The 144,179-nt window shown below is 40.7% G+C and overlaps 1 protein-coding gene across 1 annotated transcript; it reads right to left on the bottom strand.

The window, feature by feature from the left end:
- Positions 1 to 77,454: 77,454 nt before the first annotated feature.
- TRPA1 (transient receptor potential cation channel subfamily A member 1) lies at positions 77,455 to 141,598 on the bottom strand. Its single transcript, XM_077808678.1, has 27 exons — positions 141,482 to 141,598; positions 139,545 to 139,707; positions 138,881 to 139,056; positions 134,020 to 134,127; positions 132,627 to 132,735; positions 130,959 to 131,104; positions 127,891 to 128,027; positions 125,650 to 125,698; positions 115,948 to 116,047; positions 114,725 to 114,825; positions 112,592 to 112,761; positions 112,340 to 112,504; positions 108,236 to 108,350; positions 106,622 to 106,788; positions 101,099 to 101,192; positions 100,661 to 100,720; positions 94,511 to 94,609; positions 93,354 to 93,424; positions 92,608 to 92,755; positions 90,097 to 90,186; positions 89,678 to 89,847; positions 86,314 to 86,443; positions 84,982 to 85,164; positions 83,604 to 83,672; positions 79,803 to 79,913; positions 79,097 to 79,194; positions 77,455 to 77,653 (listed from the first exon to the last, which is right to left on the bottom strand). Exons 1-27 carry the CDS (start codon positions 141,596 to 141,598, stop codon positions 77,455 to 77,457), a joined length of 3,345 nt encoding a protein of 1,114 aa, XP_077664804.1.
- Positions 141,599 to 144,179: the final 2,581 nt, after the last annotated feature.

Here is a 144,179-nt window from a genome sequence, read left to right as displayed (position 1 = left end):
TACTAGAATACACAGGAAAAGTGACTCTCTGTCCTATCATTAGGCACTCAGGCTTACTTTGTCCAAGCAATATATAAAGAATGAGAATGAAATGCTGTGTTAGCCAATGACAGCAGAAAGGGTGAGAGATGACGTAAAATTACTTGATAAACAAGTGCCCCACATAAGAAGAAGAAAGCTTACAGCAGTTTCAAGACCCAGGAAAGCTTCCAAGTGACTGGAGGATTTAACAGTGTCACTCAAAATTATGAAGCATGGAGAATATTTGAACAGGTTTAAAACAGGCCAAGGAACAACTGATTGAAGATAAATCAAGGCAAAATTATGCATTTGGGCTCAAGACAGCACTGGAGTCATGAATCTTTTGATGTTCAGATGGAAGATTTAAGCAAACTGCTCAGTGGAAAAAAGGACAGATAATAGTGAGGAGAGTACATGGAGAGTCAATAATCCAGAACAGGCATTGATAGTAGTGTCCTTGGAATGATTCATGAGAGAAACCAGGTCCTGGTACCAGTCAGAGAGTCAGTATATAATTAGCTGGGCTCTCCTTACGAGATTTGATTTGTGCTACTCCTCTATATTTAATAACTGGCTGGTGGAGTTGCATTCACAGAATCATTCCATGTATGACGATGAGTTGGTGATGGGGAAGCTTGGATATCAAGGGGAGCAAGCTGGACAAGAGCCGAGCAAGGGATACAGAAAGGCAATGGGAAATGATAGACAGCTGGGATGTAGAGTCAGCAAGAGAGGCATCAAAAAAGAAGATTCTTTAAGCAAGGACTAACAGAACTAGGTATTTGAAAGGGGCAACAGGAGACTGAGACATAGGGTATTGCTGACTTACACAATTGTAGACACACAAAGCTTTTACAAAGTAGTATCCCAAGGGCAAATTCCCCTGGAGTACTGATTTTTTTTTTTTTTTAGGGCCATTGTGTTTGCAAAAATGGCTGTTTCAAAGATAATTTTGTGTACAAATGAATCAGCTCTAATGTGAGAGCTCACACACACATGCATGGGGTTTTGCAGGAAAAATAGGTTTACCTAGCTATTACAGAATGTATCAGATGCTAGTCTTAAACCTGGGAATACACTGGAACAAGTCAATGGCCAGGGTACTGATTCATCAAAGAAAATATGAACAAGCTTAAAGTTATGCATGTGCTTAAGTGCTTTGATGAAAATCAAATCACATAAGCAAAGCTTCCTCTGGGAGGTGCTCAAAGCCATCAACTATAACTGAAGTCAAATTGAGTTGATCGTCCTTAGCATCTCGCAGGATTGGCCTCTAAGAAAGCAGCTTCAGGCTTATCCTTGAATTGCTTTGCATCACACAACAAACTTAACACTAGCCATATTTTCTAATAGGTATTTTATAGTTTTCTGCAGTGGAAACTTCTCTGGATTTGCATTACTGATTCAATTAGTAAAATATGTATTCAGAGAAAAGATCCAACTGTGCATGAACCATTGTCACATTAATAATCCATTTCAAATTTTACTAAGAGTTATCGTACACAAGCAGTCAGTAATTTTAAGGTGCATGAATTAAAATACATTTATCTTGAGACTACTTTGTTTATATTAGGCATAAGAAGCACACTTTGAATGTAATACATTGGGATTTATTATTAAAGTCTCTGGACAAAATTCCTTAGCATTACATACAAAGTTTCCCCGTAGGTGTATGTCACATTTTATTTTTAAAAAGCCTTTTTTATGTATAAGTGAGAAAAAAACCCTTAAAATTGTAAACTTCTCTTTTGTATTTTGCAAGCCTGCAACTTGTACAAAACAAAACATATCTGTTCCCTGATTAGCACTTTGTATATTAAATTCCAGCACAAGCAAGTTTTTAAGAGTGAGCTATAAACTATGAAAGTAAAGGCTTGTAACAGAACCTTAGCTAGAGAGACATGAATGAAAGTGGTAAACGTTACAAAAAGGAAAAACTAGGTCCCTGCTCAATGCACTGTGTTGTACAATCACTGCTATGCTATATGTTGCAATACTGTATGCAGGAATGTGACACTTTATTATGTAAGTATACTCAGTACAGGAGGTTGTAAAAGAAAATAATTTTCAACAGGATCTCACAGACACTGGCATTTGCTCCCTATAAGGTACCCTAATTTTCAATATGCTCTTTTATATGACCGAGCTTCTGATGCAGCCAGAAAAACACATCAAAGCTGGAAGGCATGATCTAAGCCACATAAATATATAACAAAAGAAATCCCATCAACTAATTAAACTATTTTAAAGTTTTTCACTTCATATCTACTTATATGAATGACACAGTTCTCAGGATTAATTCTGGGTATCAGATCTCATGAAAGGGACAGACACCATAGAAGGGGTTATGGAGAAGGAAAGGAGGAAGAGAGAATTGGGCGTGGAATGCATTTGGGGTAAGAGAAAAGTCCTACCATGAGTGCAGGGGACTGGACCAGATGACCTCTCGAGGTCCCTTCCAGTCCTATGATTCTATGGTCACAGAAGAAATTGATATTTTGGGAGTGAGATGCAGCCAGGATTAAAAAGGAGAGTCATAAGTGAGAGGGGAACATTTGGAGACCAAAGGTATCAAGCATCTCAATGAAGTAGGTGTGCAACAAACCCATATTTTGGGGATTAGAAAAGTAGCAAATACTATTTGCGGTTTTTCTTGATTAGACAATGATGTCATGATTTCTTACTACTCACCAGTGATTCTTGGAGACTACTTTGATCAAGAGGGATGCTGGAGTATAGGAGGCCATTTCATTGACCTACAAAGACATCCCCTAATTTCATTATGGGCAGTTTGACATTTCCTCAAGTTAAGGAAGGACCCATCCCATCAAAGCAGGGAAAAAAAGCTGGTTTTCTAATTCCCTAGCTCTGTTCAAAGATCTGCATAAGCGTCTCCTGGGCTCTTCTTAATTATGGCAATACATTAATGACTGTTGATTCCCTGTAAGGTCTACAGATATTGTGCCTGGGAAATAAAGGGAGAGAGAGTTCATAAAGCCAGAGATGGCAGGCCAGCACTAAGCAACTATTGAAGGTGAGCAAAGGGGCAACATTTCATTTCAGACACAACTCTGAAATGTTACATTTAAAAAATGCATGTTAAATTATCCAAAATGTCACCTACCTAGTTTCCAGGACCCTGAATTTAAATTATATTGGAACTGATCTTTCATACACCATGCATTAGGTCTTTAATGCACATATTAATACAAGTGAGATGAGGTTTTTTTATATGACTATGCAAATGTTTATTTGAATCTGAAGCTGAAAAATATCATCTAAACCCACATTTACCTCTTGAGAATTCAGCTCAGTTATATCAACTACACTTGGCTACACTAAGCACACCTTTCAAGCAGAGGTCCAGAGACCATGCACATCCAGAGCCATTGTTTTCTACTGAGTTGAGGCCCACACAAAAGGTGGTCCCCCGTAAGTCTCTCTCACCTCAGGTACAGACCATGCACAATCCAGTCCACCTTCACCATGCTAAAGCACCATGCTTTATTATAGTGCTCTAGCAGGCGACTGCCTGTAGTGCTATTTACATATAGACACATGCTTGACAGCTCCCGTCTTACTGCTGGGGGAAAAGGGAATGATACTAGCAGCAGCCAGCTCTGCAACCCCTCTTTCCAGGGCATCCTTCCTCTCTATCTGCTCCCAGCTGCTGGAGTTGCATCTCCCTCTTAGCTCTTCAGCTGTGGCCCTACTTGTTAACTGATCTTCCACTTAGATTCATAGAATCATAGAAGATTAGGGTTGGAAGAGACCTCAGGAGGTCATCTAGTCCAACCCCCTGCTCAAAGCAGGACCGACACCATCTAAATCATCCCAGCCAGGGCTTTGTCAAGCCGGGCCTTAAAAACCTCTAAGGATGGAGATTCCACCACCTCCCTAGGTAACCCATTCCAGTGCTTCACCACTCTCCGAGTGAAATATTTTTTCCTAATATCTAGGTTAATTGGAATTAACCTAGGTTGGTGGGGGTTTCAGTGGTAAATTGCTGAGTCAGAACCCCCCTGAGTCACAGGGACTGCAAGAAAGGATGGCAGAAATCACTGCAAGAGTGAAAAATGTGTGTGTGAGTCAGGGCGGGGTGGGGGGAAGGCAGACAAACATCTTGCACTAGAGCTGGGTTCCCACAAAAAGACCATTATAAAGAAGGGAACATCCACAGCCCGTCATTCATCATTAAAGCTTTTGGGCTGTACCACAGTGTCATGTGAAGTGGAGATGGTGACAACTCAGCATGGAAATATCTCAAGCCGTGCATATTTGATGGCTGGTTTTAAAAATCCAGAGCCCAATCTGCAAGTCTGCCTTACATTCTTACTCACACAGGAAGTCCCATGCCCCCCCTCCCCCGACAGAAGTTAATGGGACTACTCATGTGAGTAGATTACTCACTGTGGGCAAGACTGCCCACACTTGACTGTAGGTAGCTTCACAGGAATGCAAAAGGGTGAAAACTTCCTCACTTCTCCTGGCTTATAGGTAGTCAGTGCTAAGTGAAATATTCACCCTGCCAATGACTACTGCGACAGCCAAATAAGGCATGAATACTTGGATTAATTCAAGAGTAACTTTCCCAGAACAATTAGGCTCATTTTAACAGGTAGAGTCATATTGTAATTAGAGCAGTAGGAACAAGTACTAGAAATACACATGTACAGTAAACTTGTCATTTTCTAAAACTACTTACATGTCTTAAATGGCACTTTTGTTAATATAAAAATGAACACTAAATGTGAGAGCAATAAAACGATATATTAAACAAATACTTGCTTAGTTGGCATAATTCCCAGAATGTACTATGGTGAAATTTTTGATTGGAGATATTAGTAGGTGATAATAATTTTTTGAAAGGTTCATGTATATTTTTTCCACAGTCTCTGAAAAACGGAGGCCAAACTATCACAAAAAGGGAGTATTAAATTTAAATTCCACCCTAAATTAAAGGTGCTTGGCTTATGCTGTCACATAAGATTTTGTTTTTGACAGGGCAATATATCTGGATTTGTTCCGAGAGTGAACTAGAGGTACTGCACATTTCTGAGGGCTGGGTTACCATTAAAAGACTACATACTGTCTCACAACAGTAGATCAGCTCTCAGGAGCTCTTTCTGGGATTCATAGATTCTAAGGCCAGAAGGGACCATTGGGATCATCTAGTCTGACCTCTTGCATAACACAGGAAGGTATTTCAAAACCAAAGCCTCAGTCAAGAACATTTTGCATACAAGGTTTCCATTAGAATAAACATCTGGCAAATACAAATAATCAAAAGTTCCAAGGACTTTCCTCTACACAATTCTTCAAGAGTGTTAGATATAATGTACTCACTGTGGCTCTAGATGAGTGCAAAGTGGGACAGCATATAGAAGAGGGAGGAGTGCCTCAATGGCACGAATGGTGAGTGGCTCCAGAGAATGCCAATGCCCCCCCAGTGCCGGAAGGGCATGGTTAGGGAAGGCATATGAGGAATATGCCTAGAGGAGTAGAAAGAGCTGGAGTGTCCCTGTCCCTCTCGCTGTTCAGTGTGGATTCCCACTGGAAATGTGCATAGTAGTTATTGCTGGTTGCACCAGCAGAAATTCCCAAGCTGCTCCAACTTGCGCTGTGGGCCCAGGTTAGTACAGACTGGCCCAAAGATCTGGGAGCTGTAAAAGTTGCTGGACTAGTAGATCTGACCCAGTAACGTTTTTATAGACCATCTTCATTGTATATAATGTCAAAGGGCTTTGCAAACACAGATGAATTACACTTAGCCATGCCTTATTCTCAGAGGCTGTGCTAGCCCATTGGGGGCCATAAGCAGGAATATTCCCCCCCCGTCCCCCCGCCAACACATAATAAAAAGTGAATTGGGGTCCCTTGAGCTGCTCGGTATCCTAAGCACCAGCTCCACTTATTCTTATCCCCATTTTATTGCTGGGGAAAACTGTGGCACAGAGATTCCTTATAGTGAGTCAGTGGTAAAGCCAGGGACAGATTATGGAACAAGAGTTCTCCATTCCAGGCCCTTGGTCTAGACTCCTAGACATAATACACGGATAGGTTTTTTTTTTATTTTGTAATCTTTAATACCATATAAAAAGGAAAATCCACAAATCTCTTCTTTCAAATTCCTCCTTAAATCATATTTCTTCTAAGATGCTCCAGTCCTCTAGCCTACTTAATTTTTGTGATACCTTTTGTACAAAATTAATTAATGAAGGAAGTAAAAGGAGTTAAAAATACTCCAGGAGTCAGGTTTCCTTTAGGTCTCCCATTGCATTTGCATTACCCATCTATTTACATTGCAAGCACCTTAGGACTGGGTGTGATGTTGCACTCCACATGTTTTATGGAAATGTGCTTATGAGTGTGAATATGATGTAACTGGAATATGCTTAATGCAAAAGGTCTCTTGTAAGGTATCATAATAAAGGTTATAACCTACTAAATATATTCTTCTGATTTGTATGTATGTATCATTCTTGTATCTGAAGCTAGAAATATGAAGTATAACTCTGAGGTCCTATTGTAATTATTCAAAGTGTGGGCCATTAATGGTGGTTTAGAATCTTGATGGCTCCCATTGACTAGGACAATTGGTTGTAAATGGTTTATTTACCTGCAAACTTTTCTGTGTACCTGCGGGCCAACCCAGGAAGAATGAAGACTAGGCATCTTACAGTGACATGTGACCATGTCACATGGTACTGGAATCCATCTTAATCCTTGTACTTTTCCATTGATGAGGCAGGGGTGGGGACGAGCACAGACAAGAGATTCCGGCCTTGTGCCAAAGCTATAAAAGGGCTTGGAGCAGGACAAACGGGGCAGCCAGTCATGAGAAAACCCCTGCTTACCACCTGAGATATCTGCTGGATCTAACAAAGGTTGTACCGGGAAAAGGAGTGGGCCAGGACTAGGAAGGAGTCTAGTCTTTGAGAGAAGCTTATTGGAACATCTTTGAGGGTGTTGTATTACCTATAATCTTAATGTTTCTTAATGTATTAGGCTTAGACTTGTGTGTTTTGTTTTATTTTGCTTGGTGACTTACTTTGTTCTGGCTGTTATTACTTGAAACCACTTACATCCTACTTGGTATACTTAATAAAATCACTTTTGTTTATTAATAAACCCAGAGTAAGTGATTAATACATGGAGGAGCAAACAGCTGTGCATCTCTCTCTATCAGTGATATAGAGGGTGAGCAATTTATGAATTTACCCTGTATAAGCTTTATACAGAGTAAAACGGATTTATTTGGGGGTTGGATCCCACTGGGAGCTGGGTGTCTGGATGCTGGTGACAGGTAACCTGCTGAGCTGTTTTTAGTTAAAGTCTGCAGCTTTGGGGGTGTGGCCCAGACCCTGGGTCTGTGTTTGTAGCAGGCTAGCGTGTCTGGCTCAACAAGGCAGGTTCTGGAGTCCCAAGCTGGCAGGAAAACGGGCTCAGAGGTAATTCCAGCACATCAGGTGGCAGTAACCGAGGGTATCTCGGTGACCGAACTCGTCACACAGGATTCATTCCTTCTTCAGTGACTTGTACAGGATTAATCACATGGCTTGCACTTGATGATTAATAAAAAATAAGTAATAAACATTGTGAATGTATCCTTGTTTCTAAAATCTCAGGCACAGTTTGGTCCCATTGCTGTAACTCATTCCACATGGGCAGAGTCTTGGGTCTGGGGGTGTACAAGGGAGTAAGTGTCCATCCATGAGGTACGAGTTTCAGGATTGGGTCCTATATTCATAAAACGTACATTATTTATGTTTTAAGCACTTTGTGGCTATCCTGATGTTTTTAAGCTAAGACTTTAAAGCGCAAATGCAAGATTTTAGATCACCTTGAAATGTCTTATAGTAATCAGTATTTGTCTACTAAATGTGAATTATTGTTCTGCAGCCCACAACCAACCAGTCCCTGACTCAGGTGCAGTTAAAAGAAGAAAGATTAAATGGTGTAGTTTCTGAGGAGGAATGCCTAACAAGGTGACAAAGGCTTTAAGTAATTTTGCAAAAATGAGTTGATTTGTAGCCAAGACCAGATGATCTATAGCCTTGCCTTAATGTGCTTTGGAAGATTCCATAGTCTGTGTTGCCCATCAGGATAAGAGGTTTCTTTTTATGTTGCATATTTCTAATAAATTGATTTATCTTCCTGTAAAAAATATAACCCTTAAAAAATATGGTTGTTTCCCATATGCTGCCCAACCTTCCCATACAGTGTAACATTCAAGATTTCCTAGAAAAAGAAGTGCAGATATACAGCCAGGCAGTTGGCATGTGGTTGCAAAACTTAGGCCAAGAAACAATGAGTGGTCTTGGGTCTACACTTCTGGAATGATTGGCCTTTAAAAGTCTGACAAGTTTCAGTTTTATTACAGCTCTGATTCTCAATAAGAGCCTGGTCATGGATGATGTTGAGTGGTGCTGAATCTTACTGGCTTTGTTGGGAATTGAGAGTGCTCAGCACCTCACAGGACCAAGCTTTTAAATAATCATCAAGAACAAAACCATGTAGTTCATTTATTCTTCAAATAATATATAGGCTATACTCAACAATCAATAAAGTTATTTATACAATTGTAAAAACAGCTCTTGGCAGTCAATAAAATAGAATATAAATACATATTCCTGTCTACACAAATCCTGCAGGGACAAGGCGGCCACACCCAAACTGATGTTTTTGCTGTGATTACATCCACTTTTGACTGTTCATTCTCAAGAGTCCCAAATTTAGTGAGAATCTTTTTAGTGCATGATGATATCAATAAACTATTGTAATAAGAACCAGCTAAGACCTTTGCCTAGATTCAGAATTCAAGCTAAGTCAAACCCAACCCTGTCTTTTAACATTTTCTTTTTTAATTTTTCAGAAGTAATAAACCCCCCAAAAGTAAAAAGTAATATGATAAGCAGACATTTAAATTAACAACACTGAATAATAGACATCAGCATAGAGGAATGTAAACAAACCATGTTTTTAGATTCTTTTTTCCCCTCTCTCTTTAAAAAAAAGGCACAGCAAAGGAACACTACTTTTTTCATAAGATCAGTTTACACAAATTAGAAATGCATCCTAACAGTGTTTTAGATATAACATCATATATAACAGTTTCATTAATGCCTCCAAGGGTCACCAAATTTCCATGTATTTTTCCTCAAATTGTTACCAATTTAGTTATTTTCACCATCAAAGCTATGTCTGACTGTTCTTTCACTCATTCTGAATAAACGGAATGAATGGAGCTAGTAAAAATGTTCAGATTTCCCTTTTCTATGACACCTTTTGTCCAAAGTTCAATTTCCAAACCCACTCTCCTATCCCAGTGCACTGGTTTAGCAGGCACCTCTGCACAGTAAACTGCGGGAATATGGTCCTTTGTACTAAGAAACATATATTTGCTTCAGAGCTTTTACAGTCTGGGCTAGTAGAAGATTTATTTTGTTATCTTTGGCTTTTCATTGCAGGTTGTGCCTATGTCTGCTGAGCAGCAGATAACTCTACGGAAGCTAAAGACAAGCTGAGTAGAGGCTTCAGTGAATCCTGCCTTCTAGAAAAAAAAGATCTTGTGTTCTCACCTTTGTTAGGACGGTTGTTTTCTGTGAAATCACTTGTTGTGTGACAGAGACTGACTCAAAGGTCTGTTGTGTGACAGAGACTGACTCAAAAAGGGCACACACACATTAGTCAAAGGCACACTTTGGTGGGCTGAAAACCTTGCTCTTATTTCTACAGTTAAATGAATGAAAATATGAAAGTAGTTTAGGAAAATACTATCAAAAGTCTAATTAAAAAACATAAGAAATTATGTTCAGGAACTGTAAATATATCCAAATTTCAATCAGCTACTTATTGTAAAATGTTAAACTTGACCTTTAAATGGATTGGGGGCAGGGGGAGGAGAGGGATCACATTTGTAGCAGTTATCTCCAAATGACTGAAAAATGTCTTCCCTAGTACTCAATTACTAGAAATTTGAGTGCCCCTAGTCGAGACTGCAGCTGTTGTAGTTTCAATTATTTCTTACTTTATCTCCCCCCAGTATGAACCACATGGCTGCAGTGCAATCCAGTCCAGGTAACAGTGGGATGCCCACTAAGAAAACCCAACTCCCTGTGTCGAGTTAACATGAGGAGAATCAGAGCTCCTGTACGTTTTTCTAAAACCTGGGGCAAGGTTTAAAAAGATGCTATGATGCACCGTTCTCTTACCCATCCACTTGTGGCAACTTAAGAACTTGATTAGCAGCTGTTATTAAGAAATATAACGGCACTGGTGTACAGCTTCGTGACAAAGAGCTATGGCTCAAGGGTATGACATTCAGATATCTCCAGGATAGAGAGGCATTCCAATGACACTATGAAGAACACTAATCCTTTTAGTTTCTTGGATAAAGAATTGTAGGCTGTGCTATCAGTTCACTGTCACTAATTTAGTGGATAACGATTATGATTTTTTTGTTCTAAGTAGTGATTTTTTAAAATTCAAATTGATTTTTTACATTTAAATACGATCTTTTATTTACATGTTGCTAGTTCTCTACTTTCTTCCAATTTTATAGTTTTAACTTGCAAGTGGATGTTTTGCACTTGTTTTTAAATTGTTTTTGTAATTGTTAGTAGAATTTTAGATTTTCCATAGCGATCTTTTCTACTAAGAAGTTTCACAGTTAAATGACAGGTTTCAGAGTAGCAGCCGTGTTAGTCTGTATTCACAAAAAGAAAAGGAGTACTTGTGGCACCTTAGAGACTAACACATTTATTTGAGCATAAGCTTATGCTCCAATAAATTTGTTAGTCTCTAAGGTGCCACAAGTACTCCTTTTCTTTTTACAGTTAAAATGCTCGTCTAAACTGAAAAAGACAAGCCTAAGGTGTCATTAACATAACCGCAGTGAAAACAACATGAACTCAGACACAAAGTTGATGAGCAAATGACCCGGGATGCCTTCGCAACCAGCACCCCTTTCCAATATAGTGAACTTCCACACATCAAAAAAGCAAATATGTTTTGACTAGCCTCTACTTTTCCATGAGGGTTTGTAGTTTTACGTCAATGGGACCAGTGCTCTGAAGTCACTTAAATGTTCTGCAAAATCCCACCCTTTAGTGCCTAAAAATGGATTTAGGAGAACTCTAGGCTCCTATTTTTGAAAAATGTTGGTTTGTATGTACAAAAACATTCACAATAATTTTATTAATGTATTAAAAGTTTAAATAACGTGTCATTGCTAATACTGAAGTACTTTTGTTTTGAAGTGACAAAGATTTGATTCCACTAAGAGAAAAGGTTTTAAGAAAAATACAATTTTAGTTATATGCCTGCTTAATGATGCCTAGGATCAGGGCCTTAATTTTCTATATTTTGTTTATTCTTTAGGGCAGTTTTGTAAAATTCAAATTAATTACCTTACTAGTAATGGCATTCAAAACAAAACCAGCATTTATAACAGTTTATTACAAATTTTAATCTAAACTTGCACTAGCATAAATCTTCCAATTAGTTTTACACAGCCTCAGCTGTGTAAATCAATAAATCAATTATTGAAACTGCCTTGCTTTCAATTAATCCACCACAATCACTAGCCATTTTATCTCCCTTCAGTGGATCTTTTCAATATCAGTTATATCCTTCTTGAGGTTAGGTAACCAAATCTGAATATATTCTACCAGCGGAAGGCACATCATTATTTTACATGGGTATACAGCCTCATTTTCAGAGATGCTGAGCACTCTCAGTGCTTCAAATCAGGTAATTAATATATGACATTATAATGAGAGTTCCTATATCATTTTTCCCACCTTTTTAACAATCAGGCATCCTATTTGCTATTTTAGCTGCTGGTGCTTTGTAGTAACTGGAGCTCAACTTTGAACTGAACATGAGAATTTCCTACATCTTATTTCTTGGAGGATCCCAAAAGATCAGTGCCCATCCACTGGGAGAAAAAAAAAAGACAGAAATTCATGTTTCAGTCCAGCTGTGGAGGTTGATTGATCCTACCTTAGGAGGTACTACGAGTGGTGCACTAGCTGAGAATTTGATTCTTGAAGTGCAAATACTTTTCTGGTGTGTGAATTTAAAACTCTGTTTTCACAAATTTCACTTTGAAATTCACATTGCGTCAACTTTTGTGCCAGTAAAATTTTGTCAGCCAAATGTTCACAGCAAATGAATACAAAAAAGGTACACATATTGCTGAGGTGATTCATTGTGCACTAAAAATGGTTATAGGAAAGATAAAGGCATCAGCTGAAATGTGGGTAAAGGTAAAGGTTCAAACAAGAACATCAAAAGTTGGACACAAGCCCCCCTATCAGTATAGAAATGCCTTCTTGGTGAAAAGTGAGACATACTTCAAATGGCCTGATGAATGTACACAGCCAGCAAAATGTGGGTTTTTTAATTGATACTTTTAATTGGAATAAAATTAATGGATGAGGGGGGTACAGGGGAAGAATGTGACATGAGTGCATACAGTTCTTTCCCAGCTCGGTGAGAAAATGAAAGTCCGCAGTAGGAAGAACTTTGTAAAATCAAAGCTTTAAAAAGTGAATTCATATGTGAGATTTCCATTCCCGGGATCAAAAACCAATAGTAGTTGTGAATGCATCCATCTGGTACAGAAAGAGTGTTTATGTGACAGTTCTTCTGCTGAACAGATTATGTTTTGGCTGACTCACATGATGCAATGAGCAATTTCGGAAGGCCCAACATATACTTACATCAATTGGCAAAAGATCTTGGCAACTCAACCAGTCTGCTAGGACTTTGGATTTGCCTACTAATTCAACCTCAATTAAAAATTGAGCTGGATCTTAGTACAGCTGCTTAGCAACTGAATTTTTAGACTAGCACATCTGCTGCTTAGATAAGCCATTGAAGCTCAGAATGGTCAGTTACCTACATGTGAGGAGGCACTAAGTTGTTGAGTGTTAGATAGATAGTCTGTAACTCTGATTATACCCACCAGAACCTCCTAGCATATGAAAATTGATGGTTAGAACCATCAGCAGTTGCAGTTCTATCTAAAAGGACAATTACATAGCCTGTTGTTGATGACATTAATAATTCTTCAAATGTATTTGCAAACATCACAACTGGAATATTTGGCAATTTCTTTTGAAATACAGAGAATTTCCTGAGCAAATAGTCTGTATTTGGCATGTGTATTTGATGCGGCTTGGGGTGCAATCCAGACCAGTGAGGGATTGTGTCACCACTTGCCCTGAAGCCCTAGGTGTTTTACAATGATTTCCTACTGTAGCTCCCAGACTGGGATGCTCACATCCAGCCTACCAGCATGTAGTTTCCTGAGTGTCTGTGTGCTAGACAGCCCTGGTTCAGCAGCTCTGACCCCAGCAGCCTGTCTACAACCTCACAGCCCGTCTCTGGCTTTATCAGCTTTGGTTACCACTAGCCAGGTGACCCCAACATGTTCCCACTCCTGAATTTTCCCCAAACCGTGAGCTCTGTAATCTCCAGCCCTCCCCTGGATAGTTCAGAGAAATAATAAGGTTTGTTTGTTCCTCTAAGGACACAAAACCCACCAGCTTGCCACATTAACTGGAGTTAACATTCATTCTAATTCAAACACAGCACTGGTATTTTAGATTAATAGTAAAACAACTTTATTAACAAAAGAAGATAGGATTTTCAGTGAATTCAGGTTTAAGAGATAAAGGTAGAGATGGTTACAAGCAAATAAAAGTGAAAACACACATCTAAAAGTTTAAAACTTACTCTAGCAAGGTACAGGCTTGTTCAAGATGGTTTCTCACCTATATTCAGTTTCCAGAGACTTGAACGCCACCATGGTTGAAGGACCCATCTTTCTCAGCTTGCAAGCGCTCTATTCCCTTTTGTCTGTCTTGTGACGATGCCAAAGATGACTTCTGTCCTTGCCCATATTTTCCAAAGTTCAATTAACTTGTTTCAAGAGGCAAGATGACCTCATGCTGTTTCTCCCTTCCTGTGGGCTTCCTATCCCCCTTATGTAAATGGGGTTTCCCTCGTTTTGATTCCACCATGCTTCATTTACATAGGAGCTAGATAAATAGCTGCCTTCCCTCCGGTCTGGGAGCAAACCTGTTTCTCCCTGTTTGGCCACAGTCTTTAAACCATAATATTATTAAGTATTCATATTTCCTCATAATATTAATACATACATTTCACAAGGATATTAATCACCAGTGAGTCATTGGCTTTCAGCAAAGACCTCACTCTATACACTTTTCTAATACAGTATACAATCCATTGATCCAATTGTTTATCACTTGAGATCCAGCCCCCTGTCTTTATAGACCAATAAACTTGAAATGGATTCTTCTGAGGGTTACCCCTCAAAGTGAAGTTTATTCAAAATGGGAGGAAGATGACATGGAGTCTGGTGGAGAAGGAAGCTCCATGCTTTTTCTTCTCCCACTTGTTAGCTTCATAGCTTTGTTTTCCTAATTTGTAGAAATGGACCTTCACTGTCTCTGCCATAAGACTGGGCTGGTCAGAGAATCAAATATACATTCCCTTGTCCTAGGCAGACCTGTCTCCCGTTATACTCCCATGCAGGTTGCATTTCTGTTTTCAAATGTTTTAATTGCCCCCTTCTCTTCTCTCATCCAAAACAGTAGCGATAAATTCCAGTAATAACTCTACCACTGCAGTATCTCAGGCTAGCAGATGCTGATTTCTTTCTCTTTCTCACAAATTGGCCACAAGTCTGGAAAATTAGAAGACCACAAGTGTGAATTCTGTCATTCCTAATTTCCTCCATTTCACCTCCACTCACACCTTGTTCAGAATGACAGGACTGGGGTTTGAAGCTGGCTGCTTGCCACCTTTAAAGAAGTTCCTATAAACGCTACACAGAATAACCATCTCTAGGAGCCACATGGTGACTAACCTCCACCTTGTTGGCATGCTGCAGTGCTAACCACATACTGTCATATGTAAACAAGCCTAAACGTTGTTTGGTCAAATGTACTTACAACAGTTCTGGTATTATTTAGAATAAGTCAGTACAATTTTGCTCTAACCAAAGTTAATGTTTATCAAAATATGCCTATTCTCACTCCTAATCCCTCCATTCTATATAAAAGGGATTTTCTTGATAGCTCTCAACTGGATTTGAATAGCCAGCTATCAACAATCAGGAGACTGAGTGTCAGGCAAATATTTCAATGCTTTAGCCAATCACATACTGCTGTGAAGGAGCAGGGTGCAAATGCTCACCATTAGCCTTGCTTAATCTGTTACTTTGGGAAGACACCAGTGGCCAAATCCTGAACTCATCCACACTGGGTTCAGCTAGGGAAGTGAACACCTGCGCCACCCTCAAATGTAAATCTGGGCAGAGGTGCTGGAACTAGGGGAGCAGGGGCTGCTGCCGCACTCTCTGTCTTGAAGTAGTAATAACAACCCAAATACTTGGTTTCCGCCTTCAGCACCCCTGCTATAAAAATTGTTCCAGCATCACTGAATCTGGGGTAACTGCATGGACTTCAATGGAGATACTTCAGATTTACACCACCCTGACAGAGATCAAAATCTGTTTAAACAGATACATATCTTGCCAATTATCGCTTATAGGCAAATGGTACATGACCCAGTAAGAAAGTATACAAGATATACAGATCAGCCAGCCTTCCTTATTTGCTGATGTAGAAATCCACTATTATTTATAATCTATTTTAGTCTAATAACAGTTATTCTACTATTCTTCAACACTTGCACTACTAAAACCATATACAAATTTAACCAGCATTGAAATAACACTGATACTGGCAAAAGGATGGTAATACGTGCTTTAATTTGCTACTCATTCCATAAATACATGTATGATATGCTGATTATTCCATATGGGAAACCGTGGCCCACATCAACTCATTCTTAATATATCTGAAACACTTTTTAATGATATATTAAAAACTAACTTGGCCTAAAGGGACAGACCAGTCCAAATTCTCTAAGAAAGTGATTACATGACAATATACTTTGTATATGCTTAATAAGCCATTTTTAGGTAAAAGTGATTCCCATTACACTGCTCTAACTCATAAACGCTCAGCAAACACGGGATATGATACAGTTTTATCTCACCAGCTGACCTCCCTGTATGTGGTTGGACATTTTTTCCTAACTAATTACGTGTGGTTTTGGTAGTGAGTAACCCACATGTTTTAACAGGGAGAAAACAAAGGCTATGTTTTAATGTAATGAACAATTAGGAATTTAAAACAATTTGGTTCATCAATCAGAACATTCAAATGTTCAAAAAAGACCCCCATCTAGTTTAACAGTCTTTTCACCTGGGGCTCATTAGTGCTGGGATTGTTTCTCTCTCCTGCTTTTAACTAATGCACTGCTGGGAGTCCAAGCAGGTGTTCGTTTCAGTGCTGTCTGCTCCCAGCAACTCTATCTGAGAACTCCATCTCTAGTCAGACCACACTAATGGAACCTTCTGCACTGGTTCTATTAAATTAGAGCACCCTCCAATTCCATATTAGCAAATGGAAATATTAATGCATAGCTTAAGACAACACCACTTGGGTGCCTGAAATATGGTGTTTGATTGGTGTTCTGTCTCTAAGGGAATCAGCCCCATCAACATGTTAAAGATTTCTTAAGGAAACATTTAAAAATGTATAATGGTTTTCTTTTTTCTAATGATGGGGTGTTATCCTAAAAGAAGAAATGGCTTGATTTAGAAATAAAACTGACCTAATTTCTGCTCTCAGTAAAACTGGGGTAAATCTAGAGTAATGCCATTTGAATGAACCTGCAAATGGACTACATGAGTTCAAATTTGTTTAACCTACACAAGCCAGATAATACAAGGCTTTTTCAATTCTACTTCTAACTGTTCACGAGCAATGAATTCAATTGCATTATTCTGGATCTATAATTTGGCCCATTTTGTAGTACATACAGATTATATTAAGTACCATGTAATCATTTTCCAAGCTGTTGGTTTTATTTACAATTGAATCAATTTTTTTTAGTGACCAAGTTTAATTACATTTGTGCATGTCAGCAAATATATGTAATAAATGTATGGCCAACCCTCAGCCCCCAATATGCCCTTTCCCCTTGTGCCAGAGTATGACATAAGAGCTCAGAGTATGACATAATCATATGATTATTGACCTTTACCATTAATATTTAGTTAAAAATTCATTTGCATTTTCTCTGTTCCAGTACAACTCCTTGGAAGAGGGTTCACATTCTTGTACACTGCAATTTAATTAAATTAAAATTATGAATTTGTTAATCTCATATTGATGTGTGTGTGTGTGTGTGTTTCTATAACATTTAAAGCTTTTCTCAGAGCCTGGGCATGTTAGGGCTTTCCTGCTTCCTTCATTACTTGCAGCTGCTTCATCTTTGACCTGCAGATTTGAGCTAAGGGTTAGTAGAATACCCACATAATCCATAGTGTCCACGCAGGATGCCTGAGCTTCTTGGTGCCCAATATGAGAAATCTCAAGCTGGACATCCAAAAAATGGAGTTACTCAAAATTAATGGACATTTAAAAATTTAAACCTAAGTAGTTTAATTAACCATCAGAATGGATCTACCGTCACAAAGAAGTTAGCTTGGCCAATAGTGAAAACTGTTGAAATGAAAACAAAAACACTAAGAAAGTGAGAAGTATAACTTGCCTATGAATTTCTGAACTGAAATACACTATACACAGGAAACATGATCATGTTGTCATTGAAGCCAATGGGAATGTTACCATTAATTTGAGATGGGAGTTTTGCCTGAGTTAGGAATGTAGGATCAGGATCAATGTGCATTTTCAAATCACAATTGTTGGAACAGCAGCTCTTGTACATTCAGAGAACAAATTACCTTCTCTTTCTAGGTGTCATTTTAAACTTTTTCCCTCTGAAATTTCCTAATAAAACCCAAGTTAAACAATAAGGAAACATTTTATGGAGATAATGTGAAGGCTTTCACTAAAACCCATAGAAGAAAGCAAATCAGACCTGATGTTAAAAATTGGGCTTGATTCTATGAGCCAAATGTTCATAACTGACCACCTAAATTGCATGCACAAATTTCCCATTTTTGTGTGAAAGTGGAAAGTTACAGGTCCAATAATTACCACACAAAATTTTGGCGTCCAGTTTTGAAATTGCGCTGTGCCCTTACCATACACTGATGCAGTTTTTTTTTTGTTTTTGTTTTTGTTTTTTGCACCTGCGTGACCAGAACAGCAGAGCACTATCATTCCAACGATTTGGAAACCACCACGTTGCCAAGGGTTCAGAAGTAGAAACAAAATGATTATAGTGGATCCCAAAGAGGAAGAGTATTTGCTTCAGAGTTCTCCTTTACTGGGGATGGCAGTAGATATGGAAGCTGGATGCCAATGGAAGCTGTTTCTTCCATCATAACAAATAGAGTTTTCTGCCACAAAAACCATGCAAAGCCCAAAGAATGAGCCAGAAGATGCAACAGAACGTTATTATGGGTATGATTTACACATGAAAGGTCATCAAAGATTATTAGATGTATATCTAGAGATGAGCCTGAACAAAAAGTCCAACATTTTGACAGTCTGGATTTGGAGGACATTTTGATTCAAATATACATCTGAACTTTGCTGTTAGTCTTATCTCTGTAATGGGTCAAATCAAAACCAGCTGAGAGGCAAAATCTCTCAAATTTGAGGAAGCTCAGATCCAGATTCCAAATTTGCAGCTGAGATTCATTGGTACTCATGTCTTAGCTGCCCTAACTTTTGTGGGGTTAAATTAAATCACACATTTAATAATTCTTTTACCAAAGTGTTTGTAGTAATGAGTTTCCTTACTGGTTAATCTGACTAGGACTAAGCAGAAACACTTTGAAAAGCTTAGTTCTCGATTTAATTGTTCATTTCAACATGCTGTTGGCTTGTCTTTTCCTCAACTTGCCTAGCAGACTTTAGCAGTAACATATACCACTTGTTATTACAAAGTTCCTGCAAGTGATTTATGGAACTCAGCGTGTATTTTATTTAAGGGGGAAATCACAGCAGGGAAAATATTTCATGCCTGTATGTGGCCCTCTTTTGGCTTGCCTACCTGTTGCCTCCCAATAAATGACACATGTGCAACTCCAATCATTTCCTTCTTTTTATACATGCAAGTGAATGAAACTTCTGGGCACCTTTTGGCTTTAAGGTTTGTACATGTGTGAAACTTAGCTCAGGTGACCATAATAAAAAATATCACTCAATATATTGGAAAATGTCATATGAAAATGGTAAGAATGAGCAAAGTTATTGAGGAAACAATGACTTATTCAGTGATTTATAATAAATCTAACTAACACAAAAGCAAATTTTTAACGTTTTTAACCAGACCTTTTCCTGTGCAGAAGGCTAGAAATGGACATTACTACTCAGAAGCATGCCAAAAGTGAGCAGACTTGAATTCCTGCCATACTGAGTTTATTAAAGTTTAATGTGGAAGGAAAGTACCGAGAAAGCATGAAAAGACATTATTGCATAGGGCCAGATCTGCTGTCTTTGGCTGTAGAACTAATGCTAACAGCCCCATTGCAATCAATAGGATTAATTAGTTGCATAAGTGATGAACAGCATGGATACCCATGGCTGCAGATCCCATGAAACAGAAACAGTGTGTGTTTGCAAGCTTTTGGAGTTTGTGAGAAGTGGTTAGCTGGAGGAGAGGCTCTCTGTGGAGCACATCTTCCCAGCAAACCCTTTGAAGGGAGCTAAGGGTAGTATAGCTCCTTAGAGGGGCTTAGTTGTTGCTCCAAGACAACTGGTCCGAACTGGGGGTGAAGAGTGAGCTCTGGGAGGCACAAGAGTTTCTGGGAGTGTAACAGTTGTGCATGCTGTCCCCTTCACAGATGTCCTGCTTTGCTGACCAAGAAGGGAGTGGTGATAAGGTCATGGCTCCATTTCTTCCCTTCCTATGCCTTCCGGTGTGGCTAGAGGGAGTGCTCGCAGGGAGCAGTCTATGAGCTCAGTACATTACAGGGGTAACAGTTGTATCTGGCCCTGCACATGGGGAAGCACTAGACAGTGGGAAAGGAAGAAAGTTTTCTTTTGACCATCCTCAAGCACCCCAATGCAACATCAAGGCATAGTCTGCCCCTAAATTAAAATGGTTTTGCCATATTTCATATGGGCCAAATACACCCCTTGTGTAACTCAGCTGATATTAATGGAATTATACCAGAGCTGAACTTGGCAGGGAATGTATCATACCACGCAAACATAAAGGGCCAAATATTGCTCAATTACACCAGTGTAAATCTGGCATATCACCACTGAATTCAATGGCGATAGCTACAGTAGTGTAAATCCAGTGTGTCCCCACTGAAATCAGTGACCTTTCTTTGGACTTACACTATTGTATATGAGAATGAAATCTGGCCCCAAGTTAACAGAAGCAGACCATAACCTGAACAGCAAAGTATTTCGATAGTAAAAAGAAAAGGAGTACTTGTGGCACCTTAGAGACTAACCAATTTATTTGAGCATAAGCTTTCGTGAGCTTATGCTCAAATAAATTGGTTAGTCTCTAAGGTGCCACAAGTACTCCTTTTCTTTTTGCAAATACAGACTAACACGGCTGTTACTCTGAAACCTATTTCGATAGTGACTCAGTCCCCCATATATAAGTAACTGAAACTGGTAGTTACTAGGAAGCCTCATTGGTCCACAGCAGGAAGTGGGCAGAAGTTTAGTGCAAGAGTTTTCATAACAATTGCATTCTTACGGTAAAATGTCAGGCCAAGGTCTGTCAGTGCTGAACCTATTTTATTCATTCATGAAATGCTTATGATATTGTTTGTGAACTGTAAGAAATAAAATCTCCCCAAGCAGAAATAAAATCTCGGTCTGGCAGCTAAGTAAAGAGAGTGACCTTTCCCCACTGGAAAGATTGGTAAGCTGCTATCCTTGCAAAATTATTCCCTTCTCAGTGTTACTCAGCATATCATGTCTTCTCTGTGTTTGTCTTTAATTATAAGATCTTTGAGGCAGGGACTGTCTCCCCTGGGTCTTATACAGTGCTCAGCATACTGTTGGTTCTTACTGTAGAATAAAAACTTCATTCTGTACCCAAAATACATGTGATATTAGCACAAAACAGACTGATTATCAGGCAGATAATTCTGTTCATCCCATCTACATTTGGCCTGAAGTCGATGAGCCAGGCTGCATCCTCTCATGGAGAAACCAGCAGGGAGGGGGAAAGGAGACTCAAATATTTCCAAGAGGTTCCACCACATGCTTCTGTGAGGGTGGAAGGGTTTTCAGCTCAAGTTCAATCTGCTGACAACTGTTGACTTTTCTAATAGTGATCTGTCTACCATGTAAAATGGAATTTGGTTCAGAGCATTATCTTCAAGTAGCTTCAGTTACATTACATTATTATGTGGAACTCTGACTCTTTGCTGGTGTCAATTGGTTCTTTGATTTCAGTGATGTAGTGCTCGTTTACACCAACAGAGAATGTGGGCTTAGCGGTAGATAGAAAAGGGATTTAGGCACCTAATTGTCACTTAAGCTTCGTGGTGCCACTTCAGGTGCCTATGTCCAACATTTAAGTGTCACTGAGAGCCTCAAAACTCACTGCTTAGCTGCCACTTAACCATGTAGGCACCTAAGTTTCTGCTGGTAAAGGCCCCAAGCAGCCTAAGTCATTGCAGGTGGGCATGTGCAGAACTGCCTAAGTCCTGGTGCTGACAAGTTGGGTGGGAGGGATAGCTCAGTGGTTTGAGCATTGGCCTGCTAAACCCAGGGTTGTGAATTCAATCCTTGAGGGGGCCATTTAGGAATCTGGGGCAAAAATTGGGGATTGTCCTGCTTTGAGCAGGGGGCTGGACTAGATGACCTCCTGAAGTCCCTTCCAACCCTCATATTCTATGATTCTATGATTGGCACTCTAGGTCATGCCTGCCCCATCAGGATTCTCAGACCAAGCATTCTTCCTCCTGGACCACCTGTGGGGCCTGATCTGGTAAACTTGCTCAGAGCAGACCTGCTGGATTGGGCCCCCCACACAGCTAGCCAGAGATGAGCAGACTGGGACTATGGCTGGCTGCCATGCCCAGGTGTATCCACGTGCCAATAGCTCAATGGTGAGGGCATTCACTGGTGTATCCCCTAGCACAAATCAAGCAGAGAAGTGCTTTGTAATCAGGTCTCCCACGTCTCAGCTGGGCCATTGGCTATAATGGGGTGGGGGTGTCATCTCTTGTTATTCACAAGAAAGGGCTGAGGTGACTTAGGTGCCTAACTTCAAGAGAGGATTCACAGCTGTGAAACCCAAATGGCAGGAGGCACGTCCCTCTGGCCTGGATTTAGGCACCTAACTACTTTGTGGCTTAAGACCCAGTCCTCTCCTTGCTATTTCCCATTGGCTAGCTCAGGTAACTCCCCTTTTGGCTTGCTGGCTTCTTTTTATCCCTGTCTTAGGCATCTAACTCTCCCCAGGCACTGTATGGAGAGCGTGGGAGACAAACTTGGAACAGTGAATTCCACAGGGTGGCAGGGTGGCTAGGAGTTAGGCATTACAATGCCTTTTGTGGGTCTATCCCTTAGGTCTTTAAGAAAATGCATGTATTTAGTTCAAATATACCTTTCATATAAGGTATCTCACTATGGTTAGGCTAAACTAGTTTGCAGAAATCTCACTTGCCTTGGTATACAGAGATATTTTTAGGTAACAAGACAGTGAATACATTTTGCTGTTAGCTCCTTATCTTAGCTAGCTGGGTGTTCCGTTTCATTCCCAGAAGTGCATCTGGGAATAACAGTGTAGTACTGGGAGTACTGATTCATTGGTCCTATAAGGTCACATTTCTCACAGGGAACCAGAGTTCAGAAACCCTTCATCATACTGAATAGTATCTTACTCCATGAAAAGTTTTCCTGAGACCAATGAGACAACGCATGGAGTACAGTGCTACTCAACATGAATTAGCATGGCAGAATCTGCGACTGAGTGACTGCAACATCTAAGGCCAGGAAGAAATCCCCACCTTTCTCCAGGCAAGATGGAGGAAAAGTCAGGAGTTTGCACATTTTTTTTCTGTGTAGCACTGAGCAGTAACTCTCATTTAGGATCAGGTGCATATACCACACAAGATCAGTTTCCTAAAACTTCAGGGACAGATGGTTTTGGATCTCATTCCTTCTAATCATCATCTTCTAAGTTTATGTGAAAGTGCCAGAAGCACCATGTCTAGATGTAAATACTTCTAAGAATATTATCCCTGTGCAATATTTCATTACTCCAAGGATTCACAGATATTTTGACTTCAGACTGTCTCCAGATTTCACTGCCGAAAATTGATCTATTTTGGGGCCATTTTCATTTTATTCCTATCAACAATTATTCATATTCCTATTTAACATACAGTGCTAGTAAATGCTGATAAATTAAGTAGGTGGGACATTGGCTCAACTGATTACTTTCAGATGGTAAAGTCAACACTATTGGTCTTAGCAATATCAACCCCAATATCAACCCCAAACTTATAAACCCCAAGTTTACAAAGTTGTTATTAAATTTTACTGCATTGTTATGACCCTGATGAATGAAAACATTTAAGTTGGGATTTTCAAAAGCCCCTAAGTGAGTTAGGAACACAAGTCCTATTGAATTGCACAGGGGCTTGCGCTCCTAAATCACTGAGATTCATTTGAAAATCCTAACCAAATTCTGAGATCCAGTTAAACCTTGGATTGAAGTCTAGCAAGAACAGCTGATTTTGAGAGATTACAGCTGCATTGAAATATGGATCTCATCTGTTAATGGATTTGGATCTCGTGATTCTAATCAAAACCACTGCAGAATGCAAAGAGTTCAGCTGTTGACCTCTCTCTTATCAGAGTCCCTTTAAGACAGAACTGACATCTTAATTATTGTTACTGTAATATTTCACAGAGGCTAAAATACTGGCATAATAAAGACATCAGATAAAACCAAAGAAACCCTGTGGAGATTTTTTAAATAGCTTAAAAATTCTTTGATCTTTTAGACCCATACACTAAAATAAATGACATACCTCCTTGCTTTGCTCTGTTTATGTTTAGCATTTATCTTGCAGTTAATTAAGGTAAATGTTTCTCTATTTTTAGCAGACCAGTGAATTTTCCTTAAAAGAAAAGAAATCATCCTTCCTTTGCCAGTTATTACTAATCTCTTGAAATGAAGCTCTGCTAATTAATCAAAAACTTCTTACAGGCTCAACAATCCAACCCGAACTGACCCTGAGAGTAAATGAAAACACAGAAGTAAAAATAAGAATCTCTCAGCCAAGGAAAACATCTTTATTCTTTAAATAGGCCTGGGGGAAAGGCTATTTAGTACACGAGACTTCACAAAAAACCATCTTTTTCACCGTTGAGATGGAGCAAATGAGAAATATGCCATTAGGAATGGGGTTTTCAAAAGCACTCAGTGCTGGTTTGCATCCACTCTCATTGAAGTCAACGATAAAATTGTCATCGACTCCAATGGGAGCAGAAGTTAGGCCAGTGTTGAGTGTTTTTGAAAATTGCATCCTAATTGTGCTGTTGTCGTCCCAGGATTTCCTCACGCTGCTGCAAAAGAGGGTAGTTTGGAAAATCAGTTGCCTCAGAAATTCACCCCCATTCATAGGACCAACACTAGGCTTCTGAACCATTGATATCCTTCTGGCAACTATAGCACTTATTCTGCCTTTGCCATAGGGCTTAAATTGTACTTTATTGGAATTTGTCCTCAGAGCTCTTGCAAAGGGGTGTAGGTCACTCAGTGTGCACTGTGGGCATTGGTCTGCAGGAAAGAAAGCTTTTACAAGAAGAACTTTAGTTTTAGTTGCTGCTATTTTAGCAAATGAATATGCCCAGTCAAAGAATGCTTCTGGTTGTGGTTTGAAGCAGGCAGTGTAGGAAGTCAAAGGGCTGAAGTAATTCAGGGATTTGGTTAAGAGGTCATAAAAAAGGATCAAAAAGCCACTTAGGAAAGTGTCATAAAAATTTCAAGATGAGGAGAAGACTAGTCTGCAATAAACTTGCACTTTCTTTCCATTGTGCCTTGCCAACACCTCAGATGAAGGACCTTTCAAAGAGCTGTCTGAATGTGACACCTTGTTACTGCTTTAAACATTGCATTAAAGAAGGTGTGGTACTACGCTGCATGTGTTGCTTTAAGGGGATGCTGGGTAGCTGTTCAGCAACACATGTTCCCCATGGTTCACTGGGCTGGATTCAGTTACTCTCACTCCTGCCATATGGACCTTTCCCCATAAAGCCTTCCATTGACTTCAGTTGGGCCATTTGAGGAGTATTGTACTACTCAACAGAAGTAAGAATTTCTTCTTTGGAACACCCCTGGGATGGTGCCACTGATGTACTGCCTCTAGCCCATTGTTATTTCCCACCCCTGTTTTCCTGAATGTGACAAAAGCACATGGAGCTCATTGGGAACTACCAATAACCTAAGGCTTTACTTTAAACATTACGACCATTTAAAGTCATAGGAGTCTAAAGCAATTTCTGAAAAAATGTTATTTGCTTTAAAATGCCACATTTTTCATGCTTAAAAAGAGGTGAACAGATTTCCTTCAGCTTTTAAAAACACTCACTCTCGGACTGAGAACAAGGACGGAAATTTTCATCTCTGAAAGTCCTTTTGTTGCTGTCTTTCTGAAAGAGGCTGACTATTAAGTGCATGGAACAAGCTGTGCGATAGATCCAGAGTCCTCCTATTTTTCCCTACCCCCCACTGCCTCAAAATCTAACAACAACAACAACGCTGCTTAAAGAGTGCACATAGTCATTTAAAATAGATTTCCAAACATTTAGACTTAAAAACTTCTCCTTTTTAAGGAAAAGTTTGCTGGCTATCCTTTGGAAGTACTGTCTTAAAAGTTATTTACTGTTATGCAAACACTGCTGCTGTCTTCTCAGTCTTAAATTAGAATATTTATCCTCAGAGGTTCTAAGACCCTAACGTTAAAGATAAACTAAGACTGTTTGTTTCCCTGAGGAATCCCTTCCTCAGTTACAGCGCCAACCACATGCTGAAGTGCCAGCAGTTTCACAAGTTCATTTTTATCTTGGGCTTGGATTTTAAACTGCAACGTTAGCAGGAAGCTATTGTATGTATTCCCAGTGTATTCTTACATATAGAGTAAGGGAGTATTTAGCTCATGGTTCTGGATGAGGCTAACCAAATACTTTCAATTTAATTATAAAATAAAGCAAACACTCATTAAATAATGACATACTCTGCAGTTTCAATATTCATATTCAGACAGTCTTTCCAAGATATTACACCAGCAGTGGCGTTAAATCTATCGTTGCAGACTCGCTAACAATTAGAGATCTGCTGTCATAATTTTTAGCTTTCTGTCTTTCTCACTTCTGATGTGGATTAAAATCTGCAGTCACAACTCTTGCTGATAGTTTAAAGATATTTGATCCTATAGTATTTATCCATTATTGGCTCTGTTTACCCAAGGGAAAATTAAGTGCTGTGCTTTAGAACAGTGAGATCTGTAATCCACTGATGCCTTAACTGATCTCTGACAGATGTTGGTCTTTGGGAAAAAAATGAAAAGCTACGTCATTAGCTTGGGAAGCCAGTTTTACAAACTTACTGTGCTTCTGCAGGTGCACATGCAGTTATTTGTCACAAAAACTATACAAGGGTGAGAACATTTCTGATGAAAATGGTGATTCCATTTTATTTTATTTTTTATTTTTTAAGGTGCCTTTTAACACTGAAAACATGTTTTTTTCATGCACTTAGTTCTGTTTCATCTTCCATGGATAGAAACCTTGACGTAGATACAATTAGTGATTTTTCGGCTTTACTGAATGTGCCTCTAGCTTTTCCAAAGTAAACCATGGAGACATTTTTCTCTATAAAGTTTAGAGGGTTCAGAGGTTGTTTTTATCCTGGTAATAAGAAGAGTATAGATTGAGACCCTGTTCCAATACAACAGTATATACATTTGTCCAAGGAATAATATGCAGTAGGAACTCCCTCTGATGTTGGGGAGCGTGCTTAAGAACATACACAATAATTACTTAGGATCTGATCTCTCACCCTTACCCACACTGTCAATACTCATAAAGGGAAGTGTGTACTCACAATGCATACAAGAGCATCCTAGGTCAGTTAATTTACCTGAATGTTGTCAGTAGGAAATATTTCCTTCCTTACAGATATTGCTTCTCAGTTAGACTGTGGATGGCTAATTTGAGGACCACAGCTAATCTGCAGACCACTCAGATTCCCTTCTGTCTAAGAAAACAGAAAATAGATTTGTCCTCAACTAACTACAAGTCTGAAATGAACCATTCATACCATAACCTATAAGCAATCCCAACACTGGAACAGATTAAAAGCCCAGTCTTGATAGATGTTGACAGCCCTCACCTCCCATTGGCTTCAGTACTAAGGCATGTAGCACTTTGCAGGATAAGATCCAATAGGATTTAAACCTAGATCATCCTGGGGACTCTGACAGTGTCTCTGGCAATCCCCTCTAGATTGGTTCTGGAACAACATAAAACATGGGCTCCACAAAGAGCTGTTCTCATATACTTTGGGTAGATAGCAACATGGTATATTACTGGTCTGAAACACAAACATGGATGAGCAGAATAAGCACAGAAGGTTAATTAAAAAGAAAAGTCATGACCCACTCTGATTTACCATAGGAGAGTTGCTTTCTGGTATAAATGTGTATAAATTCTGCTTAAAAGACTGAAGTGATTCACAGCAGACTGAGGGAAAAAACATTGAAAATACTATTTCAGAGTATTTGCTTTCAAACCAGCTGAAAGAACAAGGGTCCCAATTCTCCTACCTTTACTCACATCACTACATGACAGGTTTCAGAAGTAGCAGCCGTGTTAGTCTGTATCCGCAAAAAGAAAAGGAGTACTAGTGGCACCTTATAGACTAACACGTTTATTTGAGCATAAGCTTTTGTGAGCTACAGCTCACTTCATCATGAGTAATCCCATTGAAACCAAGACAGAGACATAATAAAGCACTAATCTAGGGGCCAGCTCCAGCTCCTATCAATGTCAGTAGAATTATTCCCCCTACATTTAATGGGAGCTGGATCAGGTACAGTGTAAGAAAGAGTGACAGAATAAAGCCCTTAACCCCAGATCCTCAAAGGTATTTAGGTGCCTAATTTCCATTGATTTCAATGGGACTTAAGGCCCTAAATACCTTTGAGGACCTGGACTGTGGGAACCATGTTGTATGTTTCTTAGAAAGATCTCCAGCATCACAGGCAGTTTCTGGACCTTTTCCTCAGTGTTATTATTTATCATTACAAAGGAGGTCAGTATAATTATTTCCATTTTACATATGGGGAAACTGAAACACAGAGATGGGAAGTGATTTGGTTATGGTCATCCAGCAACAGAATCAGGAACAGATCTCAATTCTCCTGACTCCTAGTCTGCTGTTCCATTCACGAGGCCACACTGCCTCCTCACAGCCTACATGTAATACATGCTTATGTCATATAAAATAGTTTCAAAGGCTAGAGGGATTGATTGTGTCAAAGGGTTGAACCTTTTGTTCACCCATACTACAGATATTACCTTGCACCTGCCTGGTTTGCTTAGCTACTGATTCCAAAACGGTTCTCTAGTGGATTTGAGGGGAACTTCAGGCTTTTTGATCATCAGTTCCATACCTTTTGGAAAAAGAGATCATGCTGAAGTATTTGTTTTGAGGGGGGAGGAATGTTACATTTATGGAGACAAAAACGAAGCCATCCACTATACAGTTGGGAAACTCCAGAGGCAAACGAGATCAGAGTCTGGTCACAAGATCTGTTAAAGCTACAACAAACTTTAAAGTTGTATATAACATGGCTGCCACAGCCTTTCCAAAACAAGAGCAAAACAATGGTTAGCAGAAGGACTTTTGAGGTAGCCTGGAACAAAAATTAAGCAACAAGAAGCATCCTAATTTTTAAGAAGAATGTTTTACTTTCCCTTGCAAATATAGTTTGAAGTAACATTCGAAAAAAATTGGGGCCAGATCAATATATCTCCATTGAAGTCAATGGAACTAACCACTTTCCACCAGCTGATGTTTACAAAAACAGCTGTGTTAAAAAAAAAAGGTTAACAAAACTAGATGCATGTAAAACAAGCACACTTAGAATTCTCTATATTGTCACAGTACTATGGGTCAAATTCAGACACTGTGTGAAAGAATGTAATTTTTGTGGCCTTAAATATACAACTTAGATCTTCTATCCCAAGCTCAATGAAATATATGAACGTACCTATTTGCAATGAAATATTTTTAATTGTTTTCATAACATGACAATGACAATTATGCAGCTATTGATGGGTTGGGTTATAAATGTTGTCCTTAAACAACTGTCTGTTTTTCAATTGACTGGACTGCAGCTACATTTCTGCACAGACTGTTACAGTAGGTGGTGGCAGAGGCAAAAAATGGCCATTCAGGTAAAAGGGAAAGTGTAAGTTCCCAGTCCTGAGAAAGACAAGAACTATAATATATTATCTACTGAAGCCACTGTACCCAGCCCTTTCCAAATATGCAAGAATGATTGATTTAAGACACTATGCAAAACTTCCCTTTTTCAGTAAGTGTACAGTTACTATTGAAACATATGTGCCTTGTTTTAAACAATCTCCATGAAAGAAGGACACAAAAGGCTCATTTGGGCTAAAATTATTTCACAGATTATGGAATTTACTGTGTCTTATTTATATAAGAGGCTACCATCCCAGATGTGAACTGCCCAAACAGACAGAACTGATTGATTACTCCATAGATAAACTCATTTCACACATCATCAAGAAAAATTAACATTTGAAATATGGGAACAAGTAAAGAATCAATTCAGTTCCAAGCAGAATAGTGCAATTAAAATTAGTTTGTTAAATGGAAACTAAAATGATTTAGAAAAACCTTGATATCTAATATTTAATGCTAGTCAGATTTGATTAACAGAATCATTACTTAGTCCAGTTTTTGTTTTCTGTTTGTTTTCCTTCTTAAATGACATTTATAGTCAAGTCTTGCAAGGCTATGTTATCACCACCAAACAAAATATAGGCTATATCGAATGGAGTGTATGACTGACACACAGTAAGCTGAAAGTCTGCTTTTTTGTGTCTTCATGAAAGATACAAATAATAATGTAGTTGTCTATAATACCAATGCCAGCAATAGGATTGCTTACAGTAACATCTGATTTTGACAGTAACCCAAAATATAACTTGTATTAAAAAATATGTTCCCTTTGAACCATCTTTCTAAAAATTCAGGAATGAAATCCTGGCCCCACTGAAGTCAGTGAAAATATTGCCCCTGGCTTCCATGAACTAGAATTTCACCCCAGCAGCCTCTACATATGCAATCCCTGCTTAGTAGTAGTAGTAGTAGTAGTATTTATATTACAATAGTGTCTAGAGGTTTTAACAGAGATCAAGGCCCCATTGTGCTAGGCACTGTACAAACACCTAGTGAGAGACCATCCCTGCCCCAAAAACCTAAATAGAGCAAACAGATAAAGGGTGGGAGAGGAAGCACAGATACCGAGCAGTAGAGTGACAGGCCAAGGGCAAACAGCAGGTTAGTAACAGAGCTACAGATAAAACCCACGTCTCCTGGCTCCCAGTCCAGTGCTTGAACCCCAAGTCAGTGCTCTATCTACTGGGTCACACTGCTTCTCCTCTGTGTTTAACCACAAAGTATTACCCCAAGGGGCTGGGTAGTTCCGAATTACCTATGCAAACTGTTGCTGGAGTAAATCGATAGTGGAGGGGACAAAAAGCTTTAAAAATCTCAGCAAGCCTCGAAGGTCATTCTCTCTCTCATGGGCTCTGCAGTTTGCACAGTAGCCATTTCAGTGTGTCTCCGACATTCAGGGAGACAAGTTTTCCTCTGCAGTGATGTATTGGAAAAGAAATTAAAACCAAATTCCTCACTGAAATTTATATCAAATCACAGGTTGCATTGATAGTAAAGAATCCACATGTCTTGGGCACAAAGTAAAGACAATATCTGTATTTTATATTGTTCCAAAGTTCTGTCTTGGAATATCAGCCACCAATATCATTCTCCTTTCACTATCAGTAGCATCCACAAAGGGATTGTGTGTGGTTCTCCCTGATACTGGGAACTCCTTAAATCCTAGCAATGACATTCAGCTGTATCTATGAGCTCTTTCTGACCTGCAATGTATGAATATTCACACAACACTCACTAAATTTCCAAGATCCTCCTATTCCAGCATCCAGTTGGCACAGTGTAAAATGTGGGATGGATTTTCTTGGGGAAGTCTTTTGTTAGGTTGTTCTGGTCAGGAACGTAGAGTGGCAATCCCAAAACTATTGCACTGTGCATCACACCAGAAAGTAAACACAATTGCTAGTTTAACAAAGTTTTCCTTTGAACACACTGTATTGGATCCTGAGTGGGGAGAGGTGTGAGGCAAAGACTTTCCACCTTCTCTGGTCCAGTCATTTACTTCTTATGATGATGATGATGATTACTTGGATAGTGCCACAAGTGTGCTAGGCTAGAGCATCATACAAAAAATATAATACAAATTAACTCCCCCATCCTGCAAGTCTGTCTGTGCAAGGTGGGCCCTGCAGAGCCCCACTGACTTCAATGCAGGGATCTACCCACATGGAGTTACTCATAGGATCAGGGCCTAACTTTTTAATTTGCAACAAGGTCATGGAACTAATTTTAGTGCGAACAGGTTTTCTGGCTTTCAGGTTGGGTATCAAACTATAATGATCACATGAGCTCAGGCAATACAAGGCCTGATGTAAACAATTAGCTTGGAGGACAGGCAAACATAGGTGCAACTGCAGTGTGGAAAGAAAAGGGGATGCGAGGGACATGCATCACCATTTGTCCGTCAAACTTTTGCTAGGGTCCACTTTTTATTTAAAATGCCACATCTCATGTCCACAAGGAAGGAGGAGCTTTCTGTAGGTTTTTGGCTGCCCAGTAGACTAATGAATGAATCCCGTCTTACTTTAAATGTAAAGCAGGCTGGGCTTGGGAGAAAAGCTTTGAACAATGGAGCATAACCAATTTTTCTCAGGAAGCAGCCCCTTGCACTATTTGTGCACTGTTTAATGAACTATGGGAAGCCTGTAGCTTACAAGGCAAAGGAAGCTCCAACTGTAATTGATGAAGCAGGTAATGATATGAGAAAATTCAGCATTCACTCAGCAAAATTATCCATTTTCCTGTCTTGATAAGTTAAAAACATACTTCTGCAGGTCTGTGACACAAAAGCACCTCAACTACTTTGCTATTTTCAGTGCATGTTTGGAAAGATTGGACCTTACTAATCTTTCAGTAGCAAGGGAGTGTGCCCAAAAATGTGACTCACGATGTGGTACTTCTGGAAATGTCCAGTTAGATTTTAAGAGGTGTGTTAGTGTAATCCCAGTCACTGATTTTTTTGCACTGTTTTTGCATTGCCTTTGTATTGTATGACTAGCTGCACTGAATTAGATATTATCCTTTTATATTTGTTTAACAATCAGCCAACCCTGCATAAACCAAGCTCATGTGTGGTCCAGAGTTAGTCATCACAAAGCGAAACAAACATACGTTCAGACACCTTCAGTGTGAGCTTGTATAGCACAGGATGGGTTGTTTTAATGGGAAAAGAGTCAGGCCTACATACATCCTTGCAGTTGCAGGCCTGTATGGTGCAGGGTAAGTCTCATATACCCTTTGCATGCATAACCTGCTCTTATTTTTCCATAATTTTGTGAAATTGAGTTTCATGTCATTTTTAAATTCCACAGCTAGATCATTTAGTCTAATATGAGGCATACCAAATGACCTGGGCATTTTTTTAGAATACAAGTAGCTATAGATAATAAGATTTAATTGCATCTGAAGAAGTGAGGTTTTTACTCACGAAAGCTTATGCTCAAATAATCTGTTAGTCTTTAAGGTACCTTGAAGATTTAATTTGTTTTTCTGTGCAGGGTTTGATACCCAATTCTGAACAACAAAAACCAGCAGCTGTTTTGACATTATCCAACTTTTAATTAGAGCATGTGTCTAGTTTGTCAACCAATGAAATGATTATCAAATTCTATGGGCAGCAATACCAAAAGGAGATCTATATACTGCTCTTTTCAAGGGAAAAAGGTGCTATTGGGTTGACAGGCTGAAAGTGACATTGAGGGAAAAACCAAATCTTAAAAGAACCCCAGGAAATATTTTCAAGGAGGGCAGTCTTTGGTGAATGTCACTAAGGAGATGCTGCCTTAGTAGAATTTACAGATCTTTTTTAACTACTGCGCAATCTTTCTCTCTCAACTGCAAGGCAAGAAGCCCTGTGATGTTTGCTACTACACACATCTAATTGCAGTTCACCTAAGATTTTTCAGCAAGATAGAAGTTACAAAAGACAAGCCATAAGATAAATATTTCTGCAGATTTGCTACATTTTAGCCAGCCAAAAATATTCTTTCCACTGCCCAGCATGCAAACACCCGTTCTACTGCTAGGTTTTATGACTGCTCAGGATGGAAGTTGTAAATTATGTGATACTTTTGTGCTATAGCATAAACTGCTTTTCCCCCAACTTCTTTTGGGAAATCTAGCTCAAAAAGCAATTTTTGTGCAGGAAACTTAATTTATTAGCAATATCATTTTTAGGGATACAGTAGAGAACATTACCATAAATATGTTTTACAAATTCTAGACACAGATCACCCCTTATTATTGCCAGAGGCTAGAATCCTGGGATTCGATAGCACCATGCTCCTTCTCCACTTCTAACAGCTCTGCATTAATATGGTGCGAAAAACCTATATATAGAATACTTTTGTTAAAATCAGATTATACTAATTCTATATGAGGTGCTTTAATGAAAAATGTTTAATGGATGAAATACTATAAGACTGCAGTTAGAGTGCAGGTGCAAAAATGATATTCTACACTCCCTGGAGAGCAAACTTGTACATACTGTGAAATATCAATTAAAGTTTATAGTTGCCTGTGCCGGTTAAATGTCTTTGTCATGGGAAATTTTTCTCCTCTCTTATGAAGCAATCATTTTGGGTTAAAATGTGCACTGAATTATGTGGGCATTTTGAGTTATTAAGGAATAGGTTTGTTTTACAAGCAAGCTGTAAGCATTCTTTGCTGTTTTTATGAGGTCATCGACATGACTTTTAAATGGGGCTCTTGGCCAACGCCGATTCTCACATCAGTTCATTAATTCACACAGCTGTCTTTAAAAACTACAAGAATAATATATACTGCAGTCTGAAAGAGAGAGGTGGATTTCAAGGCTGTATTTCAATCAAGGGGTCCTGCTGACATCATAAACTATGAGAAGACAGCTTAAGCTGTTTTGTGAACAGCAGCAACCCCTTGATTGAAATACAGCCTGTTTTAATTGATTTTTTTTTTTTACTATATGGAGAAAGGATACAGACAATCATTTTCCTGTGAGCACAAATATTACAGAAAAGGACATAGCCATGAGCAACACATGGCCTAGGGCACGTACAATACTCAAGGCTGGCAAAAGTCATTCCAAAAAACCTGCCCATGCTATATCATCACATGCCAAGGCAGGTAGTGTGGCCTACAGTAGTAGGAAAGGTCCTGTAGATAAGGCACCAGACTGGAATTTAGAAGATCTGGGATTAGTTCCTGGCTATGCCACGGACTTTCTGGTGATATTCTGTGCCGCAGTTCACAGTTGTCCACTTTTATGTTGTTTCCCTTCCCCCCCCGAGCCTTTGTCTGTCTTGTCTAGTTAGCCTATAAGATTTCTGGGTCAGGGATTGTCTCTTTCTCTTACCCTAGCACAATGGACCCCCAAGTCTTGGTTGGGGCCTCAGGGCACAACTATAATAAAAATCATAACAAAAAATCAAATGATAAATAACCTAATAAATACTTTGTGTTTGACATACAGAGCAACTATTTTAAAAATACTTTAGAGAATTCATCCTGGGTCAACAGATATGGATAAAAAGAGGACTACAATGTGCCCTCAGGAACGCTGTCAAAATTTGGTTACCCTGCTATACTCATTTCCACAGGTCTCTAACACATCGTCGTTTTGCTGCGACAAGAAGTGGATGCACCAAAATATCTGAGATGGGGATAGCGGGGGGAGAGGTGTAAATTGTCATAGATCCATTGATAATGCAGCTCTGACAACTTACACCCAATGAGGATCTGCCGCAGGATCATCTTGTGGTATTTCCAGCTTGACTGCAAACAGGAAATTCCCCAAATCTCAATACAAAGCCAATTCTCATGAAATCTTCATCCTGGTATCTACAGTCAGGTGATTTGGATAAATTAAAATAAGCTTCTGATAGGCATATCTGAGCTGAACCTCCTAACCTCTGGAGGATAGTCCTTCACTAATGTTTTTCAACAGTTTCTACACTGTTCTGGTTTCTGAATTGGGGCTTTGGGTGTTGATAATAGGATACAGACCCTCTCCTCTCTAGACCACTAGTTCCAGTCCAGTCCTGGTCAGTAGTGACCAAAAGCTAGAACCATCTAATGGCTGTTGTTTTGCCTATGTGGAATGAAATGGTCTCAGACCAGGTCCTTGTTACAAAACCTAGTACAACCGTCATGTGGTTGTGACGCTTCCCAGTGGTACTCAGGGTTGTGAGGCACCTTGCTACCACATGCTCTTAGCATGGGGAAACCTTGTATGGGCCATCCCAACTCCACTGGCCATGGGCAACACAAGCACTCCCCTCTAGGTCTATGCAGGCCCCACTGTCTGTCTAGAGGCTAGCAATATGCACACTCCAACTCCCGAGTGTCTCCCTGGAGTGTCCAGCACCTATTCCACTGCACACTAACAGTAGTCACAGCTCTGCTGTTTCCAAAGAACCAGTACCCCCAGCTTGCCACTTCCTCCCCAGATCACTGATCAGCTTAACACACAGCACTTGGATATGTCTATAGTGAAATTAAGTGTAAGTTTACTGAACAAAGCACAGAGATTCAAAATAATAGCAAGCAAAAGTACTGGAAACAAATGGTTACATGAAAAATAAAATTACAACATGAATTCTAGAGCCTAGATTTAATTAACAAGATACTTTCATGTCTAACAAAGTATTGCTCACCAGCACTTTACTGCAAGGCTGATTGTGATCTGCTTTTCATGAAACAACCCAGGCTATCAAACAATCCAGAAAAGCTGGACGAGCACAAGTCCATGGGACTAGATGTGCTGCATCCGAGGGAGCTAAAGGAATTGGCAGATGTGAATGCAGAGCCATTGGCCATTATCTTTGAAAACTCATGGTGATCGGGGGAGATCCCGGATGACTGGAAAAAGGCTAATGTAGTGCCCATCTTTAAAAAAGGGAAGAAGGAGAATCCTGGGAACTACAGGCCAGTCAGTCTCACTTCAGTCCCCGGAAAAATCATGGAGCAGGTCCTCAAAGAATCAATCCTGAAGCACTTAGAGGAGAGGAAAGTGATAAGGAACAGTCAGCATGGATTCACCAAGGGAAGGTCATGCCTGACTAATCTAATCGCCTTCTATGACGAGATAACTGGCTCTGTGGATGAGGGGAAAGCAGTGGACGAGTTATTCCTTGACTTTAGCAAAGCTTTTGATATGGTATCTCACAGTATTCTTGCCAGCAAGTTAAAGAAGTATGGGCTGGATGAATGGACTATAAGGTGGATAGAAAGCTGGCTAGATAGTCAGGCTCAACGGGTAGTGATCAATGGCTCCATGTCTAGTTGGCAGTCAGTATCAAGCAGAGTGCCCCAAGGGTCGGTCCTGGGACCAGTTTTGTTCAATATCTTCAGTAATGATCTAGAGGATGGCGTGGATTGCACCCTCAGCAAGTTTGCAGATGACACTAAACTGGGAGGAGTGGTAGATACGCTGGAGGGTAGGGATAGGATACAGAGGGACCTGGACAAATTAGAGGATTGGGCCAAAAGAAGTCTGATGAGGTTCAACAAGTGCAGGACTCTGCACTTGTCCAGAAGAATCCCATGCATCGCTACAGACTAGGGACCGAGTGGCTAGGCCGCAGCTCTGCAGAAAAGGACCTAGGGGTTTCAGTGGAGAAGAAGCTGGATATGCGTCAACAGTGTGCCATTGTTGCCAAGAAGGCCAATGGCATTTTGGGCTGTATAAGTAGGAGCATTGCCAGCAGATCAAGGGATGTGATCATTCCCCTCTATTTGGCATTGGTGAGGCCTCATCTGGAGTAGTGTGTCCAGGTTTGGGCCCCACACTACAAGAAGGATGTGGAAAAATTGGAGAGAGTCCAGTGGAGAGCAACAAAATGATTAGGGGGCTGGAGCACATGACTTATGAGGAGAGACTGAGGGAACTGGGATTATTTAGTCTGCAGAAGAGAAGAATGAGGGGGGATTTGATAGCTGCTTTCAACTACCTGAAATGGGGTTCCAAAGAGGATGGATCTAGACTGTTCTAAGTGGTACCAGATGACAGAACAAGGAGTAATGGTCTCAAGTTGCGGTGGGGGAGATTTAGGTTGGTTATTACGAAAATCTTTTTCACTAGTAGGGTGGTGTAGTACTGGAATGGGTTATGTAGAGAGGTGGTGGAATTTCCTTCCTTAGAGGTTTGTAAGGTCAGGCTTGACAGAGCCCTGGCTGGGATGATTTAGTTGGGGATTGGTCCTGCTTTGAGCAGGGGGTTGGACTAGATGATCTCCTGAAGTCCCTTCCAACCCTGATAGTCTATGATTCTATCAGCTTGTCTCTTTGGTGAAGGATCCTGTGCGTTTCTTTGCATTCCCTGACACACCGGATTAGTTCTTGGATCTCAGTCATAAACAGGGCACTCTTCCTCTGATTGTTTTTCTTGTAGGTTTTCTCTCTTGTAGATTTCGCAATCTTTCAACTGGTATCTGGCTTAGTATGCAAATAGGCATCAATTATTAGACACACAATACACAAATGGCCATACAGTGAGATAAGTACCTATTACTTCCTGCCTGAAAGGGGTATGTCACCTCTTGATGACCTGCCTTAACTCCAAGACCATAAGAATATAATTTTTATTATAGGTACATAATTCCATAAATATTATCTGTATGTACATTTTGCAATGGTGAGGAGTGGGCTCTTGGCTCTCAGGAGAGACCTCACATGCCACCCTCTGGTGAATGATTATGCATTTATCTGACCTAGGGAATCCCTGTAAAACCATATGCCTACCCTGTGCCTTCTGCCAGTTGGCACCAAGAGATCCCTGAGTCACAGTGGTGGTCAGTGCTCACGGAGTGTTTAAGGTGCTTGCAAGAGGACTGATATATTTAGTGTCCCATTCCAACTGGCAGTACATAACAAGAGCTTCTCAGTGCCCCTCCAGGATCTCTGCCTGGGAAACTCAGCCCTTAAATGCACAGACCTGAATACCACATATTACATATGGTTGTCTCAGTAGACAGGTCCAAGTTCAAATGAGCACATAGACTCATGTTCAGTCTTGCATCATGCAGAGGTCCCTGAATGTCTATTCTGGGAAACACCAGCAAGGCAGTGTGGGAAATCTGGTACTGCTGCTGCCATACCTTACCTGTTGAGTAGACATAGGACTTCAGTGCCCAGGGTTAAATTAAGCCCTTTACACAAACACTTTGAGAAGAATTATAGTTTTGCATCACAGCAAATATCCCTAAGAGCATATGTGCATGATAAGAACTGTAGCACTCAGGGAGTCTGGAAAAAATTATCTGGCCAGTAAGTTTACTTAAAAATACAAAGCACACCAAACCTCTGAGTCTAGAAAGAATTTCATTAGATTTTTTCCATTTGCTAATTGCCCCACCACACTTTGTAGATACACATATATAAATTTAAAACAATGTAAATTAAAACATTATAAAACAAAACTGTCAATGTCACAGCTCAAAACATCCAGCAAATCTTCTGAACTAGAAATTCAACTCTCTCAAGCCAGTCCCTCTGACAAAAGCCTGGATTAGTAGCTAGAAGTCACGAATTGCAACTTGGGCTCTCTCAGAGCAACAAGGCTAGTGAATTCCACACAGAGTCCAGGTCCCACACTGAGAATGCCCTACAACTAGCCCCCTCAGAATTGAAATCTGGCACTGACAGCCTCTAGAGCTGCTCCGAATACAAATTTTTCATCCTGTGAAAAACTTCAAGATATGAAAAAAAAAATCATCTTGAATCAGGATGAAAAGCCAACATTTTGAAAATTTTTTGCAAGATAAAATTTTGAAAGCATTTTGTCAAATTCATCAAAATTGGTATGATTTTGTGAAAAGTGCTTGGTTTTGGAGAGGAGACAAGAGGAGGACTATGAGAAGAATGGATCTTTTAAAATGATCAGTGGAACTTCTCTCTAAACCCTCCTCCCAATTTACTCTAAATAAAAGTTTCTGGAGTAGGTACTGCAAAGAGGCCAGCAGTGACACAAACATTGTACACTATTGTTGTGTATGCCTTGCACACTAATAATTGATCTTCAATTTGCAAGCTGTTTGGAAGCAGCTCTTGTGGAGATGAGCGACTTATACAAGGAAGGATGACAGTGTGTCCTGACCATAGGCTTCCACTATAGCTCACCAAATGTTTGATTTTCCCCAAGAAGTGTAAAAGGCGTATGTCAATCACCCTCATGATCCTCAGTCTTCGAACTAAGACAAAACAGAACCCAGTGATACTGGACAAGGAGCAAGAAGAGGGTACGTTTACAGAGTGTTTTAAAATGACCTCTCCAGAGCAGGGCAACCTGCAATGGGAATAGAGCTTTCCTGGTCACTGAGTAGAGATCATTACAGTGGGGCATGGGCAGCAAGCTACCATGTACATGAAAAGCAAGAGGAAATATCTAACAGAGAAAATGACAGCCAGAGTGCCTGTATGAGAAGCTGGTCAATAAGCCATAGGAATTGGCTACTAGTCAAACATCTGGACTTTGAGAAAGACCAGAACAAATAGGTTCACTCATTTAATTCATGGTTCAGTTTAATGCAAGTGAAGCCAATGCCAAGGTGGATGCTGAACAAAGGGAAGTGGGTTTACAGTTCCAAGTTTGTAGTGTGTGATGTCAGTAACTAGCCTGTAGAGAGACTGTAAGAACGTAGCTCGGGCACTAACTATCTTACCTCCTCCTGTGATACTGTGCACACTAACAAGACTAGACAGCCCATAAATGACAGCATGACAGTGTAAATCATCATAGGCCAGATTCAGCCTGGCTCTTAACTGGATGCACAGTAGGAGAGGAAGGAAAGGACACAAGCAATGTAGCCTGCATAAAGGCCAGGCAAAACTGCAGTCCCTCCACTCTGGAGGGTGCAGAGACTGCTCTATCCCTACTCTTTATGGAGCTCATGGCATCCCAAGGGATGTGGGAGGAATGGGAAGGAGGTGGACGACATGCTCCCACCTGCACCAGTCCAGGGACTGGGACTGGAACTCAGGAGAGGAGCAAGCTACAGAAGTTTAGTAGCAGGCACACTCCCCATCCCTATGTGCTGGGGAACTTACAGGGTCATTCCTGTATTACTGCTTCCAGCAGAACCCCAAGTCATGCAGCATGCGCATGAGCTACATGTATTCTACCAAGCAAGCTCAGAAATCCCCACCTAAGTGGGTAAGCTCTCTATGAGCTCTCAAAGCTCTCTTTGTTTCCCTGCCTATTTTCTCCCATTTCTGCTCATTGTCCTTACACACAGGCAATGCCACGTCCTCTGAGCCAATAGCCAGCATGTAAGTGAATGTATCTCAGTACTGCATGCAATAGCACAGTATAATGTATTGCACCCCTGAACAATGCAGCCAGTTCCAAGGCCACAGTTGCTCCATTCAGACAGTGAAATTGCCTTTTCAGCATTCAAAATGTCTCCTCCATAGCGTTCTTTGTTCATCCAAAGGCAACATTGTGTTTTCTCATGGTCCTCTTCTGGAATGGCCAGATGGGGTTAGCAGATAAGAGGCACGTCTACAACCAAAAGGGAGCCAATCAGAGTCCTTTCAGGCCTACTTGTCCTGTCTAGCCATTCATGCTGCATCCCATATCCCAGAAGAAATGGGAGCTTAAAACTCACATCTTGGAGCCTCATATCCACCTGGATGTTCAAGACAGAGGTATGCCCAAGTTGCATCTAGAACATGTCTGTATGTGCCTGGAATTAGCAGCACTATAAAAGGTGCACAGCCATATGAATGTAATCCTGGTCATGGTCCCTGATTTACCTGAGAGCCACCCAGAATTAGCAGACATGATCCTCAATTAAGAACATAAGAACAGCAATACTGGGTCAGATCAAAGGTCCATCTAGCCCAGTATCCTGTCTTCCAACAGTGGCCAATGCCAGGTGCCCCAGAGGGAATGAACAGAAGAGGTAATCATCAAGTAATCCACCCTCCTGTCGTCCATTCCCAGCTTCTGGCAAACAGACTAGGGATAATGACTAATAGCCATTGATGGACCTATCCTCCATGAAATTATCTAGTTCTTTTTTGAACCCTGTTATAATCTTGGCCTTCACAACATCCTCTGGCAAGGAGTTCCACAGGCTGACTGTGCATTGTGTGAAGAATTACTTCCTTTTGTTTGTCTTAAACCTGCTGCCTATTAATTTTATTTGGTGACCCCTAGTTCTTGTGCTATTTACTTTCTCCACTCCAGTCATGATTTTATAGACCTCTGTCATATCCCCCCATATCCAAGCTGAAAAGTTACAATCTTATTAAACTTGACTCATACCAAAGCTGTTCCATACCCCTAAACATTTTTGTTGTCCTTTTCTGAACCTTTTCCAATTCCAATATATTTTTTTGAGATGGAGCGACCACATCTGCAGGCAGTATTCATATTGCCTCTATATAAATCCATGGTATGCCCACATCTTGATCATTTCTTTCTTATTATCTATCCCTTTTTTAATGATTCCCAACATTCTGTTTGCTTTTTTGTCATGAGAAGAACCAGGAAAACAGGATGGGACATGAGTGATGACTTTCCATGCACTACAAACTGCATCTTGAAATGGCTTCTTGTTCATTACGAAGTGGAATCTCTGCTGCATGTCTGCAAAAAATAGATTCTCTTTGATGTTGCTGGCAGCTTAAGGAAAACCAATCATACAGTCCAAATCATATTTGAATGCTGCAGTAAACTGGGTAATACTCGGAGACACTGAAAGCTGTGACAACTCAGACTTCTGCAGTTATCGTCCTGGAAAGATCTTTTTGATTCACCATTACTTTCTGTGATCTGGGACAATTTCTAGAGACTGGGGTTAGCTGCTCTGCCAAGTGATAACAGAATGCAGCATGACTCCCTCTTTGGGTCTGAACCCATTTATTTACCTATTGTTTTTTAAGCCCAAACCAAAATTGACTGTGAAGAGCCAATCTGCTTTCCTTGAGGGGCCTGCGTTTTCTTGGGCTGGTGCATGTCATTATAAAGAAGAACATGACTGTCCAATATTACTCAGCTTGTCTATCTGTTAACTGTTCAAATCCACATGATTACTTTATTACATAGATCTGTAATATAGTGCTCAATTGTCTCACCTGGCTTCTCGTAAAGAAAATGTCTATTTATTCTATATAGGTTCTTATACCATGAATTTCCCAAGTGACATTTTTGCATGGATCATAGTATTCCTGAAAGTTTTAAATGACTTTGTCTAGCAGTTTGCATTCTCCTTTATTTTAACATTGGAATTTATTGTAGATCCCCATTATTTCCAACTTTTTCTTCAATACCACTTGCTTCCAGGAACAACTGGCAGCACCAAAATCACCTGCTTCAGTTCTCTCACAGTTTCCCTTCTATACTGAAGGATACAGACACTTTCATTTGTTCCATTTTTGACAAAAGACCTAGTTTCTAACACCATGTAATCAAGACACGACACACAGGAGTCTTTGAAAGAGACCAGTCTGTATTCTCTGGCACCAGTCACATAACATTGGTCATGGTTTCTAAAGGTTACGCCCTGGTGACATGGCAAGGATCAGTATCCACTGACCTGAAGGGATGCTGCTCCACTCAGATGCTCTGATGAGGTGCTGCATGCCCTCCATTTAATTTAAATCAACAGGAATTGAGGGCTCCTGGCTCCAAACAGATAGCGGTCAGTGGGATGATTGAGTCCTATGTGAGTTCTCATTTGCCTATTAGCTAGAAATGCATGGAAAATGCAAAATGGTGATATATTATTGCAATGGTTGTTCTAGCCGGTAGCTGTGTTTAATTAATTAGGTTGATGACTGAGATCTATAGGACAGCATTTGAAAGCAATGTGGGAGAGAAGTGTCTGGAAGCTGGTTGTATTGTTATAGTCATCCTTAGCATGCCTAGGCATTTTTGTTCTCTGATTCAATAACAGTACAGCTTTGGTTAAAGAAATCCAAGGATAATTTTATAAATTTTGAATGTACTGCAGGGAATATTTGGCAAGAAGGATGGGATCTTGTTAAGATTAGCTAAAGGTTTTCCAGTTTGCTCCCAGACAAATCATTTTTGGATCTGATCCCAAGAGAACAGTACATTTCTAGAAAAAAAACCTTCAAATTTTCATTTCTTTTGATGAAAATATTAAGAGCTTTGATGCTTATCTTAACCATTTGGAAAAGTTCTTTATAGCTAATAATAGTGCCAAAGGGGAAAAAAGGTACATAATGTAATGCTGTATTTTTGCCCACTGTGGGAAGAAAAACACGCACATGAATATTGACCGACTTAATGATATCCCAGAAGCCAAATTTTGTTTAAGGACATAATAGAGGGCTTTTAAAAGCTCTCATTTTGCCAAAAAAACCTACTTTTATTGCAGAATGTTACAAGTTATGCCTGAGAAACCAGATGCAAGGGGAAACTCTTTCCAAGTACCTGATGAATTTGACGAAAATGACAAGAATATATCATTTTGGGCAGTTCTTCTATACAGTAGAACCTCAGAGTTATGAACACTCAGAGAATGGAAATTGTTCATAACTCTGAAATGTTCGTAATTCTGAACAAAACATTATGGTTGTTCTTTCAAAAGTTTACAACTGAACGTTGACTTAATACAGCTTTGAAACTTTACTAAGCAGAAGAAAAATGCTGCTTTCCCTTTATTTTTCTAGTAGTTTACACTTAACACAGTACTGTATTGTATTTGCTTTATGTCTCTCTCTCTCTGCTGCTGCCTGATTGCGTGCTTACGGTTCCAAATGAGGTGTGGGGTTGACTGGTCAGTTTGTAACTCTAGTGTTCATAACTCTGAGGTTCTACTGTAAAATGCTCAGTGACAGATTTGTTTGTGCACAAAGCCCTGAGCTACAAGAGCACTCACTGCAAGCTACTCACACAAAAGACTTAACACTGTAATTTCTGTGGGGGGGAAGTAGGAAATTCTTCAACTTGTGATTTCAAAAATATTTGAAGGTTTATTCTTTATTATTAACCTATTCAGTGAATCTCAGTGAGCTTGCAAAATGCAGCAGATTGTCCAGGCACAGTCCCCAATGCAAGCCCACAACTGCTCTTGCTCAAAGGGGTTGCCTGCAAACATTCAATCTGAAAATAAACAGCACATGTGCACTTATAAAGGAGATAATTGAAATCAGTTTGCCAGTGAACTTAGAAGCCACCAGAGCCTTTGAGTCTGTACAGCGTCTTTTTACAGGATCATTTTCATTGTAGTCTGTTTACTGAGTTTATAATCTGCCATAAACATTTGATATGAGCCAATACTTTGCTAACTTCTAACTATATGTCAGTTTGTGCGTAAATTTTTCTTACCGACACCAAATGTGCATATGTTAAGTCAGAAATAGTATTCTCTAGAGTATAGTGGGCTTAAATATTAGTGTGGATAAGACAGTAGGTATTAAGAACATAAAATTGAAAATGTTGGAAATATTAACACTTTCAACTCAGTTGCTATGATTGGTTAGTGAGAGAAGGTGGATGAAGTAATATATTTTACTGAACTAACTTCTGTTAGTGACAGAGACAAGCTTTTGAGTTTACACAGAGACATTTTAAAGCACAGAATCATAGAAATGTGGGGCTGGAAGGGACCTCAAGAGGTCATCAGGTCCAGCCCCCTGCACTGAGGCAGGACCAAACAAACATAGAGCATCCTTGACAGGTGTTTGTTTAACCTTTTTCTTGAACGTATGAAATGATGGGGATTCCACAACCTCTCTTGAAAGCCTGTTCCAGAATTTAACTAGTCTTACAGGTAAAAAGTTTTTCCTAATATCTAACCTAACTCTCCCTTGCTGCAGGTTAATTGCATTACCTCTTGGTCCTACTTTGGGTGGACATGGAGAACAATTAATCACCATCCTGTTTATAACAGCCCTTAACATATTTGAAGATTGTTATCAGGTTCCCCACTGTCTTCTTTTCTCAAGCCTAAGCAGGACCTGTTTTTTTAACCTTTCCTCTGAGGTCAGGTTTTCTAAACTTTTTATTATTTTGTTGCTCTCCTCTGGACTCTCTCCAATTTTTCCACATCTTTCCTAAAATGTGGCACCCAGAATTGGACAGAGTACTCCAGCTGAGGCCACATCAGTGCCAAGTAGAGAGGGACAATTACCTCCCATATCTGACATACAGCACTCCTGTGAATACCCCCCGGAATGATCATTAGCCTTTTTTGCAACTGCTTCACGTTGTTGATTCATATTCAATTTGTGATCCACTATAATCCCAAGATCTTTTTTTGGCAGTACTACCACCTATCCTCTCTTTGTAGTTATACATTTGATTTTTCCTTCCTACATGTAGTACTTTGCACTTCTCGTATTTGAATTTCATCTTGTTGATTTCAGACCAATTCTCTAATCTGTAAAAGGTATTTTGAATTCTAATCCTGTCCTCCAAAGCATTTACAACCCCTCCTAGGTTGGTGTCATCGGCAAGGTTTATAAGCACTCCATTATCCAAGTCATTAATATTGACTAGTACCAGACACAGGAGTGACCCCTGCAGGACCCCACTGGATACACCCTCTCAGTCTGACAGCAAGCTATTGATAACTACTCTTTAAGTACAGTCTTCCAATCAGTTGTGCACCCACCTTATATGTAAGAACCTACTGGGCTGGAATCTGGGACTATGAGGGTTCTTTACTGCTACTGCTGCATCACCACAGGAGGCTTAGGCTGGGCTCCTATGGGAGGTCCATGTGAGGCTGGGCTTGGCAGGAAGTACTGCCCAGCAGGACCTAAGTGAAGTCCCCTCAGGCCCACTGATTGGCTGGTACCAGTACTTAAACCAGGAAGCCAGGACGGGAAGCTGCCTGAGCAACAATGCAGACTGTCTACCTGTCTTCACTCTGGACCCTGCTTGTGATGACGCTAGAATCTGGCTTCTGACCCTGGTTTTTTCTTGGTTTTCTTCTTTGATTGCTGTCTGCAACCTGGTGTCTGACCCTGATCTTCTGATAATCTGACCCTGGCTGCCTGCTACTGCCTGAGCTTCAGTCTGCCCTCCGGCCTATCCTGGACTCTAACCTCTTGGTACCTGACTTGGCCTGACTCCCAATTCCTGCTCTGACCACTAGGTCTGACTACACTCATTCCGGTCATTACATCACAGTCATTTCATTTAGACCACATTTTCTTCATTTGCTTATGATAATATCATGTGCTACTGTGTCAATGCCTCACTAAAATCAAGATATATCACGTTTACTGTTTCCCCCCATCCACTATGCCAGTAACCTTGTCAAAGAAGGAAATAGGTTTATTTGGCATGATTTGTTCTTGACAAATCCATGCTATTTCTTATAACCTATTATCATCTAGGTGTTTACATATTGATTGTTTAATAATTTGTTTGAGTATCTTTCCATGTATCAAAGTCAGGCTGACTGGTCTATAACTCCCCAGGTCCTCTTTGCCAGTGATGCAAGTGGAATCCATTTCTTACCTTTACAGGGAAATGTGGGGGGCATGTGACAGCCTCACATGACCCTCCATGTGACTCCTCCCCACTGCACCCGCAGCCAGGGCCCCTACGCTCTCCCTGTCCCTTCCCCATGATCCACCCCCGTTACCTGGTGGGGGAGGCCCTCTGTCCTCCTCCCGCTGCACTGGAGACTTCAGAACCGCAACAGCGAAAGGAGCCAAACGTGGGCCCCACGCCTGCAGCTCCTCCAGTGTGGCTTTACCGCCCCAGCCCTTCCACGCAGGGTCTCCTCCACCTGTATAGCAGCCTCGCTAGAGGATGGGCCTGGGGGCAGGGCTGGGGGGAGGTACAGCTGCGCCAGAGGAGCTGTGGACGTGGGGCCACCCAGTAGCCCTATGTTCTGCTCCTTTCCCTGCTACAGTTCCCGGGAGAGCCCTGCAGTTCAGGGCTCTCCCAGGAACCGCAGCGGGGAAGGGAGCAGAACTCCAGCCCCGCCCCTGCCCTTCCACGGGGCTGTGTCTCCTCCTGCTCCATCTGAACAGCAGCAGCCCCGCCGGAGGACAGGGCTGGGGGAGCGGGGCTTGGGGCGGTACAGCCGCCGGAGTTGCTGCCAGCAGGGCCGGCCCACAACATTTTGGCACCTGTGCCAGGGAGCTCAAATGACACCCCCATACCCCCTCACTTGGGCCAAAACTTTGAAACTCTGGGTCCTAGTGGTGCCCCCCCACAGTCTGGCACCTGAGGCGGCCGCCTCAGTTCGCCTCATGGTAAGGCCAGCCCTGGGTCAAAGCACACAGAGTGGTGGAAATTCTGGGCAGTGGTGTGGCCCATAGGGCAATCTGGCAATAGTGCTGCAACTTAAGTCCCCAGGGCTGCGTGTTCTGTGCTGAGCCTCCTAGAGGCAAAGTGCAGAATAGCATCCTGTGTTTATGCATGTGGGCTACAGCATAGATGTTACTCTAAAAGCCTACATTTTTAATGATTACACAGAGCTCTTCTTCAGCACTCACCCAAAGATGAGCTCTGTTGAAGCTTGAAAGCTTGTCTCTCTCCCCAACAGAAGTTGGTCCAATAAAAGACATTACCTCACCCACCTGGTCTCTCTAATATCCTGGGCCCGACATAGCTACAACACCGCTGCACACATTTAATAGCAGCAGAAAGAGTTTGTGAAAGTCCATATAGGCAGAGCACACTGGTAAACTTACTGCCTAATAGCTTTTGTTTAACAGTTATTCAGTGGTATTTCAAATACCGTTTAATATTGTATTAAATGTAAATATTTGTTTGCTAAGCAAATTGTGTAATTCTGTCTTTCCGAGGGTGAGTGGGAGTTGTTACTAATATCTAAAATCAGAGTTTTGAAAACAATAGCCCTGGGTTTTGTCTCTGTAATGCTTCCTGAAAAGTACTGAAAGAACATAACACTGTCCTGGGCTTTAGCAATGAGTCCAGCTGAAGTGCAGGAAAGGGGAGTGTAATAATAACTGTACATAATTTAACCCGTCCCACCCAACATGATTTTTGCATGAATCCATAATAAAAGTACCAACTGGATTTTGGATCTGATCCATTGTATTAGACTAGCTGCCTTGGAACCATTATATTGATCTTTGTGATGCTTTTTTATCTGGTCATGTTAACTTACCATTAATTAAAGCACCAGACATAATTCTATCTTTCTTCTTTGTTAGGTACCCAGAATCTTAAACATTACAGACACAGCCTCTCAGTTCAGCAGCCAAACAAACTATTGATTCTTTCTCTGACACAACTCCCCACTCATTCCACTAAATGCACTTTTACATTCTTACATTATATATATTTATTCAGTCTACAGATGGACTATTACAACATTGATACTTGTGAAATCAGTCCTGCAAACAATTTCCGCCAGGTATATTGCTTACTACCACTGACCTCAATAGGAATAGCCATGATAATGCTTGCAGTATTGGGCCTTTTGATCGAGTCCATTGAAGCCACCCCATGATATTATATTATCCGGTCTGGAGTTAATATTATGATATACATTTCCATGTCAGATTCCTTAACAACGGGAAGCTGTTCCAGAATGAAGGTCTGCTGGGAAGAGATGGGATCCACCTGATCAAGAACATGAAGAGCATCTTTGAAAAAAGAAAAGGAGTACTTTGGCACCTAAGAGACTAACAAATTCATTTGAGTATAAGCTTTCATTAGCTACAGCTCACTCCATCGATGCATGCAGTGGAAAATACATTGGGTGATTTTATATAGACAGAACATGAAACAATGGGTATTACCATACACACTGTAATGAGAGTGATCAGGTAAGGTGACCTATTACCAGCAGGAGAGAAAAAAAAAAAACCTTTTGTAGTGATAATCAAGGTGGGCCATTTCCAGCAGTTGACAAGAACGTCTGAGGAAGAGTGGGGGAGGGGGGGATAAACATAGGGAAATAGTTTTACTTTGTGTAATGACACATCCACTCCCAGTCTTTATTCAAGCCTAGTAAGAGGACAACATGGCTCCACCAGGAGCTCTTTAATTATCTGAAAATCAAAAAGGAATCCAGAAAAAGTGGAAATGTGATGAATTGCTCAGGAGAAGTACAAAAGAATAGCACAACTATGTAGGGACAAAATCAGAAAGGCTAAGGCACAAAATGAGTTACACTTAGCAAGGGACATAAAAGCAATAAGAAGAGGTTCTGTAAATATATTAGGAGCATGAGAAAGTCAAAGGAAAGTGTAGGACCTCTACTTAGTGGGGAAGGAGAGCTAATACCTGATAGCTTCAAGAAGCCAGGGGTGTTTAATGCCTCTTCTGTTTTAGTCTTCACAAAAAGGGTTAGTGGTGATTAGATACTTAACCAAATTAATATTAACAACAAGGGGGAAGGAACACAAGTCAAAATAGTGAAAGAACAGGTTAAATAATATTTAGGTAAGTTTGATGTATTAAAGTCAGCAGGGCCTGATGAAATTCATCCTAAAATACTTAAAGAATTAGCTGATGCAGTCTTGGAACCATTAGGAATTATCTTCAAGAACTTGTTGAGGACGGGTGAGGTCCCAGCAGACAGAAAAGGATAGTATCTATCTTTAAAAAGGGGAACAAAGAGCAGCAGTGCAAGTAGGGCAGTACGCTCCGGTACACTGTATCAGCAAGATATTTATAGCTGGTATGGTGTACCAGAAAGAAACAGGAGGAACAGCTGTACCACCCCCAGCCCTTCCATGCAGGGTCTCCTCCATCTACACAGCAGCCCCACCAGAGGACTGAGCTGGGGGTAGGGCTGGAGGTGGTACAGCTGCCCAGTGGCCCCACATACTGCTCCTTTCCCTGCTGCAGTTCCTGGGAGAGTCCTGCGAGAACCACAGCGGGGGAAGGAGTAGAACACCGGCAGCCAGGGCTGGTCTTACCATGAGGCAAACTGAGGCGGCTCCCTCAGGTACCAGACTGTGGGGGGGGGCGCAACTAGGACCCAGAGTTTCAAAGTCTTGGCCCAAGCGAGGGGGTATGGGGGCATCATTTGAGCTCCCTGCCTCAGGTGCCAAAATGTTGTGGGCTGGCCCTACTTTGACCCCATCCAACACACCCCTCCTGCCTCCATTACAAGTTGTTAGGGGCTTCTCTGGAGGAAGCCTTATGACTCTTCCACAGTGCTTTCACCGGAGTATCCTCCCCTGCGGATATACATGGCTTTTAGGGCCCCTTTACACCACTCTAGCTCTTTTACTTGGTGTAAAGGGACCAGAGTGCAGGGGAGGAACTCAGAACATTTTTCCCGATATTCTTTCAGGATGATTTTCTCCATTTATCATGTGGCCCTAACATGCAGTGTGTGTCATCTCGACTCTGGGACTAGAAGCAAGTGCAAAAGTCTCTCAGACCAGACTCAAATACTTGTCAGCAAAACAGAGGTTTGGTCAGTGCATCCTTCCAGCTGGCAGCTCTCAGTCTTCCACTAACATATGATGGCCTCTCTTCAGCTTGTGCATCAGATAGTTTTAGTTAGATCTTGTCTATAGCAAAGCTATTACAGATGCTGATACCCAGCCCTAAGAGCCAACACAGCTTCTGACCTTGTGTCATCTTCATCAGCCAAGTTCCCTTAGGGCTTTCAGTAGCGTCTATATTTATAACATTCCCCTTGAGCTCTGATTCACTCAGCTCTCAGGATGAGTATAGGATATGCAGAACAGCCTGCCCATAATGAAGACTTTCTATACAGCTTCAAGACCCCTACTGAGCATGCTCAGTAACTACTACACTTGTCTTCTGGATGTTTCTGGGCTCTTCCCTACCCCTGTTCTCTGCACATGTGCAGAAGCACAGATGATTTCAAATATCCAGCTTTATTCACCACTGCTGCTCCCCCTTTTCTGCACTTAAAAACAAAATGGTGCAGTATCAAGCATACGGGTTACAACCATCACACACAGTATTACAGTTGAATGAATACAAATATCAGTTCAATTTTTCCTCAATGCAAAATTGATGTATGATTTTCATGAAATATTCCCATTGCCAACTATGATGAGAAGCCAACCAACTAGAAATTACAAGTTGTGCCCCCCCCCCATCCACAAATTGGTTGCATTGTTTGTCTGGTGTTTTAAAATAAAATGTTTAGTATTATACTGCATAGCCCAAATACTGTTTCAATACATACTTCAGTGAATGATTAATCAGATCAACTATGAATATTCTTTAAAATATCTAAACATATTTTGGGCCTGATTCTAATTTATACAGGGCCCCTTTACACAGCTCTGGTAATGTAAGGGCTGTAACTGGGTTATCTTGGGCAAATTGCTTAATCTCCCTGTGCCTCAGTTCCTCATATGTAAAATGGGGATAATCCTACCGGCCTCAGAGGGCTGTAATGAGAGTAAATGTGTGGGAGATGCTCACATACTACTGTGATGGGGGCCCTTATAAGTAAACACAAAGGATGAAATTCCATTCTCAATTCATTGTGCTCATTCATTGCTGGGGCTCCGGAAAGCAGGGATCATAGGGCACATGCAGAATGACTCTAGAATACTGTGACAGGTTTCAATCAGTCCTCCGAGCCCCGAGGGGGGTGAAGGAGAGCTATGGTCCCACTGGCAGGCCTCAGTCACACCTTTCGGGCACTGGGGAATTAGCGGGAAAGGTGTGCTGGCCGGAGTCTGCAGCGCGCCCCTCAGGCAGGGGAACGCCGGCCCACCCAACTCCACTGCGTTCCAGCCCAGGGCCCTGACAGTGGCGGGAGCCGAAGGTCCCGCCGCTCGGTCAGCAGGGGGCCACCCGCGCCCGCTGACCAAACACACCCACCCCATGGTGCAGTTCTGCCCCGGGCTATCACCTACCCGGTCTCTCAAGCGGGTCTCTCCAGTCCCTCCAGCTCGTCCGGGTATTCCGCTGCTGGCAGCTCCAGCTCCCTCTCTGTGTCGGACTCACGCCGGCCCGGGCTACAGCCGGGCCCCTTCAGGTCCTCCGGGTACTCAGCGGCTGGCAGTCCTGGTCGCCACAGGCCTTCCTCCCGGTCAGGTTCCTCCTGGCCCAGGGCCTCCCCTAGGCCGGCAGCAGGACCACGAGGAAGCAGCCAGTGTCTGTCTCCCTCCCTGGTGCTCTCCCCATTAGGCAAAGGGCCCCGCCCTTTGTACTTCCTGTCCCGCCCCTCCCCTTCCGGGGATTGGCATAAGCTTGGTCTGGCCCCGCCCACTCAGGCTGAGAGGGTGGCTCTTTACCCTCTGGTTCAGAGGGGAGCCACCCTGGCTCCCTACAAATACCCTTTTAGTTGTATTGCAACTCATAGGCGCAATACACAGAGTTAAGCATGGTGTTTCAGACTTTGACATTTCCTAGCTTTTGTAGGCTTACTTTAGAACTTTAATGTTGTCTGAATAGAGTTTCCTGTGCTTTACTAGGAGAGGCATTGTGTAGCTATATAGATGTTAATAATGCAGGTTTCATGAATTAGAAGTAAAGATGGTCAAAGCCTACAGTATAAACTCAAAATTTATAGCTGGAGGAAAGGGGAGGGAGTTACTGTTCAGACATCTTGATTGCAGGCTACAATGAATTCTTGTGTACTTCAGTTTTACAGTGCTCAGGATGATAGTTATGGTAAATACATTCCTGATGGCACATGTTTTTAAGGGTCTTGCCTTCATCTTTTTTTCAATTAAGCTTTTCTGTTAGCTACATATATTTTAAAAGACCATTTTCGCTTGCTTTGTAGTCAGTGACAACATCAACTTAAAGCAAAGCTGGAGAGAAAATGAAAATCAGTTCAACTGTTATAAATTAATAATTGAATGGGTGAGATTTTAATGGAAAGAGCTTGCAGTAACTAAGACATTAGACAGAACCATTATTCAAATCAAAATGTCTTACCATAACTTCAGATCAGTCTAAAGCCCTTTTTAAAAACACATTCCATAAAATAAGGATGGGGCTAAGACTGAGTTCCCAGACAGATAGCAATAAAGTCTCTGTCATGCCACTTCATTACACATTCCATCAATGCCACTTGTTTTGTTTCAGTTTTGATATCATTTAGTCTGCCTTTACACTTTCCTCCTACAAAGTAGATTACTCACTATGAGGGAGATGTTCAAAGGCACAATTAGCAGTTAGGATCACAACTCCCCACTGGCTTTCAGTGGGAGTTGGGCTCCTAAGTGACATTTGTGCCTTTGAAAATCTGTCTGTATGGATAGACAAGGCCAAACAGAGCAGATGGAACTTCAGTGACTTCAGTGCAGTTCACTGGGGCCCACATCCGTGCACCTGCTATGCACAATGCTTACTATTGGGAGACAGGGCCACCAGGGGCAGAGAAGGGATAGTTTGCCTTGTGCCCCCGTTTGAGAGGGGACCAAACCAAGTGGTATTGTGACCTGGAAGGCAGTGTTGCATCACCACTCAGGTGGAGGCTGCCGGGCCAAACCTGAGCGGTGCTGCAACCTTACGTGGCAGGTCGCAGCGCCCACAGTGGGGAGCCAGGGCCAGCCCCAGAAGAAATGAGCCACCACTACAGTCCCAGGATTGAAGTAAGTGCACATTTAAAGTTTCATTGGTAATTTAATTTTATAAATATCCAAGATAAAAATGTATAATACATTTGCCTGATGGCTGACATTACATTAGAAGTTGTAATATAATCATCAACGTTTTAATTTTTTATCTGCCTCTTTTGCCACTAAGTGTATGTGTAGACGCTATGCTAAGTTAAAGTGAGAGTGGTTCAGTTGTTCATACCATGTGAAAAATTTCTGGGGGCACCCCTTGTTCTCACTTACACCAGGGTTGACTCTGGTTTAATAACATTTGCCTGCATAAGGAAAGAACTGCAGCTATGGGACCAAAGTCACTTCATTTCTCCTCTCCATCTATTTTAGAGCTTTTCATAGAATGTTTCACCGTATAAAATGAAATTCTGGCCTCAGTGGGAGTTTTGCTGCACAGTTAGATTCAACTTGCATAAATAAGGTCTGTAGTGGACTTCGCAATGTTTTGAAATCTAGACTGTGGATTGTGGAATACAGGAATTGATGTGACAGTTACCGTAACACATTACTACAACTAATAATTCCCAACAATGAGCTAAGCACCTCATAAAAATGACTAATAGATTCTATCCTTGCCCTGACGTGCATACAATCTCAGATAACAAATGGTAGTCAAAAGCAAACCAGAAAGAAGAGTGGGGAAATGAAGCTGAGGATGACATGTCCCCAGGGTAACACAGTAAGGAATGTACAAAGCTTGAGGATCCTGTAAAAACTCTTTTAAAAATGTGTTATTTTTATTCTCCATTGTTTCTCATAGTGAGAAGAAGAATTTCCATCCGGTGAAATAATTGTAGTTAATATACTGAACAATGAGACCTTCAGTAAATCAGATAAAAAGAACGAATGGCAGAGCTGGAATTCGCTAGCTAAAACAAGGTAGCTAGCTAATTAGAGATGACCTGCCACCTTGATATTGCTTAAGGTCTACAGTTATGTTCTTAACACCTGGTCCTGTGAAAAATCCATCTCTAAGAAAGGAGAGTCATGGAGCTGCATAATCTCAGATTTAAAAGCTTTATTGTAGATGTGACAATTTTACTCACTGTTAAAATAAAAGCTACTATTGCAGCAAAAATCATGTGTTTGTATTTCAAAAGAGTCATTCCACATCTAAAATCCTCAAATCAATTGGGCATTGTTAAGAACAGAATTGCCAAGAAAGTTCTGGGAAAGTTATGCAATACAATGAATGTAATGGAGCCTCATAAAATCTCTCTCTCCAACATCTGTATATGAGAGAAAATGCTGTGGGGCAAGTCTTTGAAATGTCTGGCTGAGCTTCCTTCCCCATCCCCCGGATCTGAATAAGACTTCGATTCACTGTGCAACTTCTGATCTTGATTTGAACTGTTCCCTCGACAAGATCCGTGCATAGCAGGGACATTCTCTCTGCAGATCTTACTGCTTTATGGCACTGTCCCATCCCCATGGAGGCCGCTCTGCAGGTCTGGGGTTTGCACTGGGAGAGGTGACTGAGAAAGCTGAAGGTGTGTGGAGGGATACACATTGTTCCCCTCCACTCTGACCCTCCAGAGAATGCCTGGAAAGCATGATACTGTCTGGGGCCACAGCTGAACTGGACAAATATAACTGGTGTGTCCTAAAGACAGAAGTCTTTGTATGACTTTACGAACTTTATCTACAATAATTATACATACTATTTATGTACTATACCTATATAATAACTATGATATAATATGTATGCTCTCTAAATACTATGCCTTTATAAATGTACACTATAGTATACTATGTACGCTATAACACTATATTACTGTGTTGATATGACATGTAACAAGGCTTCTCCATTTTTTCCCTGGTGTGGACCACATCTTAGTATTGTCTCATGGATCACGTCCCTTTCCATTTTTGATCATATAATGTTTCAGTGGCAGCTACAGCATTTGCTTACATGAAAGATTGATATTAGGGATATATTTTAGCTGTCTTTAAATGCAAATATCAGCTGAAAACAAGGACAGGAACCAGCAGCATGTGACCAGCCAGTATGCCGCAGACCATGGGCCACATCTGATAGCCACTGGCATACATTATATCACTACCATATGAAGAATCTGATACAATGTTTCCCCTGAAACCCTTTCCAGATTTGCCTTTGTAATTAAACAATATCATTTTGGTATTCATGATATTGCCTAAACTTCCCTGTAGTCAGTATAAAGAATAACTACCATAGGGAATACATGTCTGAAGTAATATTTATAGTAATCTCAGGTAACTGAATAAAAAGCCTTTTAAAAAGGTGATCGCTCTGTATTGTATATCTTACATTTATGAATGACCTAATAGCCAAAGAATAGGAAGTACAAATTGTTTTATCAAGTTTTGTTCAGAAAAGAAGTTTGGTTTCTATTGGGATTTAATACAATGAGTACATTGCAGTAGTAGAGTCATAGAAATTAGATCTGGAACTGAACGCTGACAAATTCTTCAGTACCATTAGCTCATCTAATCTATAATTCTAACCAAAACAGGATTGTTCTCGACAATAAATTCCCAAGATTTTTGTCCAATCTACTTTTAAATGACTCAGGTGATGGACTTCTGTCATTTCCCTTAAGACAATTTTCCCATCTAATAAATCTGTTAGGATATTTTTCATGGTATTCAGACTAAGTTTGCCTTCCATTTACATTTCCTTTGTTCTTTCCTTCCAGTTCATTTTTTTAAAAGCATATATTATCATCAAAACAGAAAATAATTTTTCTGTAATCGTTATGTGTACCAATACAATAATATTTTTAAATATTTTTTCCAGTAAAAAGTCCACTTTTTTAGAGTAGGTCCTAGTCAGTTTGTCTTCCATTTTAATTCAAACACATCACAATATGATCCAAATTTCAGAAATAACATAATAGACAATACACACCGGGCCAGCTCTCTGCCTTTGATGTTCACAGAGAGAATCGTTTTATAGGACTGACATACTGTAAAAGAGAGGGTATTAGAGGTGAAATTATGAACAAATGAGAGGCCCCAACCCAATGAAATATATCTGATCAACAGTGCAAGATATCTTTATCTTCTAACTCCTTCTAGTCTCCTCTCCCCACCAAGGTCAGCCACTCTGAGGAGCAATTTATAAACTCACAGCTCATATTGTGGTTGCAGTTCCAGAAATGACATGAAATTAAATCAGTCTTGAGTGCGGTAGGATACAAAAGTTACCTTCCTAGTTTAGTGAGCCCTTCACAGCTCCCAATAAATCTTCGAAAGGTAGCATTCCACTACAGGTTGCCTATCTTTCTTTCCTTACAAAAAGGCCTTGAAATGGAAACAGAGGGGTTTTCTTTGAAGTCATATTTCATACCATAGAAAAAGCCATGCACGGAAGCAACTGACTAAGTGGTTCCCCCTTTTTGTTCGAAGCATTTCATGAAAAGTTTTAAATGGGACTTTTCCCTTAATCCCCAGCATTCCTAATTGCTGCAGCCACGTTAGGTTAAAAAGTTGCTGAAAAAGCATGAGCTGATGTCAACAAAGACTTCTTTTAAAAAAGATAAAGGCAAAGCTCTTTAAAACATGTGGGCCAGCAGCGAAGTAAGGTACTTAATCTAACTATAGCCTCTCCTGCAGATTGTAAAACTCAAGCAAACATAAATTAACAATTGGCCTGGAATTGATATCGATCACGGATGTGTATGCAGCATATGCATGTATAATTATTAAATACACTAGACCAGATTCATCTCGGATAGAACATCCTTAATTTCAGTAGAATTAGATCTAGGCTGAATCAAACCCAATCAGATTAGATGTTTGCATTTATACTTCATAACGCAGAACAAAATAGATCTCTCTCTCTCTCTGAAGACCACATGTTGGGCTTGATTCACTGAGGGTCTGTAGGCTTTTGTTAGTGCATAGCCTTGCACAGGTCTCCCTGCAATAGTAAGTATGCTTGGATGGGGTATGAGGTGTTCCAAGACACTCATAACCTCCCTTCTACTGGGAGACGTGTAGCCAACCAGCATATCTCCAAAAGTGAGTGGCCAGGGGGATGCACCAATTAATCACATCCACATTGAAGCCTGCAACAGCAGGGCTCTTCTGGAGTTCTCACCTGATATTAACATGCTCCTCCCTTGATGCATCCCCCAGAGGGAGGGTGGCAGTTGAAACACTGGCTCTCTTTCCTTTCCCTGGGGTATTCCCTGGCAAAGAAGCCCTTCCTGGCACACCAGCAAAGGTTAACCTAGTCTACTCTTTAATAAAGTGTTATCCTAATTTCTTTGATATTGGACCAATAAGATTTTCACTAGCTTAAATGGTATATATTAGATAGACTTAAACAAAACCTTGGAACCTAACCCCTTCCAAACTTATATCCTGATCCAAATCCAAACTTTGTGACATAGGCCCACCTCTATTTTATATACAGAACCATCCCAATCTCTCTCTCTGTGAATGTGCTCTGAAAAGAACTCCCACATGAGAGAGCTGTGAAGACTACATTTTTTGTTATGCTGCCTAAAGTGTTATTGGAAAACTTTGTAGGGCAGCTCAAGGGAGTGAAAATGATTTGCCTAGGATGAATGTAACCACCAGTGCATTACTTCACATAATCTAAACAGAGTTTCAGGCACACTTCATCTATCATTCCTTGAAAGAGAGAGGCTGAGTTAATGCTCTCTGACAAATATTATGTTTCCCAAGCAGCCCTGGTGCTGTCTTCCACATTTCCTGACCTACTTTGATTAGATATATAAACAGAAGGAGTAAAACATAGTTTGAGTTTTGCTGTTAGAAATACAAGATAAGGATTCCATAAAGATTCATCAACACCCTAGTGCTTTCTGAGTGAGATGTGGAGCACTCAGAAAATCACAGATTCTTTCTCAGTGCTGTAAGATGAGTCAGTTGGCTAATAACTATGATTTATAACAGGGTTTTAATAGATCTCTGGGCCTTCTAACTAAGGCAGGAATGGGTAAGCGGTAGAGTGTCACACCTCAGGATGATTGCCTCCCCTAAGGGAGGCTGGAAGGAAGGGAGACATTAAGGTGAAGTGGGACAGTAATCTTGCACCAGTGAGATATCTAATGTCTGACATTGTTAAGAGTGCTGGCAGACCTGCAGCTGCTAATAAGCATCACTCAGAGCACTGCTGATGAAGACACAAAGAAGCTAGAGAAACATGTGAAAGGGAGGGAAGTTGATCAAGTCCTAATGCAGGATTTGCAGATAATGGCATTTTCCCCTAAATCTAAAATTAATGTTTAGGTCACGACATAAAGCTGACAAAAGGTAAGAACATTCCATCTCAAATCCACTGTCTTCTTTACAAAAACAATTCCTGAATAATGAACAATTCTGCATGTTTTATTTATTGCAATGAATGCACAAGAGAATGGGTTAGTCAGCCCCAAAGAACAGTTGTACACAGTTTGTTATTTATTATTATTTATTTTTAAATGGCCCCATCCGAAGCTCTGGGAGCATGTACAAAAAAGTAATCAAAAGAAAAATGGAACGTTATCATGAACATAAAATCGTCCCACACCCACCAAATTAGGATTCCTCCACTATCCAGTGCAATGCGCTCTGTCCACATTCCCAGAAAGAAGCTTTACAGCATAACCTGAAGGTCAGCAAATGATGTACCTGATACAAAAATTAAGATTCTAAACCCTTTGGGTGGAGAACTACCAAGAAGAACAGAAACGTTTTTCTTATCTCTGATTTCTATAACACCCTCCCAAAACTTTTGCTCTCCCAAGGAGGAACACTGAATATTGGCGAAAGTACAGAACTACAGAGCATTGATCTGGGTTTTGGTCCCAGCAATGTCCCTGACTTGGGTGACCTTGGACAAGACATGTGTAAGCCACACCCACTCAGCATAGCACTCTGTCCCCCTTTAGTAGTGGCTGAGCCACACACAGAGGTTGAGGAACCTACTACAGCCTCAGCGAACAGAGCTGGATCTTTTAGTTCAGACAGTGGAGGCTCATTCTTTAAATCCAGATGTTCTGGGTTTGATTCCCTCTGCCAACTAGCTGCCCAGGGGTGTCATGGTACACATGCAATTAGAACTGGGTGGGGAATGGTTTTCCCCTCCTTCAAGAATTTTTGAGATTTCAATAGTCTTTCCTGTCCTATCCCAGGACAAAAAGTCAAAATTGCAAAAATCTTTGCAAACTAAAAATGCAACAACAACAACAAAAAAAATCCAGACCAGGTCAATGAAAACATTGTTTTTATAAACGTCAAGGGTTTCAGCTTGATTTCAGCCTTCTTAATTTACTCTGCTTCCCTATCTGTAAAATGAGAGTAAAGTCAGATACCTCCCCGTGGAGCTCTGAGATGTACAGTTATTCAGTAGTATTTGGAAAGCACTTTTTAAGATGCTTGGATGAAAGATGAGTGGAAAGCACTTTTTTTTCTGGGAAATGTTTTTACAGCTCCACTTCATGTTTCTATCTAAAATTTTCTGCAAGCTGCTAACCGGATAATTACTATAATGCAAAGTGGCTATGTAATACATAGTAGTGAGGAGTTTAGTTCCTTCATTGAAAAGAGGGAAGATGCTAATTTTATAGATGTCTAACTTAAAGTCTCTTTTGGGAGTGTGAATACAAAGAAGAGCATTCTAGGGTCATTTGTGTTGTCATACTATTCGTTATGTGCTGTCCCAAGGTACTTCCTCAGCTACCAAGGGTGCTGCATGGCCTAGCCAGTTTGCATGGTCTCTTATTCATATCACTCACACACTCTATTTCTTTTCTCCAATTGTACCTTTAATCATTAGATTCCAAGCACTGCAGAATATAGCACAGACATGTATCGGAGGAGCCTTTCACCCAGCTTTCTCTACCACAACCAGCTCACTCTCCCAGGCCTCCCCCCTTACTTCCTCTTCCTGCCAATTCTATATCTTCCCTAGGGAATTACCTCATTAGCCCAATCATTGCTCCAAAGTGTCAACAGTCCCCACCACAGCAGGTTAATTGATTCCAATTAGGCCTGTAATCTTCTACAGCTAGCACTCTGTCACCTGCACCTATTTGTATTATGTTTAGTGGAATTGTTGTAAATGATGCATGTTCATATTTTGAAAGAAGGTTTTCAGAAAAATACTTATGAAAATCATTTCTCTTAAGGAAGCAAATCAGCCATTAAGGAATTTCCTTTGTGGGTTTGCTTTTCCTTAGATTGGATGGCTCTTGAGCTACTATCAAGTAACAATATTTCAGGTAACTTTAGGTATCACCATTTATTACAGCGCAGAGTTAGGTTCTATGAATATCCTAGATTTTGTGCCGTAAACCTCCTCATCTAATAAACAAATTACCTAGGTAATAAAATTGCAAATTAAATCCATAAAGCAGTATGCACTAACCAAGGCCCAGAGTCTAAAATTAGCAATGCTACTTGAGAGTTAAGGTAGTACTCAGCATGAGTAAAAGTAGTAGATTTTGGCCCTAATAAGATAGTGGGTCAATGTACCCATACCAGTGTATCTTGTGAGTCATAAAGCAATAGAATATGCATAATCAGCCAAATAACTAGTTACTTAACCCTGCTATTCTAGACATCTAGCTTCCATTCAGCATTCTCTACTAATAAAAGAAAGGGACAGAAGAAAAAGCTGCTCCCTTTGAATATATATAGAGCCCAACCCCACCTCTCTCCCAGGTGTCAATATTTAGGGATCATATTCTTTCTAACAAGCTTCAGCTAGCCTATGGCACTTGCCAGGTTGATCAGTTAATAAGGAGATTGATGTATCTTCTCTAGCTTGTTCAGAGAAGCTTTAGCCCTTTGTTTGCATCAAGATACTTAGGGGTGTGAGAATAGCCATCTGAGTTCACAGATGGGCTTACAGACTTGAGTTTTCAGGGCTTGTGCTCTACCTTCCCTAGGCAGAATGCTTGTTTGCTCCTGCTTGAAACCTAGTTCCTGGTTCAAAATGTAAGTTACCTCCTGGGTTCAAATGATGCTCCATCTTTCTTCCTGGGCTTGAAATGAGATGAGAGCTGCTGTCTCATGAGATTTTGAGCCTATAAAAGCTGGAGTCATTGGACCTGATTCTGAACAAACTCACAACAGGAGCAGCTTATTCAGGAGTAGCTCTGCTGGAGTCAGGAGGGTTTCAGTAAAGCTATTTTCTCCCTTTCTCCTTTTGCAGAGTTCTCCCTGCTCTGCCTCACAATGGGCCTGACTCAACTCTCACTGCGGGAATTCACCCCTGTGCTGTAGCCACTTTGTGTTCTGTGATGGGTGGGAGCAGGTCGGGAAATGGGTAGATGGTGAGGAGAAGGAGGCAGGGCCAGGATGGATCTTCACCCTGGCAATTGTGTGTCACTGTGCATGCCCATAGGGGCCATTGTAACAGAGGGCACAAATTCCTCAGGATTGCCTTAGCTTGCACCTGGAGCCATCCCCCAAATAAAAAGGAACCAGCTGCTTCCCTCAATATCTGCAGCATCCCACTTACCTCTCCTCTAGCCTACTCCTGACATGTTACTGGCTGCCCCGTTGCTGCCTACTCCAGCCACATCAGGGATCTGATCCAAAGTCAAGGGGAGTCTTTCCATTGACTTGAGTAAGTTGTGGATCTGGCCCTTGTGTTACTGTGTTCTGTTGCAGGAAGTGGTAACTGCTATGTAGTTGAAATTAGCTTAATTAATAATGACCTGTGTGGGAGAGCACTATAATAGATAGCTACTTAGCCAGTACTTTTACTGCCCTTCCATTCCTGGTGGTGCTGAACTGTGATGCGAGTAGCTATAAAATGCCAACATGAGAAATTATAGCCAGGGCATCCACAAGTGTCTGTGACTCGGAAAGCCTTTGGAAGGGTCTTCTGGCTTCAGTTTGTGGAAGACCACACGCATTCCAGTAGCAGTGCCCCCTGTTGTGCATTTCTTGCCAGTGACCGCACTGTTCTGTTATGGTGCTGCTGGGACACTGGATGCCCTTAAAAAGATTCCCATGGTGAGGATTAGACAGCAGTACTGCAGTAGTCCTGATATTTTGCTGTGCGCTTATACCTAAGGCATACCACAGACACAGAGTATGCTATTATTTAGCAAAAGCAAAAACAGTTGGTCAAGGTGACCTCTCCAGCAAGCTAAATATTTGCTTGTTTAATAAGGGCACACCCGTGGCTCAACGCTGTTTTGGGGGGTTGACTTTCTTTGACCCTCTTTAAGACAAACAACACGTGTTACAGCACCTGTTGTTTTGTCCTCCCACTTATTGCTCGGTTGAGTCAGCCTCCCCTGAGGCGAGTAACACAGCTCCTAGGACTGCACCCAAGAACTAGCTGTGCTCCCCAGCTGTACGCTTCCTGGCAGCGAGTGCTGTGCTGAGTGCCGTAGTTACGGCTACTGTAACAAAGATGCTCGATGAGCTTTGTGCCACTGCCGTTTTTGAGGGCGTGAGGCTGTGGGGTTCACCCTGTCACTGCCTGCCCTTTAACCTTCAGTCCTTCTGTGCTTTGTACAGCCCTGACACCAGCCGCCTGCTCACAGCATGATGGCCTCACCCTGGCTTCCACCAGCAGGGTGACGCTAACAACCCCTCCAGTCCCGAGTCTCCCCCAAACCGTCTCCTCTGCAGTGTCCTGTTCCTGTCACTGGCCCCTCACAGAAGTTATTCAGTTGGCTGCCTCCAGAGAAACAGAGCATACAGCTTCCGAGTGGTTTAACCGAAGACACACACTTTATTACATAGCACTGAGATAATTTTCTAATAAACAAGAGTAAGTTTATTAACAAAGACCAGAGATTTAAGTGATAACAAATAAGAATAAAAGACTCATGCATGGTTACAAGTAAAACAAAACAACGCACACTTTCCAGTGACTAGAACTTAATTTCAGCAAGTCACATTCTTTGTCTATGCAGGTTTCTCACTTACTTAACGTCTCCAGCAACCCTTGCATTCCAGGGTAATAGGATCCAGTTTTCAAAGGCTCAGAGGGTGCTGTACCCTATTGTCCCCTCAGTAATGGATGCCAAAATGGTTTTCTACCTCTGCTTATACTTCCCAAAGTCTATTGTCTCTGTTTAGAACCAGGAAGTTGTCTTGGGGGTGCAGGATCCATACTCATGGTGATCACTAAGCAGTCTCCCCACCCCTAAACCCTCCTCATTTAACTTGATGGCTTTGTTTGCCTTCTGTGTAGATGTACTTTTCATTGTCCTTCAAGGAATTACCTGCCTCAATTTACATTGGAGATGCAGGAAAACAGATGAAACAACATGCCTTTGTCTAGGACAGGCTGGGATTATAAATGACTTGCGAAACACCTTTTAACAACATATTTCCAAGCATATATAATGCTTTACACACCGCCAAGGCCAGCGTGTTACCAGTTCACATACAATACTCTCATGACAACTTTTAGATACAAATTATGACAACAGTGTATTTGGGCAATGAATGTGTCAGGCCAGATGTGAGTTATGATATGGTGTGCCCTCTGTCAGTTGGCATTGAGGGACTCCCTGGGTCACCATGGGTATTGTCTCTCTAGAGCAGTGGTGGGCAACCTGTGGCCTGCAGGCTGCACACGGCCCATCAGGGTAATCCACCGGCAGGCTGCTAGACAGTTTGTTTACACTGACTGTCTGCGGGCACGGCAGCCCGCAGCTCCCAATGGGTGTGGTTCGCCATTCCCGGCCAATGGGAGCTGCGGGAAGCAGCACGTGCTGCAGGGACATGGGTATTTTGGGAAAACAAAATCTAGTGATCTTACTGTTAGAAAACAAGAAACAATTACTGTGATGGTGAAGAAGCCCTTGCACCAGCTTCTACTGTAGCAAACACCCTAGGAATGTGAGATACTGTATTCTCTCATGCTTTGGCAGGGCAAATGGTTTGCTACTATTCTAGATGGAAATTTCGGTAATGAGGAGTAGTGTAACATAGGGCAGGATGTCACTGATGATTCAACTAGGCATGAGTTCAGCAACATTGATGCTGAATACATTTCTGAATCTGAAAATTGGTTTAATATGCCAGAGGTTACATGAATCTCCCAGGGTTTGCAAAGAATGTCTCAGGCTGGAAAGATAGCAACTGAAATAAGGTAGTAGCAAAGAGCTTAGAAGAATTAGCATCTAGCAAACTAATTGCTCTGTCACAGGTAACAGTCTGGCAATACATACATTATTCTAGGGGGAAATCTTGGCCCCATGAAAGTCAAAATAAGTTTTACCACTAACTTCATTGGGGCCAGAATTTCACCTCAGTATTGATCCAATCTGTGCTATTGCTACGAAGATGTTCACCTTGTTTACAGCTTTCTGGGAGGATCACTCTGTGGGAGAAGATGGATAGTCCTGTGGTCAGGGCATGATCTTAGGACTTCAGAGACCTGGAATTCCCTGCTCCACCACAGACTTCCTGTGTGACCTTGGGCAAGTCAATTAGCCTCCGTTTCTCTCAGCTCCCCATACGTAAAATGAGGATAATAGCGCTGCCCTACCTCTCCGGGGTGTTGTGAGGATACACACAATAAAGATGCTAGGCACATACTTGGGACAGATAGTACATTGAAAACCGCGCTATGTCAATGAGCGCTAGAGCAGGTATGTCCCCTCCAGCTTGGAATCAAACACGCCAGCTCGAAGTGGAGACGTACCCTAAAAGAGAGAGATTCTGATGATGCATCATTCAAATATACGCAACATTAAGACATGTCAGGTATATGGGATGGAAGAGAAAATTTATTTTTGCTGAATATAAGATTACAAAATGCTACTTTGCTTTTACCAAAGTATTTTGCCTTCCATGACCTTAGCTAGTCAGATATATTAGAAAACAAAAACAAACAGCCAAGGATTGATAAACACTTAAATGATGTTTTATTTTTATTTTCTTCGGTCTCTCATCTCTCTCCCTGACTGGTCAGATTAACATATATATTTATGACTATGCAGGAAATATGGGAGGGAAGATTTTCCCATGATTACACATGTATTGTTACTCAGTGTAGTAATCCAAGATTCAGCCCGTTACCAATCAGTTTGGCTTTACCTAGAGGCCATTGTCCTGTCGCTGATGTAAAATAGATTTGCAGATAAAGAATTAAAAAGCAGTCTTTTAAAACAGAAAATGCTCAGTGCCGCAGTTAGAATTTCATTGTTTATATATGGAGTCATTAATACATGGTTTATGAGTTGCTTAGGACTAATTTGTATATTATTGAATTTATTCAGAAAACTGGATGATGCTTTTATGACTCTGCTGGAGAACAAACAGAGCTAACGGGTGACTCACAGCGCTTGTTCTGGACTGTTGACTCCATTCTTAACTCCCTCAGCACCTCCCCACTTTTATCTTTCTTCAATGAACATTATGAGAAGTCTGCCCTTTGTTTCTTTTTGAAGAACACAGAGACACATAGCTCCATGGCAGCCCCAAAGCCAGGTACCTGCATTCTCCTCTGATCTACCTGTATTTCATCCCCTCTTCCATCCTATCTGCTCTCCTATTCTCTATGGTTCCAGTTCAGTTTAGAGTTAAGCATGTGCTTAAGTGCTTTGCTAAACTGGGGCCTATCTGATTCAAAAACCTGCTTCCTGGATCATGCATTTTCACCCTCAGTTGTCATCTCTTGCCTTCCCCTTCTTTATCCTTATAACACTTTCCTCATCCCAAATAGACTTTTCCTGGTCTCTTGCTGACACCCCCATCTTTGGAAAAATTCCTTGCGTGATTTCTTTTCACTGTCTAACTATCTACATGGTCATTTTCCCTTTTTATAACAAAGTTCTGGAGAAAGTGCTTTCTCTTGCCTCTCTCACCACTATCGCTAGTTTGCTGCAGCACAAACTCCTTGACTACTTTCACGCCGGCTTTCAGTCCTTCCCCAGTACCAGCCTTGCTTCTCCCTGCTTGCTTAATCACCTATGCTTCCGATCATGATTCTTTTGACTCCTTTTATCTGACATCATTTCACTGTGACCTTTATTCCTCCTCCAAAATGTTTATTCAATAATACTACAGGGTAACAGAGAACCTTTAAAGACAAGATACAGTTCATTTGTCTCTGATGAAAGAATGAAGATAGCAGTGCAAAGTGCTATTAGCTACTTGACCACATTAATAAAGAACTCCATAAAATAACAAGATTGTTTTCACATGTTCATGGTTGTGTTAACCACGGAACAAAAAGTATGGTGAAATGTTTGTATTGTGTTCATTGTAATATCATGAAACAAGTGAAAAATTAGAATAGAAAACCTGGAATCATGGGGTGAAATCTTGGCTCTATTCAAGTCAATGGAAGTGTTGCAATTGAGTTTAAAGGGACCAGGATTTCTCATATTCATACTAGACAAGTAGAGAGATGCTTGCCAAAAACAAAATTAAGCAAGCAAACTCAGATCATGTGCAATAAGATGCCCTCATGAACCTTACACATATAATGACAACGTAAGAGTCGTGAAGAATAAGATATGAGCCCATGTGGAGGATTAGCAACAATGTTTTTGACTATGACAAAAGTTTTCTCTGGTGGAATCATCCCATTCTACTGCCAGATAATCAGTCCATTGTGTCTTCATCTTATTTTTCCTTGCCAGATCCATCTTACATAGTGCTTTATACAAATATGGAATAGCTTTCTCATTAAACTATTTTTTTAGAAGAAGAAGCTTCCAAGTAAGTACTTTGGTCAGTTATTTGTGTAATCTTCTGGTGTGTGTTACATATTTAAACTGGTAGTGAAATAGGTCAGAAGGAGGTGAACTGAAGAGGCAGCTTTCTCAAACCTAAGTTTTTATCCTTTTATATGTCCCTGTCCCCTCCCTGTATGTATCCCTTTTCCATCTCTGAAATATTACTCTCATGTGATCATCTGGATCTGTGGATGAAACTGGGTTACTATAGCAAATATGGAGATTTTAAACTGATTAGATCTCACTGCATCCAAGCATTTGTCCAAGGTATTATTAATATATCTAATCATATAGCTGTAGATATATATATAGCTGTGGGAGGGGGTTGTCTTCTTCTGCAGCATGGGGCATGGATCATTGGCTGGCTTGAACTAGAGTAAATGGTGGATTCTCTGTAATGTGAAATTTTTAAATCATAATTTGAGGACTTTAGTAACTCAGTTAGAGGTTATGGGCCTATTACAGGAGGGGGTGGGTGAGGTTCTGTGGCCTGCAATGTGCAGGAGGTCAGACTAGATTATCATGATAGTCCCTTCTTCCCTTAAAGTCTATGAGCCTATGATATCTTGCTTCTAGGACAACATACAGGGCCAGTGCTGCTTTATTAATTAATTATTATTATATTTATTATTTATTCTATCCTGGTTGAATATGAAGTAGTTTCTTCTCCAACTTTGAATCCTTTCCTTTCTAACCATTCATTTGAAATTGCTTATCTAGTCATCACACCATTTCTTCCTGCTTTCCAGTTTACAATGCTTCAAGGGTTTTCTTGGCCTTCTCTCCTTCATCCATTTTCTCTTGCTGCTCATCATCCAATTGCTCATTGTTTGCTCGCTTTCCAGCTTCGAGGCTCTGATTCCTGCTCTCTGCCCTCCCATGTGAGCCAGGATCTGGAAGGCTCTGCCTTGTGAGGGGTGGAGGTCAGAGGGTCAATAAGACCCTCTCCCTATTCCACAGTGTGAACCAAGATCTGGGGGGGTATCAGAGCCCCTCGTCTTCCCTACATAGCGTCCAACAGTGAGAAGGGGCTCAAGACTCACCCTTCCCCCTGATGTAGTTCCTTCTAGGAGGAAGAGGAAAGTCAGAGAAGTGCAGGGGAGTGTGGAAAGGAAAGGAGGTGGATCAGAGCTATTGAATGGGAGATGTCAGGGGGGACTTCAGATATCCCCAGATCCTCCCCATTTTTGTCCAAAACATGCCCCCACAGTGATGGGGAACTGGAAAAGTCTTGTTCAGTGGACAGCACAGACACACAGTGCTGAGAGGAGGGGGGGAGTTGAGAACAGGCTTGCTAGGTTCATGGCACAGAGCTATAATGCAGAGACCAGGGTGAGAAGCAAGAAATGGGCATGTTTGCTGCATGGCACAGTACACAGCATTGAAATCTCAGTTGGGAGCTGAGAACAGGCACGCTTGGAGCATGCATCAAGAACATAGTGCTGAGGTTGGGGTAAGAAGCAGAGATCAGGCATACTTGATACATGGCACAGACCCACAAGCCCTGACACCATGAGAGGGGGAGGAGGTACCCACTAAAATGAATGAAGCAGTTGACACTTCTCAGAGCTATTGTTTCAGGCTTCATTCAGCTGACAACTTCTCATTGAGATGAATGGGCTATTTCAGATGTCTCTGAGCCTCCAGTGCTACAGATGGATGTACAGAGCCCCTTCCCATATAGATTGGGGCAGGGACTCCGCATCTCCAGTCTCCTGCCTCTTCCTGCCTCCAGCTGGTACTTGCACTCCTCACAGTCCACCACTTTCCCTCTTCCCCAAGCTGGCAAGAGTGTGGAGGATGGAGTGGCAAGTAGGAACTCTGTGTGTGTGTGTGTGTGTGTGTGTGTGTGTGTGTGAGAGAGAGAGAGAGCATCAGAATTATGCAGTGGGGTATGTTGTGGGTAATCTCTTTCCCCCAGACACCGCACACCCATGTCCCCCCCACCCAGAAGTCTGTCTCCCTCTTCAGTAAATGTCTCCACTGTTTCCATGCTAGCCCCTGTGCTGCTCTTGCATCCTCTCCCCAGCTCTTCAACCTCCGAGGCCTGTGCTGCTCCATGGGGAAGGGGGCTGAAGAAGGAGAACCAGGTTGGACAGGCAGATAGAGGGGACGTGAGGAGAAGATGAAGGGGAAGTGAAGGGACTAACATGCAGCCACGGAAATCATCACCAAGGAGGCAGAAGCAGTGGATGGGGAGAGCTAGAAATTAAATGCCCCAAAGCTTCATTAACACAGTTAGTTTCCCAGCAGTACCTCATGCCCTTTCAGAACATTGAATTAGCTACACTCAAACCTCTAAAAACCATGAGATGAAGAGTTAAGGTAACATAAACTTAATCTTCTCAAAACCAGGAAGTAAAGAATTAAAGTACACATTACCCCTGCAATGTAACCTTAACTCTGCCCTCTTTGGGAGATGCCCCGACACACTAATAATGTACAAAGTAGCACTCCACCCTCACAGCTACTAGTGAACACTGTGAGAACGGAGCCCATGAGCACTGTTGGACACAGTCTAACATATTCTCTTTGCTAAGGCAAAACCTGGGTGTAGCAAATGGGAGCTACTTACACCTACTTATGTTCAAACATTGAGCCCATTCCGCACAATCCACCCAGACTTGCTAAATGTTACCACCCTGTCACCTGGGTGCCCCTCAGTGCCACCTGGCAGAGGGCCCTCATTGTACTGTAATGCATATCAGGCCTGATGCACTCATTACCCCCAACACGCTGTCATCATAATATGTATCAAGAAGGTGTCATGTGAGGTATCATAGGTAAATTGGTGACATGCTGGTCCCAAAAATCATTGTGTGACATATGTTCGAGTTGAGTACAAAGGATTATAGATGTGTGCTGGAAATATGTTCTTAAAATGGGTTTAGGAGGCAGGGCATACACCCAGCCTGCCCTAGACAAAAGAATATGTATCTACATGTCTGACCAGCCTGATTACTGGCAGAGGACGATGAAAGGACATTTATTTGGAAGGTAAACAAAGCCATTAAGCTAATGAGCTGTAGAGAAGATAGTTTAGAGCTCAAGTTGGGGGGCAGTTTCAAAGAAGCTACATGAATTCTTTACATTAGTCTTCACTGCAGAGGATCATGAGGGAGATTCCCACATCTGAGACATTCTTTTCAGCTGACAAATCTGAGAAACTATCCCAGAGTGAGATGTTGATAGAAGAAGTTTTGGAACAAACTAATACATTAAACAGTAATAAATCCCCAGGACCAGATGGTATTCACCCAAGAGTTCCGAAAGAACTCAAATATGAAATTGCAGAATTACTAACTATGGTATGTAGCCTATCACTTAAATCAGCCTCTCTTACAAATGATTGGAGGATGGCTCACAGTTCTAGGTGCCTTGAGCGGATATCACACAACCTTTCACCCTGGCCCTAAAGATTCCAAGACATTTCCACGACTCACAATGCCCCAGAGTGTCCAAATACTGCTCACAACCCATAGGACAAGACCACCTTGGTGCACCACTACTGACACAGTCTATAGCAGTGGTTCTTAAAGCCGGTCCACTGCTTATTCAGGGAAAGCCCCTGGCGGGCCAGACCGGTTTGTTTTCCTGCCGTGTCCGCAGATTCGGCCTATCGCAGCTCCCACTGGCCGTGGTTCGCCACTCCAAACCAACAGGGGCTGCGGGAAGCAGCGTGGGCCAAGGGACGTGCTGGCTGCCTTTCCCGCAGCCCCCATTGGCCTGGAGCAGCGAACCGCGGCCAGTGGGAGCCGTGATCGGCTGAACCTGTGGACGCGGCAGGTAAACAAACCGTTCCGGCCCGCCAGGGGCTTTCCCTGAACAAGCAGCGGACTGGCTTTGAGAACCACTGGTCTATAGAACCCAGCATTAAAATGAGGCTTACGTGATCCTTTGAAGTACAAATGAACCTCTCCTCATATCACAGGAAGAATTATGCCAACTAATCCCCCACCACTCAATACAACTAACACAGGGAGTGTAGCTGGAATGCATGCTGATAAAATGCTGGCATTCAAATCTGTGGAACACAGCACAAATAATGGCACATTCTCTTAGAATTTCCTCACATCTACGTGTTGCGGCACACACATCTCTTACTGAACCGTTCCCAGTGGCTATTGCCAGATCTGAGGGACAGAGTTAAGGTTCTGTTGCAATGGTGGCATGTACTTCTGCTCTGTATTTCCTGGTTTTCAGAATTTTGAGTGTTGCTGAATTCATTGTTCTGGAATGGCATGGACAACGCTGCACAACTTTAATGCTGTTTTGTCTCTCTCTCCTCCTTCACTCTCCATCCCATTTCTGCCCACATACCTATCTGCTTTGAGTTTCAGCACTTGTCTAAACCATAACTTCCTACTGCTGACTGCTTTAGAGAATGCAATCCTCCTTTTGGGTACATCAATACAATTTCATCTCCCCAAATCATGCTCCCTATCCCAGATTTCAACTTTGCTTCCCAAACTCCTGGGATCAGACTTCAGAGTAACAGCCATGTTAATCTGTATTCGCAAAAAGAAAAGGAGTACTTGTGGCACCTTAGAGACTAACCAATTTATTTGAGCATAAGCTTTCGTGAGCTACAGCTCAAACTTGACCATGAATCTATTTCACTTCCCATATCTCCTTATCTCTAATACCTCCTTCTCATATCTTCTCTGTGTCCCCTTGTTTACATGACCAGAATTCACCCTTGTCAAGTGAGCTGTAGCTCACAAAAGCTTATGCTCAAATAAATTGGTTAGTCTCTAAGGTGACACAAGTACTCCTTTTCTTTTTGCGAATATAGACTAACACAGCTGTTACTCTGAAACCTTGTCTTGAATCTACCTCTACTGAACTCCTTAGTACACACCTTAATCATTTCCTGACTCAGTTAGTATAACAACTTCTTCTTTGGACTTCCTGATTCCCTATTCTCTACACTACAGGGGATCCCAAATGCTACAACCAGGCAACTCTCTGACTTAGAAGTCAAGATTCTCCCCTCATCCTTCATCACCATGACTGGCTTCTTATCCATTTCAGAATGCAGATCAAAATTACTCTCCTGCTTTTGGAAACTCTCTGTGAACTTGCTTTGCCATGCCTCTTTGAGGCTACATTCAGCTACCTGCTTAACAGCTCACTCCATTAGTTTGAACTTGGTCCCTGATTCTCATTTGCGTGTTAAAACCCTGTATGGTATGACTGGCATTTCTTCATGAATGCATCTTTCCATCCTCCTTTCAAGATAAGTAGCCTGAAAGAAGAGGTTCTTCAATCCTTACCTGCTTATACCATTCAGCTGCCTCTTCTCTGACCCTTCTCCCTGCTGTATCTATTTTTCCCTTGCTGCACTCTGCTGGGCACTGGACCCAGTGCTGTAAGACGCACTCTTCCTCTCCATTCTATGTGTTGCCAGGAAGTGTTTTGTGATGCTGTATATGAAGGATGTATTAAAATAAATGGCATTATACACGAGATTAGGGAGAGCATGATGCAGAATGTTTCTTTTCAAACAGGAAGGCAAAATCTCTGTGATTTGCTTACAGTGCAGCTTGTAATTAGTGCCATTAGTGTAAGATGGCACTTTATAATGGAATCACCAAGTAGGTGAGCTGAAGCAGGAAATTCTTTGTTTACTAGGCTCTCTGGTCCTAAAATAGTCTCAATCTATTCCACTGCTAAATAAGGGCTCCAGTCTCTGTGGAGGAAGGGAGTGTCACAGCCCTACCATCTCCCAAATTCACCAGGAATTACACCAGTCTCTGCCAGCAGAACTGCGTACAACTCAGGTGGACGATGATTAGTGTTTCTGCCATTGACCTCCACAGGTTTTCTACCACATGTGGCCAGCTCTTACTCCTATCAGGGGTCCAAAGGAGCTCCCCTGGCAGGAGGTTGACTGGTGCACTACTGAATCAGCAGGCTCCCCAGATGCCCTGGCCACACAACTTTTCCTGACACCTCCAGTCAGTATTGGCTCTTTTTTCCTTAGAACTGAAATTGCTTTTTTTTTTTTGCCACCACATGCTGAGGCCCTGGCAGGTACCACCAGCAAAAAAAAACATCCTCCAAGGATTATTGGCCCATTGGCATCACTGGATCTTAATACTTGTTTAAATACAGATCTGTGTGTAAGGTGCCCAGGTAAACAACATACATTTGACAATTTTCACTAGTCAGGCTTCCAAAAATAGTATGAAACAATTTAAATAATGATTTACAAGTAAGCATGTATATGTGTAAAATGAGTGTATTCATTATATATCATGTTTGCCTTCTCAAATTGTTTTTAAATGTCATAAAAGTGTTTATCTCCTCCCCAAATTACTACTTTTCTCGGCACCCTGATGCACATTGGCTTGGGATTCTGGAGCGAATGGTGGGATTTGGGACCGCCCTGGATTTCCAAGCTGTGTTGTCACCCTCATTTGTGGAAGAGCTGTGGCTATAAATTTCATCTGGCTGCGAACCTGCTATGTCTAGGTCACAGTAAATAAAATAAAATTAAACCACTTGGAGATCGGGGAAGTTGCTAACAACAGCAGTCAAATGGTCTTCTCTGCCAGCCAGTCCTCAGAGTGGCTTTGGGGTTAGCCTTGGATGTGTGTATGGGAGGGAGGGATAAGGTTATCCATACTTTCAACCATAATGACAGCTGCTAAGTGAGTACAAGAGGCAAGAACATAAAAGAATGAAAACGAAACATTTCAAATTAAAAGTTAAAACCTTAAGAGCCCCCCGCTGAAAGCCCCATGTGCAAACTCCTCTGAATTCTGCACATGAAAGGTTTACAGAATCAGGCCGTAAAACTCCAGATGGTGATTGCTTCTGTTCTGAAGTAACTGTGTTGCTTCCCTTAAAAGAATATTCTAAAGATCAAAACTTAAGAAATATTAGAGAGACAAGGTGGGTGAGGGAATACCTTTTGTTGGACCAACTTCTATTGGTGAGAGAGACACGCTTTTGAGCCATGCAGAGCTCTTCTTCATAGCTTCATGTGGCTCGAAAGCTTGTCTCACTCACCAACAGAAGTTGGTCCAATAAAAGATATTACCGCACACACCTTGTCTCTCTAATATCCTGGGATCAAAACAACTATAACTACACTGCATTCGGAAATATTGTCATTCACTGCCATCTAGTGTTAATCTGAGAGACTGCCAAAAACAGCAAATGACTGTCCTCTGATTTTTATGGATGTAGTGGTTTTTCATTTACAGACCCCTAAAATATTTCGAATGGAGGTGTGGACCCCTTTGGAAATTCAACCTGTGGCCTGAGGACCCCTACCATAGAAGTTTTAGACTGAAAACTGACTGAACAGAATTCAACTATAAAGGTAGCATGTGCTCAGCCTGGCACTTGACACAGCATGAGAAAGGGCATTAAACTGTGGGCTTCTATAGTACTGACACCACTTCTGACTTTTGACCTGTAGGTGGGGGTATTTGCACACTTTTGATGGATCAGAAAATGGAATGCCTTTTCTGGGATCTGAAACTTTATTTTCACGATCACCTTTTGCGGGCCCCTTAGACAGACTGTGGACCCCAAGGGGTCTGCAGGCCACAGGTTGAAAACCACTGGCTTAGGCCAACATTTTCTTACATGTGGGGCTGAAGTTAGATACTTAACTTCATAGTTTTAAAAAAGTGGCCTGATTTCCAGAGGTACCGAGCACCCCCATATTTCACTGACAGTAGGAACTGCAGATGCTCAACAGCTCAGTCAGGCCATATGGCAGGACTTCCCTGGAGCCCCAGACCCTGGATGCCCATCCGAGGACTTCTTGGCTTCATAGCAGGGAGCAGAGACTTGATTAGAACTAGATCTCCCAGGGCTTCCAGGACTTACAGGCTCCTGGCTCGGACTAGCTCTATTTTAAAGTAATAGCTCTGTTTAGTCAGTGGAAGCTGCATGCACTTGGAACCGTTGAAAGCCAGACCACTTATTTTGATGCCTAAATATGAACTAAGGTGCCTGACTTTACCCTAGTTTCAAAATCTGACCCACTGCTGCCATAGTTTGTCTGTGGGGTGTCACTCTGGGAGTGAAGAGCCACCTGATGAGCAATCTCAGAAGAGATTCCTGGACATCTTTACAAAAGCAGCTCTTAGGAGAATGGTCACCACTTGAACTTGAAAGCGGGAGGAAAAGGGGAGGGGCAAAGCTGGGAAATGTCCTTCATCTTCAAAAGAAGCGATCAATAGAAGCTGTATCTACTTGCACCTGTGGCTGCATTCAGGCCACAAAACCCAAGAGGCAGCAATGGCTCAGTAAGAGTTGCATTGAAGGGCAGAGGCACAGTGGCCTTCCTGAGCCTTCCTGTTCTCCCATTGGAATCCAGGAATCTTCAGCAATCCAGCAGCTGACTGCACTTCACCTTTGGTAGTCCCAGCAGAATAGCTGTGAGAACAGAGAGAGCCTGTTTCTTTCCCTGCTGTCATTCAGCAGCAGTGTCAGGGAGTATGAAGATGAGCAGATACTAACTAGCTCCAGCTCTGGACTATAGCCAGTTTTGGGTTAGAGATGTTGAGTGAGGTGATATCCTCACTGAAATCATAGTGTGGTGTTATATATGCTACCTCACTCTAGGCAGTTTTAAAGCACAAATGCCATTAACTTGCACTGAGGGTCCCCGCCTTTTGTGTAGATTAGTGAGGTTCTACATAGTATGACATCATTCCCAGTACTTAATTTACCATTACCTGAATAATAAGATATTCTTTAGAGAATGAGTAAAATGATGTGCAAAAGCTAAAAGTAAAATATATCTGAACACAAAGGCAGAGCACGAATGGTGACAACCAAATACAGACATAAGCAGTTTATTGTTACCATTTCTGAAACCGAAAATACATTGCAGCATTTCAACAGTGCAGTTTAATTAATGTTTATGGCATACATACATGTATATTATTTTATTGCACATATGCATTTTATATTCTGTAAGTAAATAACAAGACCCAAAGTGCAGATTAAGCTAAAAGATGAGTTCTTATGGTAGAACCCAGAGTAAAGGTATGTCTACAATGCAGCTGGGACCATGCTTCCCAGCACAGGTAAACACATACATGGTAGCTCTGAGAGGCTTTGGATATGTACCCAGTGGGTTGGGCAGGTTTGGACTCGGTTGGCTATCCTGAACCACCACTCATGGTGCCACGGCCACACTGCTATTTCTAGCACACTAGCTGGAGCAGCAGTAGTGTGTGTCTGTTCACCTGCGCTGGAAAGCACCATGCCAGGTTTGTCTACACTGAAACTTAAACATACTACGTATAAAGGACAATAGTTCAAAGTGACTGACAGAACTAAATTCTGCATTCTGCTATTTGTATTTTAGGATGTACTTATCTGATGGCAGAATCTGGCCTTTCAGTTGCACAACAGCTTCACAATCTTACATTTATTTTGTACCTTTCAGGGCCTGATCCTGCAGTCCTTACTCAGTCAAAACTCCCAATGAAATCAGTCTGGCTCAGCTTCTTGTTTTATATTAAATGATTTTTGACATAAAGTGATTCCCTTCCTCATTTTCCCCCAAAAGTCAGGTTATTATAGGAATTAATATACTTTGAATCCATGAAAAAAAGATGTTCATAACAGCAGAACAGGTCAGTAAATACAGAGCTAAGAGGTTTACTGTATTTCTTGTAAACCCTAATTAGGAACCTGTTCTATACTTGTGTACATGATGTGAGTACCATTAACATTACACATGGGCACTAGAGGAGAGGAGACCCTAAAGTAAAGCAATTTTACAGATAATATATGATGTGACAGTCATGTTCAGAAAGAGTTGTCATTTTCAGCTGTGCTAGAGCTAGGGACATTTTGATTTTACAGCTTTTAACACAGTATCCCATTTACTGTTCATGCGTTCTAACTGCTGTTTTCTAAACTTATGCTGAAATAAATCATTACTGTCTTCATCCTCAGCCTCTGATACTATCTCCATTTTTTGTATGATCAATTTAATGAGCTCATGCTGTTTTTCCAAGAGCGTTGACATATCCTTAAGCCTAAAACAAAATAAGTATATACATAGAGAAAATTTTAAAATCTAGTTTTACAGCAGATTTCATCGAATCATGAACATTAAAGATGCAAAAAACCTATTAGATCATCAAGTTCACACCTCTGCCAAGAAAAAAAAAAGTTCCCTAGAGTATATTTAATATCTCATGCCATGGTGCTTCCCCCATTTCAGGAATACTGGGTTGGAAAATGAGCTGCATGGTCCTTAAGAAAAGTGATATATAACTATACATTTTAAATATAAGAGCAGGGGTCTGTCCCATCCTGAAGTAGAATTATCACTTGCAGGGCATGATCCTGCAAAACCCTTTCTATCCACAATAGTTACTCATTTGTATAGTCCCCACTGATGTAAAAAGGGCCAGATTTTTAAAAGTATTTAGGTGCCTAAAGAGGCAGATTGGTGTCCAGAGGATTTTCAAAAGTGCTTTGGCACCTGCCTAACTAAATCTGGCCCAAAGGGACTACTGACATTTCTGAGGATTTAGTATTAGTCCTATAGAATGCAATTTGACATGTACATCTTTTTGTTATCTTTTACAAAAGAAATTAATTACAAAAATGGAAACCATCCCCAGAAACTGTCTACCATGAGTTATTGAATGAGTGTTTTGAAAACTCCAGTGGTGGTCCAGTGGTAGAACAATGATACTCAGACTGAGGCTCGGGAATTGCAAGGGGCTCCTTAATGCGTTGCCTCTGGCTCTTTGCAGCACATGATATTAAAACACTCAGATTTAATTATTAACCAATCAGGATCCTTTTACTACGTTATTAATCAATTGTAGAATACTTGGTTAGTCATTTTGCTGTGAGAATTATATATATATACACACACACACATACATACACATACAAACTCACACATACATACAGCAAAATGACTGACCAAGTATATGGTAAATGAAACAATAAATTCACACTTCTGTGGCTCTTTTGGGCAATGTTGATCGCTAATTTGGCTCCTGAACCACTGAGATCTATCACTGGCCTAGAACATGGAAGACCTGTGTTCAAGTCCCTGCTCTGTCACAGATGTCCGGTGTGACCTTTGGCAAGTCATTTAGGCCCAAATTTTTTTAATAAGATTTAGGCTCCTAAATCAGTTATGGGTTACAACGCTGAATGCAGCAACACCTAAATATATTTAAAAATCTGGACCTTAGTGTCTCTGTGCCATAGTTCTTCATCTGTTAAATGAGGACAATAAGACTTCACTACCTCACAAGGCTGTTGTGCATCTAATACATTAAATATTGTGAAATATTCAGATATTATGTGATGAGGGCCATCTGAGTACCTTAGATAGATTTAATTTCACTTTATGAGTACAACACTAAGTGCTATGACACTGGCATTAACTGAAAATATATTCGCAATGCTGATTCTGCTTATTAGTGCAGAAATAAAACAAAAAAATTAAATACCTGTATTTCTGCTTCAAAATTTCCAGTTCCAAAGTTGTGTCAGCACTCTGAGCATCTGTGACAGAGTCTTCAAAACCAAAGCAATAATTGAACACGCTCTAAACAAGAAATTGTTTAGACATTACAATTCAGACATAACAGTGACGCACAAAACCCTAGGGAGATAAATGCAGCAATTTCTCCTCCCTAGAGTGAAGGTTGCAGCTTCTATCATAAAGCTATATTTTAGCACCCTTATAACTTTAGTTTAGAAAATGTATTTGGCCTGAAAACAGCTAGATTCACTTTGTCAGCACAATAACATGTTCCCTCAAAGTCTGGAAAAAAATATTCTGTGCTGCAGGTCATTAAACTATTACCCTTGTTTGTACTATATTAGTTTATCTCATATTTCTTTGACTTTCTCTGCCAAGCTTCTCACATGGTTATACTTCCTTGAAAACTCATGACCAACTATAGTTGCTTAATCACAACTTGTTTCTTCAAAGTTATGTTATTTTTGTTGTGGATAGTTTGAGGCCTAATCCTGTGCCCAGTGATGTCAATGGAAGATTTTGCCATTAACTTTAATGAGGGCAACATTGTATCTTCTGGTCCCACTCCTGCACACAGAAAAATTAATGACAACATTCCTATTGACTTCAGTCCGTGAAAAACAGAGCCCCAAGTGTGTGTCAGCATTTTACTCTAGGATACATCAACTTACCATAAATCCACAGTATCTTGGCCTATTAGGATACACAGTGATTGATTCCTGGTCCACCCGACTTAGGAACCAATATGGCAGCTTCTTCTCTAAATTTGTGTGAAGATTGACCTAAACATATTTTTGCATTTAGAGTAGTAATTAACATAGCATAACACAATTCTCTTTAGATCAAAATACATGATTCAGATGATGTAAATGCCCTTCATCTCACCAATGTCCTACATTCTGGTAATAGGTTAAAAAAAAACATTTGCTTCATTGTTTTGAAATGTAGACCTTCATCCAATATATAATATGTAAGTCTGGTTGTTATGGCCAAAAAGAGGAAAAGTCATGTGTTAGTCATAGCAAGATAATGAAAATGTAAAATATTTATAGAGAAAGAACACAAAAAGTCACTGGAGACACTTGTTTAGTGGATGCTGGGTGGGCTGGGAAACATCTGGAGTCCAGCATGGTTTGTAAAGCTCAGTCTCAGAGCTCAGGATGGGTGGCTTTGTGCTTAAGGCTCTGGATGCAGACTTCAGAGACTTGAATGTCCTGCTCTACCATAGATATAATGTGTCACCTTGGCCAGTCACTTACTGTCTCTGTGCCTCCGCTCTCCATCAGCAGAATAGGAATACTAGTAATTCCTTGCTTTTCAGCAGTATTGTAAGAGTAAATACATCAATAATTATGAGGCTCTCAGATACTCTGCTGATGAGGGCTATGTAAGCAGCTGAGATAGAGAGACTGGTATTGAGGGTTTCAGTGGGATTTGGGGAGGATTGTGCAGTTGTCAGAAGGTTAGATCAGAGAGGATTTCCATCACTTGAAGAGGTTGGGTTTGCAGGACTATTAATAGGATTGTAATAATAGGAGAAATTAGGAGAGATTCTGCAATAGGATGATGGTTGGATTCTTGTCAGCGTGGTAGGATCTGAGACAATTCAGCAGTCGGAGTGGGTATTATGATGCCCTGACATGCAGGGGGCATGGGTCTACGGTAGGGCCGCTGTAGGGTAGCCTAAGCTGCCTTGTGTAAAACCGGTTCCAGTAGGAATTCTCCCCTGGCTTGATTCAGGGCTCCACTGGCCTTTTTACACTGCTGCTGCTGAGTGATGAATCCTTCTGTGATGGGGTGTACAAACTCCATCTTGTGCCCACAGGGGTTAACGGACAATACTGGACCCAGGTAGCCTGCCTGCAGCACATGCTCCAGCTTGAGAGGAAGCTTAAATGGGAGCCACTCGGCTCAGAAGGGAAGAGGCTGGCGAGAAGACAGACCTACCCTGAGGGCTCCTGAACAAGGGCACTAAAGAAGCCTCACTGTGAGGAAGAGGACTACCTGCTGAGCTGGGGCTGAAGTTGTCTTTTCTTTTGCTATCTTATATTTAACTTGGAGACTTTGGGGGAGACGGATGGTAGGAAGTGACTTAGGGAGGCAAGCTCTAGGCACTCCAAATTGTCCCACATTTTATAGGGCCAGAGGTCTGAGCCTGGTGGAGTGGTAGGGCCAAGGATCCCCTGCCAACTGCTCTTGTTGCAGGAGGGGCATAAATCTCATTCCCCCACTCCCCCAAGTAATGAGAGACTAAGGATGTTGAAAATGCTGAGGCAAGGATAAGCCACATACAAGAGTTAAGAACTGGATGGAAAGTCCTTGCTGCTGGGAGGTGAGAGATTGCAAACTGGGTTCTGGCCCTTTGAGGACTCTACTACACCCTCCATCCATTGAAACTGTTAAGGAAATACTGAACATGTATACTTATTTCTTTAAACATGAAATACTAGATCAGCTCATTTCCATTATTCATAGCATTAGTATTTCATGTATTTGTCAAACATGGAAAAGATCACATAGGTCATTTGAAGTTTCAAAACACAGATATTTGAGTTTTCTGATAGCCACCTGTGCTCTACATCACTGGATGACTCCTAGTGACCATGCCTGGGGAATAGCATTCAACCAGTCTGATGCCCCATCCTTCAGTTTCTCATCTGTGGTCTCGCTCTCTCTGGAGTCAGGTTACTCCTTATCTTCTCTTTCCTGGTTCTGGGTTTACCACTGGAGCCTACTCAACTCCTGTGGCTACTTCACCCCTCCTGGCCTTTTACCAGACTCCTTAATCCAGTACAGGATCCCAGGGCTTGCTCTCCCACTGGACTTCCTCTTTGTTCCTGGAGGCCGACTTCCTCCCAGGAAGCAACTGCAGACTCCTTCCCCTGCAGCCCTCTTCTGCTTTCAGCCTCGTGGTTTTATAGTGCTGGCCCTGCCGTTCCCCATCTGGGCTTCACTCTCAATTAACCTCAGCCCTCCTTTTTTCAGGTGATGCAAAGTGAACTAACTGGCCTTTTAGACCTTCATTATCCCTATCAGAGCTGGTGTGGGGTGCACACTCCATCACACCAACCAATAACTAAATAAGTGCAAAACATGCATTTCTTCTTCAAGAATTGCCTCTGTAGTCCATCCCAAACCCCTGCTTTCAGTCATTTGTATCTCTAGCAAAAGAAATTCCTTTTGAGATGAAATTTCTCATTCCGTAAGCTAAAAGCAAATTTTTAAAAGAAGTTTGAACATAGTCAGTTCAGCTAATTGTGAGTTTTGTGAGCATCAAAAGAGAAAGGTTACTCACCAGTAAGTGTAGTTCTTTGAGTGTATTGCCTCTGCACACTTCTGGGATATATGCTGCAGCATTGTGAAGCTCTGGGAACGTTCTAGAAAGCAGTGCAAACCAGGGCCACATATGCACCCCCTCTTGACATTGAGTTCCTGAACGTTCAAAGCTGGAACTACAAAACAGCTGTATTCTCCAAATCACCTCGGTTCCTTCCACCAAACTTTGGAGCCCTAGAGAAGTAGAACTCCAAGGTAGTGTGAGGATGCAGAAGCAATACATTCTAAGAACTATAATTAATGATAAGCAACCTTTATTTCTTATTTGACAATTGCATATTCTTCACGTTTCCACTCATGGAAGTCTAGTGGTCATACAACCTACAGGTAGGTGGGCTGAGTTCTAAATAAATGTGTGTATAGAACTCCAAGCAGCACACCTGCAGATTTCTTAAGTGAAAACATTACAAAGTCATGTCACCTAAGCTGCCTTACTCCAGTAAGCAAGCCCCAAGGCCTAGATTTTTAAAGGATTTGGGGCACCATAAATGCAGATAGGTTCATAATCAGGTTTCCAGAAGTGCATAAATGAGTTGGGTGCTCAGATACTTTTGAAAACCCCACCATCTGCATCTTTAGGCACCTAAATACCTTTGAATTAAGTTCCTTAATTACTGTCATTGGCTACCATATAACACATTTCAATACATAGCCTCTGCCCAACTGAGTGAGCCTCTAATATGTTGCAGTGGATTTGGTATCCTTCACATTTTCATGAATCTTGATCATTTTTAGGCTAAATAGATTCTCCCTTCAAAGGGAAAGCAATAAATCCCCAAAATTACACATACTATTTTTGGCTTTTATGCTCACATAACTAAAATTGGCTGAATTGATGGTTCAAACTTACTTTAACAATTTATTTTTAGCTAAAAGCATGAAAAATTTCATACTATAAGGAATTTTTGTATAGTTATACAAATGACCAAAAGCTGGGATTTAGGATGGAATGCACTTGTCAACCTACCTAGCTTACAAAGATATTTGAATACAAGTTTACCATAGTGCTAAAAATTATATTAAAAACGACACTAGAGACCAATAATATTAATGCTAAATAAACCAGTTCTTTCAAAGTGATGTTTAAGCAATTATATCTTCTACTTACACCCTAAAACCTAACATACACTACGAACCTGCATTGCAATCCTTTTCAGTGCAGCATATTTTTGCACCTCAGCAATGTCTCCAACAGCCAAACCAATCTAAAAATACAACAACATAGAATCAAACAAGTATTTTTAATTACCTGATTTTTTACATTGCGTGGTTTAAATTATATTCCTCACTGGTATTATGATCTGAAAAGCCTTTTGCTAAATCATATTGTATCAGCAGAACATTACCCACTAAACACAGAAGATTTGTGCATGCCTAAAATCCATAATCAAGAAAGTTAATTGTTTGTTTAATTATATTTTCATTTTCTTAGCAAATTATATTTGGCAGACCTGATGCTCTTTTTAACTACTTCTAAGAACTGTTCAAAAACTAATACAGCTTCTTTAAGGCCCTTTATTGCTTTCATTGACTTCAACTGAAGCAGGATCAGGCCAACATCCTGTAAAATAAAAATCTTTGTATCATTTCTTCTCAAACATGTTGTTTAACGGGGCATAGGCAAAGATGATGCATAAAATATTTTCTCTCTCTCGCTCTCTTTGCTACAGTTCCAGTTTGCTGATCCTTTTTATTTACATCAGTCCTACCATTTAGTGTTCAACAATACTTCCAAGGGGATAAGTGGTTCATTTATTTAATACAACCCACTGAGATTTGCTTAAGCAATTTGTTTAAATATGGCTCTAAGAACATCAACCTGTAAATTACTACAGTTAGGTCTAGATATTGGCTTTTATGTCCTGGATGGCGGCACTGTTAAGCCACATCAGTTCAGGAGAAGCACTGGAGAAATTATGCCCCAGACAGTCACAGTCTCTGCTATGGCTTCTCCATGGACATGGGTAGGGGACACAAACTGCTCCAGCCATTAGGCTAGTACAAGGTTGCCCTCCATGATGTGCCACCCTTGCTCTGTCAGCTGGTGTGGGGCCATGATCTTGCTTCCTTCCCTGTCCCTTTTTGGGTTCATTGCTTCCTAAGGGAGGGGGAGGAACCAGTAATCTCTGGACTCCATGGAGCATAGGGGTTAATATTGAGGGAGGGCAACATAAGGGGCTGGATTCTTGCATGCCCACCTTATACTTTGCAGTTGCACAAGGGCCATCACAATCTGGCTCTAAATACATAAATACTTAAACTTGTTCTGCAACAATGACAGAAAAACACTTGTTTTAGGTAGTAAAATGAAGGAAGAATGGAGAAAAGAGAACCAGAAAAAGGCAAAAGGGAACACCTCAATGTCTTATTTAAAAAAAAAAAGTCACATTGCTAACTAATGAACAAAGGTTTCTGCAAATCAGCGTGCATATACACAAATTATCCTATCCAATAATGATGTGTATAAACAGTTATGTTCCCAAATCTCCATATTTTACTATGTGAAATACTTACCAGCAAGTTCATAAGAAGAATTGGAATAAGCAAGGTGAAGACAATGAGAACTGCATAACTCAGGAATGGATAGGGCAAATTATCACTTAGCAGCGGATCAAGGAAAGCTTCATGATAATTAATATCTCCCAGCATCATAGCAAATGTCTGCATTACAGAAAGGAGCGGAGTCTTGTAATGTTGCTGAAAAAAGAAATAAGGCAGGCAATGTAAACAGGTACGTTTTTAAAATCTGTAATGTCCCCTCTTTTTTTTTTTCTTCCAGATTCTCAATTCATGAATATTGGTTGTGGTGTATTTAAAACTTGCACATAGATCCGTAAAATTTACAAATACAAGATAGAGTGGACCAGATCTTCTGCTGGTGTAAACTGGTGCAACCCCATTGACTGTTCAGCCTTGCAAAAACTATTGTCCTAAATACCATACCGAGTGATTCAAACTGGAGTGATGCATTTCTGAAGTGGATTAACTTCTGACTGGAGAGAAATGAGGGGACAGAGAATCAGGATATTCTCTCCTATTCTATTTTTATTTACAATGTTCATGTAGGGACAAATTGGGCTCCCATCTGCGCTACTGTAAAAGGGCTTCTGACAGTTGAATTTGACAATTTCTCTGATGCACAGGGCACTAAGTCAAATACTTTACAGAAGTCTAAGTATATTATATCAACACATACCCCTTTATCAACCAAACATAATCTCATACAAAAATGATTCCAAGTTCATTTAACAAGACCTATAGTATTTTCCATACAACCTTGTTGACTGGTATTGATCATGTTGCCATTCTTCAATTCTTAATTGACAGAGTCAAGTGTCAGCCTTTCCATTATTTTACCTAAGATCAATGTCAAGGTACAATTATCTAGATACAGTAACCTAGGTTATCTAGGTTTTTTCCTTTTTTAAATACTGGCACCCTGTTAGTACTCTTCCAGTCCTCTGGAACTTCCCCAGCATTCCAACATTTATTAAAAATTAACACCAATGGTCCAGAGAACTTCTTGTCCAATTTTTTTTTTAAATCTTGGGGAAGATCTATGCAAGAAGAGCTCCAACAACTCTGGGGTTCTTATGGGGCAATCTATCCTTCTATATTTTCTTTTATAGGGAAAAACAACAGTAGCACCTTTTGGATTGGTTTCTGAATTATTATAGATATGTTATTTTTTCAAAGATAGAAATTATTTTTCACTACATTATAAATTGTCCTAATTTTAGACTATTAAAGTACCTCATCAATTGTATCTATCAAATATCTGAATATAGGAAACATACAAACAGGATTATTAACAATGACAACAAATAACTATGCCATTAATCTAACCTGTGAACACAGAAGGACAAAGAAGCTGAGTCCAAAGGCCAATATCAGGAAAAAGAACACAACAGCAATCCGAATCAAAGTCCTCAGAATTTCCCAGAACATTACAATGTAGATTCCATAGTTTTCAAATCTAAGAAAATGTTTGTAGGTAAAAATTAACCACCATCAAATACTATGACAGGTTTCTTTTCCTGCCATATCTGTAAAGCAGAGCACAACCCTAATGCAAGCTGCCTGGTTGTCATTTTGCTTCTAGGAAAGATTTTTAAATGGTCAGTACATTTTTCTAATTTCATGCACACAAAAGTGGAAAAAGTCCAGTTTGTTACAAGTTTAGAATAGGGGTTCTCAGATTTTTTTAATATGGTGCATCACATTTTAATTGAAAGATGATTGTCTCATGGCTGGCTTCTCTCCCATTCATGATCCCACCTCCTCTTCCATCTAAGAATGCCTAACCCCCCTGTACCATGTACAGCAACTGATTACATGTAAAAGTAATATTAGAAAACCAGTCCATCTATTATAGCTGTCTTTTAATGTGACTTAGCCACTAGAAACAAAGAGAGCTGGTACCATGAGATAAGCCAACTCTCCAATTTATAAGATCTTCCTTCTTTCGCAACGAGGGATAAAATGTGCTATACCTCTAAAAGCTGCAGCAAAAAGCTCACAGTTGAGGTCAAGAGGCAAGCTACCACAGCTTTAAGACACCTTTGTAGCCTCCTGATTTTGTGCTACAGAGGGCTGCCTATGTAACAGTTGTTTCAAGCTGGCCTACGCACAGAAGTGCTACCCACAATCCCTGCAGCACTATGTCTCAAGTCACCACCCCCTCCTGCCTGTGATATTCCCCTCCCACTCTCTACTCACCCCCAAAGCTGCCCCAACACCAGGGATTACAGTGGGGTTCTCACAGGGCACTAGAGATGCCTTATAGAAAGCTTGTACTGGGTGAATTCCCACACTCCCTCCCCCAGCCACATTTAGGGCTTTCACAGCTCTTTGACATGCCGCAGCAGCATAAAAGGGCCATAGCAGATGGAAAAATCCCAACTTTAGCGTTTCTCCAATGATATATTATGCGTTAGTTCAGAGGAGCAGTTTTAGGAATAGAGGACCTAATCTTTTTCTGTTTTACATTGTGTATATCAGGAGTAACTCCACTGAAGGCAAAGGAGTCATACCAGCGTAAAATGATGTAACTGAGAAAAGAGTCAGGCCTACTAGGTTAGAAAACCAATGTATATGGTACCTAAAAGTTTCTGCTGGCATACAGAACTAAAAGTGCTTTGGGAAGAGGAAACATTTCACCAGGACAAAGAAGGATGGTCGAGCAGTTAGGGTATCAGCCTTAGACTTAGGAGACCCTGGTTCAAGTCCCTGCTTTACCATGTTGCTCAGTGCTGTGAAAAAATTTGTAAGTTGTGCAAGATAGAGTTAATCCCTGTGTAGCTGCGGTTAAGTTGACAGAAGAATTCTTCTGTCTACCTAGCTACTGCCTCTCAAAGAGATGGACTAAACTACATAAATGGGAAAAAAAATCTTCTGTTAATGTAGGAAGCATCTACACTATGGTGCTGCAGTGCCATAGCTGTGTTGCTGCAGCAGCTGTAGTGTAAAAGACCTTTAGAGTATGTCTACACTGCAAACTAAAGGTATCAGTTCCAGTTGGAGGCAATGTACCTACATTAGCTCTTATTGGGCTAGCATGCTAAAAATAGAGTGTAGCTGCAGCAATGGGAGGGCTAGCTGCCCTGAGTACATGGGTTATGTGCTTAGGGCTGCTACTCCTTTCCACCACTGCAGTTATATTGTATTTTTAACATGCTAACTTGATCAGTGCTAACGCAGGTACATCTTCTCAAGCTCAAATTTATACCATCAGCTCAAAGTCTAGAGGTACCCTAAGGGGATACACTGCACACCCAACCCAGGCTCTGACTGAGATTTGAGCCCAAGCTCCCCTTCCATCCATCAACAAATCAATCTGACTTGGGTCAGCAAGCACCTAGGAGCCTGGCGCTGAGATCTTGCTGGGGGGACATGGGTCAGAGCACAAGTGCCCCTGTGATGCAGGTCCCCAAGCCCTGTCATTTTGCAGTGTGGACAGAGCTCAAACTGTAGACCTGAGTCAGAAGATTTGCGCGGATCAGTATGGCCATGTTAGCACAGCTGAGAGACCCAAGTTGAGCAATTGTAAACCCAGGTTTACAATGCAGTGTGACTGTTCAAACACAGGCTTGGAAACACCAAGTCCACAAGCCAATGTCCCACGGACCCGGGTTCATAAAGCAGAGTAGACATACCCTTAATAGCTCCGTGTCTTGGGTTCCCAATTAGTTAAATAGATGTAACTACTTCCATAGCTCACAGGGATGTTGTGAGGGTAAGTACACTACCGATTATGAGGTGTCCTGACGCTATGGTCAGGGCCGGCTCCAGGCACCAGCGTTCCAAGCAGGTGCTTGGGGTGGCAGTTAGAAAGGGGTGGCAGTTCCTTCATCCACGGCAGCAATTCGGCAGCAGCCTCTCTGTTCCACCCGCAGCAGCCTCTCCCCTTTGCCGGCCGCGGCGGCAAATCGGTGGCAGCTTCTTCCTTTTGCCATCCGCGGCGGCAGTTTTTTTCACTGCTTGGGGCGGCAAAAACTGTAGAGCTGGCCCTGACTATGGTAATGAGGACCATATTAGTACCTGATAGGACTATCAGTCAGCCATGGAAAAATCTTTCCCATCCCAGCTCCTTGTTCAAATACGAGGGTGGAAAATTTTTTGTTTTTTTTATTTAATCGATGAAATGATACTACAAAGCTGCTCTGGAGTAAAAAACAAACAAAAAAAACCACCTTTTCCTCAGTTGCAGGGCAGTCTCCATAGGTAAAGACTAAAGGGCAGGCTTTCTTAGGCTAGTGGAGGCTGCTTTCTTCTGGATATAACGCAAAACAAGAAACATTTCCTTCTATTAGGCGTAACTAATCTTTCTCTTCAGACCTTTTTTCTTTTTAAGATTTTTCAAATGATAGCAAAAAAAAAATCCTGTTTTCTGAAGCTGAAAGGATATACAAGATAACATTTTAACTATTTTGTATTTAGGCCACTAAAAAACCTAAAGATCCTTTGTTTTCTTACAAAGTGACATGGAGAGTGCTAGTCACATTATCTATTATTTCTTCAATTGGTGTTATGTGCTTTGAAGTTTTCATTATGAAAAACAATGAATCACAATTCAAAATTCCTTAGGGAAAACAGAAACAGAGCAAAGGCCTAATCCATGCATGTGTTATAATTTTACCCTATGAAATTATTCCTAATGAATTAAATGTTTGTATTCTAAGTGTTTGGAGAATCAGGACCTAAATTTTACCTTTGAAGATAAAGCAAGAAGTTCATCCAAGATAAATATACAGAAATTGCTCCACATTCCCACTGCAGGTGAGCTGGGATATTAACAAATAAGGAAGACACAAAAATTATGCTTGAGGTATAAATTATCCAGTCTAATAGATTAGAGTAATCCAACAGGTACTTCAATTTCTAGGATTTGAAAGAGAGAGAAAATTAGCATACTGACAAGTATGAAACCATTAAAAATAATAAATTATATAATATTTTTCTGTCCTCTTAAGTTTTAGTGTATCTTGAGTATAACCCTAAGTTAACATTTCACTTATAATAAAAGAAAAATCTAGCAGTGTTTTTAATATCAAACAAAATTATTAAGACAAATAGAGTATGATAAATTAATAAATACTCTGAAACCTATGATAAATTATATACATATACCTGTTGAAAGAGCTGAAATATCTCTTTGCAGATTCCAAATAAACTCATGGTAAAAACTAAACACATACATACTCTTATGAAGTATGAATCCTGTAACAGAAACCAGAAAGGACAACAAAATGGTAAATATAATAGAAACTTTGGCTGAAATTCTAATTAGGACACTCATGTTGCATTGACAAGTCTGACAATTCACAGGACAAAATTTTCCAGGAGAATATCATTAAAAATAGTAATAAAAATGTTCTATTAACATTTATGGCGAAATCCACTCCACCTGCATTGAGTTCAGACAATGAGGCTCTATACTGATAATGAGGCTCTATACTGGAGGGGTTGCAGAGGTGAAATTCAGCCCTACAACTCAGAGTCTTCGACGAGGACTGCTGTGCAGCCTCCCTAGAGTGGCTATTCAAGCCTATGAGCTGAAATCGTAGCCACTTCCCATCTATACCACTTGCACAGGGTGTTGCACTGGATGTGTGTAATCACTGAACCTGTGGCCCATCATCTCTGCACCATTATGATCTTCCATGCTGGCCTACAGTATTCATGGCTAGCAAAGGGATCCTTTCCATGGTACTTAAAGGATGTGCAGGCACCCTTAACTGGCTACTCTCCCTTGATGTCTCCCAATGCAGCCACTATGGAAGACATTAGTGACATGGAATTCCTCATACTGACCCCCACACCACTGGTGAATTTCATACTCACTAAATAAATTCAGACTATGTCTTAGTCATATCTTTTCTCAGACACATTCACATGCCAGCAGCAGAGCTGCTCTCACCTCCTTGCCAGTGTGTCAACCATTATCTGAAATGAACAAATTAGTTTTAAATCTACACCATAGGCCAAGCTCTGCCTCTCATACACTGTGCTCTCTCAAGTACTTGGCTCACACCTGGTCATATCTTGACTTCAGAGTTACTGCATGGTTTTAAGCAAGGCAAGGCGAGGGCAAAACTTGGCCACATATTCCAGCAATTTCCACAAGATGCATAAGCTTTGACTGCGAAGTCACACGCAGAGATACTGTATGTCTTGTTTCTGGGTGTTTTTGTCACTGATCTCGCCAGTACACCGTGTGTTGTGGATTTTCCTCCTAGGCCCGAGGCACATTTAATCATTTATAATTATATTAACCATGTGTATATAACTGACACACTGAAATTAACATTATTTTCAATATTTTGGGGTTTTTGTGGGGAGGAGATATTGCAATATAATTTAGATTTCCTTTCCCCTTTTCTCTGTTCCATTCGTTGATTTATATTCACCTTAATATTCATTTTGAACATCATGATATCACAAAAGACAACAAACATGCAGTATTTTAAAATCATTGTTTGAGTGTTCTTGGAAACCTGAAAAGAAAAAGAATCAATACCACCACCACCACCACACCAAACATTAAAGTTGCGTATGTGTGATATTGCTATTGTAAACTTCAACACTATTTTTTAGTTTTCAGGTTCTTATCTCACCACAGTATATCAACATCTATCCTTCTCTCTAGTTTCCTCTGCCCATTAGCTTATTTCTTTTTATTTGTGTGTAAAGCACAATGCTGACTCATGGTGCTGTATAAATAATGAATTCCTATCTATATCAACAGAATATTGAGGATACCGGGTTAAGCAGATGACAAAGTTACGGCTGCGTACACAACCTTTACTTGTGCGTATGTGTTTTGATTAAGTCTTTTATATGCAATAGTATTCTATTTCCCAAGTAGGATATCATAAATATCGTCGCACAGCAGCCCTTCTTCAACACTTTTACAATTTAAAAGTGCCTGGGGTTGTGGGAAGAATCCTGAAAAAGAATCTTGAAAATCCTTGAAATATGTGCAGGAGCCTTTCTTTAACCCCTTACAAGATGAACACAGGCTGAGGCAATGGCTTAGCAGTATTCCTACGCTACATTTTTCACTATAGCTACAGCAGAGTTAGTCATGCACAGTACAACCCTTCTTAGCTGCATACTTTTTTGAGCTTAGTGCAAAATGTACTGTGCCTGTGTGGCCTCTGAACGTCAAAGACACAAAACATGGCCAAGTAAAACCCAATGTTCACTGGAATATTCAAAAGCACTATCCATGCCAGATTTCAAACTTGCAACTTTGGACATTACCCATTTTGCTGCTTTTTATTTTTAAGAAAAAGACAGAAAGTGTATTTTTTTCAGACACTTCATACTAAAAAGCAGCTTAATCCCTTTTGTTTAAACTCTGCCTTATGGCAGAGACAGAAACCGGAAAAAAAAATGTGCCCAAGAGGTAAAATTTTCAGAAAATGAGTAAAAATAGAGAAAAATACTGTGGAATTTACCGGAGTTACCAATTCCCATTCCAGGACAATAGCAGCAGGAGACTAGATTGTTTGGATGTATATGTTTTATAATTATATGCCTTATTGTTGCAAAGTGACTAATAATTCTAGAAAACCATTTCAATTATCATATTGCCCTGTTTTAAAATTATAAATTGTAACTAATTAAAAATAGTACCTCATACTCTAATGGTCCTGTTTGATGGGATTCTGTTGCATTGGAAGATATTCCTGGTCGTATGCGGGTGATCAGAAGAGTCAGAGGAATGAGACCAAGAGAATACACACTGAGGTTCATAATATGTGCTCGGAACCCATAGGCCATCCTGGAAGATGAAAAAAAGTTATATTTGTGAGGTTGTATTTCCAATTGTCCTTTTGTGATCATGGGGAAATGCACTTTAAGGTTGCAACCATGCAATTACAACTGTATAAATACTCTTAGTGACTGGCCTTGCCCCAGGAGTTCAAGGTGAACAAAGGCTTAATGGCTGACTTTAGGGTCTCTGGGCCCAACTCTGCTCTTGTTTTCTTTGAAGTTAATGAAGTTACACCAGATTTTCTGTAATGGAACGGAAAATAAAACTTGTGCCAATATAGATGGGGGTGAGTTTCTGCCTCTTGTAAGTTCAAAAGAATCTGCAAGAATCTTTGCTAACATTCAAGCAATCTTTTTATTTTATCTGCTAATGGTTGAGATATTTAAATATTCTTATCAGGGTGACTGGATGGGAGTGAAACTGACTTAAATTCTACAGTTAAAATTATCTTTCTTTGTAACAAATCTTTTCTATAGGACATATAAATGTTTTTATAGCAATGGGTTTCTTTGTATATTCCATTTTATTGAAAATCTGATTAAGAGATTAAAAAATACAGTTTACTCTAATATCTGTTTTGGCGGTCCAATTAACAGATACATACCACTTCATGAGCAAATATTCTTTACATACAGGATGATTGAGAAGCTCCATGCGATTATGACGTACCATAGCCTACAAAATGTGTAAGCAAATGTATCAAACATACAATATATCCAATTCAGTTGACTGACCCAGTTACAAACCAATTGTTTAGATTACCTATTTCAGTACACTAGAACCCCCTTTATCTGAGCCTCAATTATCTGGCTCTCCATATCAGACAAACCACCGACTGCCCGGGGCTGACAGTGGGGAGTCCCACCATCCATTCTCCGGTTTATCCAGATGTTTTATTATCCCATTTGGCCCAGGTCCCAGTTAGATCAGGATCCCACCGTACTTTACATGAATTCTAGCCTACTGAAAGGTACAGTACATTTGAAATGATCTTATTTATCTAATTTTATTATGACTGAATTGGAAAGAACAGAATATTCTTTGAGGCTAATGTTGTGTGAGAACATTGGAATTTGTTTTAGATCAATAAAACATTTTGCAATCTGCATGTGAAGAAAGGAAATGGTGAATACATCATGGCCACTTGTACCCTGGCCAAATCCCTCCCTTAAAAATGCTTTTTCTGCAATTCTGTTTCAGGATGTGGTCACAAGTGATGAAGGATGAGTTTGCTTAGATACATGCACATCCACACACACTGTACCCTTTCAAAGTATCTGAAGTGCAGGCCCACCTTGATTATCACTACAAAAGGTTTTTTCCCCCCCGCTCTCTTGCTGGTAATAGCTCACCTTACCTGATCACTCTTGTTACAGTGTGTATGGTAACACCCATTGTTTCAAGTTCTCTGTGTATATAAATCTCCCCACTGTATTTTCCACTGAATGCATCAGATGAAGTGAGCTGTAGCTCACGAAAGCTTATGCTCAAATAAATTTGTTAGTCCCTAAGGTGCCACAAGTCCTCCTTTTCTTTTTAAGTTCATAACGTCTATCTATACCTAATAACTGATTAAAATATTTATTATATAAACTATAAGAACTTCCACTGGCAAATTAATGCTCAAGTTTCAGCCCAATGTGCTTTAAAACTGCTGAGTTACAACCCCTGGAAAAGAGGGTTTACAATGAAAAAAAAGCGTACCTTTAGCTCCAACAATACCAATGTACAATATTTTGATAGTTAAAAAACAGAACTTACATTTAGAGTGGTAAGCGGTTCATAGACAATTTCTTCATCTGCCTTTACTTTTTTGTTAAGTATTAGTGGACACTGGAGATACCTGAAGTTATATTCAATCTGTACAGTAAATACACATATTAGTGTGTGTTTATGACAATATTGATGTAGCAGTTCAGTCTTGGTACATCAAAGCAAACAAAACAAAAAATAAATTAAATATTCTTCAGAAAAAATATGACGGTTGTGGCAGAATATCTATCAACATGGACACTTTGTACTTATAAATCACTCAGTAAAACTACGCAATCTATACGACCAGCTATGATTATTATGGATTTTCATCACTATCAGTAAAATAAATGGGATCTTAAAATACTCTTAAAGAGTATTTCCCCTAAAATATTATAATTTTAAATAATTGTTCTAGATTTTTATTTTATTTTAGCATTGACTACAAGGTAAACGTTATATAGGTAATATAAGAAAGAAACCTGATAGTATTATATTAATTTTCCAAATGATCTCTTAATGTTGTGGACACAATCCAATGAAAATCTACATGAGATGTTTTAATATAAATCCAAAATTAGCACAATTGTAAAAGCAACAAAGACTTAAAAATATGTCCTGCTTCCTTGGATATCTGTAAGGTGACTGTCTGTTCTTTTAGATTTTGGAAGTGATAATAAGATGTGCCAATTTATATTCAGAAGCCATTTTCAGGTTTGGAATAAGCACATCCTGGTTAAAAAAACAACCTCGTTTACAGGGGACGTGAAGGCATTTATAAAAATTAATGTCTAACAAATGGAAGAAAGGGGAAGTTGATACTTATTAATATAAATCAGAAGTTATTAATGTAGAAAATTGATATGGGAAGCCAAAGGATGCAAGAAGAAAGCTATGGCCTGCAGAGTTTTTTAAAATATAGTAGGAACAAAAAGAATCCTGACAATTGCATTGGTCCATTACAAGATGGAAATGGTAGAATTATCAACAACAACAGAGAAAAGGCAGAAGTGTTCAATAAATATTTCTGTTCTGTCTTTGGGGAAAAAACAGATGATATAGTCTCATAATATGGTGATAACACTCCTTCCATTCCATTAGTATCTCTGAAGGATGTTAAACAGCAGCTATTAAGGTTATAAATTTTAAAATCAGCGGGTCCAGATAACTTGCATCCAAGACTTTTAAAAGAGTTTGCTGAGGAGCTCGCTGGACCATCAATACTGATTTTCAAACAGTCTTGGAGCTCTGGAAAAGTTCCTGAAGACTGGAAGAAAGCTAATGTTGTTGTGCCAATATTTAGAAAGGATAAACAGGATTACTCTGTTAATTATAGGCCTTACATCAATCCCAAGCAAGATAACTGAGTGGCTGATAAGGGACTCAAGTAATAAAGAATTAAAGGACGGTATAGTAATTAATGCATATCAACATGAGTTTATGGAAAATAGATCCAATCAAACTAACTTGATATATTTTTTGATGAGATTACAGGTTTGGTTGATAAAGGTAATATTGTTGACATAATCTATTTACCTTAGCCTTCTCTAAGGCGTTGCACTTGGTATCATATGGCATGCTGATTAAAAACTAGAATGATATAAAATTAATATGGCACACATTGAATGGATTAAAAACTGACTAACTCCTATATCTCAAAATGTAATTGTAAATGGGGAATCATCACAGAGCGGGTGTTTTTCTAGTGGTGTTCTGGAGGGATCAGTTCTTGGCCCTATGCTATTAACCATTTTTTTTATCAATGATGTGGAAGAAAACATAAAATCATAACTGAGACAATATGTCGATGAAACAAAAATTGGGGGAGTGGTACATAATGAAGAGGAGAGGTCACTGATTCAGAGTGATCTGGGTACCTTGATAAAAGGAGTGCAAGCAAACACTATACGTTTTAATATGGCTAAATGGAAATGTATATGTATCAGAACAAAGAATGGAAGCCATGCTTATAGGATGGAGGGGTCTATCCTAGGAAACAGTGATTCTGAAAAAGATTTGGGGGTCACGGTGGATAATCAGCTGAACATAAGCTTTCTGTGGCCAAAAGAACTAATGTAATCCTAGGATGCATAAACAGGGGGATCTCAAGTAATAGTAGAGAGGTTATTTTATCTTTGTATTTGGCACTGGTGTGACTGCTGCTGGAATACTGTGTCCAGTTGTGGTGCCCACAATTCAAGAAAGATGTTAATAAATTGGAGAGGTTTCAGGAACAGTCACAGAATAATCAGACGATTAGAAAACATGCCTTATAGCAAGACTCAAAAAGCTCAATCTATTGACCTCAAAAGAGAAGTTTAAGGGGTGACTTGCTTAGTCTATAAGTCATGGGGAACAAATATTTGATAATGGACTCATCAATCTAGCAGAGAAAGGTTTAACATGATCCAATGACTGGAAGTAGCAGCTAGACAAATTCAGATTGGAAATATGGTGTAATTTTTAACAGTGAGAGTAATTAACCATGGGAACAATTTACCAAGGGTCATGATGGATTTTCCATCACTGACAATTTTAAAATCAAGACAGAATATTCTTCTAAAAGATCTGCTCTAGGAATTCTTTTGGGGAAGTTCTGTGGCCTGTGTTATACAGGACATCATACTAGATCATAGAATCATAGAATATCAGGGTTGGAAGGGACCTCAGGAGGTCATCTAGTCCAACCCCCTGCTCAAAGCAGGGCCAATCCCCAAATTTTGCCCCAGATCCCTAAATGGCCCCCTCAAGGATTGAACTCACAACCCTGGGTTTAGCAGGCCAATGCTCAAACCACTGAGCTATCCCTCCCCCCCAAAGATCAAAATGATCCCTTCAGGCCTTGGAATCTATATGCAACTTTATGAACACTGAAGACAGCTGCACCACTTAAACCAGGTCTGTGTTTGACTCAAAAAAGAACATTTCGCCTGTTCTCCTGGTTAAGAAATTAGCATATATTCTGGAAAATTTATAACCTTTGATTCCAGATTCATTTAAAGAGGTATCTTAGCAAAGTTGAAGACCTATAAATTGCTAAAATTTAAATTATAGTTATAACAATTTCTAAACATGAAAATCACAGCAACTGACCTTCAAAACAGTTTGCAGAACAAAGAGGAAAATAAGACAACATACCTGGAAGCATATATTTACGTTATGTGTATGTGATGTATCTGTATGTGTATATATCATTTTGTGTGTGGGTAGGTGGGTGGTTGTACACACACACACAAAATTATATACACAATTATATATACACAGACACAATTATATACATCCACTGAACTGCTAAACCAATTGTGAATGTGTCCATTTCAATCTCAACTACTATAAAAAAATGATCAAGGGTATGGAACACATTCCATACAAGGAGAGACTAAAAAAATTAGGGCTATTCAGCTTAAAAAAAAGAGAGAGATGACTAAGGGGGATCTGATAGAGGTCTATAAAATCATGAATGGTGTGGAAAAAGTGAACAGAGAAGTGTTATTCACCCATTATCCAATATAAAAATGAGGAGTCACCAAATGAATTTAATAAACCTCAGGCTTAATACAAACAAGAGGAAGTATTTTTTTCACACAATGCACAACTAACCTGTGGAACTCATTTCCATGGGATGCTGTGATGGCCAAAAGTATACTATATTCAAAAAAGAACTGGATGAGTTCATGGAGGATAGGTCCATCAATGGCTATTAGTCAAGATGGTTAGGAATGCAACCCCATGCTTGGGGCAACTCTAAACCTCTGAAAGAAGACTGGGTGGATCACTCCATAATCACTCTATTCTGCCCGCTCCCAGTGAAGCTTTGACAACTACTAAGCAAATGGATCACAGTCTGTCTCGGTATGGCAGCTATTATATTCTTATGTTCTAATCTCATGCAGATGGTGAAAAGGGCATATCAGGGACATCTCTTGGTACAAGATATTTCTTCTCTTGTCAATATACAAAGTTGACAGCATCATTTGTATACATATTTCACCAACTGGCCCATATACTCAATAGATGACTATAGTATCAGATTTGAAAGGGCCTTCAGTTCAAGGAACTACATAATATGAATACTGTAGCCTTTTGTGGGTTCCTGATTAAGTAGAATGGCTTTAGCAGTGCTCTCCTCCAAAAGCGAAGTGTGGAGCTGTCTCCTCCCCTTGTCTCCAGACAGATGTGTAGATTTTAAGGATATTCTTCTATTGCCTTTAAATGGCAATTCTGATTTCATTAATCCTCTTTCTTTTTCTTCTTATCCCAGTTTGGCTCATGTTACTGAACCATCTCGGGAGGAACATGCATCAACACTTTAAGTATGACATCAACACAACTTGTGCTGAAGTTGCTGGAGTCAAGGATGCTGACTGTACTGAATATTATGAAATTGTGTGATGACAGGTTCAAAGGTTAGAGAACAGGGATGTTAAATACACACTTCATGATTTTAGCACCAAAACCATCTAAGGACTAACCCTGCAATTCTTGAAGTCAATGGAAATTTTGCCATTAAGTTTAATTGGAGGACACTGAATCAGTTTGGTAGGGCGAAGTACTGGGAAACTGTTTTCACCAGTTGATACATGTACACAGATTGACAGAGGTGAAGTCAAGTGATAACAAGTATTCACCAGGCTAGTCAACATGTCTGGCTGTAGCTTAGATACTGGAGTACTAAGAAAGACACTGAGGACTTGAAAGATCAGAGTTCTCAAGGAGTTTGAATCAGACATCAAAAGCACCCAAGGTATCTGTGGTAGCAAAAGATCACCACAGTGTAGCCTTAACTTGAGCTTTGTAGGACACTCATTTTCAGTTGAGTTCTCCTGGGAAAGGATTTTTTAACACCTACTCCTTTGAAGCCAAAGTGGGTCCTCCCATCTTGTATTTACAATAGATGAAGGAACAATTTATGGTGTGGTAGTGTTTCTGTAAAGTCTGTCTCAGCTGACCTATGCAAAAGCAGGTAGTAAAAGGAACACCATTACAGACTGCAATGAAAAAGGGACTGATAATGACTGCACTGCATCTTAAGATGGGGGGGCTGTTGTCTGGCTTGCTGGGGGAAGGAGTATACCTCTTTAAGAGGCAGAGAAGCACTAATGCTGGTGCAGCCGAAGAGCAGCTCAATGTGGGGACACTGAATCATCCCTCCAGGTGACCAGACCCAGAAGGAAGGGGAAAGTATATAGAGTAAGTCAGGTGAGGAAAACCCTCTCTCACCTGGACCAAGGCAAGGTGGGGGATTTTTTGTCTTCCTCGCAGCAGGGTCAGTGGGGCATAGGTAGGGCAAGCAGGAACAGGAGTTTGGCTATGATGTCACAACTCATGTAAGCATGGGGCAGATGTCCTGTGCAAGTACTCCACAGGAAAGGGATAGAGTGATCAGATAAATGGATTGGTAAAGGAAGCGTTTGTTAAACGAGTGGAAACGGGGGGGGGGGGTTGGGGCTGCCATAACTAGAACCTCAGGGAGCTATCCCCTCTCCTTTAGAGCCCATCTTAACCCTAATTCGAGGGTGGGGGGATGGTAAGGACCCAGCAGTGGACTGGCTGGGAACCAGGATGGAAAAGGGGTAGGGCTAATGGAAGCCCCCTGGGTAGATAGTGAAATGATCATGGATTTACCTGCACTGTACACTGTTATCTGCCAGGTACTCCCAGACAGTTGCAGTCTAATTAAACCATATCCAGTGTCTCCTGTCCTTCATCTGGTATAGCTGGACAATTAGAGGCAGTTGGTACCGCTGAACTGCATGACCAGGTAAATTCATGCTATCAACTGATGAGGTGATTTAAATGATTTATTCTAAACTAAAGGGATTATTGCCAATCACACATTGGGAGCACAGACCCACGAGTTTACTCAGCTTACCTTTGGTGAATTTCAGTTGGACAATGATCCAGATATAAACTATCTAAAACATGTTAAAAAGGGATTAAACTTTACAGAGTAAGCAAGTTTAAGCAGATATAAACTACACTGATGATTTGCCAAAGTTCAAAAAGTGCCAAGTTCACTCAATTTACTATGATCCAAATTTCTAACAAACGATTTATCACTACTAATATATTGCAGGTACATTATGACATATCTTACTGTAATAAGAGTTTTAATAATTAAAAGGTACTAGTTTTAATTACTTTTTTTCTTCCACTTACACAGAAGTCTTGACTTGTCTTTTCCTCTGAAGACTCAATCATACAGTTGTCCAAAACCAACTTTCAGGGTAGAAAGAAAAACAATTAATTTGTATAAATTAATTATGATGATTGCTGAAAATTAGGACTCTTCAGAAAAAAGGAAGACTTCCATACTTTAGAAAAAAAAGTTTCCATGGTCTTCAACAATACAGCAGCCCTTCTAACAAAAATAATGATTCAATCCACATTTACAGCATACACAGAGATGTGCACAACTTATACTTGTGCATATATGTTAACAAACGAGAAATTTTACCTTGTTTACATGGATGTATGACAATTTGCACTTGCATGTGCCAAGTCTTTATAAATACTCACACTTGCAGATTTACTTGAAAATTTCACAGAATTTTTAGAATGAAGTAAATTCTTAATGTGTAGTCTAAACAATCTTACCTTTAACGATTCAGGTACATATTCAACCATTTCCAACAAAGGACACTTATTGGCAGTAGAAGAGTGAGAAAATGTTGTCACAGCTTCTTCCCATCTGCAACAATAAGTTGAAATAGTGGAGAATGAATTCTATGCTTCTCAGCAAAGGATATGAAGTTAAACATCAACTTTATAATGAAAGAAAAAATGGATTATGTTATTTTGAAATCTAATCGTTTTTAGACCGGATGAGCTATTATTTCAGAAATTATTCTGCAAATTGCAATGTATAACAAATTTATATGCCATGAAGTGAAAATCAGCAGTTGAGGCCAATGTTTAATCTGGTTTTCAGATAAGCAGTGATGTTTTGCAAATCACAGGATATACTGAGCTCTTCTTAAAAGCTTGGACTCATTATGAGCCCTACACTGATACTGAAGTCTGTATCTTGGGCTCACAAAATTCTGAAGGTAATAAAAAAATACTGGGTGTCATCCTGCTCCTCTTAGCATGATTGGTGGTCACTCATGGTTACATTTCCATCGGTCCTGAAATGGGCCCATCAGGCTCAGCAAACTGATGGCATATAGAACACGTCCCATCTAAACTTCAACAAAACTCTCATAAGAGCATAAGAATGAACAGAAGAAGATAACAACAGACACACTGCGTGAGACCAAAGGTCCTTCTAGTCCAGGATTCTGTCTTCCGACAGTGGCCAATGCCAGGTGCCCCAGAGAGAATGAACAGAGCAGGTAATCATCGAGTGATCTATCCCCTGTTGCCCATTCCCAGCTTCTGGCAAACAGAGGCTAGGGACACCATCCCTGCCCATCCTGGCTAATAGCCACTGATGGACCTATCCTCCATGAACTTACCTAGTTGTCTTTTGAACCCTGTTATAATCTTGTCCTTCTCAACATTCTCTGACAAGGCGTTGCACAGGTTGACTGTGCATTGTCTGAAAAATACTTCCTTTTGTTTGTTTTAAACCTGCTGCCTATTAATTTTATTTGGTGCCCCCTAGTTATTGTGTTATGAGAAGGAGTAAATAACACTTCCTTATTTACTTTCTCCACACCAGTCATGATTTTATAGACCTCAATCAGATCCCCCCCCTTAGTCGTCTCTTTTCCAAGCTGAAAAGTCCCAGACTTATTAATCTCTCCTCATATGGAAGCCATTCCAAACCCCTAATCATTTTTGAACCTTTTCTGAACCTTTTCCAATTCCAATATATCTTTTTTGAGATGGGACAACCGCATCTGCACGCAGTATTGGAGCAAGTTAACAGGGGACTTTTGTGAGGGAGTTCTCTGGATAAAGGAGGAGCGTTTACATGACCCTTGGGGTAAGACTATTGTCTGTAGTGTGTGTGTTTGTGTTTGTGGTATGCTTGCTGCTTTACTGAAATATACTATGTGGTCTGTTTATTTTGGGGACCGTTTGCTGAGCCTAGCCCATCAACCCTTAACGAAGGGGCGGAGCTACTCAGGAAGACTAGGGCTTTAAAAAGCCTGCTCCTAAACAACCAGAGGAGCTAGTGGCTAATGGGAGTTTTGCAAGGGAGTTTAGAGAGGGAGTGGGAGGGGGGACTAGATACACTTAACATTCTTTAAACTTAAAGCCAAAACAACCGCCTGATAAAAACAAAACATCAACAAAGGAACGAGCTGCAGGAGTAAAAAAAAGAATGCAGGCACAAGTCCAGCAACAGAGTGGGGGCTATGCAGTGTATTGTACCCAGTGCAGCATGTATGATTACCTGCTCTATGGGCAGGTGGCATATGTGTGCATTCGGTGCAAGGAGCTCCTTGCCCTCAGAGACTGTGTAGACCAGAATGGCTAAACTGTAGGAGCTAAGGGAGACAAAGAGGTACACAGATGAAACTTTCCAGGACACAGCAGAACAGTCCCACCCCTGGTCTGACAGCCTCTGAGCTGTTGAGGAGAATGAAAGTCTCAGGGAAGGAGAACATCCAAATGGAGCAGAGGGAAATGATCCCATAGCTGGGACCCTCCTTCCAGATGATGTCGTGGTATCCTCTCATAATGACGATACCTCTCCAGGGGTAGGAACTCCAGTTATTAGGAAGAGACAGGTAATAGTTATGGGGCATTCGATCATTAGAAACATAGATAGCTAGGTTTGCAATGACTGGGAGAACCGCATGGTGATTTGCTTTCCTGGTGCAATCTATTAATGGAGATTCTCTATGTTCTAGTAAGGAGGAGAGGATGGAAGATGATAAAATACAGGTAGAATCTGATGAGAAACAGTCAAATGAAAAAGTGCTATTCAAGTTTCAGAGTAGCAGCCGTGTTAGTCTGTATTCGCAAAAAGAAAAGGAGCACTTGTGGCACCTTAGAGACTAACCAATTTATTTGAGCATAAGCTTTCGTGAGCTACAGCTCACTTCATCAGATGCAACCGATGAAGTGAGCTGTAGCTCACGAAAGCTTATGCTCAAATAAATTGGTTAGTCTCTAAGGTGCCACAAGTGCTATTCAACTATATCATGTAATGTCAGACAGCTAAAAAGTGAAAAGTGCTTATACACAAATGCTAGAAGTCTAAATAATAAGACGGGTGAACTAGAGTGCCTCGTATTAAATGATGACATTGATATAACAGGCATCACAGAGACTTGGTGGAATGAGGATAATCAATGGCACTCAGTAATACCAGGACACAAAATATATCAAGGACAGAACAGGTTGTGCTGGTGGAGGAGTGGCACTATATGTGAAAAAAGCATAGAATCAAATGAAGTAAAAATCTTAAAATGAACCAAACTGTACCATAGAATCTCTATAGATAGTAATTCCATGCTCTAATAATAAGACTATAGCAGTAGGCATATATTACAGACCATCTAACCAGGATGGTGATAGTGACTGTGAAAAGTTCAGGGAGGTTAGAGAGGCTATAAAAATAAAAAACTCAATAATAATGGGGGATTTCAACTATCCCCATATTGACTGGGTACCTGTCACCTCAGGACGGGATGCAGAAATAAAGTTTTCTGACACCTTAAATGACTGCTTCTTGGAGCAGCTAGTCCTGGAACCCACATGAGGCAATTCTTGACTGGCCATACTGGGTCAAACCAATAGTCCATCTAGCCCAGTATCCTGTTGTCTGACAGTGGCCAATGCCAAATATGGACGGAATGAAAAGAACAAGGAACTTATCTATTGATCCATCCCTTGTCGTCCAGTCCCAGCTTCTGGCAGTCAGAGGTTTAGGGATACCCAGAGCATGGGGTTGTGTCCCTGCCCACCTTGGACAATAGCCACTGATGGATCTGTCCTCCATGAACTTATCTAATTCTGTTTTGAACCCAGTTATACCTTTGGCCTTCACAACATCCCCTGGCAAATTGTTCCACAGGTTGACTGTGCATTTTGTGAAGAAGTACGTCCTTATGTTTGTTTTAAACCTATTGCCTATTAATTTCATTGGGTGACCAATAGTTTGCATGTTATGTGAAGGGGGAAAATTACACTTCCTTATTCTCTTTCTCTACACCATTCATGATTTTCTAGACATCTATCGTATCCCCCCTTAGTTGTCTTTTTTGTATAAGAGCCTTTGGTGAGGGACCTTGCCAAAGGCTTTCTGAAAGTCCAAGTACACTATATCCACCGAATCACCCTTGTCCACGTTTGTTGACTCTCTCAAAGAATTCTAATAGATTGGTGAGAGATGATTTCCCTTTAGAAAAGCCATGTTGACTCTTTCCCAACAAACCTTTTTCATCTATGAGTCTGATAATTCTGTTCTTCACTATAATTTCAACCAATTTGCCTGGTACTGAGATTAGGTTTATTGGCCTGTAATTGCCAGGCTTGTCTCTGGAGTATTTTTCCTAAAAATCAACATTACATTAGCTATCCACCAGTGTCATAAATATAAAGGGAAGGGTAAACCCCTTTGAAATCCCTCCTGGCCAGGGGAAAGCTCCTCTCACCTGTAAAGGGTTAAGAAGCTAAAGGTAACCTCGCTGGCACCTGACCAAAATGACCAATGAGGAGACAAGATACTTTCAAAAGCTGGGAGGAGGGAGAGAAACAAAGGGTCTGTGTCTGTCTTATGCTGGGTCTTGGCCGGGGATAGACCAGGAATGGAGTCTTAGAACTTTTAGTAAGTAATCTAGCTAGGTATGTGTTAGATTATGATTTCTTTAAATTGTGCTGAATAGAATAACTATTTCTGTCTGTGTATCTTTTTTGTAACTTAAGGTTTTGCCTAGAGGGGTTCTCTATGTTTTTGAATCTAATTACCCTGTAAGATATCTACCATCCTGATTTTACAGGGGGGATTTCTTTATTTCTATTTACTTCTATTTTCTATTAAAAGTCTTCTTGTAAAAAACTGAATGCTTTTTCATTGTTCTCAGATCCAAGGGTTTGGGTCTGTGGTCACCTATGCAAATTGGTGAGGCTTTTTATCCAACATTTCCCAGGAAAGGGGGGGGTGCAAGTGTTGGGAGGATTGTTCATTGTTCTTAAGATCCAAGGGTCTGGGTCTGTAGTCACCTAGGCAAATTGGTGAGGCTTTTTACCAAACCTTGTCCAGGAAGTGGGGTGCAGGGTTTTGGGAAGTATTTTGGGGGGAAAGACGCGTCCAAACAGCTCTTCCCCAGTAACCAGTATTAGTTTGGTGGTGGTAGCGGCCAGTCCAAGGACAACGGGGGAAATATTTTGTACCTTGGGGAAGTTTTTGACCTAAGCTGGTAAAGATAAGCTTAAGAGGTTTTTCATGCAGGTCCCCACATCTGTACCCTAGAGTTCAGAGTGGGGGAGGAACCTTGACAACCAGTCATCTGATACAGAGGCTGATTTAAGTGATAAATTACATACCACAATTAGTAGTTCTGCAAGTTCATTTCTGAGTTCCTTCAGAACTCTTGGGTGCTGGTGACTCGTCACTGTTTAATTTATCAATTTGTTCCAAATCCTTTTCTAATGACACCTCAATCTGGGATAGTTCCTCAGATTTGTCACCAAAAAAGAATGGCTTAGGTGTGGGATTCTCCCTCACATCCTCTGCAGTGAAGATCAATGCAAAGAATTCATTTAGCTTCTCTGCAACAGCCTTTTCTTCCTTGAGTCTTCCTCATGTACTTAAACATTTGCAACAGTTTTACACAGCAATTTTAAATTAAATCCCTGGAATTATGTGACTTGTGCTCAGGCTTTGATAAAAAACCTGCATCCTTGTACCATTACAGTATCATATTGTAGGGCAAGAACTACTCATTCTCTTGGTTTCTTGCCATGTTTCTTGTGGTTCTTGAAGAATTGCCCTGACATGGAGAGGATTTCCTTCCTATAGCTGGTTATTATTTATTTACCATTTCTTCCCGATTCTCATTATACATATTATATCAATATTAATCTTTTGAATATGGAAAATACATATCTGATCAACCATAGTATATTACATGCTCAGTACTTTAACTGCCAGCGAAGAAGGAGAAGACAATGGACACTAAACACCTGAAACTATTAAAAAGTGTTGTATAGGCAGCTCACCTTTTATTCAGAATGACAGCAGACACTACATCTTTATGCCTCTTGTGTATCGCTTCATGGAAAAAAGAGGCTGATGCTTTGTTCAAGATTATTTTGGCACCATCATCAAGAAGCAGTCTCACTGCTTTCGCGTGTCCTTCTTTTGCAGCAAGATGAAGAGCTGTGTTCTTTTCAGAAAGACAACATACCAAAACATTATTAGGAATCACTATGCTTAAAAGAAATGTACAACCCTTTCCCCCTCCCCTTCCACTCCTCAAGGGCAAGATTCTGCTCTCAATTCATAGAGCCACAAGACTGGAAGAGACCTTGAGAGGTCATCTAGTCCAGTCCCTTGCACTAATGGCAGGACTAAGTACTGACCATCCAAATCACTTCAGTGGTGGTATAAAAAAAAAAAGAGACTTTTGTTCCAAGTGCTTACTTGTATATGCCTGAACCATTACAGAGAAAACAAACTGCACATAGGAAAGGGCAAAGCGTATACAAGGGATACTAATTATTAATATCTCATAGTTTTGCAATTAATAAAAGCAAGATGTTAAAAATAAAACTGTCCTGTGTCAACAGATCCACAGAATCTATATTTAGGGTCAGAAAGAGAAGAATCCGAAATTAGTTTCCACCAGTATGGTACCACACATATGTCTGCAGGGAATTATTTGCAAACAGCTCTCTGGAAGGAGGATTTTGCCCTCAGTGACTTGCACAAAACCAAGGTAAACAGTTGTGACTTTCAAAGCACTAAAAGGCCTTAGAAGCACAAGTCCCATTGCCAGTTAGTGGGCAGGAAGAGACGTGCTTCTAGATATCTTTGGCACTTTTGTGAATCTCCCCAAATATCAAACCATCCAGTCTTCTCTGAGCAATGTACAAATAAGGGACTACACAATGGCTTCTGATTAGCTTCTAGTGGAATCTGAAGTGCTGTTTTTAATCTAGCAGGTCCTAAATGCTTTGAGCCCTGACTACCTAAAAGATTGTGTCTCTCCCATTTTGGTAAAACAACAGTTGCTTGAGCTGAACATCCCCTGGTTTCTGAAAAGGGGCTGTTAATGCATCATTTTCTACAAGAGGTCTTCAGCTCTGGAACTAGATTCCTCTCCTGGCCAAAAGATCTTGGTTTTGACAAACTTCAGAGCAAGCTGTAAGCATAGCTACTAGGCTTTGCTAGGGGGAGTAGACTGAGAGGTTTGAAGAGGTTTGTTGGTGAGTCATTATTTATGGTGGGTTTCCTTTCATTGTTATGAGCTGTTCATATTGTGAGCTTATTATGTTATTATATTCTGCTATATTGTTATGTGGGTCATGTGGCATAGTTAGTAGAGTCTAAAGTGCTTTGTACTTTATGTTTTGTGTTAATGATGTTGGTTTTCTGTTATGTACAGCTCCTAGAACTTGGATGGGCATTTCACTAATTATAAATAAACCTAAACAGTATATGTTAACAAGAACAAAACAGTTAGGGTTTTATAACTGCCAAAAGAAATATATTATCATAAACACAGTCTCTCATAACCTTCAACAGTGAAACAAGTTTGCTAACAGGGATTACCTGTTTGATTGCAATGAGACAATAGAGTGGAAACAAACAAAAATTATACATATACATACCCCTTCTTCATCCACTCTGTCTGTAGATTTTACATTAGTATCCAAAATTATCTGCATTGTGCGAGTGTATCCTCCGAAGGCAGCATGGTGCAGGGCTGTCCAGCCTTTATAATCACTTTTGAAACAGCAGATATGATGTTATTCACATATTTTTACAAGTATAACCTACAACCTTGAGCTCATGGGCCTGATTCTCCCCTCCCTCACAATAGTTTCCCCACTGTTGTTCTCCATCAATGTCAATGTCTTTTTGCTGAGTAAAGTACAATAGTCTCCTACTAGCACTACACTCAGCCATGTAAGGGTAATCTCAACTGTGTAGAAGTAATTGGGTCTCAAAGGCAGATATGTGATCTTGTGGGATCTTGCCTGTTTCACGGGATTCGCCTCTGAAATGAGTGAAAAACTTACAAGACCCTGGTATAGAATCATAGAATCATAGAATATCAGGGTTGGAAGGGACCTCAGGAGGTCATCTAGTCCAACCCCCTGCTCAAAAGCAGGACCAATCCCCATTTAAATCATCCCAGCCAGGGCTTTGTCAAGCCTGACCTTAAAAACTTCTAAGGAAGGAGATTCTACCACCTCCCTAGGCAATGCATTCCAATGTTTCACCACCCTCCTAGTGAAAAAGTTTTTCCTAATATCCAACCTAAACCTCCCCCACTGCAACTTGAGACCATTACTCCTTGTCCTGTCCTCTTCTACCACTGAGAATAGTCTAGAACCATCCTCTCTGGAACCACCTCTCAGGTAGTTGAAAGCAACTATCAAATCCCCCCTCATTCTTCTCTTCTGCAGACTAAACAATCCCAGTTCCCTCAGCCTCTCCTCATAAGTCATGTGTTCCAGACCCCTAATCATTTTTGATGCCCTTCGCTGGACTCTTTCCAATTTATCCACATCCTTCTTGTAGTGTGGGGCCCAAAACTGGACACAGTACTCCAGATGAGGCCTCACCAATGTCGAATAGAGGGGGACAATCACGTCCCTCGATCTGCTCGCTATGCCCCTACTTATACATCCCAAAATGCCATTGGCAACAAGGGTACACTGCTGACTCATATCCAGCTTCTCATCCACTGTCACCCCTAGGTCCTTTTCCACAGAACTGCTGCCTAGCCTTTCGGTCCCTAGTCTGTAGCGGTGCATTGGGTTCTTCCATCCTAAGTGCAGGACCCTGCACTTATCCTTATTGAACCTCATCAGATTTCTTTTGGCCCAATCCTCTAATTTGTCTAGGTCCCTCTGTATCCTATCTCTGCCCTCCAGCGTATCTACCACTCCTCCCAGTTTAGTATCATCCGCAAATTTGCTGAGAGTGCAATCCACACCATCCTCCAGATCATTTATGAAGATATTGAACAAAACCGGCCCCAGGACCGACCCCTGGGGCACTCCACTTGACACCGGCTGCCAGTTAGACATGGAGCCATTCATCACTACCCGTTGAGCCCGACAATCTAGCCAACTTTCTACCCACCTTATAGTGCATTCATCCAGCCCGTACTTCCTTAACTTGCTGACAAGAATACTGTGGGAGACCGTGTCAAAAGCTTTGCTAAAGTCAAGAAACAATACATCCACTGCTTTCCCTTCATCCACAGAACCAGTAGACTCATCATAGAAGGCGATTAGATTAGTCAGGCATGACCTTCCCTTGGTGAATCCATGCTGACTGTTCCTGATCACTTTCCTCTCCTCTAAGTGCTTCAGGATTGATTCTTTGAGGACCTGCTCCATGATTTTTCCGGGGACTGAAGTGAGACTGACTGGCCTGTAGTTCCCAGGATTCTCCTTCTTCTCTTTTTTAAAGATTGGCACTACATTAGCCTTTTTCCAGTCATCCGGGACTTCCCCCATTCGCCACGAGTTTTCAAAGAGAATGGCCAATGGCTCTGCAATCACAGCTGCCAGTTCCTTTAGCACTCTCGGATGCAACTCGTCCGGCCCCATGGACTTGTGCATGTCCAGCTTTTCTAAATAGTCCCTAACCACCTCTTTCTCCACAGAGGGCTGGCCATCTATTCCCCATGTTGTGATGCCCAGCGCAGCAGTCTGGGAGCTGACCTTGTTAGTGAAGACAGAGGCAAAAAAACCATTGAGTACATTAGCTTTTCCCACATCCTCTGTCACTAGGTTGCCTCTCTCATTCATTAAGGGGCCCACACTTTCCTTGCCTTTCTTCTTGTTGCCAACATACCTGAAGAAACCTTTCTTGTTACTCTTAACATCTCTCGCTAGCTGCAGCTCCAGGTGCGATTTGGCCCTCCTGATTTCATTCCTACATGCCCGAGCAATATTTTTATACTCTTCCCTGGTCATATGTCCAACCTTCCACTTCTTGTAAGCTTCTTTTTTATGTTTAAGATCCGCTAGGATTTCACCATTAAGCCAAGCTGGTCGCCTGCCATATTTACTATTCTTTCGACACATCGGGATGGTTTGTCCCTGTAACCTCAACAGGGATTCCTTGAAATACAGCCAGCTCTCCTGCACTCCTTTCCCCTTCATGTTAGCCCCCCAGGGGATCCTACCCATCCGTTCCCTGAGGGAGTCGAAGTCTGCTTTCCTGAAGTCCAGGGTCCGTATCCTGCTGCTTACCTTTCTTCCCTGTGTCAGGATCCTGAATTCAACCAACTCATGGTCACTGCCTCCCAGATTCCCATCCACCTTTGCTTCCCCTACTAATTCTTCCCGGTTTGTGAACAGCAGGTCAAGAAAAGCTCCCCCGCAGTTGGCTCCTCTAGCACTTGCACCAGGAAATTGTCCCCTACGCTTTCCAAAAACTTCCTGGATTGTCTATACACCCCTGTATTGCTCTCCCAGCAGATATCAGGAAAATTAAAGTCACCCATGAGAACCAGGGCGTGTGATCTAGTAGCTTCCGCAAGCTGCTGGAAGAAAGCCTCATCCACCTCATTCCCCTGGTCCGGTGGTCTATAGCAGACTCCCACCACTACATCACTCTTGTTACTCACACTTCTAAACTTAATCCAGAGACACTCAGGTTTTTCTGCAGTTTCGTACCGGAGCTCTGAGCAGTCATACTGCTCCCTTGCATACAGTGCTACTCCCCCACCTTTTCTGCCCTGCCTGTCCTTCCTGAACAGTTTATAACCATCCATGACAGTAGTCCAGTCATGTGAGTTATCCCACCAAGTCTCTGTTATTCCAATCATGTCATAATTCCTTGACATCACCAGGACCTCCAGTTCTCCCTGCTTGTTTCCAAGGCTTTGTGCATTCGTATATAAGCACTTGAGATAACCTGCTGATCGCCCCTCATTCTCAGTATGAGGCAGGAGCCCTCCCCTCACAGACATTCCTGCCTGTGCTTCCTTCCGGTATCCCGCTTTCCCACTTACCTCAGGGCTTTGGTCTCCTTCCCCCGGTGAACCTAGTTTAAAGCCCTCCTCACTAGGTTAGCCAGCCTGCTCGCAAAGATGCTCTTCCCTCTCTTCGTAAGGTGGAGCCCGTCTCTGCCTAGCACTCCTCCTTCATGGAACACCATCCCATGGTCAAAGAATCCAAAGCCTTCTCTCCGACACCACCTGCGTAGCCATTCATTGACTTCCACGATTCGACGGTCCCTACCCAGGCCTTTTCCTTCCACGGGGAGGATGGACGAGAACACCACTTGTGCCTCAAACTCCTTTATCCTTCTTCCCAGAGCCACGTAGTCCGCAGTGATCCGCTCAAGGTCATGTGGTACTAACACTTAACAGCTGATGCTGCATACAACACTGTAGTACTGTTGAATTGTACATTTAAGGCAACTGACAAACATTAAATGCACACAATTTTATTTCTATAAAATTATTTCATGTTAATATTGTGACATCCTATGTGTTAGTGAATTGTCCCGGACTAATAACGCATTATATGAAAAGCCCCCTGAATCAGGTTCATTGTAGAATATTCTTAATGACTTAAACAAAAGTGTAATATACATGTTAGTGTACATGTGATAATTCATACCTTAGCTTTAATGCAAACTTGTGTGGACAATCCAGCACAACTTTAGAGATGAATACAAAATGTAAGTAATAAAGTAGCTCAGTAACTCTAATTATTTTAAAGAAAGAAAACCCATACACTTACCACAGGAAGAGGGCACCCTTCTTCAGTAGAAATTGGACAACCTTTTCATGACCATTTTGGGCTGCCAAGTGAAGGGGAGTCATTCCCTTCTTATCACCTTCATTCAAAAGCCTAGTGTCATTCATGTCTCTGAGAAGTCGCTGACAGGTGTTGATGCGCCCATAGCTTTAAAAGATTAACGTACAAGTTAATACTGAGAAAATCTGGATGGATAAAATGGCATTGATACATTGTGTAGACTGCATCACTTACCTGGCTGCAAAATGCAATGGAGACTTCTTGTCTCTACTTTTAGAATAGACAGAAACATTCAAGTCGAGCAAGCTATTTACAGAGAAGGGCACTCCTTGTCTGCATGCATAATGTAGTGGAGTGCACCCCTCGTCATCTTCTTCCACTACAAAATCTTTAATATGTTTCATCTGTTGGCAAATGGAAATGGTTGTATACATATTACCAATGTTACTGTGGGTCCGAGTTAGTTAGCAGTAATTTTCTGAAGCTACATTTAAAAAAAAATCTTTATGGAACTTTAAGAAAGGTAAAATTAAAACAACAAAAACAAGAGAGCATTTTAAAAATATGTATGCTGATTGATGGTTTTCAGTGAATTCACACTTCACAAGAAGAGCTCAGCAACTTGCAGTATTGGGCCCTCAAGCTCTGTATTTATCCACAGAACAGGTACATACAGGAAGTACAAGATTCTCTTACACTGCCACACCATGCACCTCAACCACATTAGGGAGGAAAATGAAGGCATGTCAGCCTACATGCCTCCTGAATATTTGGTCTCTCTGTGGGGCCATTAAGAAGGAGGCCAGTGAGGATGTTGGTAATTTTGCAGTGTGGACACCTGCAAAGCCATCAGCAGGTGAAAAAATTTGGTCATAAATTACCTGAGGCTAAATTTGCCCACAGTAATACAGAGAGGCAGAAACAGAACTCCTGTGCAAGTGGGAGCAGCTGCACTACAGCGGAGATTCAATCTCAGGAGGTGGGAGACAGCATTTGCCAACACCGTCCTCCGGGGAATTCAAATGGAAGTGAAGACCTTTACAGAAGATGTGTCAAACTTATTCAGAGGAATAAATTCTGTTTAATTGTGTTCCATGGGCTGGGGTGTAAATTTAGGAGTATGTATTCCCCACAGTATACAGTGGAATGCCCACTGATGTCAGTAGGTTTGCACAGAGAGCAATAGGAGAATAGAGCCTTTAGGTAGTAATGAAACATTTAGTTATTTATTCAATGCCTCATTGTCACATTCACTACTCAGTGAGGGAATATGCTTCCCTTGAGGCATCACTATTTCTGCTTTGTTTCAGAGTAACAGCCATGTTAGTCTGTATTCGCAAAAAGAAAAGGAGTACTTGTGGCACCTTAGAGACTAACCAATTTATTTGAGCATGAGCTTTCGTGAGCTACAGCTCACTTCATCAGAGCTGTAGCTCACGAAAGCTCATGCTCAAATAAATTGGTTAGTCTCTAAGGTGCCACAAGTACTCCTTTGATTTCTGCTTTGTGTTTCTCTTCCTTCCCCTCCTTTCTGTTTCCCTCCTCTAATTTTGTGAGTTTCCTCTTTTCTCTGCATTTCCCTTCCTGCGGCAACTTCCAATTCCCAGTCCAGTGTACTTCACTCCCAGCTCCTAACCCCATTCCATCCACTGAAATAATCAGTGATTAAATAATTTTAAAAGTTGACAATGTGACATGCAAGTATCATCATTGTTCTTTAAAGTTGATTCTCCAATCAGATTAATATGGGGAGTTCACACCTCTGACTCATGGTTTCAAGCTGTCTGCACATTCAGGCAGATATAACTGCAGCAGTTATACTCGGCTCACATCTGAAAAGTTATCTCTGCAGCTATGAGGGCTAGAAACTTACTATATTTTCTTTAAATGAAAGCTTAGATTCCAGAGAATCTGAATATTTCATGTGGCCCATATAAATACATCAAACAGGCCAAATGCAGAATTATGTTTGATACTCCTGTTTTAAAATATGGCTGGGGATTTACTGAAATCCAGGCAATGGAGACTTCCTTAAGAATTTGCTGCAGCATATCCCAAGGTTTGAGTGCCTCTTAATGGGCAAAGTAGGAGAAAAGGTTCTATAATATATTGCTAATCTCCTGAGCCATTCAATCCCCTGGCAGCAAATAACTTTATTCCTTTGCCTGCCAGAGAGATCCGTATTATTGGCTTGGTCATGTTTATTTTTATATTTGTATCTATTTAAATTAACCTGTGGGGACAGTGAGGTGAGTTTACAAATAAAATGAATTTCCATAAATGTTCTGGAAGAAAAGAGAATCCTTAAACTGTTGGACAAAGATATTGAATTCACCAGAGAAAGATACAAATAGATCCTCACTGTACCTGCAGAAATTTCTCATCCAGATGTTGTAATCCTCCAGGCTGCAGTACTGTCAAGTGCAAGAAATTCCGACCAAGCTGATCTTTTAGAGAGATATTTGCTCCTAAATAAATATGGAGATAAATACTAGCAATTCAAAACTACTGGCCTCTGATAACTAGCCATGTTTGATTAAAATACACACGCTAAAATGAAATTAAAAATACAATTATTTCAGCCAATACAACAACAAATATCACACCAAGACTTCTACTGACTCTAAGCTTTCAATTTCCAGTAACGTATGAATTTCATTTGTTCCACTGCAGCACTCAGATTTATAGGAGTCTAATATTTGGAAACGTTGAGCCTCCACAACTGCTGGTGTGAATGGAGGCTGCATGATCAACACCTCTAAATATATCAGGTTCATAGTGTACTGCTGCCATAGTCATATTGTTTCAACTGGAAATCTATGTTTTAATATCAGTTTACTTCCGTGCTGTTATATGAATAATCTATTATAACATAATAATAGCTGGGCAACACGGAAATGGAGTGTCTTGCTTATTGGAAGCAAGAGAGTGTCTTTCTAAAGTCCATAATAGTTTTACTATAAGCTTTCTATTTAAAAAAAAAGAATTGTTGTTAATAAAAATTAATGTTATAAATACTAATGAGAGAAACACTCATAAGAATATTTACAGTAGCTTACTCTTAAAAATGTGACAACTGACAATTAAAGATGAACCTTCATTAACGGTGCAGTAGTTAGTAAAGTTTCAGGTGACACTACACTGTGACCACTTACTGCAGTTTAGGTTTAATACTTAAAATCCATTAATGGTCAGAAACTTGACCATGTCAAAGTGGTATCTTCATGTTCAATAATTCTGTTCCCTCTCTGTGTACTCAGTAGTGCAGAGCTGCCTTGAGCTTGTGGAGAGTGCAGGGGGAGTGCACACCAACCCTTAGGAGGGTGCAGCATGTGCTTTCCTTCCACAGCCCACACACTCTGTAGGTTGATGTGGAGGGGCAGGGACATGGCCCTGCCTCCTCCTTTCCCTTTCTGAGGATTTAGCACTGTAGAGGGTGCTAGCATGGAGCAGTTCATGTGTTCACTTGTGCCTGCTGTCTAGGTAGGGGGCTTGAAGAGGAGTCCCTTGGGAAAGAATCTTAACTTGTATGGACCCTTCTCAGAACCCGCCCCCCATCCCCCATGTAATACTTGTTTGTTCCTTTGTACCTTTTGAGAGTAGTAAATTCACAATTTTCCATGATGCACAGGAAGTAGCCAGCAGAAGCGGTGACCGACCCTCAATGTCAACACTATCAATATTTGCTCCCTGCAATGAAAAAACCCAGGTTTATCATGGATTCATGAACAAATTCTGTTTAGCAATAAATTGTAAACTGAGCAGAATTACAGGCATGGTTAGACACTTTCACATGCTTTAAATTACGTAAGTTCAATAAACAAATTCCTTCTCAATTTAAATGAATTTAGGTCAAAGTTTTCAAACTCGAGTGGCTAAGGTTAGGTATCTAAATCCATATTTAGTCATCTAAATAACAGCATCTTGATTTTAAGAGGTGCTGAGCTGGGGAATATCAGGTCCTTTGTGTGGAGTTAGGCAAGGCAGGATTTAGGGGCAGGTGACCAGCTAGGTTGCTGGGCTTGGGGGGTGCCAAGCTTGGAGTGCTGTTTTTGTTGTTAGTGACAAAAGGGAAAATAGAATGTTTGAAGTAAAATGTTTCAGGTATTCTGTATCTGGATTCATTTTTCATTAACATCCTAGAAAGTTCTGGACCGTTGTAGAATCTTGTGGAACCTTCCAGACTTTCTGAGAACTATATTTTCCTTGAACCTCCTAGAATGTTGTCAGCCATGCCCTCGTGGTACATAAGGGGCAGGGCGTCGCCAATCAGTCAGTTAGTGAGATATAAGCGTGAAGTGAAGTGAATGTCCAGCCGCAATAATGTGAACCTTGCTTTATTGTGTAACTGTGAAAGTGTACTTGTGTTTTAAGATTCGAAGAGTGTAAGTAGCAATTAATAAAGGACATATTTAATGATGATAGATATCTACCAAACCCCTATGCAATAATATAAAAGAAATACTGTTACCTCTTCTGACATGCTTAACACGTAATGTTTGATGACTTTCTAAGACTGTGGAACATAGACTTTTGCTCTCCCTAATACTGTCTCTTTTCCCCCCATAGAAAATAAAAGATGCCCCTGAAGAAGGCTTCAGGAGCTCAGTATAGGAAGCAAAAAGCTCAATTGCAATCTAGTTTGCAGCAAGGGGCAAATTTGATGGGAAAATATCTGAAACAGAACAATATAGACTGGGCTTTAGGTAGAAGCAATCGTCCCAGTGCAGAAGAAATTGAAGAGTGAAGTATAAATGATGGAAGTCATATTACTAAGGAATTAGCAGATTTACATTAAGATAAGTAATGGAAATGTGAGGAAAGTTATGGAGAATCGTCCAGTTTTCCTGACAAGCTAAAAGAGAGTGATGATAAAGAAGAATGTGGCTCACATGAAAAGGAGAGTAATAACAAAGAAAAATCTGGTTTACATGAAAAGAAGAGAAAATATTAAGAAGAATCAACCTCACATGACTACAGAAACAGTAGTGAGAAAAATTGCACACCACAAATCGATACATCAGATCCTGCTTTATGGCCGGCGATCCTAAACTCTGCTGATATTGATCGTAAAATTTTGAACGGGCCAGGCAAAACTGAGGATATGACGCTTCTAGTAAATGAGCGGAAGTGACATTTCTCAAAGTCAACCTGCGAAAGAGTGCTCGAGAATGGTGAGAAACTGAATTGACAATGGCTAGCTTATTCAAAATCAACTGAGAAAGTGCTCCAGTTTTGTTGCAAAATATTTGACAAGAATGTCAAATCATTGCTTGCACTTTCCAGCTAAAATTACTGACATAACTTAGCTGATGCTCTGAAGTAACATGAAAAGTCACCCAGCCATTTTACAGCCTACTCCAAATGGATGGAGGTTGAGTCCAGGCTCAAGCTGAATAAATGAGTAGATGCAGAAAACCAGTACGTTAATAATGTAGAAACCCATTATTGGAGGAATGTGTTCAAGTGTCTGATCTCAACTGCCCTCTTCCTTGCAAAGAATAATTTGTCTCTCCCGGGCTCGTTGGATAAATTGTTCACTAAACATAACTGTAATTTCCTCGGTTTGGTAGAGCTCCTTGGGAAATATGACACTGTCACGCATGAATACCTATATTGAGTAGTTTGTAAAGAAGCTATGATCCATTCCTGTAGTAAAACAATTCAAAATGAATCGATTGACCTTATGGCAAGGAAGGTGTTTGACAACATATTTATGCGACTCAGCAAAGCAAAGTACTATGCCGTAATAATAGACTGCACTCCTGGTATTAGTCACAGTGAAAAGATGTCATTTACAGTAAAATTTGTTGATGACAAGGATGGCTGTATCCAAGTAAAGGAACACTATCTATTTTCCAGTCTGTGGACGACTCTACTGGAAAAGGCCTAACAGAACTATTTATGAAAGTTTTGAAGGAGAATAAAATAAAGCTTTAGGACTGCCATAGCCAAGGCTAGGACAACAGCATGAACATGAAGGGAAGAAACAGTGGTGCTGAGGCAAGGATCTTTGCACTGAATCCAAGAGCTTTCTTCATGACTTGTGGCTGCCATTTCCTCAACCTGGTGGTGTCAGATGTAGCATCATCTTCTTCAGATTCAGTATCTCTCTTCGGAGTACTGCAAATAATACACGTCCTATTTTCAGCATGAACTATCAGGTGGAAGATCCTCATGGACAGTGTTACAAATCAGACCCCAAAGCCACTAAGGGACACTTGCTGGGAGAGCCACATTGACAGCGTGAGGCCAGTGAGGTACCAAATGACTGATGCGCTGATGGCAGTGGCATAGTCAAGTAAAGCCAAGGCTGGAATGCAATACGAGGCTCAAAGCCTGACAAACCAGATCACTAACTTCAAAGTTCTGGTCTCAGTTGTGGTTTGGCAAGATATCCTGTTCCAAGTAAACGTTGTAAGCAAGGCGTTACAAACTCACTTGATGGACATCGTGACCGCTACTACTTTGATGAGAAGCTGCCTTGATTTCATTGTGGCCTACAGAGACAATGAATTTGAGGATGCCATCACTGCTGACAAAGAAATAGCAGAAAACTTAGGAGTTGAGCCTGTCTTCACGGAAACTTGTATTCATCCGAAGAAGAGACAGTTTGGTTCTGAGGGCAGAGATGAGGTGATGGGAAGCTCGGAATAAAAATTCAAGAGTGTTTTTTTGCTCAGTCATTGACATTGTTTGGGTGTCCATCAAAGAAAAGTGTGGATAAATGAAACACCATGAAAAGACCTGGGTTTTTTTGTATGACCTTAGTAAGCTACCAGTGACAGGAAACCACTCTTGAACAACTGTACAGACCTTCACCAGACACTGACATGTGGGGAATATTCGGAAGTCAATGATAAAACCCTCTATGGTGAATTGGACAATATTTGTCACATTTTGCGACATGAGACACACTCTCCACTCCAAGTTCTCCAATTCATTTCTGAAGCAGAGCTGAAGGACACTTTTTCTAATGTGTGGATTCTGCTCATGCTGCTGGTCATAGCTGCGAGCGGTGAGCGCAGTTTTTTGACGTTTGGGCTCATTAAAACATATCTTCGATTGATGACAGCTGATGTGAAACTGACATCACTTGCTGTTTTATCATTTGAAAGTGGCATTGGCTAGTATTTGGATCTCTCTGATGCTGTGCTTCAGTCCATGAGGGCAAAGGTGAGAAAAGTGACCTTTTGAACTCAAGGACTAGGATTAACGTTCTAAGACTGTCACCTACTGTAATACTATTGAATACTGGTCCACCCAGTGTTGGTACACAGTTCAATATCTTGATGTTAGTACATTTCAGTTATTCTTAAAATTAAAAAGTTTCTATAAGCTTAGAGAAAATCTTTTTGATTTGTGTACATGTGGCATACAGATTTACAGATCCTAGTGTGCAAATTTATCAACTTATATGACATGGATAAATCATACATGCAAATTGTGCATCAAAGTTATGAAATGGGCTAGAAATGCCATAAAAATAAGGTATTCAAAAGTTTAACAAATGGGGGGGCACCAAAGAGACTCTTCACCTGGGGCGCCATTTGGTCTAGGGTCAGCCCTGGAGTTAGGTGCCTATTTTAATGGACCCAAGTTTGAAAATAATAGACTTAGTGGTCTGGAAATGTACCAAAATTACAGCCCTGATTAATAAGGTTCCCTACCTATCCACATAATAGGCAGCAACTGTGCAAGCCTCTTCCGAACCACCATACCACTGCATTTTACACCTGTCCTGGAGGAATCACATCCAGAAATTAATGTAGTTTGATCTCTATGCCCATTAAATCATTGTCTTCTCTGCTCAGACTGCCAGGGAGTGCAAGTAAAGGGCCAATACGTGGCAGCTTCGATGGTGGATTTTGTGATGTGGACGTTTCTAGAGTTGAGAGATGAACTAATCTAACATCTAATGCAAGTCTGATCTAAAGTCAATTGAAGTGAATGGGAGTCTTTCCATTAATTTCAACTATCTTTGGATCAGGCCCTAAATCACAAGAGAATTATTAACCAAAGCCTGAATCAATATTTAACTTGAGGAATAATAAATCTTGTTGTTCATAGAAAAGTGGTAAGTTGATTGTTATATACATAACGACCAGAAACACCAGGAAGTTATCCAGCAAGGCCATGTTATCTTAAGGATAACAAATAATTCCCTGCCCCCTGCCTTTCAGTTACTATTCATTCAATAACTTAAGAGGGCAACTGAAAAAAGTGTTCATTTCTGATAAGCCAATCAAACAGAGATTTTCCTATGCGATTGTCAATCAGAGATTAAATATAGTTTCACATGACACAGCTGCAGCGAGTCATGAGTAGCCATTTACATAAACATTCTGAGTGGTTACCTTTACTCCAGACATTACTATTGTTGACCTCTCAGGAACATGAATTCAACAATATTGTACATCATATATGTTTTAATGTATTTAACAAGATTAAGAGCAGTATATTAAAATATATATTTAACAAGGACATCAGGAATAGAAGATAATGTATATTTATAACATGCTCAAGTTATCAGTGCTCTACAAACCTTGAATTTTCTGACTTTTGTGTAATTTAGTTCTCCTTAACATTACTTTAATGTTATTCCTGCATTTAATATAGTTTTTTTTAATTGAAAAGGGAGACAACGAAAATATGAAAGAAAAGAAGATGAAAAAAAGAATAAAGGGCTAATAAAGAAGCCCCTTAGTGATATAAAATCACTTCAGGGAGAGAAACTTTCATTAAAATGTTCTTAACTCAAGATGCCTTAACTGAGGCAGTCCTTAAGAGAGACATCCTTAACTCAGGAGGTCTTGAGCATGTAAAGAGATCTCAAAGCTAACTTGTCCAGTATACAAACAGAATTCTAAATCATGATAGCCTGAAGTCCTAATGGAAAATGATACAACCAATTCTAAAGCACATTTGTGAACATTTTGACTTTGCTGTTCTGATTTTTTTAAATTACTCACACACAACTGAATGCCTAATATGTGTATGCAATTACATCATTTGTGTGCACAAATCAGATGCTTTCCAATACAGTAGAGACAAAGAACTGTCTATGTGCATATGCAAATACCATAGTTGTGAATATAATTGCACAAGTATTGGATACACAATTGACCACAATTTGCAAATACCCTTTTTTAAATTAGATACATAAAGTTTAAAACATTTAAAATAATGACCTAGATTTTCTTTTTCAAGCTCAATTTGTTTTGCTTCTTAAGGCCCTGATTTAGCAAAACCCTAAAGCATATCAATTTCTGTTCAAGAAATAACTTAAGCAGATGCTTTAACTTGAGTGGGACTTAAGCATATGCATAAGTGTTATGCTGAATCAGGGCCTACATGAGGACGACAAAACAAACCATTAGTTCAATTTTTAGCTGCAGGGCTTGATTCTCCACTGCTTTGCATCTTGTGCAGTCATTCACATTGGGCACGAGTACAAAGTGGGTGTATAATGCTACAGGCGAATTCTGCTTTTGTGGGGATGATCAGGCTCTCATTGTCTAAAACACGACGTATAACTTTATACCTGTTAAGAATGTTTTGACAGCTGCCATTTTTATTTCCAAGTAGAAAAAGCACTTACAATAAGATAAACGTTTATACAAGCTAACATGCCTTAAATGAGATGCGGATTATTAAAGGATACAAGTGATAATCAAACCCAAAGTCAATATTTCTCTCTTTTTACTATGGAGACAATGGGCAGGATCCTTAGCCATGTTGTGGCAGGAAAGCTGCACTAAACTGGGAGCTCATGAGTCCCATAGAGCAGTGAAATCTCTGACTGACACAATCAGCTCTATACCACCCTTTCCCATTTAACCCTGCTCACATCCAGTGTAGAAGATGCCACAGAAGTATGCAAAGAGAGAGGAAACAGAGGTAACAGCTGAAATGTGCAGTGTTTTGTTGATCTTAGGTGGTACTTTGGGGGTTATTAGAAGACACTGCAAATTACAGGCATCCTGAGATGGTCTTAATTAAGCTCCAAACTGCATCAGGGAGCAAGAAGCGCAAAGACAGCACATAGTCACTGTAATAGAATGCTAACCTGTATTATACTGTTCATCCACTAACCAGCGATGAGTGTATAAATACCTTATGTAAATGACCCTCAGCCATACCTGGAAGACCACTGAAGGATCTTATGATGAACATATCTGGTGTGTATAAGCAAACTCTGAGCCCTGTCGATACCAGATACAGAAACATTACATGGTGTCAGGAGTAAGATAAGAACAGAAACAGAAAGAAAACAGCTATAAAGGTTGCAGACAGATGGAACACAGCAACAAAGGTTGCAGGATCTCATCAACATGCCAGTTGTCAATGCTCCAGAGAACTTCAGTTTGGATAAACCTTCAAAATGGACAGACTGGAAAAATATTGTGAAAAATTTTGCATTGCTACCAAGCTGCACAAAGAAACTGAAGATATACAGGTATCATCTTTAATTTATGCTATGGGGAAGCAAGCAGATCATATCTTTCAATCCTTTAAAATTACTGAAGAAAGTCACAAATATGACTATGAAAGGGTTTTGGCTATGTTTGATGAATACTTCATACCTCAGAGAAACGTTGTTTATGAAAGAGCATGTTTTTACCAGAGAACTCCGAACCAAGGAAAAAGGTTGAATGTTTTATAAGAGCTCTACATATAGAGCTCTACATATTTGGCTGAAAACTGATTTGGGGAATGCAAAACATAAATATATCAGAGACACATTGGTTATTGGGCTAACAGTTAAAAACCTTTCACAGCAGCTATAACTGAAGATAGATTTCATTCTAGCCATAGCTATTCAAATAGCAAAATAGTGATGAAACAGGAAAACCTAGAGAAACTTGACAAACTTAAAAACCTGAAACTAGCTTAGCAACTGCAGACACTTGAGTCTTAAAAATCACGATCATAAAACCCCGATGCAAGAAGAGAGGGACACATTCCAGCCTACATGCACAAGGTGTGGAAAAAGTCATATCCCAAGAGATGATGAATGTCCAGTTAGAGGCACAGGTTGTAATAAGCATGAAATATGGACATTTTACAGCTGGGAGTTAACTCAGATTACAAACAATCAAGAGCCTTTGTTTTGGGGACCTATCACTTACAATGACATAGAACCTGCCTGGACAGTGAAACTGAATATTCATGGCATGACTATTGACTTTAAAATTGACTCAGAAGCTGATGTCTCAGTCACCTCAGACAGCACTTACAATCACCTTCAACCCCTCCCAGAGCTGAAGACACCTGACACAGCTCTGACTAGCCCTGGAGATACTCTGAAATGCACAGGCCAATTCATCAAGAAACAACTTACAAACGCAAAAGCTTTGCATTCAGAGTGTATGTGATTAGGGGATCTAAGACCAACAACCTTCTCAGCACCCATGATGGGCCTAGTGAGAAATATGGAGGAAGCTGATGATATCAGACTTTGGGGCAGAGATTGAGCACAAAAGAGATAATGCTGAACCACAGTATACAAACACCCTGTACCAGAAAGACCTTGGAAGAGGCTATGGCAGATTTATGCAAATTCAGAGGATATCATTACCTGGTCATTGTGGACTATTTTTTCAGGCAAATAGAAATAATGTACTTGAAAGACCTAACATGTTGCAGTATTATCGAGAAACTGAAGAGCACTTTTGCTTACTTTGGTATTCCAGAACAATTAGTGATGTACAATGGATTGCAATTCATTGCAGCAGAATTTAAGTCATTCCAAATGAAATATGATTTTGGTCTGGAGGCTGACAGCTCGCGATCCCCTATGTAATAACCTCATGACCCCCTGAGGGGTCCCAAGCCCCAGTCTGAGAACCCCTGGTATAAATACTGTAAATGGTAAGAATGTAGAACTTAAAGGGGGAGATGTAATGGAATGCTAAATCTAAACTGTATTATACTGTTCAGACATAGGTGGCACTTTGTGTAAAATATCTTATTTCAATGAACCTCAGCCAGACATGGCAGAGCATTAACAGATCTAATGATGAACACATCTGGTGTGTATAAGCCAGTTTTGAGACCAGTCCATATTGGGTACAGGAACATGATAGTCACCTTCACTTTCCAGCATGGATCCTACGTTGAGCATAGCTCAGCCAGACCTCAGGAATGCAACAAAAACATTCCAGAGAACATCAGAAAGGAATGCAAGTTCATTCTTAACAAATACAGTGTTAAATACTGGATTTTCATCCTTTAGGCTCTAATTGTTTGTGCACATGGACTTCCACATTCACAAACTAGTACCTACCCTTCACAGGTGAAAACATATATGTGCCTGTTACTACTCAAGGATAAGTTTAAATATTCTAATGCCAAGTGTCAGCATTTGCTGATATTTAAAAAAAAAAAAAAGAACTGGTTCCATAGCTCACTTTTACTAAAGTTCCTAAGACAAGGACAACTACTTGTATGGACTAAAACATTTCTAACATTTACTGTCTATTGACACAACATTAAGGGCAAAATCTTCAGCTAGTATAAATTGGCATAGCTCTACTGACTCCTGACAATTTGCTCAGCACTGTACTAACACAGAGGATATAGTAATATAGTAGAGCATACAGTGAATATAAAAATCTTATAATCTACATCGGTGTTAATGTGCACCCACATTCTAGCCAGCAGCAGCCTCAACTATGTTTCCCCTTTTTCTTTCCCAATTATTCCATGAACAAACCCAATAAATCTCGTGTGTGTGTGTGTGTGTGTGTGTACAAGATATTGCTGGACCACACATGAACCCTTTTCCCCACCTAGAAACATCTGTGTGATGCCTGTCACATACACACACACACACACACACGGTGGGTGTGAGATTTCACTTCTGAAAAAAGCAAATGAATTAAATTAAATGTATATTTAAGTTTTATTTCCTTTCCTTGTTAATTACTTTAAAAGTGAGGCCAACTGAATCATTCTGGCATATTCTACAAACACTTCTGCATGTTAAAACTCTGTCTGAATAACTCAAATACAAATACAGAATCAGTTTTGCAGCATCATTATGAACCCCTACAGAACGCTACAGTGGAATCATAACTACAGCAGTACTGTAATTTGCAGCTGTGTATTATGAAATATATTTAAACAAAAAAACCTGTTCCTGAAGAAACATCCCTCTTTGTAATTTCCTGTACTTGCTAAACAGGAAATTATTTTTTAAGTAAAAGTCTTTAATAGATGTTTCTACACAACCTGCATTAGTAGCTAGCAACAATCTTTGTTAATATATTCCTTGATTAAATATTTACCATTGAAATTAAATACTCTGCCAGTTCATAGTGATCAAATAATGCAGTCCTGTGGGGGGAAAAACATATAGTTATTTTAGAAAGATCAATGAACTTTAAAAGTAAAGCCCAATGCTTTTCTACATCTGCTGCCTTCTTTCAGTGCTTTCAAATGATTTTCTTTATATAAACAAGAGAGAAAGAGAGAGACCAAAAATGCTTCCTCTATAATAAGCTCATAGAATAAATTATTGTGGACCTTGTGGACTCCCTGTATTGTGGGCCTTGGATTTTTAACCATGTTCAATTATACAGATATGCTAAAAACTCATTGAGTGAAATCCTGGCCTCCCCCGTAAAGTCAACGGTAAAACTCCTATTGACTGCAATACAGCCAGAAATTAGTACCTTTTATAATACCACAAAATGTTGATACAAAGTATTATGCACCAGGAGCTCAACTTATTCTGTGTACACCTGAAACTCCAAATGATTTCAATGGGATATGGCACCCAGAACTCCCACTGACCCTACTGGAAGCTTTGGATGTGTACAGAATGCCAGATCAGGCCCTGCAATTGCATTGACCCTGCTCAGGGAATATTCTGACTATGGTAATCAATTCCATACCAAAACTAGAGAACGAATTAAAACATACCTCAGGGCGAACTTTTGTAGTGATAATCAAGATGGTCCATTTAGACAGTTGACAAGGTGTGAGGATACTTAACATGGGGAAATAGATTCAATATGTGTCATGACCCAGCCACTCCCAGTCTCTATTCAAACCCAAGTTAACGGTATCTAGTTTGCATATTAATTCAAGCTCAGCAGTTTCTCATTGGAGTCTGTTTTTGAAGCTTTTCTGTTGCAAAATTGCCACCCATACGTCTTTTACTGAGTGGCCAGAGAGGTTGAAGTGTTCTCCTACCAGTTTTTGAATGTTATGATTCCTGATGTCTAAATGGGCCATCTTGATTATTACTACAAAAGTTTTTTTCTCCTGCTGATAATAGCTCATCTTAATTAATTAGCCTCTTACAGTTTGTATGGCAACTTCCACCTTCTATGTATGTGTGTGTGTATATCTTCTTACTATATGTTCCATTCTATGCATCCGATAAAGTGGGCTGTAGCCCACGAAAGCTTATGCTCTAATAAATTTGTTAGTCTTTAAGGTGCCACAAGTACTCCTGTTCTTTTTGCGGATACAGACTAACATGGCTGCTACTCTATATACAGGAGATATCTCCTGCCAGGAAGATCAAATATTTAGCATATGGACAAAAGAAACTCCAAGATGACAGGACATAGGCTTTGTAAAATATTCAAACTGAAGCCTTAACCCAGGACTCTAACTGGGTCTCATCCCACACACGCTTGCTGCCCTTAACAGATTAGAGCTCCTACCTACCTTATGGAGTCTTCTGAGGAATCCTGTTAACAATGAACTCTTCTTGTGATGCCTGGTGGCACATTCCTCAGCCAAAACTCATTGGGTGGTGACAAAAATCATCTGCTGTTGTGCAGAATGCCTGCTTTCCTATTTTCCTGCCTTTCTTCAACAGCAAAATCCTGATCTTGCTACTGCTGCTGCTTTAATTTACTCCGGGCTGAGATGCCGTTACATGTAAAAATGGCCATTTACAAATGCGTGATTTGCATAAGCAGGCATAGAAACTGTGCATGGATGTGCAGTTGCACCGTGATTTTTCTGAAAATCAGGCACTAAATGGCTTTGTTACAGAACAGTGAAATAGACTCCAGTGCGTTTTTAACATTCCTTGTTCATTCATTTGTTTGGGAAGGTCCACTGAATCCTGGTAAACCAAGTTTAGCATTTATTTGGCCTGGTGCTTTTGATAGTTCCAAAATGTCATCTTCTATCTTCCCATGAGTATCCCTTTTCCAGTACTGCAATTTCTTTCAGCTTGTCTGCCCTCTGACCCTACACTAGAGTAGTTTTCCAGTTCAAAGAGGCAGTGTACATTGCTGAATGTACCATTTGAGATGCCAGAATCTCGATCTCTCTCTGGTCTTGACCCTAGGCACAGGACACCAGGCATCCAGCAGCTTGATCAATCAACCAATTACAGTGTGTCCTTGTGAGATCACCTACCTACTGAATCCCCATATCAGTGAGAAACCCCTCCAGATGTGGATGCACATCCCCTGTTTTCTCTCATCAGTTGAAGTTATATTGTTGGATATTGTTGGAACTGAAACAGTGATTATGAATATGATGTTAGAGGATTCTCTTACCTGTGAAGCAGTGTTTCCTTATTCCCATCTACTGCATCAATAATAGATTCATCACCAGAATAGGATGACATCATTAATTTAACAATCTCAGTTGCTCCTTGGGTGGCAGCAAAATGAAGAGCTGTGCATTTTTCATTCTGCAAACAGGATTATACGGCACAATTTAAAATCAAATTATTTTTCAATCAATTCTATCTGCTTAAAAGATGAGTCGTAGCCTGACTTCAGTGATATGAATTGCCATGCAGGAGACCACACTTCAGTTCGTACACTTGGACTCTTACATATTAGGCCACAGAAGTCTAGGAATAATGCAGTGTTAATTAGATAATTTTTAAGGTCTACCAGATACTCTTAGTCATTGAACAACAGCCCCTTGAACTGAATGACATAGATGGACTGTGAAAAAGTCCAAGCTGTCCTTTGTAGCTAGAATAATAATGGCCACAGTGAGTAGTTTTGAAGGTTGGATGCTAAAGCAGAGGAAATCATCTGTAGGTAGTCATTTTTGTCATGTTAATTATTATATTTGATTTATTTCCTGAGGTACATTTTCCAATTTCTTCATTTTATAAACAGTAATTGTTTGCTTGTTAGCCCTTATTTATATGTGATCTGTTTGACTGGGTGAATCATATCCACCCTTGATAGATGTCTGAGCGGTCCTGTGTTTTTCCTTTTGGCTACATATGTATAACTTTTAATGATCAGAAAGTCTCATTGAATTGAAATAGTCTTTTTCATGATGCCATATCCATGCTTAAATACTCCCTGCACCATCCACTCACCAAAAAGAAAAAGCACAAGTGTTATATTAACAGTTTCACCACCAGATGATCTCATTTAGATTCTACATATCCAAACAACAAATACATAAAGGAAAGACCTATCTTTTTGTCATTAAGAGCCAAGTCATGTAAATCCTTACTCACAGTAAGTATGTGAGTAATCCATATTCACATGAGTAGAATTCACTCACACAAGTAATCTAATATGTATTTGCTAAAAAACTGAATGAAAAACATAAGACTGTTAATACAACACTTGTTACCTAGGTCCTACTTATTACAATCAGACTAGTGGTCAGAGCATGGTGAGCAGAATTTGACTTTTTAGATATAAAAAGTACTACAGTCTTTAGGTGAGTAAATGTTGCTTGATCCACCATATCCTTACTAATAGTCTTTACTCACACAAGGAGTACTGTGGAAGTCAATAAGATAGCTTGCATGAGAAAAACAAACAGGGTCCGGTCAATAATTTGTTCTAGAGCATTCAACGTCCCGTTTGTCACTGCAGGCCTTTTCTGCAAACTTTCCCCTTGAAATAACTGTTTGTAAATACTACATGCTTTTCATTTAGCTTTTATAACAGAAATACATTATTTTAAATGTCTCAACTTCCAGCAAAGTGATGTTAAGAACTCTATAACTGGAAGTGCACTTCAGAACACAAATACATGCCAGTAATATTTTTGCTTTCAAGCCTATCCTCACATTCCACAGTGTTTCTCTGGTTTCAGTGTTTCTCACATTTCACAGTGTTTCTTACAATTGGCTTTCAGAACTGAGGAGCAGCTTCTGACACTGCTTCATCTGCTACAAAGGGGACTTAAAACTGCCTTAGCCAGCTGAGGATTTCTCCTGACTTCAGCATGTTGCTCCCCATCTTCTCACTTGCGCAACCACATTACCTTCAAACAGCTCTGCTATTGCAACATTTATTTCAGAATCAAGTTCACAACTACCTTCTCTTGTGGTGAAATACTGGCTCCATTTAAGCCAACAGGAATTTTGCCATTGACTTCAACGGGGCCAGGATTTCATGCTTTGTTTGTAGGAGTTTTCTTGTCTTTGGATTTGCTACAATCTCCCTCAGGAACCTTTTCTCATTCTACTCTCCTGGATGACACCACTAATCTAATCAGTGGTGGAGGGAGGGTTTTCTCTTCTGCAGTTCCTGCCATCTGGAAAAGTCTTCTTGTCTTTCTCTATCTCTGATTCTCCATTTATTTACAAATTTCACCTGAAACCTTATTTTTTTCTCATTTGCTTATTCCTCTTAATTTCCCTTAACTATCTTTGGAATTGCATTATTTCTCTGTGTAAAACTTTTCAGGATACAGTTTGTAAGGAAAAAAATCTACTTAAAATATTTCTAACAGATACAAGTATATCATTAGGGCCCTTCATTTTTTGTTTTTATTTAATTTTTCCCAGGAATTTATCAGTGTTTATTACTACAACAACAAAAACAGGTGAAAATCGGTGGAAGAAACGTAGATTACATGGGTAAATATTGAGGTTTATTTCAGTGGACTGAAGGATGGGAAAAAAGTATTCAGTAGATTAATGCTTTGATTAATGGAATTCAATGTGGTTTGCTGCAGAACTAAAAACAGAACTCAAAACACAATGCCACCTCTGAGTTTAAGAAAACAATATATCTCTAAGCCCCAAATAAAACTTTTCATTTGAATAAACAGTTTACTCTTGTAGACTTAGAACTATTAGCCTATAAATGTTTACATTAAATAATTGGGCCACATCATTTGCAGTGCATACACTCAATTTAATCCTTTTCTCCTGTTTTTGTTTTTTTAAAACTTTCAAATACTTCCTTATGTTCTGAAACTTATTCTGATACAGATTTTCATTATCTTCCCATTTTAGGATGTCAAATCTTTAAACTGTTATCTGCTAACAGCTTGAAACGTGCACGCGATGGGTGTGAGATTCATCAGTAGGTTCAGATGCGCACGCACTTCAGAGCTTGCATGCTTGCCTGTTTGTTTATTGTGCGTATCTTCTAGACTAAAACATAGCCTGACTTCAACAGGCAGCTTTTCATATACACACAGACTGATGTTTTATTGTAATACATATATCTCATGCAAGACATTGTATTTTCCTAATAAAACAAGTTATCTTTATATATTTGAATAATACAAAAATAGGGTAAAATCGGAAAAAAATGAACATTACTTTCTGTAAAACCTGTGATTTTTTCGACAAAATCAGTTTAAACTGAAAACGAAGGGGATTATGTATTGTATTATATTATATTACCTGCTTCAGATCAATCTGTGCTCCAAATTCGATGCACATTTTAATCATTTCCAAGTCTCCACTCTGAACTGCCAGATGGAGAGGACTGCACTTTCCATTATTGGTAAAATTGATGTGACTTTCAGTAGAATAACCTAATTCTTCACCTGAGAAAGAAAATAAAATGCAAACATATTAAATAAAGATAACACAAGAAATCAAGATTTAAAAAACAAACAAATATAGGGATATATTTCCCCCCTAAATACCAACATGTAACTCCTGTTAACACTCATGGAGTTCTGTGAATGCACTGAGCATATGAGTTATGGCCCTCGTTGTACACGCACTTAGCCATATCTGTAACTTTACTCATTGGAGCATGCTCATTGAACTTGTAGAGAGTTATAGTGTGTAAATGTTTGCAGGATCAAAACCTTTGCATAGCCCTTTGAGAAGCAAAGTACTAAATACGCACTAAGTGTCACTACAGGTATGTCTATATTGGAATTGGGAGATGTGATTCCCAGCCCATTTAAGACTTACCCGCATTAGCTCTGCTCAAGCTAGTGTCTAAAAATGGCAGTGTGTCTCAGCAGGACAGGCGGCCACTTGGGCTAGCTGCCGCAAGTATAATCCCACCTGACCCCTGGGTACGTACTCAGGTGGCTAGCCTGAGCCACCGCCTGTGCCACCATGGACACATTCTTTTTTAGGCACTAGCACAAGCAGAACTCATGGATGTACATCTACACAAGCCTCCCAGCTCAACTATAGACATACCTGTAACAGGATAGGTGGCCCATTAAATGAAACTGGGTTCAGTTCTCCTGTCCCAGTCTAGGTGCTCCCAGTTGGGCCAATTAAGAGGATGGGGCAGCACCTGGGGGCCTATAAAAGGTCAGTTAAATGTCAGAGCAGGGTGAGTCAGACAGGAGAAGGGAGAGAGAAAGCTGCCATAGAGAGAAGACAGTCCCTGGGAGAAGTCTGAAGGCAGGAGAGCAGCAAGAAGGGTTTGCTGGCTGGCTGGCATCCTCAAGTCAGAAAGCCAAGGATGGAGAGGGCTAAAGGTAGTAATAATAGGAGGAGGAGGAGCAGCAGCAGCAGAGAGAGGGATTCCTCCTGGCTCTAAGCCAGAGCCAACAGCCAGAAAAGGCTGAAGGAAGGGGGAGCAGCAGAGGGGCTTACCAGCTGATGTCTCCTTGCTGGAGAGCTGGATCCAGAGAAAGAACAAAAGAAGGATACTTCCAGAAGAGAGGCTTTGGGAGTTCCCATGAGGAGAGCGGGGTTGCCCCCCAAAAGGAAGGCCTGGAGTAGCTGTCATAGCTGAGGAACAGAGGACTGACAAAGAGTCCAGGTACAGCGGAAGATGCCAGAATGTGGTTGGTGTTATGTCAGTGGCCAAAAGGATAATGTGCTTTTTAAGGACTACTTGTACTGGAATGATATGGACTATGTTTTGGAACTTTTACTGTGGACTATTTGCACTATGTTTTACTAATGAACTGTGTGTGGATTAGAAGATAAGCCTCCATGGAGATACTGGGGACTCAGAAGGGAAAATGAGGCGAGGGGCCAACTGAAGGGCCGCCTTGAGGCCACGAGAGCGCAGCTGGGAGGAGGCTACTCATTTACAGTACCCTATAACTAATAAGGATGAAACAAAAGAGATTTGGAACATTTATTTACCTTTTTTTAAAATAATTTCCATGCATGCTTTTGCACCTGAAAAGGCAGCTGCATGGACAGGCATACATCCAGTTTTGTTTGATTTACATAACTTTCCTCCATTTTCAAGCTGAAAAATAGCGTTCACATATAGTTAAATGGCATGCTGCAAATTATGACCAAATAACACGTTATCATAGATGTACTTTCTCACTTGTAATGTCTGTGTCTATTCTATGTTTTGATGATCTTTAAAATACATGATTCATTTGAAAAAAAAAAAAAGAATAGCAGGCTAGACTTATATATATATATATATAAATCCAATAAACAGTGAAGTATAATTCCTCAAGGAGCATGCTTGAAGTTTACCCAATGGTTTTCTAAAATTCACATTTCCAAAATCACATTTCATTTGGGGTTTCCTGGGGTTTTTTAAATATACTGGACCAAAGTGGGGTTAGTTTTTTCACCTTTCTCACAGCAGACTGGAGACCCAGTGGGAAAGCTTAGTAGATAGTAGGTGTAGCAGCTGTCCAGTGTAGGCACAAGGTACAGAGGGAATACAGTTCCCCGATAAACTCGATTTGGAAAGGGATTTAGGGGAAGACACCCCCAAGGAAGCTGGGAAAATGGGGCTGGGACTCCTAACGTCTGGTACAGTGGGGAGACAACCCCTAATCCCCTTTTTCCAGTCCCCCATAACCATCATTCAATGTTGCTAGGGTCCTAGCGACAGACTGGGACCAAGTTGGGAAGGGGGAGGGCACACAGAAGTTCTCCCAAATAGGAGAAAACAATTAAGGAAATAATGATGACCCACACTGTATGATTTATTGGTGGGTATTCCCAGATATTTTAAGTGAATAAAGTTGCAGCCTAATTAAACTACATCCATTGCCTCTTCTCTGTCTTCCAGCTTGGCCAGGACAAGCTATTTTTCTCAGGAATGGGCATTGTTTTAACATAATGCACTCAAGAATCTTGTTAACACATTTTTTCATAGTGCTGCTGTAGGTACAAAGAGATTTAAAAGATTCCTAAGGAAAGACAGGCATATGCTGGCAGATAAAACACACTGCATTTCAGAAAAAATAAAAAAAAATATACCTCATGCAAGATGTTAAAATGTCTTTTTTCTAGCTTAAGACACCAATTTTGCAAATAGATGCACCCTTACATGTAATGGAACTATATGAGAGCACTAGGATGTGACACACTTATTTGCAGTATTATAAGAGGCCATTGAAGTGAACAGGGCTCCACTCAGGCTCATGCAACTTGCCGTACTGGGGCTTTAATTTATGCTTACACTTCTTTGGTTAAGCAGAGCTATACAAAGTAGAAAAACAGACAACACATTGTATTAAGATAAGTAGAAGAACATTAGGGGAAATCAAATAATTCTACGTACCAGAAGCGTCAGTGCCTCAGGATTTTCTTTGTAACATGCTACTATTATAGGTGTGTTGCCAGTTTCTCCTTCCAGATTAACATCTGTACTGCTGTGTTGGACCAACACCTAGAAAGTAAACATAAGAACGGCCATACTGGGTCAGACCAATGGTCCATCTAGCCCATTATCCTGTCTTCCAACAGTGGCCAAAACCAGGTGCTTCAGAGGGAATGAACAGAATAGGTAATCATCAAATGATCCACCCCATCACCCATTCCCAGCTTCTGGCAAACAGAGGGTAGGGACACCATTCTTGCCCATCGTGGCTAATAATCACAAAAGAGAACCTTTAAAATTTTGCACTAATTTAATTGCTTATCATGCATCATTTCTTATTATTAGTGTTCTGTTTGAGGCGCACCAACAGCATGCAGAGTAATAGAAGGAGAGGAAAGGAGTTCCAGATATATGTACCACAGTGCAAGAAGATACAGATGAGAGTAGGCCAGGGAAAGAAAGCTTATGTTTACAGTAGAGAGTCACTAGTAATTGAACTAGTGGGACAATACTGCTGTAAGCACCGACAGTAAAGTGACTACACACTAGCGATACTATTTTGGGCCAAGTTCTGATTCAGTTTTGCCCTGTGTTTACACTGGCACTGAACTATATACCACTGAATTTCTACTGCTGTCTGGATATCTAACAAAGTTACCAGAACAGGTCTAAGAAGCAATGGATTCTGGGAGATCTGAGAAAAATTAAATGTCTCTAGATATTATCTATATTTCTCTGTGTTTTCTCTTGCTAAATAAACTTTACTTTATTTCCCTTTCAAATAGCTCCCATATGCCTTGTCGGCACTGGAGAATTTGGCATATTAACTAGCTTTTGGAAAGGGAAACAAAGGGAGAGTTAGGTTAAATAGAGGAAAGTGCGGGGGAAGACATGAGAGCATATATGTAAGCATGAGCAGACTTGTGCAGAGTCTTGAAGGTGAATTTAGGCCCATATCCAGAATTTAGTTTTCAAATTCCGTGTTCCACATTTATTTTTAACAGACAATGCATATGTGCAAAATTGTGAGGAGGAAGCTGGAGGTTTTGGCAGCTGTTTAGGGGAATCTCTGACATCTTACAGAACTTTAGTTACCTTATGGACCACAGTGGTGTTTTCTTCCTTTTTGTGTTTGAGAAAACTATCAGAAGAGTTTGGATGCAATTTAGAAAAGTTCTTTTCTGGTGATGTTATAACAAATGCATGAGCTAGTAACTTCCAGAATTCTACTTACACAACATATGCCTCGTCAAAAAATGGGGAAATAGTTTTGCTAAAAATTTCAAAGTTGTTTCTGCAAAAAGAAAAGGAGTACTTGTGGCTTCTTAGAGACTAACAAATTTATTTGAGTGTAAGCTTTCATAAGCTACAGCTCACTTCATTGGATGCATGCAGTGGAAAATACAGTGAAGAGATTTTATATACACCGAGAACATGAAACAATGGGTGTTTCCATACACACTGTAACAAGAGTGATCAGGAACGGTGAGCTATTACCAGCAGGAGAGAATAAAAAAACCCTTTTGTAGTGATAATCAAGGTGGGCCATTTCCAGCAGTTGACAAGAACGTGTGAGGAACAGTAGGGGGGGGAATAGTTTTACTTTGTGTAATGACACATCCACTCCCAGTCTTTATTCAAGCCTAATGTAATGGTGTCCAGTTTGCAAATTAATTCCAATTCAGCAGTCTCTCATTGGAGTCTGTTTTTGAAGTTTTTTTGTTGAAGAATTGCGACTTTTAGGTCTGTAATCGAGTGACCAGAGAGACTGAAGTGTTCTCCAACTGGTTTTTGAATGTTCTAATTCTTGACGTCTGATTTGTGTCCATTTATTCTTTTACGTAGAGACTGTCCAGTTTGACCAATGTACATGGCAGAGGGGCATTGCTGGCACATATCACATTGGTAGATGTGCAGGTGAACGAGCCTCTGATAGTGTGGCTGATGTGATTAGGCCCTATGATGGTGTCCCCTGAATAGATATGTGGAAACAGTTGGCAATGGGCTTTGTTGCAAGGACAGGTTCCTGGGTTAGTGGTTTTGTTGTGTGGTGTGTGATTGCTGGTAATTGCTTCAGGTTGGGGGGCTTTCTGTAAGCAAGGACTGGCCTTCTCCCAAGATCTGTGAGAGTGATGGGTCATCCTTCAGGATAGGTTGTAGATCCTTGATGATGTGCTGGAGTGGTTTTAGTTGGGGGCTGAAAGTGATGGCTAGTGGCGTTCTGTTATTTTCTTTGTTGGGCCTGTCCTGTAGTAGGTGACTTCTGGGAACTCTTCTGACTCTGTCAATATGTTTCTTCACTTCAGCAGGTGGGTACTGTAGTTGTAAGAACGCTTGATAGAGATCTTGTAGGCGTTTGTCTCTGTCTGAGGGGTTGGAGCAAATGCGGTTGTATCGTAGAGCTTGGCTGTAGACAATGGATCGTTTGATGTGGTCCGGATGAAAGCTGGAGGCATGTAGGTAAGTATAGCGGTCAGTAGGTTTCCAGTATAGGGTGGTGTTTATGTGACCATCGCTTATTAGCACTGTAGTGTCCAGGAAGTGGATCTCTTGTGTGGACTGGTCCAAGCTGAGGTTGATGGTGGGATGGAAATTGTTGAAATCATGGTGGAATTCCTTAAGGAATTCTTTTCCATGGGTCCAGATGATGATGATATCATCAATGTAGCGCAAGGAGAGTAGGGGCATTAGGGGACGAGAGCTGAGGAAGCGTTGTTCTAAGTCAGCCATAAAAATGTTGGCATACCGTGGGGCCATGCAGGTACCCATAGCAGTGCCACTGATTTGAAGATATACATTGTCCCCAAATGTGCAATAGTTATGGGTAAGGACAAAGTCACAAAGTTCAGCCACCAGGTTTGCCGTGACATTATTGGGGATACTGTTCCTGACGGCTTGTAGTCCATCTTTGTGTGGAATGTTGGTGTAGAGGGCTTCTACATCCATAGTGGCCAGGATGGTGTTTTCAGGAAGATCAGGATGGTGTAGTTTCCTCAGGAAGTCAGTGGTGTCTCAAAGATAGCTAGGAGTGCTGGTAGAGTAGGGCCTGAGAAGGGAGTCTACATAGCCAGACAATCCTGCTGTCAGGGTGCCAATGCCTGAGATGATGGGGCGTCCAGGATTTCCAGGTTTATGGATTTTGGGTAGCAGATAGAATACCCCTGCTCAGGGTTCTAGGGGTGTGTCTGTGCAGATTTGTTCTTGTGCTTTTTCAGGGAGTTTCTTGAGCAAATGGTGTAGTTTCTTTTGGTAACCCTCAGTGGGATCAGAGGGTAATGGCTTGTAGAATGTGGTGTTGGAGAGCTACCTAGCAGCATCTTGTTCATATTCCGACCTATTCATGATGACAACAGCACCTCCTTTGTCAGCCTTTTTGATTATGATGTCAGAGTTGTTTCTGAGGCTATGGATGGCATTGTGTTCTGCACGGCTGAGGTTATGAGGCAAGCGATGTTGTTTTCCACAATTTCAGCCCATGCACGTCGGCGGAAGCACTCTATGTACAAGTCCAGTCTGTTGTTTCGACCTTCAAGAGGAGTCCACCCAGAATCCTTCTTTTTGTAGTGTTGGTAGGAAGATCTCTGTGGGTTAGTATGCTGTTCAGAGGTGTGTTGGAAATATTCCTTGAGTCAGAGACATCGAAAATAGGATTCTAGGTCACCACAGAACTGTATCATGTTCGTGGGGGTGGAGGGGCAGAAGGAGAGGCCCCAAGATAGCCCAGCAGAAGAATCTTTCCTAAGAGTATAGCTGGATAGATTAACAATATTGCTGGGTGGGTTAAAGGAACCACTGTTGTGGCCCCTTGTGGCATGTAGTAGTTTAGATAGTTTAGTGTCCTTTTTCTTTTGTAAAGAAGCAAAGTGTGTGTTGTAAATGGCTTGTCTAGTTTTTGTAAAGTCCAGCCACAAGGAAGTTTGTGTGGAGGGTTGGTTTTTTATGAGAGTATCCAGTTTTGAGAGCTCATTCTTAATCTTTCCCTGTTTGCTATATTGGATGCTGATCAGGTGGTTCTGCAGTTTCTTTGGGAGTGTGTGGCACAATCTGTCAGCATAGTCTGTGTGGTATGTAGATTGTAATGGATTTTTTACCTTCAGCCCTTTTGGTATGATGTCCATCTGTTTGTATTTAGAAAGGAAGATGATGTCTGTCTGTATCTGTACGAGTTTTTTCATGAAGTTGATAGATTTCCACTCCATACGGCTAAATTCAGTGCCTTGCATAATGACAGGTTTCAGAGTAGCAGCCGTGTTAGCCTGTATCCGCAAAAAGAAAAGGAGTACTTGTGGCACCTTAGAGACTAACAAATTTATCTGAGCATAAGCTACGAAAGCTTGCGCGCAAATAAATTTGTTAGTCTCTAAGGAGTACTTGTGGCACCCCTTTTCTTTTTGCGGATACAGACTAACATGGCTACTACTCTGAAAGTTGTTTCTGTTTCTCAGGATTTGGAACAGTCCCATTTGCTTAATTTGCTTAATTTCAGCTTTATCAATATTTGTATTGAAATTGTTTTCAACATGGTTATAAAATGTTTTGTTTACTAAAAACCAAGTTTTCTTACTAAAAACCATGGTCAGAACAAATCTTAATGGATAACTTTGTTGGTAAGTCACTTTTGCTTAGCAACTTTTGAGTACAGTTTATCTCTTTTGTGAGTACCTGCCATTTGAAGAACTTAAAGGGCTATATTTTCAGTGGGTATAAGCTTCTTGTGTGTGAATTTGTACACTTGGAATTTTGCATACAACTAGTGAAATTGTGTGCCCAGGGGGCTCTTGAGCCCTTTATGCATGTATATTTACTTGGACTATAATCTTACCTTAACTATTTCATTGTGAAGGCACTGCACAGCTAGATGAAGAGGTGCCATCATACTGGAGTTTAGAATGTTTGGGTTAGCGCCTCTGCTGAGAAGTAATTTAACACTTTCAACCTGGTTTTTTTTTGTGGCCCAGTGCAATGGGGTGTTTCCAGAGGAGTCCATCACATTTAGCGCTAGGTCAAAAGGTAAAAAAACAAAGTACATACTACAATAAACATGTAGCTGGCAAATGTTCTGATGCAGTTAATAGACAACTGATTTTCCTGTGAAATATATTTTCAGTAGAGGTTCTCTGTCACTGGGTTTGTTTGTAGGTTTGTTTAAATAAATCATCAACTGTGAAAGACTCTTGCTGCTATTACTAAGGTGCCAGTTACATTATAAATGAATTACAATTAATTAATTATGTCCTATGCTGAATCCACAATGTTATTATTGAGAGGTAATATTACATTAAAAATGATACAAATCATACAACAACAGAGGAGAGCAAGGATGAACATGTAACAAAGATACCAAAACAATGTTAAGAAAATCATGATTCCTCTGTGAAGATGGCAGTAATAAATCCGAACACCAATCTACACCATTGAAGTAATGAATGCTTTTATTTAAACTATTTTTATTTAATGATACAGAAGATAATTTAATAAAGTATTACCTTCATTGGAAGAATCATCTAAAATCATCTCCATTAATTCTATGTGACCTCCTCCTGCAGCATGATGCAATGGAGTGGCCTTCAGTTCATCCAATTTGCTAAGCCCAGAACGATTTTTCTTAATTAAACTCCGCAATCTGCAAGCACTTCCATCTGAAATCACCTAATTTTGGGTGCAAATATTGTAAATTGCTTTATTTTTTTCCACTAAACAAGACTTTAGTAACACCATATGCTAAAAAGTAGATCAGAATAAAATTTCTCTCTGTCTTGTTTGCCTATCAGTTTCAAAAGCAGTTGGACTACATTACTTTTACTTAGGACCTTGCACACGTTTTTCATTATGTGACATATAAATGTGTGATTTGTTCCTGGCCTTACCATTCAATTAGTTTCTAAAAGTAAAAGCAGTTATTTCTGAAAATGTTCAACTTTTTCATTGATTTATCATATAAAATCTTATAATTAATTTGAGCTTTCAATATATCAAAGACAAACTAAATGGATCAACCAAATATATAAACCAGCTGGCAACAGAAAATTAAAAAACAGACACTTTCACACCAATCCAAACATGAACTACAATATTTAAAAGTATAAGTGTAATTCAACATCCTTACTCCAACTTCTTCTAATTTTCCCTTTTGCTAAAAAGAATGGCAAAGAATAAGAATCAGAAAGTACCACGTGAATTGCGTATATTTTTCATATTATTGCTCCTGTCTTACAGCCTGATAATGCATGTAAATAGCTGTATTCAAATACTGAAATGAGTATATGCTCTTTGCAGTTGGTATAACCAGAAACCTCCATAGCTCACCAACTGCACAACTCCATGCTGAAGGAATCAAATCCTGCTCCACTGAAGTCAATGGCAAAACTCCCATTGACTTCAATGAGTGCAAAATCAAACTCAAGACAAGCAGCAAAAAGAAATTAACAAAAATGTAAGTAATCTAGACTCAACTGTTTTCCCTTCTGCATAAAGTCAAAGATCTTCCCACCCACCAGCCTCTATTCTGTTCCCCTGTGTCCAGGAGGGGAAGAGGTTAACGATGAAGGAAAATAAACAATCTTGACCCTTTCCCTGAACAGAACTTTACACTGAGATTGAGAATGATTCGGGGCTGCACCTCCAAGTCACAGTTCAAGGAGAGGGGGCTTGTGCCCTCAGGATTCTGGACTGCTTTGGAGAAAAAAATCCATTAAAATGTTCACAGCTGCAGGAAATTATGCAGATGCATGTCAGACAATAGAAGGGGTCAGACAATCATTACTTAATGAGAATAAACACTGAGATTCAAAACGTTAAAGCTTTCGCACCATTAACATCTAAATTGTCAATATCCCATCCCCAAATATACCAAGTAACCTTAGATCAAACTCTGGTAAGTTCTCAAGGGACACAAGGTGGGTGAGGCAACGTCTTGTATCGGGCCAAACTCTGTGGGTGAGAGAGACAAGCCTTCAAGCCACACACAGCTCTTCTTCATGTCATACTAGCTAATAATAATCTAGGGATACCCAATATCACAGTAGCGAACATCTGAGGACCAACAGGGCTCACCATCACTGCAGGCAAGTTCTCAAGCGGCATTTTCCTTCCTTCCTTCCCCCCCCGCCCCCCGGGCTGTGCATTTGGACTGTTATCCGTGGAAATACAGTGTGTGGGGGTGCGGGGGCGTTAGTGGGTGTAGGGGGAAACAGAGGGTTGCTGACATTGACCCTTCCAAGCCTCCTCCCGCCCCACGCCCTCTGCTGCCTCCAGCCTCTCCCATCCCCTCCCCACACCTTAGACAACTCAGCCCCCCATCTTCCCCCCTTAGACACCTCTCCCCCCCTCCCCCGGCAGAACCTTCCCCGCGCCCTCAGCGCCTGCCCAGCCCCGTCCTTGCCCCATTCGCCAGCCCGTCTGCCCCGCTTCTCGCCGCACCGACCTTAAAGACGTCCTGCGAGGCGAGGGAGGCGGCATCGGCCTCGCACACGACCCCCTCGTAGGAGCCGCACGCCGCCTTGTCCCGCGGCTGGAACATCCTCAGCAGGGCGCGCTTCATGGCTCTGTCCGCCGCCCGCCCCAGCCACCTGGAAGGGAGCGAGAGCAGCGAGTGAGTCCCGCGCCCGCGGGGGGGGAGGCGCCTGCGGCAGGGCGCGGAGCGCGGCCGGCTAGGGACACGCCTCATGCCGCGCACCTCAGCTCCCCCACGGGCGGCCCCCGCCGGGAGCCCGACGAGGCTGGGGGACCCGCAGCGGGAAGAGGCTCTAGGGACGCGAAGCGCTGGGAGCATTCAGGAAACGTCTCCCCGCCTGGCCAAGGAGACCAACCCTTGCCCGCCGCCTTTCCACCAGCCGGCAGCCCCGGCCGGCACGACTCAGGGAACCCTTTCCCGAGCTGCGCCCGGAGGCTGAGCCCGGGGTCTTTCCCCTGCCGGCCAGGAGCGAAGCACTGTGCTGAGGGGGCGAGGAGAGCGTTCGGTGAGGGAAGGAAGGGGGTGAATTTTGCGCCCCCCAGGGACCTGTGAGAGGGAGATTCACAGCTGCCAGTCCTAGAGGGGCCAGGTGGGTGAGGTACATGGGACCAACTTCTGTTGGTGAGAGAGGCAAGCTTTTGAGCCACACAGGGCTCTCCTTCAGGTCTGGATAAAGGCTCTCCCAGCCTCATGCAAGGTGGAACCGCTTATTTTAGCATGAAACCTTGAAAATTGCCCTGGTGTTCTTGTTGATCAAATAACTGGACAAGCTCTGAGTCAAAAGAACAAGGAAAACCCATATTTACTCAACTCGCCAGCAAAAGCTTTGAAAACGTTTGAAATGTCAAATTCTGATATTTCCTTCAGATCAAGCAAGATTTCCCTACTGACACTGAGGGACCTGAACAGCCCCATCTTGAAATCCCAATTTTAGCCCCAGTAAAATTGTGTATTATTATGATTACTCAGAATGAAATTATGAAAATGTTCATAATCTTTAAATCAAATCAAATCTTTAAGTGTTTTGTGGGGCGCCAGTTACAAAAATATAACCATAGTGATGTCAGTATGGTTACACAGTTGTAAATTAATTAGGGTGTTAACTAATAAATTCATTTCTTGAGTGCTTTAGGATTTCCAGCATGTCAACAAGTATGAGGTATTTATAGAGCTTTGGGTCATGCACTAAGTATAATATTAAATGAAAAAACTCCAGTGCAGTTAACTGAAATGAAAAAAAAAATGCAAAAACTTAATGCATTGTTGCAACCTAACTGCTGAAGAATCAAATCCTCAAATCAGAAAAATTCTACAACAATGTTGTCTTTGCCATAGTGCACTGCTGGCAATGCTGAGCCCTGGGCACTCTGTGGGAAGGGGGGCAATCCTGGCTCTACTAGGCTCCCAGAAATAGAAGGTAGCCTTTGGGCTGGTCTGTTTTACGTTTTGCTTCCTCTGATCCCCCTGGGTCATTCCAGAAGCTGGGGATTGGCCAGAGGTTGTGGCTCATCCCTGTCCACAACTCAACATGCTGCCTATACTGAAGGCTGTGAAGGAGGGTATGATAGGGTCAACTAGCCCCATGATAGGCAGCTGATTAAACTGACTTCAAAACTGTTAGCTGGGGTCAGAATTTAGTCTTGCATTTTTATGCTATACATGCATATCTGCAGCACTGTATAAATAGTTATAATTCTATATACACTTAATATCATGAACTATAATCCTATATATTATGGTATACATTTCTGAAAAATAAAAAGTAGAAATTATTAATTTGTTGAATGTGGCTGACTTAATGTTGCTTTAACTTTAATTTATTAATTTTCTGAGTTTTGTATGCTTGATTTCTCAACATTTACATTGCATTAATATTATTTTTTTGCAATTTATTTAACCAGGGAGTTGGAGAGAGTTCAGGAGAGGGAGGGAATTAAAAAAGCACTACAAAGCATTTTAAAATACTAAGTACCTAAGCACCAAAGCAATTTTAACTGAGACACTTTTAACCTTGGGGTCCTTACTGACCTGAATTTAGGAGACCTTAACAGAGGGGTTATTAACTCAAGTAGCCTTATCTAAGATGTTCTTAAGAAGTATGAGAGTCTTAATGTTAAAATGGTTTAGAGCTTTATTCATGTTAACTTTCAGGGAACCTAAAAAATGGGGAGGGGGGAAGTTCTACTGCACATGCTCTAATATGTACTATATGAATCTTCAAAAATGTCATAAAGGTCTCTATAAATTATTTAACAACCTGCTTATTGTTACAATTAATTGTGACTGAAGCAAATAGGGTGGTCACTCATACACTACAGTAGCTCAGAGGGGAAGTCACTAATGCCTAGCAGTATGAATTACTGAATAGTTAATTAATTATGAAGAAGGCCGTCTCCGAAATGGTGAGTTGTAAGTAATTTGTAGGTTACAGTGTTTCTCAGAGCTCAGTATAGACTGCAATACTGTTTGTTCTCCTTTCAAGACTTTACTTTTAGGCCTTGTCTACACGACACAGTTTTGTTGACAAAAACCAGCTTTCATCTGACAAAACAATGGCGGTGTACACACTGAAATGCTCCTCCTACCGATGTAATTCCCCTGCTATGCTGACATAATAAAACCACCTTGATGAGAGCTGTAGGACTTATGGGTAGACACTGCATTCCTT

The sequence above is a fragment of the Eretmochelys imbricata genome, chromosome 2 (assembly GCF_965152235.1).
Source record: "Eretmochelys imbricata isolate rEreImb1 chromosome 2, rEreImb1.hap1, whole genome shotgun sequence".
Lineage (NCBI taxonomy): Eukaryota > Metazoa > Chordata > Testudines > Cheloniidae > Eretmochelys > Eretmochelys imbricata.
This window is presented reverse-complemented; position numbering and strand designations above follow the sequence as displayed.

Bases quoted from the DNA above. Each gene is read 5' to 3' on its own strand.
- TRPA1 (XM_077808678.1), bottom strand. From the start codon at position 141,598: ATGAAGCGCGCCCTGCTGAGGATGTTCCAGCCGCGGGACAAGGCGGCG. The intron at 132,736-134,019 runs GTACGTAGAATT...GCTATTTTTCAG, and splicing joins CTGAGGCACTGACGCTTCTG to CTTGAAAATGGAGGAAAGTT. The intron at 90,187-92,607 runs GTACTATTTTTA...TTTCTGTTACAG, and splicing joins CAGGACCATTAGAGTATGAG to GATTCATACTTCATAAGAGT.